At 40.6% G+C, this 120994-nt stretch overlaps 3 protein-coding genes across 4 annotated transcripts; all 3 read left to right on the top strand.

The window, feature by feature from the left end:
- Positions 1-7223: 7223 nt before the first annotated feature.
- Positions 7224-33056, top strand: SNX6 (sorting nexin 6). 2 transcript variants are annotated; one of them, XM_082762099.1, is made up of 14 exons: positions 7224-7312; positions 7465-7512; positions 12575-12679; positions 13509-13619; positions 15156-15277; positions 17256-17379; positions 18578-18673; positions 19944-20049; positions 21360-21435; positions 22084-22123; positions 23219-23305; positions 24242-24401; positions 25474-25559; positions 31118-33056. In XM_082762099.1, exons 1-14 carry the CDS (start codon positions 7307-7309, stop codon positions 31169-31171), a joined length of 1221 nt encoding a protein of 406 aa, XP_082618225.1. In that variant the 5' UTR covers positions 7224-7306; the 3' UTR covers positions 31172-33056. The 2 variants fall into 2 exon arrangements, with proteins under 2 accessions (XP_082618225.1, XP_082618224.1); XM_082762098.1 differs by having other exon boundaries at positions 7462-7512.
- Positions 33057-33148: 92 nt separating this feature from the next.
- Positions 33149-38799, top strand: EAPP (E2F associated phosphoprotein). Its single transcript, XM_082762097.1, has 6 exons — positions 33149-33272; positions 33471-33652; positions 34885-34983; positions 35336-35459; positions 36789-36908; positions 38176-38799. The coding sequence occupies exons 1-6, from the start codon at positions 33199-33201 to the stop codon at positions 38438-38440; spliced, it is 864 nt and encodes a 287-aa protein (XP_082618223.1). The 5' UTR covers positions 33149-33198; the 3' UTR covers positions 38441-38799.
- Positions 38800-42933: 4134 nt separating this feature from the next.
- Positions 42934-47980, top strand: SPTSSA (serine palmitoyltransferase small subunit A). The gene is made up of 2 exons (XM_082761984.1): positions 42934-43117; positions 45512-47980. The coding sequence occupies exons 1-2, from the start codon at positions 43015-43017 to the stop codon at positions 45613-45615; spliced, it is 207 nt and encodes a 68-aa protein (XP_082618110.1). The 5' UTR covers positions 42934-43014; the 3' UTR covers positions 45616-47980.
- The last annotated feature ends 73014 nt before the right edge of the window (positions 47981-120994 follow it).

Below are 120994 nucleotides of genomic sequence, written 5' to 3'. Positions count from 1 at the left end.
GTGGGTAACCTGAAATAAATCTCAAAAATAAAGATGATTAGTTTCCCTTGTAGTTCCATTTTGCAGGTCATGTGTAAGCAGGACACTGAGCCCCTGCCTTTTGCATGGAGTCAAATACTGCCCTGATGGAAGAATTTTTGGTGTATCCCATTAGCTGTCATTCCAGGTTACAGCTTGGCCTGGTCAATACGAGCCAGTTGTGCTGGCCGGAGGCTGATAGACAGGTGCTTTTGTTGTCTGTATGCTTTCGGCAGACCTCCGTGGTGATGAGAGCTATCCCAGCCAAATTTGCACTGTGACAGACTCAGTGCCTGTGTACGATCTGTACGGCAGGGCCTGTCCATCAGTGAATGCCACCACGCTTCTCTAAAACACCATGCCACACATATTTTAACTTGTTTTGCAGGAGCTAGAGACTGGCATGAGGTGCAGCTGCGCCTGTAAGCCAAGGGCAGGTTAAGCAGTGGAAGGTGCAATGTATTTTATTGCCTCAGAAGAGGCACAGTAAGAAGGGAGGGGAAAGACTCCCCCTCTAACCCTTGCCACAGGGACATGGCTGTCGCCATCTTGGGTTGGCTGTCGCCATTTTGTCTCTGCTCCCTCTCCTCTCCGCCCTGGCAGTGCTGGGACAGCACAGGCCGCAGGGGCTCGGGGCAGCATGATATCCCCTCCTGCAGCAGCACGGCCGCTGGCTTTCTCCCAGCCACACTCAGTGACTGTGTCACATTTGGCATCTCCAGACCCAGAGAGATGGTTCGATGAGTTGGGTGGAGCTGGCCCGTCTGGAAGCACGGGCAGCAGCTCAAGTGCGGCTGGTCACACTGTGGGAATCAGTTATTTAGTGCAGCAGGTACAGTCACCCTGCACATCCTGGCTGTTGTGCACCATCAGTCAAATCAAGCAGTCTCGGGGGATGTTAACTCAAAAGCAGACAGCTGGAAGTAAAACTGCAGCAAAGCCTAACAGTGAGTGCTCTGTGCGGCTGCAGCTTAACCCACACCTTTTATTGCAACTGGCTATCCAGTGTGATTTAAAATTAACAAGCATCTGCATAGCTGTGAGGTCGGGGAAAAGGAAACACACAGGATGATATGGTTGGCTGGCCAACATCTATGTGGCCTGAATATTTTTTTTTCCTGAATAATCCTCAAGTTGGTTCTAAGGCCTGTGATGACAACATATGGAAAGGAACACATTTGGATGCAGCACAGGTATTATTTTGTCTGGATCACTGGGCAAGCAGGCATTTGAGACTGTGGATGAAACATAGGATGTCTTAGGGTGGCTGCACCCACGTGCATGTGCTGTAAAACAAGTGTCACAAAAGATTCACCTGGAGATGGAAGCACCTGTGCTTTTGAGTCAGACACGATAATGCTTGAAGAGCTGCCCTTGGCCATTATATAATGCCTCAGCTAATTGCTGTTTTAATGCTGTTTGATGGTACCTAGTAAACACTGCATTTTCTCTGGTAAAACATTTATCAGAAATGTGTGTTTTGTTTTGCTTTATTTTTATTTTTATTTTTAATTTATTTTTTTTTTTCCCCTTGGCTTATCTTCCATTGTTTTGAGTGAGATCTCTTTGGTCAGAAATGCTAGCCAGATAAGGCTCACCATACATGTAGGAAGACAAAGGACACCGAGTTATTGTTTGGCAAGCTCGTGAATGTTGTGCCCAGTAGAGCAGGTTAGAGGTTGCAACATTCTCGTGTGCTCCAAGTGATGCTCTCAAGTGATGTTCTAATACTCCTGGCATTCATAGGATGTGCTAAGAGCTACCCCAGGTTTTCAGGGGAGAACTCAGAAGCATTTGGCTACCTGCCAGGCGTCAAAGAGGGCAACAATGACATCTGAGTGAGCCAGAAACCAATGAGGAATACATTAGGAGAACAGAGGACTGTATACAAGATTGAGAGAAAGAAAAGAGGCAAAACCAGAATGAGCTGGGACTGATTACAGAGAGGACCTAAAGGCTTGGGAGTGAGGGGAGAGGTGTCATTCTGTGATCAGCTGGAGAGAACAGACAGTTGCCTTCAGGCAAGACTGAAGGAAAATGGGAACAGAAAGACGAAGCCTAACAAAGAGAAAGAAAGACACAGGCTGAAATGGGAATGAGAGATTAGGAAGGAAGAATAGTAAATGTTAAAAAAAAAAATAAAAGGAAAAAAGTACTATGAGAAAAGAAAATAAGAAAAGAGGGAGCAAAAGTCAAAGAATAATGACCAATAGTCACCAAAAATAGGTATCTGCTGAATTAGGCAGAAAGTGTCATTCAATCTGTTCTGGCAAAATAAGCAGCATTGTGAAGTCCTTCCTGATACCCATTATTTGTACCAATGACAAGACACGACAAGAGCTGCTTTGTCCCCCAGCCTGGTGCTGCCCTGCTGGGGCAGAGCTGGCCTTTGAGGGATGACGTGCATGAGGTCAGTGTTAGCTAAGCTGCTTTTTATCCTTTTTTTTTTTTTTTTTTTTTTGGTAACACTTTTATCAACAAGGCCTTATTTATACTGAGGGGTTTTTGAATCTGTTTTACTATTTCCTAGCCCTGACAAGAATCATCACTGCTAGCCCTGTAAAAGCACTACTGTAAATGGCCTTCTGGTTGTTTTTACCATAGATTCATCAACATCTCATGTGAAAATAATGATTAAACTACTTCAGAGAAGTCTCCTGTAATGCTCCTATCATTGGAGTTATTCACTGCAACCTCACTTTTGGTACCCCAAAGCATTCATATTGCCCTCTACAACCCAGGAATTAAAACTGGCTCTGAAATTAAAACCCTGAGATGTTACATGGGAAGAGAATCTGGTTTCAGCAGTGATGTCAACATAAAAGATTTTCTGGTTCTGTTAATAGTAATAAATGCTGTTGTTTTTGTTGTTATAAAAGGTTTTCTGGATCTGCTAATAATAATAAATGTTATTAGTATTATTATTACTATTGCTATTATTGTTACTGTTATTATTACTATTGTTGTGCCAGTATGTACCACTCTTAGTCTGTACCAAACATGAGGCTAGAAATTCTGTCTTTTTCTTAAAGAAATACATATTAAGATTTGAGAAGAGTGAGAAAGAAAAAGGATTTCTGCAGAATATTCTCTGTGTTTCAACTGTTTTAAAAAAGGAAAAAGGACTGGAGCTTAGGAAAATAGGTGAGATCAGTGGCTTTAAATCCAGATTAAGTAGCTGAAAGTCTGTTCAGTCCATAATTTTATGTATAAAATATAAACTCTTATAAAAGAGTGATGATTAGGTTAATAACAGTATGCAGTCCAATGAAGAAAAAGACCTTCAGAAGGTTCAGGGCTCAGGATAAGTAATTTTAACCTCTGTTTACTGGATAACGTATTCTTCCCCTTACAGCTTCTTGGTATTAGCTCATGGCACAGGTGAAAGATGAGGCTTTAGATTAGCGCAATGTTCTGCATAGGTGTAGTTGTATATGAGTACTAAGTCATTCATAGCAGACAAGTACAAAGACAGAATGTGTCTATAATGCCATGCAAATGAATTTTAAAAACAGAAAAAAAAAATGAAAAAAATATTTCCTAGGGAAGAAGTGTGCTGAATTGCATTACAATGTATATGCATACATATAGTCAGCATCTGGCACAAGGGGATTTTTAAAACTGCGTAGTGAGTCTTTTCAGGATCTTTTCAGTCTGAAGAAAAACCCACACATCTTTATTATTTGCATATGGCCCCATTATGCTTTGGAATACACAGAAGTCTATTCCACACTGAGAAACATTTTTTTTTATTTTTTTTCTGATGGAAATTATTGTTCTTCAGAGTGGCTAGAAGTTACTAGGCACATACTGTTCTAAGCTGTATTTAATTTTCTTTTCTAGAATATTATACGTATTTTTTCCTCTCTGTTGTTTTAATCCTACAGCTCACATCCTCTTTGTGTTAATAAAGTAATATAATCAGTTTGATCATGTTTTTTGCTGCAAAGTGATCTATCTCTTTGTAGCAAAAAATATGAAATAGAAAGCCTCTATTGATAATTGTGCTTTTGAGAATGGTTTTATAATAAGATTTTGAAACCTTTTTCTCTTTCACCCTTAATCTTCTGAAAACATTAAATTTAAAGCTCTAGTCTTTCACATAAATAAAAGGTTAATATTATAATCTTTTTTAAAATATAATTTTGTGCTCTGCCACCAAAACAGTACAACAACAAACCACAAACAAAAACCCCCTTGCAATATAGCTTTAGTGATATGGTTCCGTAATAAAGTTTCAGTTAGCAGCAGTGGAGCAAATTTAAATGAAGTGTTTAAGAGAATAAAATATTTTCTTCTGAAAGATGAAATGAAAGGAGGAAGCAGCCTGGCACTGAAATATGGGAAACCTGGTCCTGATGACCAGTTTGTCTGCAAGATGTTTTATTTGAGCTCCACATGAACAATACGTGAGGTTGTTTAAAAAAAATGAGACTAATTAGGTTAGAGAGAGGAGTCATGAATAGTTGCTCACACTTTTTTTATTTTTTTTTAATGTACATATATATCAGCTAATGAAAATACCAGAACTATAGCGTTTGCGGAAATCAACCCCCTTGCATTCATTGAATCACTCAGTGATTATTCATACAGTAGTACTATAAGACATGATGTCAAGGAATGGAAAGTCTTTAGATTTCTGTAGCGATTCCCTGATAAAAGCCAAATATTTCTTAAATTACGTGGCTTCTAGGCTTCCGCAGATATCACAGTCAAAAGAAACGTTATTGGTTGGTAAACATTGGCCAAAATATGTTCCTAAAATATGTATACAGCACCATCTACCGTCATTTTGCATCTTTGCAGGTGTTTGGTTTTGGACACTGAAGACCCGTGTTTTCCAGCAGTGCTGTAGTTTCCTCATTGGCACGGGATCGCTCCCTCTTTCTACTTATGGCTCTACAGACTCAGAATAATGGTGATCCATTCTGCAAGAGGTTAACTGCTAAAATAAGACTAAACATAATAGGGTAGTAGAATGGAAAAAAGTGAATTAAAAAGTCAGGAAAAAAATTAGATGTGTAACAAAGAGCTGAGTAGAGTCAGTGCATGTCCTGGAGCAAAAATGAGGTGTTTTTAGTAAAGGGAATCATTCCTCAAGACATGGTGTGAGAGCCCCAAGACTTCCCTTTCCTCTGGCTTCAATCTCCTGCATCCTCCTCTGGCCCAGCCATGCAGCTGATTGGAGTCAGTGCAACTTCCCTGAAAAAACAGCTTTCCCTTCCTTCATCCTCTGTCATTTTTCTGCTGGCTAGGCAGGTCGAGTGGAGGCAGGGCCCGATCAAGATGTAGATACGAAACGTGCGTGGAGGGAAGGGAGGAATGTGATGTTACCGGAGGGCGGTCAGATTGCCACAGCTACAACATGCAATTTCCCTCTTCCAGGGTTATATTTAGTTCATTGACCTGGTTTACGATTGGTGGGTAGACATAGAGGTGAGTGCGCAAACAGCCGCGATGGAGACTCCTTCAGTGGGGTGAGCTGTCAAAGGAAATTTAATGCAATCCTACAGCCTCAGCATGGGCTTATGGAGCTGAGTCTTGACAGCAGAGCGCCGAGAAGAGGTAGTGCTCTTCTCTAGCCTACTAGCCCAGTAACCGGGATGTCCCCACAGCAGCAGGAACATGCATTTTCTCCTTGTTCTGGTTCTGGTCCTTGCTTGTCCCTGTTTTCACAGATTCACACTAGCCTTTCCAGATTGGCCTCACATCTGTCCTGGGAGCCTCAGGCCACTATTCACACAGAAACCCTTCTCACACTATGGGCATGCCACAAACCAGGCAGAGGACAAGAGGGATGTGGCTTCTCACCACTGCCGAAGCTGAAACAGCCAGCAGCAAGCACTTCTGTGCCAGCAGGGAGGAGCATGGGGCAAAAGTAGGGCAAGAAGTGGAGTTGGGAGAGATTGATCTGATCGGGGCATGTCAAAAGATTTATATCATGGATAAGATTGCTGCTTAGCAGTTTTGGTATCATGTTGTACAGAATAACTTCAGGGCCACAGTACTACTGCTGTATTGACCTATGCTGCTCCTTAGTCTCCAGGCCACCAAAAAAGGACCAAACTGCTTCCAGAGCCACACTGGAAAGCCATATAGCCATTTATTTATTTATTTTATTTGTACATGCTTTTGAGATGGTCATGCTACTGGGTTCATGCCAGTCAGCTGGACTCCTCAGCAGTCTGAAAAAGGGAGTTCTCTTTTTTATTATTTGTGAAGCCTTTTCAAATCTCTTTGGGTAAGGTTCTTTGGCCCTACCAGAACGTATTAACAATTAAGAAAATAAATCAACCTAAGGTAATTCAGGTAGTTCTGTCAGTGATCTTAATTTTTCCATGAAATTAAGATTTTGGGTGGAGTGGCAGCACGGCACTGAGCCCAGACTATGCACAGAACAGGATGCTGGTACACGCAGGTATATCACAGAAATGCCACAGGTATACCACAGAAAACAGTTTCCTGCACGGCTTTGTCTTTGCCTCTCCAGCGTGGCAAGATTGTTATTGAAACAGAGGCCACCTACTCTTTCTCAGTATCCCATAAAATATTTTTAATTCTCTAGACCTGAGGAGCAAATCGGTACTGTGTAAAATTGCACATGCCTGGATCAGCGCAGAAACTGACTGTGTACATGAAAATTGCTGGAAGAACAGCCTATTAAATTACACAGAAAAAGCATGTTCAAAGGCCTTTTTCCACAGCCATGCTAAAGGCAATTTTCAAGACAATTTCTGTTATCTGACTCCCAGGTGTGTTTTGAAGCATGACGGAGCTCAGGAAGCTTTCTCTTCGCCCACCCCGCAGCTGCAGGAAGGGGGTTCTCCACGGTGTCCTTTCCTCGTCAGCTTAGGCCCAGCTACCCCTGGTGCTGCTGCTGGGAGCGGTGGTCCTGACCCATTAGTGCTTGTGCAAACGTCTTTTTGGCTGTGTGGCAGCGTTGGCTCAGATGGAAACCAGTTCACTTTCTGTGGGATTAATCTGCAGCGGGACCGATTCCCTCACCTCCCTGCACGCCCCTGGGGGTGCTGATACCCACACCCGCCACCACCTCTCCCCCCCCCTCGCAGCCCAGCGCCACGGGGCTGCCTCACGCCCCGTCCCCTCAGGCGGGGAGGCTGCGACCCGCCCGCTCCCTCGCGAGAGGCGCCGCCGCCGCCGCCGCCGCCACAGCCCCGCCCCGCCCCGCCCCGCCCTGCGCGCCGCAGCCCCGCCCCGCCGCTGGGCTGCGGGCGGCCTGGCGGGGGGAGAGCGGGCGCGGAGCGGAGCGGCGCGGAGCCGGGCAGCCATGATGGTGGGGGTCCGGGCGGCCCGCGGCCGGGGCGGGGCGGGCGGGCAGGGAGAGGGAGGGGGAGGGCGCGGCCGGTCGCTAACCTGTGCGCTTTGTCTCCCCCCTCCTCTCCTTTCACGCCCGCCCGCCGCGTCCCCCCGGCCGGCCGCCAGCAGGAAGGCTCGGACGACGGCCCGGATTTCCTCTCGGAGGAGGACCGAGGGGTGAGTGGAGCCCGGCGGCGCTCGGGGGGGACAGGGCCGGGCAGGGCAGGGCCGGGGCAGGGCGCTCGGCCCCCCGCTGCGGGGGGCTGCGGGCTGCGGGCGACCCCCCCCTTGCAAGGCTCCGGCCGGCGGCGGGGCGCTGGGTGCCTCCCGGAGCCGTGGGGCCGCCTCCGGCGGGGGGCCGGGGCCTAGGAGGCGGCCCCGGGTGTGCTCGGTAGGCCCCGGAGGTGCCCCGGAGGTAACAATGGGACGGGTGCGCCGCGGGCATGCGCTGCCCGGGGAGCGCCGCGGGGAGAAGTTGGGGGGACGGGGCCGGGGCTGGGGGCTGGGGGCTGCCCGGCCCTGCCCGGCCTGCACGGCGCTTCAGCGGCTGCATCCATCCGTCTGTCCGGCTGCGCCTTCCCGTCTCACCGAGCAGCAGGTCAGGCAGGGAGCGGAGCTCATCCAGAGCCAAGGCAGCGAGCTGTCGGTGTGGCGTGAGGGGCTCGGCACAGCCGGGCACGGAGGGCACGGCCTGGCCTTGCGGCTGCTGGGAGATGCCATAGCCACAGCTGTGTCCTGCTACAGATACGGGATCTGCAAAACACGGTGTTGCCATGCTCGGTGTCCAGTGTAACGTGAAGTACAAAGAGATTTTTGGCTGTGTGCATGTGGTAGGATTTTGTGCATTTTCCGTTCCAGTTCCTCGAACCAGGGCTGAAGAACACCAGCGGAGTTGTATTTTGCATGTCCTGTCCCTATTACATAGGAACAGACACTAAAACACACGGTTCAGTGGTTTTTACCTGACCACGTAGGAGGAATACAAGAATGCAGGTCTGATCCTGTGTGAAGCTTTGCTGTTTGCTTTTTAATTTTCTCTTTAAGGCCACAAGTCGTCAGAGTTCACAATGTAATTTTAAAGCCTTCAGAAATCTCTTAACAGTCTTGTTTGTGCTGCTGGACAACTTGCATCATCTCAGTTGGCCAAATGCACTCCTCTATCTTTCTTTTTTTCTTCCCCTTGCTTCCACTTGCATCCAGCACTGAGGAAATAAACACTATCCTTCTCCTTTTCCTAATTTTGCTTTTAGGTTTCATATTTTCAGTTGTTTTTTGCCACCCTACTGCTGCGTAAATCCCTGGGGTTAAAATACAGTCCATCATCTGCACGATTTTGATTGTGACACAGAAAGCCTAATCAGAAGCAACACTGGCAGCCTGTTCATGAATGGGTTCTCTGTGCTATTATCTTCAAAACCTTAACTTCTTTTTTCTTGGTAGCAGTAGTATAAACAAACAGCTTTACTCAGATTGTTTCCCTTGTTCTGATTTGTCACCTTCTTTCACTTGTGATTAAAAAGTGGATAGGTGAAGCCTTTATTTGAAAGTGCATATGGCAATTTCTGGTTAGAGTAATTCACGTTTAGTTTTGAAAATCAGTACTCTTTTCTTTGGAGTTTGGAGATCGTTATGACAACCGCAGTCGTAGCTCTTAGAATCGTGTTGGTCAGCTGCAGTTGTGTTAAGTCTCATGTGGGGATGATGGGATGAAAAGAGGGCTGGAAATAATGCTGATGCCACATAAAATGGGAATTCTCCAACAATTGCTTTATACCATATGGAATCTTTTCCGGAGGATTGTAAAGCAGAGGACTGAGAATCATCTTGGAGGAAGTAGCAGTGGGTGGTCTGTAGAAGGAACCTATTATGAGTAGTCTGCATAAAATGAACTTGCAGGAATTGCTTTTCTGAATCTCACTTACGAAGATACTGTTGAGTCCCCTTAGAGTAACTCAGTTCCTGTTTTTGTGTGTGTGTGATCTCTAATGTAAGCAATGAGTGCTTTAAAAGGTGGTATAGTATTGCCCTGCTAGTACTGTCTTGTATATTTTGTGTCTATATATACTTCAGCTGACTTGGCTAATGGTCCTGTGTGCTCATTTAGGGGAAGTGCGCTATCCCTTAGAACAGGTCTGCTAGAAACTTGATGCTGTGCTGAGGCTTGGTATTCTTTTGTTGCGAAAGTGTTGTTTGTTTTCCTTGCTCTGAGTATTTAAATGCCTGTAAAGAACCTGTTGAAAAAACGGGTCCTTCTTCTCTAACTCTTTTGAAAGAGTTTAGAGTATAGCAGTTACTGCTGTTAAAGGATGACATTGCCTAGGAATATAAGGTTTGCTTGTTCCCCTTGTCTCTTCCAGCTTCCTTTCATTATCATTTGAAGTACGTTTGGCCCTTGAACAAGGGTCGAGGTGCTAAATCCTCTCCATTTGCATTGTGTTTTCTTTTAGTACTGTAACATCAATTAGTCCTGTTTTGGCTTCTGGCATTTTTTTTTAAGACCCTTTGAATAAAAAAGGGCCTCTGCTAGTATAGCTTAGGAAACTATAAAGCAGCTAAATTAACTTAGCTTTTGTTTTGTAAGTTATTCAGCATAAGTGTAGAGCATGTATGTAAGCATAAAGTTACTGTGCAATTTTATGCCTATTAGATTAGGGTGGGTGGTGGAGCCAAGAGGCAGAGGGATTTATCCCATCTCTGTTTTTTCCGGAGTATAAAGTAGTTTCATTTCAGTTTTTGTCCAAGTCAGACTTTGGAAAGTTTTGTAGTGTGTTATGTTTTCATTTTCTGTTCTTTGTGACTAGAAAACCATGCACTGCTGCCAGTTTCCTTTTGAAGCAGTGAAGAGATCGCTTAAGTTTGTTGTGTGATGATGCTGTTTGTGAATTTAATTCCCAGTAATACAATGTGAGCCATTGTGTCATATGAATAAATTTATGGTCCTTCAACTTTCTGGTTGTCTTTGACACCTTTCATTGAATGCTTCATTACCATTGCAGATGAAGATGTTCCCCGTTGGCAGTCAAGCTATGTAGCATAATTTAACATACGATTAAACTCTTCAGGATTGTTACAAGTGTAACTTGGTATAAATCAAACAAGTAGTCCTTTACAGTTGTGTGTCTTGAGTGAAGTTGTCGGGGTTCCTGTTGCTCTTCCTTTTCTCAGTACAGATAAGCATTTTGCTTCTGAGGTTGTAAAGGGTGTGTATGGCCCCGGAGGGTGTGATGCACTAGATGCTGGGTAAGTACCAGTGACAAATCTGAACAGTGGTTTTTCTGAATCTTAAGGTTTCTAATTGTACGGCTTTTTAAAAAAAAGGAAAACAAAGTATGTTAGTAAAATCGTTAAGATCTGTGAAAGACTACCAAAAAAAAAAAAGTCTGGATAATTCAGATTATTTGCCGAGAGCTTTCTGCTGTGCTCGTTGATGTGTTCTGGGGGACTGGAGAAGAACGAGCAGTACCTCAAACAATGTAACCACTAAAAACTTTTTTCCAGGCTGGAAAAATGTGGTGTCATGACATAACGCTGACACTGGTATGTCAGATTATATTTTTCTTTCCTAAATTAGATGTTAAGCACGTTGGAAACTCAGTAGGAGCTGGGACATTCTGCTTTGGCAAAGTGATCTGCAGCGGATCGTTGCATGTTATTATCACGTCTTTGTGTGAGGCAGTGACCCACTTGGAGGAAACAAAACACCCCCAAAATACTACTGTTCGTGTAGTAGCTGTTGAACGTTATTGCAGCCTAGCATAATGCTCCAGGCCGTATGATTTGGTTTAGCTTAATACAGTAATTGTAAGCTCGAGCAGCCTGGTCTCTGCCGCATAAGCAGCGGAGTTGCTGGTGTCTTAAGTGTAACAAGAAAAGTAAACAGTGGGTGCTGACCACTAAAATTTAAGATCAGGGTTAAGATAACTAGCGGAAAACAAGATGTGGCAGTTGATGCTTCTCTCCTAGTGCCGTTTCAGTGCTTTTCAGTGTTCCTTTCAGAATCTGCTCATGCGTAGCCTTTGTGCTGTATGTTGCTGATACTCAGTGTGTTTTTGGACTTGAGTGCAGACTTCAGAAATGCATTCCTGAAAAATCTTGCAGGAAAAAGTCAGATCTCTGTATGGCAAAGCACTTTTATACAGTACAATGTGTTATTTCTAGAAATAAATGCAACATCAAAGACAACAAAATGCTTCAGTAAAAAGTGACTCTCACAAGCATGACAAATGAAACAACTTCTGACAGTGTGACTGTAGAAGATTAGTTAGCCTCAGTACTTGTAAAAGTATTCTGAATGTAGTTTGATCGTGATTATGAGATGGTCATGGAACAAATTGTTCTAGAACAGCAAGGGTGAGGGGAAGTGAACTTCTCCTTGAGGTCTAGGTGAGGTTAGTTTCACTGGGTAGTGGTGAAGCCTTTGGTCCAGCTACTGCCAAACACAGACACATAATTGCAGTGCTCAGATAATCTGATTGTTCTGTATTTGATCATTGTCTCATTTTCTTTTTGATTTGATTTGCATTAGACTGATAGTTAAGACTTCACATGCGATATGGAAGAAAAAATGTATGTTGCTAGCACTGTTGCCATTTCTCATGCTGTTTTTGAAGGGATTGGCATTGTGTTTTTTCAGAAAAAATGTTTCAAAGGAAACTTATCTCTGTAGTTCAGAGAATTATTATTATTATTTTTTTTAGCATTTTCAGTCTATTATAGGAAATCTTAAGAATAGTGTAAGACAACGCAAGTAATCTAGGTCCCTAACAGATCTTGCTTTGAAATACAGGACCACTTTTCTTCTCAAAAACACCTTGACATCTATCAGTCACTTTTAAATTACCTTACATGCTGCAGGTTGTTGGTTGAGTGTAGGTATGTGGAAGAATGGGGATGGAGTAGAGAAGAGAAACCTATAGAACTGGCTGCTATCTGTAAATGTACTTTGTTTGACTATCTCAATTGCTAACAAGTCAACAATACACAGAAATGAGGCTGGTGCACATATAGGGAATGCAATAAGGGATATCATTTGTATGATCATGTGTGCCATAAGGAGTACTAATAGATCCCCTCCCACCCCCCAAAATATTATTTTATTTTATTTTGTAATTTATCTTTAGTCATTTAAGAATGTTCATTGTTGCAGGAAAGATCAGGGTTTTTCTCAAGGGAAGTATAATGCGATTAACTTTTTTTTTTTTTTTTAATTTGAGCTAAATAGATTTTTTTCTTTGTTTAGCTTAGAGCAATAAATGTAGATCTCCAGACTGATGCTGCTCTGCAAGTGGATATCTCAGATGCACTCAGTGAGAGGGATAAAGTGAAATTCACTGTCCACACAAAGGTAAAAGACTGCGTTTGTGCACTGACTGTTTTCTTAATTATAGAAAAGAAAGTTTGCTTAGGTTGTATTTTTGAAGCAAGTGTAATATATATATTTCAAAGGAAATGAGAAAATAGCACTGTCTCATGTTTAAGAGACTGTGGAGCTGCAGTGCTCAACAAAATGCATGTATTCAATGACAAAAAATCGAGCTTTAAAAAGAGCCTAGGAAAGTGTTCTTTTTTTGTGCCAATGTGATATCATGTGACTCCTAGGCTTATTAATTAGTCTGTTTGCAGGTAGAATTTTTAATACACCTCAATAATCTTTAGTGTGGTTTTTACTAGGCTAGCCATCGTTTCAGTCTAAAAATACATTTCATAACAAATTATATTCAAGAATCACTTTTAGTTACTGTTTATATCTGGCTTCTTTTTGTAAATTTAATGGTTTATTGATTGCAGAATCACAGAATGGTTGAGGTGAAAGAATTGCTGGAGATCGTTTAGTCCCATGTCCTCCCTCCATTTCTACCATAAAACCGGGGTGAATGTGAGCAGATTGTTCAGGGTTTTTGCCCAGTTGGGTTTTGAATATCTGCAAGGGTGGAGACTGCACAGCCCCCCTAGGCAACCCATACCAATTTATCGATGCACTAATTGAGATGAGGGTAATTATTGCTTTATAAACTTTTTTTTTGACCAAATCCATATCTGGATGCTTGGATTTTTTTTTTTTTTAACAGGGTTATACTTTGATATTCCTCCAAGGCTCTTTTCATATACTAATGAAAAACACTGACTTTTGTTTTTGTTTTTCTAAATTGTAGTTCTTCCTTTTCCCTTTCCAGAGTTCCTTACCAAATTTCAAACAAAATGAATTTTCTGTTGTCCGGCAACATGAAGAGTTTATTTGGCTTCATGATTCCTTTGTCGAGAACGAAGACTATGCTGGCTATATCGTAAGTATTACAGTTCTTTGATGTCTGTGGAAAACAGGGCGTGTAAAAAGCACTCCTGGCTTTTAAGTCCAGTGGAAATGGCAGCTGTTCATTCCTTCTAAAGGGAGATCTAATGCTTTACTGTCATTTTACACAGTTATACAAAGTTAATGTTTGAGGAAAGTCACTGTAGTTGTTATACTTCTTGCCTTTTAGTGCTAAGGAGTGAGTGCTTTAATCAGTATCCAGCATATTTTTAGTCCGCAGTGTTGAAGTGTGGTGGATAGGTGAACTGTATAACTTGGTGGTATTTTTTTGTTCTTTTTTTCTCTCTCAAATTAAGCCAATGTTTAACTTAGTTACAGGTTTCATGCAGCCTTCGTTTTAGCTGGAATGGCATGGAATGGCAGAGAGTAGTAACTGAGCTCTAGTAATTAGGCTTTTTCAGTTTGGAAGATCAGAATCATAAATCAGTTGGGGGGGGGGGGAAGAAAGCAAATACTATCTGTAACTACAGAAAACCTTAATGCATAACTTAGCATTTTGTGGTTTATTTCAGGCATTCAGGGAAGAGGTGTCCCAAAAATAGTCACCTTATGACTATTAAAAATGGGTGCTACTGTTCATACTTTAATTACAAATAGGAATACTTGTCATTTTGGTATGAAAGCTTTGTGTTTGGGTGAGGGGATCTGCTGATTCAGTAGGTAAATGTGTTAAATTTCTAATTGACTCCATTTGATGGATACGTTATGATGAATATTACCTGTGATGTGTCATACCATTCTTGAGCTAGTCTTTTTTAGTAAGAAGAGCTATTTGGAGTGACTAGACCTTTGGAGTGGTAGTAACTAGCTTCAGACACTTGACTGAGTAGATTCTGGCTTTTATTTTTTTTTTGTAATGCATTAATGTAATGGGCAAATATCAGTGAACTTAAATTTTATTTGTTCTGTTTGTCTTTGTTCATAGCATTTCAGGATTAGTTTGACAACAGCCTTTTCTCTTTCAGTGTTAATATACTACATTACAATATTAGCCTAGAGACTTGTTTATTGTGTGCTTTGGTATTTCAGCAGATATATCTGCAATGTCAGCAGTGCTGCAAGAAAGAACTGGTGCCTTCAAACAACATAGAATGTGGGTTTTTTGGTTTAGTATTTTGGGGCATTATAAATGGATGGTTTGAAAGGAATTGTAGAATTCTTTCTTTAAACGAGAAACAATCTATACCAAATAAGTGAAACCACCATTTTATAATCAATTCTGGTTTAAATTTGTAATTCCTTGTATTGGTAAAGCTAGGTAAGGTTTGATTTCTGTTGTAATTAACCTACTGAAGACATTTAGTTAGTTCTTTAGTAATCTTCAAAAACATCTGGCCAAAATTGTCATAGTAATGCTGGATGTCTAACTCATTCAGGACAGAATTTACCCATAAATACCATAATGAATGACAACGTATGAAAAAGCTGCAGGCAAATTTCAGTTTTTTTACTGAATGGATGTTGTTTGACTGAGAAGTTGAGCAATTAAAAATTTTTGATTCAATTCCAGATTCCGCCAGCACCACCCAGGCCTGACTTCGATGCCTCAAGGGAGAAATTGCAGAAACTTGGAGAAGGGGAAGGATCAATGACTAAAGAAGAATTCACCAAGATGAAACAAGAACTGGAGGCGTATGTAGACTTGATTACTACTTTTTTTTTTTTTTTTTAAATCAAATTTTAATGCTGTTTTGTTATCCCGTATTTCTGATTTCACTGCAAAAGTTCTCTGAGATAAAGGCTTGAGAATCAAGTTGCTACATAACCAGCATTATCTTAGTGATCATGATCAGAGCCATTAGGAAAATTGTAGAAATAATTGCTTAGAAATTATAAAAAAAAAAATCATGGACAATCTTAGGAAAAGGAGGAAAATCAGCTTGTTCTTGAAAATTTTTTATAAGGGAAAAAAACCTAGTTAGGTCCTTTTCCTTACAGAACACTTGCCAAGGGAGGAGGTAGCCTCAGTCTATATATTTTTTTTTTCCTTGATGTTCCCAGTTTTATAAGCACAATGAAAATTTAAGGTTTATAAATCTAGTGAACGAACTAGGGATTTTTGCATGTGGTTGGTATTGTAAGCATAGATGCCGTCCTTCTGTTCTGCAAGAATATGGAGATTACTAGAAAATATTTTTTTTTTTCCTGAGACTTCTGGGTTTTTGCCCAGGGAGAACATATCTCCTGAAAATAGTATCTTTCCATACTACAGATTTAGTATGTGTTGAAACATTCGCAACAAGTCTTTTCCATACCAAGTTACACAGCGAAGTTTCTCCTGGCTCCATCCACTTTCCTTGTCATGTGCTCACTTCTTTGATCTTTTTCCTGTCATTGGTTTCATTTTTTAAGTGTATATTTACACTGCTTCTAGACGGCTTCTGTCAAGAGCTCTGAATTGGCAAGAAAAGTACATAGAACTCTTAGTAATGCTGCTTTCTCTCCAAATTCTGGCTGCTGTGAGCAAATATCTTAAAGCTCTGTATTAGTGTTACATGCAACATAATTTATTGCGGAGTAGATATACACTTCATATGCAGAGAACTGGAAATTAGCAAAACACTATAGATTTTAAAGAATCTGTGGTTTTCCAGCGGCCCTGATCATGATTCTCTTGTGGTCTGGTTAGGGGTTGGATAACACAGAAAACTTTGGGTTTCTTCTACTGCCACCTCCATCCTCTGCATCCTCCTTTTTTGTCTTCACTGAATGACTACTACTCTCACTGAGATCAAACATCTCCCAACACTGGCCCTGCTGGTTTGCTGGTATGTAAATCTTAACCTCTTGGACATAGCGGAAGCAGAAGTGTTGATTATCATTTCAACTTTGACCTCAGAATGGGGAAAAAAGCCTCTTCCTCGTTTCTAGAGAGGTTACAGCTTATTCTTTGAATTTGCAGAGCAAAACGTTCTAGCAAACTTGTATTGATAAGAATGCCTTCCTCTTAATTAAATCACAAATGAATAATTGCGTTAAAGTTGAGTCAGTTCACTTGGGCAACTGTGCAATTTTCATGGTAAAATGTGATTATTTTTTTTGGTTGTACCTACCAAACACAATTTTACTTTTAGAGCCACTATGAAGCATAACATCTGTGTAAGCTTCAGCCAAAAAAGGCTCAGTGCTTTAACGTGGAGTAAGAGGCAGCTATTTAAAGAGCTAACAAAATGATATGAGCATTTAAGTAAGGAAGGAGGGTGCAAACAGGCAAGGGGATGGAGATGGGGAGGAAAGAAATTGCACGTCAGTTAGTGTTGTTTGTGTCTCAATTTCCTGACTTTTGTGGATGCAGGGAAAGGACACCTGAATGAGGTTACACTTACAGCAAACCAGTCAGTGTTAGCTAGTCTTAAAAATTTGATTGTATTTGTTAAGTCTTCTTTAAAAGTATCTGTAATATGTTAAGGCTTCAAATCTCCCCCCGCCCCCCAGTATTAACGTTGTGCTATTTGTTCATGTATACATAAAATATCAGTGATAACCTCAACTATGTGAGCTTAAAATTTTGTATGCTTACTGAGGATCTCTTTAAGCTTCTCAGTAGGCTTTTCTCAGACTTTATTGCTTCAAGTGAAATTCTTATGTCTGTCTTGTTTCTTGTTTTCAGTGAATATTTGGCAATATTCAAGAAGACAGTTGCAATGCATGAAGTATTTTTGTGTCGTGTGGCAGCACATCCTATTTTGAGGAAGGATTTAAATTTCCATGTCTTCTTGGAATACAATCAGGATGTGAGTATTGAAAACTGAATTGCTGGAAGAGAAATTAAGATGGACTTCTGTGGTAGCACGGAAAATTGATTAAGAGGGCTTTACCTCCTGGAGCAAATTGCATCAGTTACTTCATACCAGACATATTTGTATTTTAAAAGTTAGAAATTAATTTAGGTCTGGCGAGTTCATTCTGCTGCCACCTGGGGAACCAAATGCTCCGTGTACTCTAGCCTCAGCATCAAAAGTATTAATGGAAATCAAATATGTTTTGGATTAAAAAGATTAGCTTTTGATAGAGATTTCATTTGGTGTTGTCCCCTCCTTGGCTGGAACTTGGAGTGTGGAGTGAGGGTGGGGGAGTTGAAGCAACAAAGATAGAACACAGATTTTTCAGGATTTGGAACCGTGGTTTAAATTTTGTTGCTCACAAAACCAGGGTGAATTTGTCATGAAATTTTATGATAAAGTTTTTTTTTTTTTTAATGTAGGTGACATTTCAATTGTTTTTTGTTTTTTTTTTTCTCCTAGATGCTTAGCTACTGTGGCTATTGAAATACTAAGTGCTCATGTTCTACAAATGCAGTAAAGGCAGAAAAATTGCAGAAATAAGCATTGAATCTTGAAGTAGAAAGCACTGATTCAATTGAGTGCATGCTTATTTTCACAATATATTACAGAGGATCCTTGTTGCTTGATGTAGATATGCCAGCTCTAATTTCCTAAAGCAGGCAGACTCAAATGGACAGGAAGTGTGTGAGCAGACTGAAACCAATGTTATCCTTAGTCTAGTAAGGGATCTAAGGCTTCTGCACTTTCTGAAAGTTAAAGATCTGTGATTCTACACTTAAAAGAGCAAAGCCTAGTAATTATTAAGTTAACTCATAAGCTATACTACGCATGATAAATACTGTATTATTGATAACTCAAAGGTAAACGTCATGTGTTTAATATTATCCATATCTGTTCGATTAATGCTGATTTTTTTTTTTTTTCTGGAAGAGTATTTTATGTATAAGGACAGTCTAGTAAATGAGAGTAGTATGATCTGGGTTGCATGGTCCTCTGTCCCCATTGATGTAGGGTTTGACTAAGCAGAGAGCAGGAAAACTGGTTTAGGAGTAGCAGGTTTTGGTATGTCAATCTATATTTACAAGAAGAAAAAGGTTCTGTTGCCTCCAGGAAATGAACTAACATGATATATGAATTTGTTTTTCAGTTGAGTGTTCGTGGGAAAAATAAGAAAGAGAAACTTGAAGACTTCTTTAAAAATATGGTTAAATCAGCAGATGGTGTCATTGTTTCAGGAGTAAAGGTGATTGAAGCTTAACCTATCAAGATTTAAAAAAAAAAAAAAAAAGTATTAATGTTGTTCTTTTTTTCAATTGAGCTGGAATTTTACATAGCTACAATAAAGACTTTTTAGCCATGTCTTTCAAAAATTAGAGGCAGAGCATGGGAAGGGACCTGTGCCTCTGAATGCAAGATCTCTGAGAACTAATTGCTTTTGTGAAAGGGGACTTCCAATATACTTTCCTTTCCCCTATTTTACAGAATTAAGTGTTGTTTTTTTTTCCACCTATAGGTAATTGATTATCTTTTTGTTTTGGTCTGTCTTTTTTTTATGGCAAGCAGGTGTGATGATAGCTACTCAGAATTGTCCCTGCCTTGTAACATTCTTCTACCTTTTCAAAACTATGCACAGCAGAGGTGATACTATGATTTCCCTCAGAGAAGACTCAAGAAGATAGCTGAAATGATGAAAATTCAATTTTATTTCAACTTTTCCTAAAGTTGAAAGAATGGTTTTATAACAAACAAATTCTGCAGAAGCTGATGATGATCTTTCTTTCTAGTGATTACTTTCCATTTGCAAGCAAGTTAGCGGAGCTAAAATTCCTAGTTGTAAAATCTTGAATTTCAGCTGTGCTGGACAGTGGGTATAAGAAAAAAACATAGGTTAAATGTGACTCAGAGAAAAATACAGAATTCAAAATAACCAGCAGCTACTATTCAAAAAGTTCAAAATTGTTCAAAGCCTGTGTTGTAGCCTGTTATGTGTTTTTGAGCATCTGTTCTGTTTTTGTTTTAATTTAAGTAAATGTAAACCAAATACCTTAAATGGCAATGCAATGACTATTTACACTTACATATATTTACCAACTTGAAAGACATCCGTCATCAAGATCAGTGTTCCTGAGCTATAAGTTCGTATGGCTGCAACCATACCATTTGCACAACTGGGTATCTTTCTGCCTTTTTCTAGGTTGGTGTCTTATATTAAGCACTTGACATTTATCCTATTTTTCTATCAACAAAATGATAGTAGAGAACTTATTTTCTTCGTTTCAGGTTTAGTTACTTAGACCTTTAAAATGCTTGCTACAAATTCATAATAAAACTTTAGAACAGGATAAAATAAGTGGAAAATAAGAGGAAATTGATTTACATAAGTGGTGATTTAGACAATAAAAATAGATTTCATTTCCTGTCACAGCAATATGTGCAAATCTTCTCTGTATAAATTACACTACACAGAGTGAGTGAAATCTGAGGATTTTGAGCTTGTCCTTGTTTTTCTGCAGGATGTGGATGATTTCTTTGAACATGAAAGAACATTCCTTGTAGAATACCACAACCGAGTCAAAGATGCCTCTGCCAAATCTGATAAAATGACAAGATCCCACAAAAGTGAGTTCTTCTTCCAGAAGGAAAAGACTACTAGCTAAAGTGCACAGAAATGAGGAGCAGTAGTTTTTAGTTTTCTTTTTACATGCAAAAAGTGATCAATTTTCTCCAAGTGTAGTTTTCAGGTAGTGAAACGAAGTTTAATCTCATTTTCAAGGTTTAGCCTTTGCTGTAATAGACTGGATGGAATACGAACAGTGTGCTGCAACATTGAAGATATCCTCAGTCTTCATGCTGTCCCTTTGAAGAGAAACAAAACTTTATGTAGGCATATGTATTTTTTGAAGTCTGATTCTTCTTAGTTGTTAATGTTATATTCCCCACTTTATATTTTATTTGTGATTTTAATCCTAATGAAGTTAGTCTTTATTAGATGAGCTAGCATTCATCAGGGTGCAAATTCTTACATACTGTGCGTTTCATTGACTTGCTGAGCAGCATACTCATGTTTGGGCTGTTAGTTTTAGACCAGGAGGTCCAGTTTCCATTTTTTTTCAGCCTTCTAGAATGGAGACTGGAATGTGTATTCAGTAGTGTGGTTTGCAGGACACCTCCTGTTGCTGAGGTGAGATTCTTCACTTCGCTATTGATTCCTCTTCCTGAGATGAATGCAAGCTAATGGTCATTTCTTGAAGCTCTAGGTAGTGCTCTCAATTGCAGAGAAAATTGAAACCTTTGGTTTAGGAATAATATATATACATACACTTAAATCCTATAAGTTTACTGGCAATTTTTATTAAACTGAGAAGTGAGACAAATGGTACCTTTTGAAAATCTGGCTAGAAGATTAGAGCTATAACCTCAGAAGCTCATTTTGAAAATGGGCAATCGGTAGGTTATGAATAACTTGCTTGTGATCTGCAGAGAGCTGCAGTGCTTATGGAGTTACTGACTTCCTATTTCCAGCAGAAAATGTATTTTATGTTTAAATATGAGAAGTAGATGTGGAGGTTAATGACTACCTAATACCATTCTTCACTGTAACCAACTGCACTAATTCCCTTGGGATGTATGGAGTAATGAATTATTGGACTGATGATGACACACTCAATCTGTTAAAACAAGGTTGTCTTACTTAATAATGAGAATTCCTTCTGATGGCACTTTGATACAATATAACTGGTTGTAACTTCCAGTTGAAGCTTGAAGTTGTCATTCATAATATATGTTCTATATGGAATTTCATTTCTGTTTTTGTATCAAAGCATGTTCCTTTTAGAAAAACGCCCACTCTGGAAGAAATAAAGGAACTAACTTTCCAGAAAGGAGAGGTATTCAATGGTAAAAACAAGTGCTTCCTTTTTTTTCTCTAGATGTTGCAGATGACTATAATAGAATTGGTTCTTCATTATATGCATTAGGAACACAGGATTCCACAGATATATGCAAGTAAGATTTTGTTAATAACTTATGGGGGGGGCTTTCCAAGTAGCAGTCTTCATGGTGATCTGCTGAAGTTGGTAGCACACTTGCTATGAGAACAGAATTTATTGTGGTTGTATCCCATTAAGAGATTTTTCCTTAGCATTCAAGGTAATGTCTGTCTTCTCTCAACATGAAATTACTTGATTGTAATTCAGTTTGCTGTTATGCTGAACCCCTTGTTTTGCTTCCTCTGATGCAGATGCGCAACGCTGTTCAGCCTCCTTGCATCTCAAGTAGGGCATGGGGTGTTTACTGTTTGGAGAAAAGCACATTCAGATTTGAGTGAAGGACACTTGATAATAGCATAAGACTGGTAACCAGTGTGGTGGTATTTGGAGTTTAACTTAAAGCATAAAGAATCCTTGAGGAGCAGTTCGGTGATTCTTTAGAAAAATCCGTTATGCTTTGCCTCTTACCTTTTAAGAAGTTGTACAATTCCCAAACGTATGAAGTACTACAATTTAAAAACCTTATTTTCTCTGGTTTCTGTAAATTACAATTATAAGCAGCACCTTTACAGCTTTTATTGCCATACACAAACTATATTTTGAGTTACAGAAAATTGATTAGACTGTTAATTTTGTTATAATACCAACTGTTTCCTTCCTGCAGGTTTTTCCTGAAGGTGTCGGAGTTATTTGACAAAACAAGGGTATGTATTTTGAAATCTTTGCATATATGTTCTTTGTGTGTATGTTTGAAGTGCCAGGATGCTTTGTGTCACTTAAACATGAGCATGTGGATGTTTTAGGGATGGTGCTACATGGAATATTTAAGAAACGTGTACTAGGGAGTGAAAAAATGTAAGATTTCAGTCATCTGTTTTGTAAAATGATTGATCCTTATGAGTATTCAGTCTACTAAACTTTTCTTGTCAGTCTTTCTGTCTTCTGTGTAATAAGCTACTAAAGCTGCTGTATATCTTAAATGCTTAGACTACCTTCCATACTTGAAATTGGTTATCACAGAACTTGTTAAGGGAAAAAGAAATTTAATCCTTAATCCAAAAAAATGGAGGACATGTTGCTTTTTTCTGAAGCCAAGACCTGTTTCTGTAGAGGCATGCCACATACTAGGAAACCTTTTGAGTGGAGCGTGTGCATTTCCTAAACAGTTGTATCCACGTAAATGGGTACTTTAAAGAAAATGAAATTTGTGAAATTACTTGCTTTGACCTCAAATGTTGCCTTTAGAATTTGTTTTAAAATTAAGATACTTAAAGTGCACCTACAGACTCTGTTTCTAAATTCATAGAAATTTATTTTAGATACGAGCAAGTAATCTTATTGGGAAGTAGTATTTTGAACCATTTAATGCAGTGTAGTTACACAGCTATTCTGCAAGGGTACTTTAAATGTTTTCCTTCGATCTCAAAAATTACACCACTTCTTGTGGAACTCTTTATACTACAGAAACTGTTTCCCTGCTGTTTCTCTAGTATATTATATATATGTGTATATATGTATGTATACTAGAAGTTGGAAAGAAAGTTTTGTTTAAAATAGCCAGTTGTCAGCTACTGCTCGCACAGTAGGTTATTGCTTATATTTTAATACAAAAGACTAATTCTGATTCTTGTGATGCACATTTAAGTATTCCATCACAAATGCATGATCTTAGCTTTTGAGAAAGACTTGAAAAATCTATCATGCACTATTGTGTATTTTATATTGTATTTACATCATACAAATGAATGCCTGATGTCTAGATGTTTTTAAATTGATGCTTTTACTTACTGTTTTTCCAGAAAATAGAGGCCCGGGTATCTGCTGATGAAGATCTTAAACTTTCTGATCTTCTGAAATATTACTTAAGGGAATCTCAAGCTGCTAAGGTGAATTTGTTGCGTGTTCAATGAAGTAGTGTTTCTTTTTTTTTTCTTTTTTTTTTTTTTTAAAAAAAAAAAAAAAAAGGGAAACAAAATTGCCTTGAGAAATACACAGTATGTTTTGTTTTTTTTAAAGTGGGTATGTTATAAATACTACCACCTCCAACCTTCTATTTGTACCTCAACTGTAAAAATTGGATTTTAACTGCATTGCTGTTCCATATATACAGTAATTTGGGATTGTGATCCACTTATCAAAGCTAAATTGTACAGTATAATTAAAAACAGTGGAGGAGCATTTGATGAATTTTTCAAGTTGCTTGTAGACTGCAAGCAGTCCTACTCTTTTTTTTTTTTTTTTTTGTAATATTAAAAAATGGATATTCTGGATGCTCTGCAAGTGCTGATGCAAAAACATGTGGGCCAGATTTGATATTCTGTACCTACTGAGACTCATTCTTAGTGTTGCTTGATACAAGATGATTAAGTAATATGACAGACTAAGGAAATGCCTGTATTTAAATCACAGCGATAACTGTTGCACAAAAAAAAAGAATACTGCTGCCTCTTAGGCCCTGTGTGTATTTCTAATCCATAATCTAAATATAGTTTGTTTCTAATCTCAGAAGCTGTGAAATTTCCAATGATTGCCTCTTAGACTTTTTGCAGTATCATCTAAGCCATCTGGTGCTAGCTTCTGTCAGATAAGATGCAGACCAAACAACATTAAATTGCATGCCTGATCCAGTATGGATGTTTTTGTGATTTGCAAAATGAAGTGAATGAAAATTATCTAGTTATAACTGAAATGCAGGAAGAAAGACTAAAATTTATCTGATTTTTTTTTCCCTTGGTATATGCTAATAAAATCCTAGGGTAGATTCTTGTAAACTTTATACATCCTTCATTTATACATCCTCTTTTTTTTTTTTTTTTTTATAGGATCTCCTATATAGAAGATCTAGGTCACTAGTGGATTATGAAAATGCTAACAAGGCATTGGATAAAGCAAGAGCGAAAAATAAAGATGTGTTGCAAGCTGAAACTACTCAACAGATATGCTGTCAGAAATTTGAGAAAATATCTGAATCTGCAAAACAAGGTATTTGGGTGGTGTTTGATCCTATGTTACTACTTGAAAATTAACAGATTTTAAGATGCAGTTACTGCGAAGAATTTTTTGTTCTGTGTTCCCTAAGCAAAGTATTATCTCTTAATCAGTACTTATTTTGGAAAGTTCAAATGGTATTTTCATTTGGCTCTGATAGTTACATTAGTCAATAATATCAGTGTCATAATTGCTTGGCAGAGCAAAGTTTAGGTACAGATTATTTTTTACCTATCTCTTATATGCATAGAATAGTACATGAAAGGATAATTGCTAGCCGTAATGGCAAACCTGACTTTTTTTTTTTTTTTTTTTTTTTCAAGTACTGTTGAAATTGCCATTTTGGTTTTATGCATTCTTCTGTGAAGGCAGCAGTTGGTGGCAGCAATGATACTAGAAAAGGGAGTGATCGTGGAGAACAGAGTTACAGTAACTTTAGAGAAAATCAATATTATTTACATGTTGCCTCTTTCCTGGAAACTTACTTTATTTTTGTCTAAGACTGTTGTGAGTAAGTAGTCATCTGACTCATTTGGGGCAGATTTGTACAATGTTTAAACACCATGCTCTTCCGACTTTATAAGTTAAGAATTGTTTGTTCATGTAAATTTGGCTAATGATTCCTTTAGATAAGACAGTGGAGGATGTGTGAACCCATCAGCCACAAAGTTATATGCATAAAGCATACTTGTTTCTTTTGTTCTTCATACTAGTTTTTGTCAGGCATCTTCTGTAGAGACTTTAACATATCAGCTTTCAAAGAATAGTGCACATAGAACACAAGAATGAAATGTTTAAAACCATCCACATTGCAGTCTTTTCAAAACAAGCTTGGTGTCAACAAAAAGTTAGCTAGACATGGAGAACTGCAATGATGGTTTGCTTCCTTATTATAAGGATGTAGCAGTATCTTTGAGTCTGGGATTTGCTGAGATTAAACTTGATTTTTTTTTTTCCTGTTGCGCTCTCTCTTACTCTTTCCCTATTCCATTTTGAAGGAAAATCAGTTAACAGTTAAGGGCACTAGCATTAATACTGTTAATGAATCCATTTTTATTTTATACAGAACTGATAGACTTTAAGACAAGAAGAGTTGCAGCATTCAGAAAAAATTTAGTGGAACTAGCAGAACTGGAATTAAAGCATGCTAAGGTAACTGTGATCCCTTTTGGCCTTTATTTCAAATGGTTTTATATAATATTTGCTTGAATAACCAAAACAGCTGCGTGAGTTTTGTGTGATGCATGTTCTGCATCCAAGAAAGGGGAGTTTGGTAAGCATTCTCCAGGAAGGTGAACTTTCTACAACTTTCTTTAATATTTAAAGAATGTGTATAGGTGAAATAGCTCTAGGGGACTGGTGTGCTTTGAGGTGCCTTTGGAAAATTCATCTTCTGGAAGACAGTTTTGGCTGCAGTTTTATGGTTCTCTGGGTCTTTGATATTTATTGCTGCAGTTTGAATACCTGCCTCTTTTTAAAACCTCATTTCATCATTTACAGTGAGATAGGAAGTGGTTTCTCCTGTTGTCCAGATGCTGAAGGCTTGATGTATACAGACAGATATTAAGAATGAGATCACACAGAAGGCCTGTCAGAAGTTAGGGATTAAAGGCAGATCAGTTCTGTATGTGTGCTTTTTGAGTGTACTTTTTTGAATTTAAACAACGCTAGCAAAAGGGAAATGATGTAGATAGCCTTTATAGAAATAAGGGGTGTGTACTGTCCTTAAATTTCACAGTGTATTTGATTCTTTTAATCAATATGAAATTATTTTTTAATTAAATCGGACTAGCTGCTCTGATTTGCTACACAAGTATAACTGCTTTACTTTAGTCCAATAGCAGAAAACATCTTTCTTTAAAAAGTCAACTCTTTTTTCATTTTCATTTTTCATTTACCTGAAAATGTCCTAAACACCAAGATTTGAATCACCTCAGAATATAGGTGTTAAATGGAGTAGTTAAGAGATTTGTAATGTTGGTGAGTTAACTTGTTCCCATCTTTTGGGCAGCTTTACTCTCTTTTCAGTAGTATTGATGGTGTCATTCTTCATTTTGCCAAACCCATTGATTGTAATACTAACATACTGTGAAAAGCTTTTTGGGACTCGGTGGGATTTTTTTCCCCTAATCTGTGTAGGTTCAGTTTGATGGGATATTTTCCTGGCAAATTAATCAGTAAAGTTGGAGTGCTCAATTCCTTTTTCAGATGAGCAGTGCTTGCTTTAATCAGAAATTTGGCAATTTTCCCCCTCATTCTTAGAACTTCTTGTAAAAACTTTATTGACTCTTCCAGATCTGTTGTATCTGACTTCTTGCTGAATTTCTTGCTTGCCTTGGAGTAAAATGCTTGCAAAATGTCTGTTTTCTAAATTACTGTCAAAGAATCATTTGTATTAGCTCTTTGCAAATCAAAATCTTGTAGTGATGTTCTCTTGAATTTTACTAACTAATAACTGGAAAGGGTGGGGGAATGTCATTTATTTCTGTAGCTTTCAACTTACTTGATACGTGCTTCTTGAGGTCCTCAATTTACCTAGAAGGGCTTGAAACTTTTGAGCAAGTTCTTCATTTGTCACCAGTCTGTGTTTAGGACATGTACCTTCAGATAGTATGTCTCACCTTGTCTTAATAAATTTACTAACAAGATGAGGCTGTAAGAAGCTTTGAACTCTAGCCCTCTTTTTAAAATTTTCTTGTTTGTTGAACCTCTTTTACCTATTTTATCATGGAGCACTGAGATTTGCTAAACAGTCTTGAATATTTAAATATTTTCAGTTGAAGGGGAGACAAATGATGACTGTTCTTGGAATGTTAATAAACATTATGACTTGTTTGAGCAAAAGGATATTTTGTTTCTCATTAGGTTTGAAAGTTCTGTTTTTTTCAAAGCCTATGTCTTGTGTTTATTCAACACGTGCAACCACTGATGGATTAGTTTGGTTGCTATGCTTTTATTTTTATAGATTCTCAGTTGTATTACTACAGAATTTACAAGTACAATAGATCTTTTTCCTGTCTTGTATAATGGGAGATTGTCTTACGCATTTGAGGATAGCCTTATGGATAGTTTTCTAATTAGTCTGTACAGGGTATTGAAGAACTGAATTGTTTGGCTGAGACTGTCTTTCTGAGGTACCTCCATAAAATGAAGAAAGAAGATATGAAAAGACCTGGATTTTTTTTTTCTGATAGCATAGTCCCCTGATGTATGAAGAACAAAGTCAGGGGAATATGGGAATATAAAGGTTTTTCCTTGTGCTGGAGAAGATTTTTTTTTTTTTTTGTACTTGTTACAATGCAAAATAAATAGTCCTGGTTTTGAGTGGGCTAAGCTGGGATATTAATAGACACCTAATTCTTCTTGCAGTGGAGCCAAAAGAGGGCTGGTAGAAACAAAAAGAAAGCTACTTTTTCCTGCAGGCAGTAAGTTCATCAGGTCAGACCAGAAGATCCCCTTTAAGTTTCTGGACAGAGTAGAGTGCTTTGCGTCATGCTGCAGCAGTCCTTGTCTTCGTGCTTTTGTGGCTTTTGAAGGCAGGTGAAGGGTTAGGCGCTCCAAACTAGGAAGCAGGCTTGGCAAGGGGATCTGGAGCACAGCACTTCCAGGCTTGGCAATGTGTGCTGTTGTTCAAGTCTGTGTGCTCTTTCCAGCAAAAAGCTAATGCTGGGGAAGAAAAGAGGGTGGAGAGGGCTGGGAGCAACAGATAGCAAAAGTGAGCAGCAGTGTATAGTTCTTTTAATGTGTTTTTTTTTTTTTTTTTTTTTTTCTGGAATGAGTATCTCTGGACTAGATGTCATGCAAATGCTTCTGGCTCTGAATCATTCTAGCTGTATAGCTTCTAGACCTGGAGTTGCCTGGCATAGAAAGCACAGAGGTGAAACCTGCTCACCTGAGAGGTTGTCTGCTGAGACAAAAGGTGAAACCTGCTCAACCTGAGATGTTGTCTTCTGCGAGGAATTCAGCCACACTGAACACAGCTGCATAACTTACTGTTACAAGTTTTGCTCAAAGTTGAAATAAAACACAAATCCTAAAACACAGCTGTGCTAAAAGAAGAGTGATCCAAGTGTTAAGAGAAGAAGGCTTTGAAAGTTGGTTCCCATTTCCTGAGCTATATTGAGCTGTGTGGCTATATAAACCTGGAGGGTGATGAAGTCAGACCTCTAGCAGATCAAGGGCACTGTATGCACCAATATGAAGTATACCAGCTGTGCCCAGTTTTTACTACTACTGAAATACTTGTTATAATCTGCTACTATGCTCTTAGGCTCTCCTGGTTGCAGTTTAGTCCTTTCGGGAAAGCTAAAAATCAGACTGTTGAGGATTGCTTTAAGTTGATGCAAGTGCACAGGCTACTGTCAAGATGGATGATGACAACTCTGGTCCTCTAGCTCATCTTGGCACTAATATGTGTGCAGCTGTGTAGTAAGATGGAGCTAAAATATGCTTTTTTAAAGCTTTATTCTCTGTCTTGTTTTCACAGCGTTCCTTGTGTCAAAACACACAGTTTTAGCTGGGAGGGTCTAGGAATAAAGGGGAGTTTCCTTCTTTTCAGCAGAATGGACTCTCTAGATTCACTTAAAATAGCTGTCAAATTGAAACTTTAGATTGGGTTGGTCTCTGGCATATGGTAAGTGGACTACTGTTTCTTTATCTGCAGCCAGTCTTTGTGATTGTCTCTCTAGGTAGGGTCTGTTTTCTAGTTTGCTGGTTATGTTACAGCATAAATTATAGTTGTATTTTGTTTGCAGATCAGAATTTTTAGTATTGGAATAAGGAAATGTTGAATGCAAAAATAACTTCTCTTGTGTTAATTTTTTTATGATTAGTAATTGATATGTACTGTGATTTTAGGCTAGCTCTGTTTATGACTTAAGGCATCAGTAGCTTACATGAAGCCTTATGCATTCAAGCATGTTGTGCAAAAGCTGCATTTAAACCTATTCTCTATTTTAACCATTGAATTTTGAGGTGTTCTTGAGTTGGGCTTCATGTTTAAGAAGGAAGGATTGACAGTCTGAAACTTGGTGGAACTGTGGAAGTTATAGTCATACACTCACAGCATTTAGAGCCTTGGCTACGCTTCGTGTTATGACGCATGAGTTTTAACTAAGCCACCTCCCTAAGAGAAAAAAAAAAAGACATCTTTTTCCACAAATACTGGTATATACAGTCCTGCCTCTGGACTCTGGTGAGAAAAGAATTTGTTGCCATACTAACAACAGATGTCTGTTTGGAATCGACAGAAGGGAATAATCTAAACACAAAGCTAAGGGATTTGGTTAAATGCTTGCGAAGTAGTTTTTTCTTCCTGATTCTGTCACTACAGCCTACCAGTAACAGTAATTCCTAGAGCTCAGGAGTCTGAGTTGGCAATAAATGCTTTCCCAAGTTTGAAATTACAGGACTTGCTTGAGCTGTGCTGGTGCAAGTCAAGTCTGTCAAATGTTGCAGCCAGAAGGAGGAATAGCTCACAGCCTCTACTGGCCTTGATTTATTATAATTTAAATAAGCTTCTTCTGAACTTTGCAAATTTAATGAAAATGAATGATGTGTCTATTTGTAAAATGTCAGTAGACTGGCTGACTGAAACAGTGCTACAGAATGGCCTGCAAACTGCAGATATTTCCTGCTGCTACTGAACTGTAAAGGGATGGGCGAAAGATGACTAGTCAGACCTTCATTGTAGGCAGCAGGCGTGCAGTCCACAGACATTCTTCAGGCTGAAGAAATACTTCATTCCTATCATGACTTCATTACTAGCTAATAATCAATGGTTACAATAATAGAGACCTTGGATTTATGAGTTCTTCTATACACGACGACGGGCCATCAAGTCCCTGTGCATCTCCTGTATATTGAGCTTGTTCATATCCCAGAACTGCAGGCCTAGTAAGGTAGCTTGTGACTGTCCTCTGCCAGTGTAGACATAAAAGGATAAAAAACTGTTGAAGCCTTAACTGAAATAGTTGTCTTCTGAATAAGACTTAAAATGGGTCAATAGACATAAACGGGAATCTTCTGTTTTAATGTAGTTAATCATTTAATCTGGATTGTAGAAACCTTAACAGGGGATAGAGCTCTGATTTCTGACCTTTTTAGGGTGAGGGACAAGCGTCCTTTTGCATATCTACTACAGGTCACTTGGAATGCTTTCAACTGAAAAAGTAAGAGTGACAAATTGTTCAGTAGCTGTGTGGACATAAGTCAGTCTGTGGAAAGGCTGCTTTCCACAAACACGGCCTATCCTTGAATAGAGCTTGGAGCTTAAATGGCTGCTCTAGTGAGAAGATGCTGCGTGCTGAGCACTGGTTAACACTTCTTGATGCATTTGAAGAATGCTGAATTCATGAGAGCTTCTGTTTCGGGAATAATAATGCAGTGACAGAATAATAGTGATAGTATTTTTCTAAAAAAAAAAAACAAAAACACAACGTTTAGATCTTTTGCAAGAAATTTGTGAAGTTTCTTTTGTAAGAAACTTGTGAAGTACGTGGAAAGGGTAGCAAATGCTTATTTTTGAGTCTCAAGTTCTATGTAACAATGTTCTTATAATCAAAATATGATCTGACATGAATGTCTCTACATACACTTAATACCTATCTGCTCTCCATTAATGATGAGTGTCATTGCTGTTTAAAAAAACATATGTTTGCCATAAGCTTAAAAAGAAAATAAAGAAATGTATTTTTTTCTTATTTTTGCAGGGTAACTTACAGCTGCTGCAGAGCTGCCTGGCAGTGTTAAATGGTGACACATAAGCTACGCTCCGTCCTCCCACTAACAAGGGCTGCCCTCCTCTGGATTTTGTTTTCATGACTTTAAATAGGCATTTACAGTTCCCTGGAGAAATCATTTGACCAAGTGCACATAAGCAAGCTCCTCCTTTCAAAAGAGTTAAAACAGACACCTGAAAGTAGCTCCAGACTATATGAAGCAACAGCATACTTGTTATTCATACATACTCATGTTTATTTAATCATTATATGCTTTCATTGTTCAGAAACCAAATGCTCTGTTTTTGTGAAGCTAGCCAATATGTTCATGTTATGAATACTATGATACAGCTGCCAATCTTATTTACCTTTGTAAGTAATTTCTGAAGTTCACCATTTGAAGTACATTGTTCAAATGGCTTAAATATTACCATTAGATATTTGAATATTGTTACTATAATGCATTGTATACACTGTCTTAGTTTTTTTTCCATGTACTGATATCAAGAAATTTAATCATTTTTTTTTTCAATTGTGAACATTTCTTAGAAGTTTTGGAGAACTTTGTGTAACCTTTATAACTATGATTTAAAAGGAAAAGCAAATACATTAGTATGTTTGCCTTAACTTGTAGACTAATCCAAGTATTGTAAAATAAACCATGAAATCAATGATTTTTCTAAAATTATGCAGACACTGTATCATCTATAAGCTTAATATTTTCTAGTAAATCAGATTAGACTTCTCTCTATTCATCCTGTAAAACCATTGAGTAAGTACTAGATTGGTCTGACACTTAAGTACTCACCTGGTGCAATTTTTCACTTGCATTCTCAGGTTTATCTGTTTGCCTGTTTGTCTGTGACTTTCCTATCCATTGTACTTATGTCTTTTTTTTTTTTTTTTTTTTTTTTTGAGTTTGTTGGCTAACTGCATTTTCTTTGGCAGAAATGCTTTTTAAGGGAACTTGCTGTTTTCTTTCCGGAAGGGGGACATAAAGTAGCAGGAGCACATTCAGCAAGTGCATAAATTATTAAGGAAAGGTAATACAGCCCCACTTTGATACAGATAAGAAGCTTCACTTCAGAAAATACAAAGTGGAGGTATAGCCAATGGAGGAATGCCTGAAAAGGATCTCAATCTGTTAACTGGACTTAGAGCTCTGAACACTTTATGTTGCTTGAATCCTTGGTCTCTCATTTGTTGTATTGCTTTCTCTCACTTGAACCATGAGTCTCTTCCACGAGCTGCTGTTCTTCTGTATAATTCCAGGATGTCATGAAATTAGGCTTTACTTGATGAGTTGTTCTTTGCAGGGGGATTGCTGCTTTATAAGAGTTTGCAGACCTTCAGTGGAGCAGCAGAGTTCTGGTGAACAGGATTTCATGTTTGGAGATGCAGATCAATGTAAGCTGATGTCTCTGTAATTACAGCCTCTCCTGTACTGCAGCACAGAGGTTTGTTAGCTTTGTGGGGCGTCTTTTTGTTTTTGTGTTTCTTTTCCAAGTAGGGTGAATTGCACAGTGTAGTATACTTCTACAGCCTTGCACACGGAACATTTCTAAGGCAGAGAAGTTTTTGGCTTCACATGCTGCTTGCATTGTGCATTGGGTTGCGTATGCATAGCCTCAGACTTTGAGTTACCAGTGCCCAGTGGCTATTAGCAACTCATGTCGTGTATATAATGTTTTCTATCAATGGCTACTACGATACTACTGTGCTGTTCATCTTCCAACTATTAAAGGTATAATTCCTAAGGAACTCATCTATAAATAACAGACTACAAGGGACAAAGACTAAAATGTACATACCGTTAACAACCCTGTAAATATTTTAAGGAGGATCGTGGGAACGGTTTTTAGATTAGTCCTCGTTGTTCCGTGTTACTAGCTCATTAAACCTTTTTCAAGCCTCTTGGTATCGGCTGTGTCTCTCCCACTGGGGCGGGCCCCGAAGCTCACGGGGGCCCTCGGCCGAGGCGGCGCCGCCTCCCCGGGCCCAGCGCGGGGCGGAGGCGGGCGGCGGGGCGGGCCCGGAGCCGCCGGCAGCGGGCGGAAGAGGCGGCGGCCGCCATGAGCCGGCTGCGGGAGGAGGACGACCCCTACGTGGTGGAGGAGCCCAGCGACGAGGAGCGGGCGCTCAGCAGGTGCCTCACGGAGGGCAGGAGGGCGGCCGGGGGCTGCCGCTGCCCTCCGCTAACCGCGGGGGCGCGGAGGGGGGTGGCCGCCGTGGAAAACCGGGGGGGCGCCTCCCGGTGTGTCCCCACAGTCTGCGTGTTCGTTGCCCGAATTAGCCGTTTCGTTAAGCTGGTGGTGGTGGTGAGATAACGCTTCCATCCCCGCAGCTCGGAGGATGAGGTGGACGTGCTGCTGCACGGCACTCCCGACCAGAAGCGGAAGCTGCTGCGCGAGTGCCTGACCGGGGAGAGCGAGTCCTCCAGCGACGATGAGTTCCAGAAGGAGATGGAGGCCGAGCTCAACACCACCCTGAGAACCATAGAAGGCAGATGGAAGTCACCAGAAACGGGTAAATCGCGCCTAACGCCTGCCTGTGCGTGAAACCGGGTGAGGGGGTGTCTGGTTAAGGAGCTGATGCCCTCTCACAGCGGGAGAGGGGCTTTGTGGTGCCAGCAGAGCGCTGTTTGGAGCCTGGGGAAAAATCTTAAAATGGCTGATGGCTGCAGAAACGGTCACTAGGTGCCACTTGCACAAATGCATCTGTTTTCATCTTTTTCTAAGACTTTTGTTGTTTCTGAACTTGTGATTTCCCGTTTTACTGTGAATTCTCTTTGTTTGATCTGTTCCATCTTCCCCTGGTGTCTCTTTAACTTTGCACATGTATTTGGAAGTCTCAGGAGCAGGTTGCAGCCTCTAGTGGCTCCAGATGCTATCAAGATTTGGTGTCCTTTCTTGCACAAAAGAAAAGCATATGTTGGATTGAGATCCCAAATCAGATGGGGAAAAGAATCAAGAAAAATACTTATCTCTTCCTCCCTTCAGTTCTTAAAATTACAAGTTACTTCAAATAGTAAAAGTGTGTTAAAGAGTTACCTGTTCTGGCGTTTGTGTACTATTTTGGGTGCAATAGATTGATTACTTTGGTATTGGAAGAATGCATGTTCTAGTTTTGTACCTAGTACGAATGCCTAGTGAGGTGTTTTAATTTCTGTGGGAATACATGTAGTATTTATTTTAATGTAGGAACTTTATTCTGCATCCAGCAGGTTTAATAGTTTTTCTGTTTTAGTAGGCAAATCTGATCCTTAAGTTTTGGTTTTGCAATTAAGAGATATAGAAATGTTTATACTGTTACATGCAATATAAACATAGGGTTTTTGGTGTGGACCAACATGTGATAGCCAATCAATCTAGGTCTTTTATGAACTTCTGTGGTCCTGAAATATAGCAAATTGTTTTGTTTTGTTTTTTGTGAATTTTACTTGTATCAAAGTTTATGACAATGTGCCACATCTGTATTTCTTCTGCATGACTGAATAGAAGAAACCTTCATTTGAACTGTACCAGGGGTTCGTCTCAGAGAAAGCGAGCAGTTCTACTCTGAGAGAGCACCTATAAATGAAATAGCACAAGTAGTGTGGATGATTGGGATATGAGAGTAAATTGGGAGAGCTGTTACTTGACACACCCAGAATGCTTCTGAGTAAACTAACTTGGAAATGGAGGTTTGTTCTGGTCTATATATTAGTTATCCTTTTGGTGAGATGTACTTACCACTTGTCTCTCCCATCACGCATATAGGTACTTCCTCAAGTACTGGGCAGACTGGACATGCCTCCACTTCGAAATACTACGATGACATTTACTTTGATTCTGATTCAGAAGAGGAAGATAAAATGGGTAAGTGACTGAGGAGAGGAGAAAGGAGGGTGTTTTAAGAGGACTACTATCTCAGGTCTAGTAGAATCCTCACAGAGGGGTCAGGGACTCTGAAGAGAGCTCTTTGGGGACAATTACCAGCCTATATTATCTCAACAAAGTTCCTGCAAATTTATGATGTGTGCCAATCTATGTAAGATGTCTTAGTCCTTTGGGGGTGGTGCATTTGGAGTAGAGATGAGCTAAATCTTTGATTTAATTTAGAGTTATTGCAGATGTTTTAAAGGAAAATGAAAAAAATCACATTTTGATTTAAGTAGAGAATCATCTCATGTCCAACTGATGTAACGTGTACTTGCACAAATCTTTACAGTTACACAGGATGTCCAGAAAAAAAGAAAACATCAACAACGTCGGATTCTTTCCAATGATGAGCTGTTATATGACCCAGAAGAAGACAATCGAGACCAAGCGTGGGTTGACTTACAGAGGAGGAGGTAAGAGATTGTAAATAATTGAATTGTAGGAGGCTTACCTGTTGTGGTTTAGCCCTGCAGGCAACTCAGCACCACATAGCCATTTGCTCACTTCCCTATCCGCAGTGGGATGTAGGAGTGAACTGGGGGGGAACAATAAAAAAAAAAAACAAAAAACAAAAAACAAACACTTGTGGACTGAGATAAAGACAGTTTAATAGAACAGAAAAGGAAGGGAAAATAGTGATGATGATGATAAAAGAATATAGAAAGTAAGTGATGCACAATGCAATTGCTCATCACCTGCCAAACAATGCCCAGCCACTCCCCAAGCAGCAGCAACCTCCCCCCTCTGTGCACCTTCCCGGCCAACTCCCCCAGTTCTATTGCTCATTGTGAAGCTGTAAGGTATGGGACATCCCTGCAGCCGCTCTGTGTCAGCTGTCCTGGCTCTGTCCCCTCCCAGCTCCTGGTGCACCTGATGCTGGCAGGGTGGTACCGGTGAGAGGCTGGAAAGTCCTTGGCTCTGTGTGAGCACTGCTCTGCAACAACTAAACTATCCGCGTGTTATCAGCATTATTCTCATCCCAAACACAAAACACAGCACCATACTAGCTACTAGGAGGAAAATTATCGCAGCCAAAAGAGGGCATTACCATAAACTGAAAAATTTCATTGAACGTGGTGACTATACAGAAAAACGCTGTGAAGTCCACACCGTGAGAATATTTTTGCCTTAAAATTTACAGTGTATGAAATCTAAAGGCTGTAAAACTTCCATGTGTATATAATGAAAATTGACTCAAAATGACACAATTCTGAAACTTCAAGTTTTTCAAAAATCATCCTAGTTCAGTAAGCCAGTTTTGTGTATAGATCTTATCGAAATAACCACAATGTTAATGAAAAACTTGTAATACAAACAGAACAAAGCTGCTTTACTTGAGGGTTTTTTTGAAAGGATGAATTAGAAAAATGCTTGTTGAAGCAGAAGGGAAAAGTAAATCTTGAAAAACACAACATTTAATGTATGTTACCTGCAGAGATTGCACTTAAGATACCTGCACTCTCAAGGCAGATCATTATTGGGCAGAAGTCCCCATTAGATGTATGTATGTCACCAAAGGAGAATCCTCTGAACAAAATAAATGGAAAGATACTGCTGTGTGTTTTTTCAATGCAGTGCTTATGTTTATGTGCTTTGAGTTAATGAAAAAGGTCTTGAGAAAGAGCCAGGTACATACTGATGTATCTTAATACAAAAAGGTTTTTAAGGTTGAATTGATGTGTGTGACAGCAAGGACACATAATTTCACTTTTTCTTTCTTTCCTCCCTTCTCCAATTTGTAGTTATCGTAATCAAAGAAAAGGGCTGCGGCAACAACAGACAAAACCTTCAGCTGTTCCAAATAGCGATGCTGTTTTGAATTGCCCTGCCTGCATGACAACGTTATGCCTGGACTGTCAGAGGTAACTATTGAACAATAAGGGGTGTTCTTGCAATGCCTCTCTTCTGGTCCAGTTACGTTTTTAGTGTATTCAATGGTTCGATAAATTGAGCCTTGCAAGGTGGAGCTAACAACAAGATGAATCAGATGTAGGGGTGAATTCTAGTTTAAAAGAATGATAATGATCAGTTTAACATGCAGCATGGAGATGAGGAAGAACAGGGAAGAACTTTAGTATAGTGGAGAAGGTAAACTGTTAAAAAAAAAAAAAAAAACATCATGGAGACTAAACAGGAAGTTCATGCTGATTTTTGCTTTTTAGAAAAATATGTTAGTTTGATGTTTAAAGGTATCAAATTATTCCAGGTTAACTATTACTTTCATGTTTAAGTGTAATTTTTAGTGTAGGATTAGGCAAAATCAGCATATAATAAATAAATAAAAAGCATATTTTTACTTGCTTTGAGTGTTAGCAGTTGCAGTTTTGAGTACAGGTAAGTAGTACCTGGAAAGCACGTTTTGCAGCTCTCCAGTGTTTGCACTGCAAACCTAATTACTATTGTTAACTTGTGTGAAGGAGAAGACTTTTGCACTGAGAGTAATGGAGAAAGAGATGCTGTGAAATGAGGAATAAGCTATCACAAATTTACTCAGTACTTTTGGTAGCTGAAGGTGAAATTCCACAGCAGCCTAAAATCATCTGTATGCTGGGTACTATTTCCCAGTCTCTTCCGTTTGCTGGTTCTGGCATTCCTTGACTGTTATGTAGTTAAGCATTTCAGTTTGCAAAGGTGACGGAAAACTGTTTTTACTGTCAGAGTGGTCTTTTGTGAGTTTGATGAACTAAGATAGCTCAGCACAGCCTTGCACAAGCAGTAAAGCCCCAGAAGTCAAGATAGGACTTCTGCAGCCACCTGTTATATTGGTTTAGGCTGCTCTAAAACTGCAGCCTGAGAGACTGTGTTGATGCAGCCCCGAATTTGCTATGTGCTCCAGCTACACAGTTGTTATGTAGATGACAGCTGAAAATCCATTTTATTATAGACAGGCTTTTTCAAGGGTGATGTGTCTATGTTTGTTATTTATAGATAGAGAATTTCAGGCTTGCAACTCTAGTTTTGTGATTCTGGTAGTTGTGACTTCTCTTTATAAACTTCATATTTATTTGGCTTTCAGCCCCTTGACATGGTACTTGCTATGTTTAATCCTGTTTCTAGTGATGATAACCAATTTCTTGGAAGCAGAGTTTTATCAGTGGTATGACTTGCATTTTCTCCCCTTCTCCGTAGACATGAATCTTATAAAACACAGTACAGAGCAATGTTTGTAATGAACTGCTTTGTTAACAAAGAGGAAATCCTGAAATACAGAAAGAAGCTAAATAAAAGAAGCAAGAAAATGAAGCACAGCAAAGAAACTACCTCTGTACAGTCCAATCAAGAAGAGGAGGAAGTGTATCATCCAGTGTTATGCACTGAATGTTCAACTGAGGTGGCAGTGATGGATAAAGATGAAGTTTTTCACTTCTTCAATGTTCTAGCCAGCCACAGCTAATACGTAACAGCAGCAAAAAAAATCCTGCACTGTTTAAGACAGTGTGAAGTACCAGAAATGCAGGCATGTTAGCATTTTTAAAATACGTTCTTTTAAATGTACATTTTAATTAGAGAACTTTATAGCGGTTGGGTTTTTGATACTGTTGTTGTATTCCTTTTTATGAAAGGAATATGGTTAACTGCTTGCATTTGAAAACAATATTCTTTCACACTGTCAGGTGGTTGCATCACTGCGGATGTAAAGTTTTGTAAATAAAATGTAAGATCTATGTATTATGATCATTCCCTGTGTATATACTGTCCATTATCTCAATATGTATTAGAACTGCTGCTTAGAATAAAGACAGTATAAACTGGTCCTGTGTAGCTGCATTCATCATTTCTACGGCGCTGATAAACTGTAATTCTCAGTCAGGATGTTGGGCTCCCTTAGGCTGACATTCTTGGATGATATGCATAGATGTAGGTAAGATAAGGTATTGTCATTATATTTGGATTATTGGCTCATTAATTGAATTATTTATTTGTATAGATGGGAAAATTAGGTTATATCAAATTTGGCATGGATGATACTGGCATGGATCATTTAAATCGACATATTAATGCTTAGTAACACAATTAGGAACTTTTACTGTAAAGATGTATTTGGAGAAAAATCCCCATTTTTTCTATTGTAGTTTTTCTTCATGGTGACACGTTTTAAGAATAAATTTATGGTCAGCTCTATTGCCATTAAGCTAGTTTGTATGCTCTTTCTTCAGTACAATTATGGCTTCTTTATGGAAGCATAAGTAGCTTCTGCTATAAGATATTGAGGCTTCTGGCTTGGTCAGTGAAGTCACTGTAATGTTAACGTTGGATCCTTCTCTGCTTTTCCAGGCATACTCCCAGGAGGTGAACTCTTATTTTTTGTTAGTAAGTAATTTCTCTATAGTCTCATGTTTTTTAATGTTTCAACTTGAACAATGGCCTGTTTAAAAAAACAATTTCATCTTTAAGCTTTTTTTCTTTTGATAGTACTGCAAAAAATTTGCTACGTGCTTTGAGAAATTGACAGAAATAGAGGTAGGAACCTGATAAACATACCTATTTTATGATTTAGATTACAATAAAATCATAGGACTCTTTGGTTACCTTCTGTAGTCCCTGGTGCTGTATTCTACTGATCTACACATACTGATTTTATACAGCGTTACATGAGCCCATGAGCCTACGAGGAAAACACCAAAACTTCTGTTCTAGTGTCAGTATTGCATGAGGCGAACACTATGGACAATAGAAGTGATGATATTGAGCTGGCTGGTGTATTGGTGGCCAGGTCATTTCAATTTTGCATTATTGCACAAGTAATTGTAGTAGGAAAGATATAAGAGCTGGCAGAGGTGAAGTTGGCCCTTGTTTAAAATTTTAAAAAATACAATCTAAGTTTGATTAATGTTTTGGCCCTTCAAAAACTGAGTGCTGTGAGCCACAGTCTGCTGCTAGTTTGCCCCCAGAGACCTTGAGGAATTACATTGTAAGGGAAGATAGATGACCACCAGGTTCCTGTATTAGATGTATCTGGGATTAATGTAAAAGAAGTTGTGATAAAAGAACAGCTGGAAAATGACAGTGAGCGGAGGTGGAGGTTCAGCAGGATGTAAAAAGGAAAATGGTCGGTGCAGCTGTTTCAGAGTAGTGTCACTGCCAGAGTAACCATTGTGTGGAGGCCAAAACTCAGAAGGACCTACTGGAAGTAAATCCTTTTAATACTTGAACATCACATAGGGTAGTGGACAACAGCTCCTGCAGTGCAGACTGGCATGATCTGTGCCTCTTCTGGCCAATTTTCAGAGCTCCCTGAACATCCCATGGGTTGGAACCAATGCAGTTAATTGCTTAATTGGTTATTTGTTAATTGCTTTCGTGGACATTTGTTTTTTAGCAAATTTAATATTAGTTAGTTTTCTTGAAGGATTTTAGTACAAATATTAGTGTTCACATTTTTCTTTATAACTTTTCAAGGAAATCACTCACTGGTGATGATGGAGGGAAACAAATCTTCAGAATTTTCGTCTTACTGGAATAAACAGCATGCAATTCTTGTAAAATTTGAGTAAAATACAGACATTGTACTTTGCAGTAAAAAAAATCAATCGCACTGCTCTTTGCAAGCTGTAAAAGTATAGTTTTAGTACATAGCAACATTGATTTATATTTTCTTAATCATTCCAGAAGTTTAGCTGTATAAAGCTCAGGGCAGTTTGAGCTTGGCAGAAGAGTAAATGTTGTAAATGGTTTTTATTATATTCAGAAGAATGATGGCTTCCATCTTGTTAGGGTGGCCATGGAAATGCTGAAATTACTGCTTGTTTCTCAGGAAGCAGCTCAGAATACACGTGTATTTTTAACCGTGATGCCTGACTTCCTATTTCCAAATCAGCAGAAACTTAACTACAGCTTGATGAAAGAAGCAGTGAACTGTTGAGGTAGCTGCTGAGCACTTTGTTGGCCAGTGTGATTTACCCTTCTCTGCATGTGCAACCTACAACTAACATTGAGCACTGCTTGTTTTGAAGCTTAAGATCTGCTTGAGATAAGATCTCCAACCCATTTTTCCTACCTCCAGACAGACTGATTAGTGGAGTGCCTGACTTGTAGGTTGACAGCAATGATCCCATCTGAAGTGGGATAAGTTGTTACTGTATGTTATGAATCTGGAGGCATATATGGACAACTTTTAACATAAGACCTGTTCCTTCTTAAAACTGTGGAGGAGCAGATGTGATAGAAGATGTACTCCGTGCTGTAGGGCACACTGGCCATGATGTAGCTGTCTTTACAGTCCAGGGGCAGCATGAAAGTTCTGTGGAGCACCAGGCTAAGGGTCTTTGCCCTGGACTGCTGGAAATGTGAGTATGTGGGAAAGTAGTTCGAGGGCTCAAGTGTCAGTGCCAGTGGTAGCAGGAGGAACAATAGATGATGATGGCAGTCCCGAAGCAGGGCTAGAATAGAGCTGGGAAAGAAGGGGAAACTCTTCAGAGGAGTATTTTTTTTTTTTTTTTTTTAAGGAGCTAAGTAAATATTAATAATTGCCTTCTGAGTACGTACTGTTGTGAAAAAGTGTAAGAGACCTGGACAACAGCTGGTGGATGTAGCAGGAAATCATGCAGCTGGTGTGCCTCTCGACATTACCTTTCTTCTCATATCGGGTACTTGCTGCTGCTTCTTGCTTGCCCTATCACTCAAATTGCAGTCCCATGCTTGCAAAGCGTGGGAGCAGGCAGAACTGGGACACATTTGCCCCATATCGCTACAGCTCACAGCTGTGAATGGGAGTAGTGCATTAGTTGTGCTGAAAACACCACTTGTCCTTGAACTTTGTATGCCTTTATATAGAAAGGAGGCTTTCATAACTACCACTACTTTTTCAGGCAGTGGCACCAGCACAAGACTCCTCCAGTAACAATTGCAACAACCAACATCTGTCTTGGAAAGGGACAACAGTTCTTGTGGCCAGTTGTGTGGGGGTATTAATTGTGCCAATGCTCTCGTTTCTTCTTGTGCTGAAATAAATCTGCACAGAAAGTGTGTCTAAATGTATTCTGGACAGATTGAAACCCTTTTCAAATCCTGCCACGTAAATAGATATGATATTCAGTTGTCTGCCAACTGGTTTTCTTTTGCACAGTTAGCTCCTAGTACTGTAGCTGCAATTCCAGCTATGTAAATAATTAATACGTACACCCTCCCGTGACTGTATGTCCTTGCTTTCCATTGTAGGAACAGCACAGGTGAAGTTGGGGTGGGGTGCCTGTGAGAACAGAATTACGACACTCAGTGACATAATCTAAAATGGATTTAAGCAGGATGGTTGTACTGGGTTGGTATCAGCTTCCCATATCTGGTGCACGCGCTTGGCCTGTGAGGGAGGTCTTGGCTGGTGGCCTGGCCCCGGTGCCTAGAGGTTGCACCTTGTGCTCAGCTTAGTCACAGTGCCCGATTTCCGTGTGTGTCCCTTTTTACCAGGTTTTTCATTTAAATTAGATGGGGGCCTTCTAAACGAGGTTGTCAATGGCTTTTCAAATCATGCAGTCCCAGGCCAATCTCCGAGTTTTTCTGTATCTGAAGCCAAATAGCAGTCGGGGTTGGTTGTAACACCCTCTGGTGTGTGGCCACATTAGCCTTACAGAAGTGCAAAGTTAGCAACAGTTGCGGTACAAAGTTGATCCCTAGCAGCTTTTATTTTTCCCATTCCTATGGGATTAGCCTGGACACCCAGCGCTGTCGGATTTGGAGGTCTCGTTGATCTGGGCGCTGCACGGCCCCCGGGGTTGCTCTGCCGGGGACGGCGCCCCCGCTGCGCCGCCACCTCACGGCCGGGGCCGTGCCCGGCGCCTCCATTTCGGGCCGCCCGGCCCCGGAGGGCAGCGGGCGCCCGGGCGGGGCGCGGGGCCGGGCCTCGGCGGGGCCGGGCCCTTCGGCGGCGCCGGCGGCGGGAGGGCGGGTCCCGGGCAGCCACCGCCCCCCGTCACCGCTCGGCCTGGGCCCGGCGCGGAGCCAGCGGCGGGCGGGGAGAGCGCGGTGCGCGCCATGGCGCTGGGCTCGGCCTGGAAGCAGATGTCGTGGCTGTACTACCAGTACCTGCTGGTCACCGCGCTCTACATGCTGGAGCCCTGGGAGCGCACCGTCTTCAGTATCCTTCTGCCGGCGGCGGCGCCGGGCCTGCCGGGCGGCTGCGGGGAGCGGGGAGCCGGGAGCCGGGAGCCGGGAGCCGGGCTCGGGGAGCGGGCAGCGGGCAGCGGGCGGGGGCTGGCGCCGCCGGAGCCGGGCGGTCCCCGTCGTGCCGCTGCCCTGCCTGCTGCCCGGGGCCGTGTCTGTCGGGAGTTGGGTCTCCTTTGTGTGTTTTTATTATTCTGGTATTATTTTTTTCCTGGCTTGTAAGCCGGAACGCCGAGGGTTCTGGTTAGCACGAGCCTTCCGCGACTCCCTCCGTGCGCGCGTTTTCGCCGAGTGGGTGTGCGCGCCGCCGAGCTGCCTCGCGTCCTGGTCGCGCTTCGTCACACGGCGATTTCGTGGAAGAGTGCTCGATCCTCGAGCTGCCAAATTTGTCTTGCTTGGAGTGGAAGAGGCTGACAGACGCTAACGTGAAGGCACCTGTGTAAAAACTACTCCAAGGTTAGCTTCTTCAGCCAGCTCTCCCACGCAGGCAGTGCATCCCCTCAAGTGTTGTTGTGGCATCGCAAGTGCTTCTCTTCAGTGTGTCCGTTTTGGTCCTGGGTTAAAAGGATGTCTGGCGTGAATGACCCCGAGCCACCTCCGGTTAATGTCAAGAGGCAAAGAGACAAATTAACCAAAACATTAACGTTGCTTACACCCAACATCTCGTGTTAGTTGTAGCGCAAGGCTGCTTTTTCTGGTCAGTTGTAAAGGAACTGGCTCTCCTTACATAAAAGTGGTTTCCCAGGTTACGGCTGTGTGATGAGATTAGTTTTTCCTGTGTACAGTTTGTAAAAGTGGAGATAACCTACTATTTATTTGTTCTTGTATTTATAGACTTGCTGCACACGATTGTTTAGGTAGCAGCTCTTAATTATAAAAAAAAAAACAAAACGTTCCTGACTAAAGTACCTTCCTCTGTTTATGCTATGTCTGGATCAGTGAAAAATCCTCCATTATTGCTTCCCTTGCAAGTAGATCAGTCATTAATATGTATTTTTTTCCTTTTGCATTAACTATACATCTTTTTAACTTGGGCAAGATATTTAAGCAAATGGAAGGTGCGTATGCGTGTTCACATATTTTTATCAAATGCTCATGTTGCAGGTAAGCAATTGCTGCTTAATTTAAAAATGTCCTACGTGCCCCAAGTATCGTTTGCGATCTTAGTTCAGCAGAACTGTTTTTGCCCCCAAACTGGGTGGTTTCGGTGTGGCTGGGCCAGGCCTGCCAGGTGCCGTGGGGACGCCGCACCGATGCAGTGGCCTTGGGAGCTGAGGGTGCGCCGACCTCCCGTGTGTGTCGCCAGCTCCTTGTGCTCTGGAGTCACTGCGAGCGCTGGTGCTGAAGCGTGGATTTATGGGCTGACCTTCATTTTAGTGTCTCGCGTTGTGCAATCTTCTGGGACTAAAAATACACCCAGAAGCTAGTACGCTCTAATAAGCACAATGAATATCTCCACTCTGTCATGGGGAAGTCAGTGACAAAGCCTTTGTAACACACGTGCTGAGGTAACTTGATTTCTCAAAGTTAGGGAGCATGCGCAGCTCCTCTGATTTCACCTGTGGAAACTGAGTACTGTTATCCAGTGTTATCTTGTTTGTTAATCTTCAGAGCCCTTCGTAGTGTTTCTGTCTAAGCTTACTGAATCTCTGCTGGTAGGTGGTTGAAATCAAGAGGCTGTTATTAATTGAGTGCGCTACTTTTGAATTTCTGAAGTCTTAAACTTTGAATGATGCGATCCTTCAATAGTCTGGTGCCATGATTTCTGTAGATAAAGCTTTGAGAATCCCAGAGACGGTCTAGTGGTACATGTATATTATAAGCTATACTCCTGCCATCTGACTTTCTACAAAAGGTCCTGATTTGGACTTCAACTAACAAAGTGGGCATCTTGAGATTGTTTAGCAGGTGTCTTCATGTGAGGCTTGTTTTGCAGATCTGCTATAGTAAAGTACTAATGAGTATCTCTTTATTTAAATGCACAACTTTACTCCAACGCTGATCCTCTGAGGCTTTGTGGCTAAAATAACTAGGAAGGTGCTTGTCACAACGTTACTCGTATTTTTCATTACCCCAGCAGATTTTTTGTTCTAAGTACTGTCAGGCAACACACAAGTTGAGCTTTTTGCCCATTCTCAGTTCCCTGAGGCTTCCTACCACAGTGCAGCTCGTCACTTGCTCCTACCAAGTGTTCTTGTTGTCAGTTTTCTGTTGCTTCTTTTACAGATGTATTTGTTGAATGCAGTTGACACACTGTATTTTAAAAATACAACTTTGTAAGATAGTTAACAGGAAAGATACAATGCTATGCTTATGTGACTTGTAAGGCACTTTGTTTCAAATGCTTTCTTCCTTAACTGTGACTCAGATTCGATGCTGGTTTCCATCGTTGGAATGGCACTGTACACGGGCTATGTGTTCATGCCTCAGCACATCATGGCAATATTGCACTACTTTGAAATTGTGCAGTGATGAAGAACGTACTTTCAAGAAGTAATCATGCTCTGAAATCTGGTCTACAAAGAAGAATGAATCTCTTAGTTTTAACGAGACTTCTGCCGATGTCAAAAAAAAAAAAAGACACAATGAGGATTCTGCAGACTAGGAAATGAGCTATGTAGAGCAGGGACGTGAGGTGTCCCCTATGTTGTGTTCATTCCTTTTGATTTTACAAGATTTGCCCTTGTATAGTAGTTTTGTCTACCTTAACATTGTGATTGTACTTTGATATCAGTATTTTCTTAACTTTGTGACAGTTTCAACATTGCACTGTGAAAGCTTTTCTTAATTGTAATTTTGAGTAAATCTTAATTGCCTTCTATTTTTAATCAGAAAGTCATCTTATTAAATGGGGCTTAAAGCTTTTGCTATTGTATGGTATGCATTTGCCTGGATATTTCTATCAATGCGTTTTGTAAGAAAATACATCTAGATTCGTATTAGAGACATGGATATATTCGTCTAACACTATTTACAAAAAATTAGTTTGTATGACTGAACTCAGGTGTACTGTTTTCTTGTCCAAACTTTGTTCAACAGTGTGTTTGTGCATATCACCTGAATTTGGAATTAGCGATTATTTTGTTTCTATATTCCACCTGCTGGAGGAGGGTGGGAGGGAGAAAGCATTGAGGCAGAGCGGAGGCTGCATTCATTATGTTTGAGAAGCGCTGGGGTTGTGGTCTTTTCATAGTGGGAACAAAAGAAATTTTCTTCGCTCACATAGGCCCACGTAAAGCTTTGGGACAATACTTTAAATCAACACCTTTTCTAGCTACCAATTAAATTGTACTTTTACATAATTCTTTGTTACGTTCCAATGGCGATGGTTTCTGCTGATTTTCACTCAACAGTGTACCTGTCTGTGTTTTAAGGGAGTTTTCTATTGCTGCTAGTGTTCCAAATGTGTTCTCGCTACAAATGACCAAAACATAGGGTTTTAAATGGACTCGAGTTACAACTACAGCAATAAGTAGCTGAATACTTGGCTGAAGTCCTGCCTTTTTTCTTTTTTTTAATAGGGATTTTTTTCAGTTTTGTATTCTGGTATGTATGGTGGTAACAACCTAACTTTCTTAAGTGGAGGACTTTTTTTTGTTGTTGTTTAAAAAATAAAACTTTAAAAGCAGAGCTTGGATGCCGAACTTTTCATTGAGAAGTTAATGTGTTTCTGAATACTGCTTACTTTTCTTCAAACTTAAAAAACAAACAAACAAACAAAAACAAAACACAAACTGGTACTTGACCAAAAAATTGTGATTTTAATGCCCAGAAATAATAAGCATTTATATCTTTTATGCAACTTGTTTGGAAATCAAGAATTATACCCAAGTTGTACAACTAAACTGTTCTAGAAAGATACCATGCTCTAGGTTTATATAGTTTTCTGGAAAGTACACCGATAGGAAAACAAATCTTTTCCATTTAAGTGCTTTGTGTATCTCTGAAAACCCCATCGTCATCCTGAAGCTGTAAGCAGTGGGCCTTCAACTCCTTAGGTGCACCGAAGCTTTACTGCAGTCGGTAGAGGTCTCCCACTAAATTAGTGCCTTGCTTAAGGGTGGAATTTCTTACGAAAAGTACCTAAACAGCTAAACGCAAGTCTTGGTTGTGTCTTGGAGACAAAAATGCCATCTGCCACTTAGCCTGTGTCTGCCGAGAGGGATGCCCAAGCATCCCTGCCCAAGCGATGGTGTTATTGATTGGGTAAGGCCGAATCAGAGACCGCAGGCACGTGATCCTGCCTTTGCTCATTAAAAACTGGCTATGCAAGCGTGGGCAGTTCAGTGTTTCCTTAAAAGTGTATCCAGACATGTACATAGTATTTTAAATATATGTATATGGAGCTAATGAATAGTTAATGTATTCGTTTTGAAGTAGAGTAGCGCAACTTGCTGCTGTCCGTGGGTTAAATCGGTACTGGGATGTTTCTTTGTGAGCTGCCATTGTGGCTGAGACAAATCTACTGCTGAGCGAGGGCTGTAGTTGTGTGTGGGGGTAGGGGACAGCGCTCCCCTGCTGCAGCATTGTGAACCTTAAATGTGATTTTTAATTGCAAAGGGTTTTATAAAAGGGCTTTTGTATACTGACTTTTATTAGCTGTCTGCTTTTCGTTGTGGGGAAAAAAAGAGTAACCAGAGTCTAAACACTTGCATTGTGTTGGAGTGGGCCCGATCGATACTGTACTTGGATTCAATTTGCTAATTTGAGGAGTCATTTTCAGCAGTTCTCTTTTTACTTATAAATCAAGAATCTCCTAGAAGCCTTGGACTGTTTTAGATTTCAAATACTTTGTTAAAGATGAAATAATTTCATTAATAAAATACTTTATGTTGTATCTCTGGAAGGAGGTATCTGCAATGTGATTTTCCTAAAGTTGATGTAGTGATGGTTCAAGGTGGGATAATTATGAAGCTGAGTAAGGTGTTTGTTAAGTATGGATGGTGGTAGGGGGTTAATTCATGGTTAAATTTGAATAATAAATGAATCATAAGGCTACCAAGTTGTTTTCCTACTGCAGACTGCTTTATTGCCATGTTAGCTGAGGGATCAAATCCTTCATGTTATGTACTTGTAAGCTTTTTCTGTGCAAGGTGGATCTTGAAGACACCTTAAATACCTTTTGGAGGCAGCTGGTCAATTATGCTTTTGTGTTAAAAGAATAGTAACCCAGACATTGGTGTTTTAGATAAACTTGGAAAAGATAATCGTGGGAAGTATTTCTTTTAAGTGGGGAGCTCAATAAAATCTGAGCCCTGAAAGTAGCTTTATGTTAGTCTTCTACTAGTAACAGCTCGTGGGGTCTAGCTTGAGTCACCTAGAACATGTTTAAGAATGTACCAGCTGTGTCACAGCACCTCTGATAACACCAGCTCCATCAGACACCAGCTGCTGACAGCCAGCTGGGTGCCCCCTGCCCACCCGCTCCTGTGGTCAGCTCTGCTGGGGGGCCTGCCAGGTACAGGCTGGATCCCACAGAGACATCATCAAGAGCCTTTGAAGTGGGGGCTGCTGTAGCCACAGGAGGAAACTGCGGCAAAAAATCAAGCCAGAAGCAGGTCTGGGACATATGTGCACATGCATGTGGGTTTGTATGCATGTCCTGGGTCAATCATTATACATACATAGATATCTATCTATCTATCTATATCTATAGATATAGATATTAATGCATAATTTCCATAACCATCATGATCTTTAAAATGATGGGTTGTTTTTCCCCTTAAATAGCGCAATGAATTGGATCCCCTACTAGTAGACAATATCTTCTTTTAACTTCTTCCTCAAAGATACTTTTCTAAGTTCATGGGATCTAGTCTGATCCCATGATCATATTCACTTTTAATGTCTTTGGTGGTTGTGTGATTATTGTGTAGCACTTAATTTGGATATAAAGGCTGTTGTTTTCTGGATCTTAAGTAACTTGTGAAGGAAAACACTTGAGAATCCTAAAGCAAGACTTTCTCGCTAAAATTTAGCAAGAAACACTAGTGGGGTTTTTTGTTTATTTGTTCTAAAGACAAAAGCATACAGCTTTCTGTGTCATTTCCATTGTTTCTCTGTTGGATCTGCTATGGTCAGCCTTAAGCAGAGTCATCGCTGAGCACAATAGCTGCTGTAGCTGCTGTCTTTTGTGTGCATGTGTGTATGTAATGGTGGTTTAAAGGAGAAAATCTGGCATTACAGTCCAGAACTTGATCAAGCTTTTTCTCCATGTATTGGGGACAAATAAATTCTAGATCTGAAATATCCCAGAGTGGGATCACAGCAGACACACCTCTGCTTTTCTTACCAAATTCAGTATATCAAAATCAGTACATCAGCACAAGATCCTCCATCTGTCTAAACTGTCACAGCGTGATCGAAGTCTGAGAAACGATGACCAGCTACTCTCCCTGAGATATTCAAACCCTGATCCAATTTCTAAAGTATCAGTAATATCAAGTTACCTCTTCACAATACTTTTGCAATGGCAGCGTGTGTATTTCTCAAATGCCCCAAGTGCTTCCAGCGAAGCAGAACAGGGAATTACCTTATGCAACATCTTATCACTGAATGCTTAACACAATGTAAAATGTTGGGAGGCGGTCTTGGCTGGAAGTCAGGCTGTCCTGAGGTGGTTTTCCTGGTGAATCACTTTGTGGTGCTTTGTGGATTCCTTGAGCCGGTCTAGAGCACATGCTTTACAGTTTGGCTTGTTTGTGAGTGGGGTTCTTGTAATAAAAACCACCACCACCACCCCCCAAGAAAAAAAAAAAAGCAAAACAAAAACAACAACAAAAAATAAACCACCATCAAAAAAGCAATCAAACAAACAAAAAAACAGCTTTAAGGTGTAAAAAGCATTGGCTAGGCTTTCATTTTGTTGGTGGTAGTGCTTATTTTAATAGCAACTAAGATGATACACATGTACAATTGATGAGCTGCATCTGTTTATGGATCAGGTATTTAGACCTTAATAATAATAAGAGTGCATAGAAGCACACTTTATTTTGCAAAGAGGCCTTTAAAATATCAGGGGCTCTGTTTTACACCCACAACAGTACTTCATGTTTTGCTGTTGCTCAGATCGTAGTGCTGTGTGGCTCCAGATGCAAGTAGCTCCATGGTGCTTTTCAGTCTGTTAATGACTTTTTATTTAAAGACTTATTCCACTTTCCTATGCAGAGAGGGCCCTCCGCTAATTGCCTTCTTCATTCTGGAGGAATTTTTAAATGAGTTACTGTGATTCTAATCTAAACTTGGCTCGTTATGTGAAATCATAGGGACATATGATGGAATAACATCAAACGAGAGGCTGAAAATGAAAATTTTGTTTGTCTTTGGACAAATGTCAGGGTGAACTGGGGAATGAAAATTATTTTACAAGGCTTTTGGTTTCTGGGGAGCTTCAGCTCTCGCAGAATGGATGTTTCTAGTGTTTGGAAAAAATGTGGGGGTTATTTCCCTCAACAGAAAGCATAATCTTGTTTTCAGGTGGCTGTGTTGAAATTTGACACAATCTGAAGCTGATACTGGTGTTGAACCCCCAAATTTACCAGATGAAAAAGTAAATTACTCATGTAAATATAGCAGTTACCAAGGTAAGAACTTTTAGTTGCAGAAGAGTTGTTTTAAGAGGTGATAATAGCACCCTGGTTCTTGAGCTGCATGGTTGGACCGTGGACGTGTAGCCACGTGTGGATTGTAGATCCTTCATGCCATAAAGGTACCTGCTAGCAGTAGAAGGATGCCCCAAACTCCCTGCTCTAAGTTATCTTTGATAATTGGACCTAACATAATCAACACATCACCAATATTTGTATAGTTACAATATCAAGTATGATGCTTTTTTGTTTGTTTGTTTGTTTGCACACTCATCTGCAGGTGAAATTGTCTCGGCATATCCTGCATTTTGTGCTCCCAGCAATGTGAGATAGGCACTATATTTGAGGCCCATATTTCAAGATGAGGAAATGGCATACTACATCGCCCTCAGAAGAAGTCTTTGGGGGAAAGGAGTTGTCTTGGTGATGATTGATCTTATTTGGTGTGAAATTTGTTTGCTTTTTTTTAGGGTCTATTTAGGGGAAAAAAACTAACTATTCATGATCACGTAGGAATTTAAACCAAAAATCCTCTGGGCAATGCTTGTGTTCCTCTTCTGCTTCTGTATAGTTAGCTGTTGTTCTCTTTTTCATTTGGATTCTTTTTAATTCAAGTTGTTTTTGATTCATATATTTCAAAAAGGAAGAAATGGATGCTTCAGAATATGGTTTTGAATGTTGCTGCTTAATACACACCAGTAACACTATGAAATTCTGGAAGGTGTCTTTGCATAATATTCTTTCTGCCATTATGGGATTGTGATGTCTGCTCATCTGAGGATCAGGATCTAGTCAAATTCAGACCAAGTGTGGCTTTGGATGTCTAGTTACCGATACCAGATCTATAACAGCTTGTTCCTCTGCTTATGTTATATTACTGACTCAAAATTATCATTTTGGAGAAAAAGCCCAGAGTATTGCATCCCAGGACTAGAAAAAATTATATGCTTTGGTAGTACTTGCTGAATTTCAGTCAGAATTACCAGATAGTTTCCAAACTCAGGGTTAGCTTAGTGGATGACTATGAAAATCTTTCTTGTTCATTAATATTGTTCAAAATAAATAATAAAAAAAAAGCCTTCAACACATATCCTGTGTAGTACAGTATTCCAGTAGGCTAGAAAAAATGTAGTGCTCAAATCAGATTGACAGAATATAACATGCATGATTTATCTGTTGTAGACCGTAGGATTAGGGTCCATAGGATCCGCTGAATTCCTGGTGTCTAACCAAATGGGAAAGTGGTCTCCACTGGAAAATGAAGAAACTATAAATCCTCAGGGAATAGGAGGCAGTTTCTGTGGAAGTGAGGCTTTCCAGGCTGGGTGCAGCTGCAGGTTACGCCTGCAATGTGATGGCACCTGATGCTGAGATCCGAAAGTGCACTGCAGAAGGATTTGTGCGACGCTCTGCATTTCCTTGGAAATAGTTATATGAAGTCATCTTAATGCTGAAGAGAGTAAAAGGGTGTGTGAGGAATCCTGAACAAGCTGAAGCACACAGAGATGCCGGCTTTCATCTCCACACAGTGTAGCATTGCATGAGGTGGACAGCCTGTATGCATCTGCATGACATCTCGGTTTTCAGTACTGCTCCTGCTAAATGTGATGTGCATATGTGCTCACAAATGGTCTGTCTTGTATCTTTGGAAAGTCATGAGGCTTAGATGAGTGGCTGGTATAGTCCAAGAGTTTCAGTCTTTGGCTGGTGACTGCAATCTGGGGAGCAAATGGTGTGCTGGTTGGTGGTAAATTGATTGATGATGGTAATAATCCTTTTAAAGCCAGAATATACGCATCCTGTGCTATACTGGTTCAATGAATGTCTACCTGCTGCACGAAGGAGTCCCATTTGGAAAACTTCTTTTGCCTGATGTTGCAGCAACGTCAGACCTCTTCATTCAGCTACTGGTAAACCCTCTGCACTGTGCATTACTGTGGTTTGTTCTGCTGTATGCTTTCTCGGATTATTTGAGGCCTGGGTTATAAGGACAGCAGACACCAGAGGGAACACAGATAGGGGACCCAGCAATTGATTTGTGGCCATTTTGTTTCACCTGCTGAGTTAATGTGTGTGTTTTGACAGTTGGAGACCGAGGTTACCAAAGGTAAAGCACCGACGTTGCGATAATGGAGGAAAACAAGATATTGAAATGCTCACCATGCTGTGGCAGGGGTCTGTGGCAGACCACCTGGCAATGAGGGTGAAGAGGGTCAAGTTTCTACCAATACCTAACATGTCACAAGCCTGAAGATCATGGGCCTACTTCGTCTGTTTGAACCAACTTTTCTGTCATTCTTTACAGACAATGGAAAAGGTCAGCTTTGATGGGGTGGTTAGAAAGGAAGGGATATAAGAAGGAGCAGTTTCCAGGTGAAGGAACCATCCCAAAAATTCACATGGAATATAACAGCAACTCAAGCTGCAGGCCAGAGGAGGAATGTTCAGAGCCCCAACAGTTAACTGATAGGATGACAGAGTGAAAATACAGTGAGAGTACTGAGACAGCAGTGGTGACACGGTCCCAAGATGATCTTTACAACATTGTATTTCCATCAATGCTGCTATAAGTCAATAAAAATTATAGTTAATAAGACCAAACCCAACAGAATAGAAAGCACTATCTTCTGAGCTGGAACTGAGGAAAAAAAGGTCAGGAAAGGCATGCACTGCAATAAATTAAAGTCTGTTTCCTGTAAAACAGAACAGCTTGTGAGTTGGGCAGATTTCTTTTCCTTCTTATTAGCTCGGTTTTCAGAATAGCTGTCTTATGGACTTGTACTTTATTTTATTATTGTTGGTACAACATCTCAGTGACTTTTTTTTCCTCAAAATACATGTGATGTGGCTCCTGTGTTAGCCACCGGGGTCAAAGGTTAATTCATCCTTATCCAGTCACGGACTTTTGTACCAGAGGCAGTGTCATTGTCATGAACGACTTCGTTATTAAGAAATCGTAATGTCTCTGTTTTCTGTGAAGTATTGGTTCTGGGAGAGAGCAGAAAGAAGAATCTGATTTCCACTAATTCAGTTTGAAGCTGTTCCCTGTGGAACTTGAAAATTGCTTATTTATGAGAGCTGATTGTTCTCATGAAAGGCCTGAAACTGTAAACCAGAGAAAGCAAGACTGCTTTTGCAGTTATTTTCTTTTCTTTTATTTATTGCAGAATTTCTGTAGATATTCTTTTCTGAATTCCTGAATGATGTGTGGTTAAGACAAATTATTAAAATGGAATACTTTGTCTCACTGTCCTGGATTTTCATCAACAAGAAAAAAAACTCCATAAAGAACTTAAAGAGCTTTTTGTAGGTGTCAGAATACTTAAAAATGCTACTTAGGAGCCTTCATTCAGGGATGAGACCTTCATTTTGTGTCCTTTTGCAGTAGGTGAAAGGAGCGGGTGGGAGCTGCTCTTGCTGGAGGCAATTTTTTAGCATCTTTGGGCTTTAAGGGCTCTGAGATCTCAGCAAAACCAAGGATCAGTGTAACTTGCATTTCTGTTGTCACCATGTCCAGTCTCAGGAGTAAGCAACATGGTTAGCCTTGCTAGCTGAAGCTGGCACCAGCTTTGGCTGTGTTGCTAAAATGAATATGGACACTCACTTGGGGAGACCCAGCTTCCAGCCCCTGTTTTCACATCTGAATGAATTTAGAAGATTATCAAGGAGGCTATACCTTCCTTTTTAGCACATTTCAGGCTAGGCATCCCACAATCCACACTGTGTGTTTGGTCCCATGTGTGCTACTTCTCAGCTTTGCTTTACACCTGATTGAAAATTTCACTGTGGGAATGAGACAGGTTTCCTGGTGGCAACTCAACTGGTATGTCAAGGTAACCACGTCTGAACCCCACAACCCCTGGCAACAACTCTAAACACGGTGACTTATGTCTTGAGTGGCAGCACTCAAGGAATTAGAGCTCACCCCTACGTTGTGGGTGAAGTTTGCGAAAGTAGTTACTGCTCTCTGTTTAATTAGCCTGTTTGTCAGACCAGCTTGATGTACTGGTATAACAAGCCAGAATGTCAAGTGGATTACAAATGTCAAGCTGCTACATTTTTAAGTGAGCTGCAAGTTTAAGGCTTCTAGCTCAGATCAGCCTTCTCCCTCCTCGTGAAGCCATCAACCAAAGACACCCCAAGCAGTGCCCCTTAATGAGGACGTTTCCTGCTAACATGTGGTCAGCAAGAGTGGGAATCGGCTCTGGTGGAAAGGAAACAGCTGATTCCCCCAGATGTTCCCAGCTGTGTGGTTTTGCAGAGCTCTGCTCCAATTAGAGATTCATTTTCAGGACTGTTAGTACTACAAAAAGGAATGCAGTTCTGAAGGGAAGATAATCAGTTTTCATGATCATCAGTGGGTCAGCAGTTTCGAGAGCCAAAGGGTCTTCCAATTATTCTTGTCCTTGTGTATCTGTCTTTCAAGATGCTTTTCATATTCATCATATGCATACACAAATAAACGAGCAAAGCAGGTAAGCTGCTCTGGGGTGGGGCTGTATGATTTTGTCATCTCTAACCACAATCCTGCTTCCATTTAAGCTTTTTCCTACCTGTCCTGTACATTATGTGTGAAGATGACTGATTGTTCCTTTTATTTTATTTTATTTTATTTTATTTTATTTTATTTTATTTTATTTTATTTTATTTTATTTTATTTTATTTTATTTTATTTTATTTTATTTTATTTTCAACATGTTTTTACATCCTCAAAGGCTGGAAGGATGAGGTGGGGATTTAACAATCTTCTATAAGCTAAACTGCCTCAAATAATTTCTCAAATCTTTTCTGAAACTGGACGCTATCTCAGCTGAGGCCTTATCAGCATCAACTGAAACTGAAAGATTTTATTCTGAAAGACACATGAAATAATCCTTTTCATACAGCTTTGGCTGATATTTGCCTTTTCCACAGTGGCATTATGTTGACTTGCCTTCTGATTGATATCTATTGTATTCCCATCCTATAAGAGCTGTTCCCTAGCCAGTTAGTTGCTGTCCCAAATTCATTCAGTTGGTTATCACTATGAAAATTCAATGCTCTACATTAAGTTCCTATTCAATTTGACTCTTTTTCCAGATTGCTTCCCCAGTTTGTTTATTTTGAATTTTGTTTTCCAGTGTACTTGCAGTTCTCCCAGCTTTGTAATATGCAAATTTAATAAGCAGAGTTTTTATTCAATTGCCCAAATTATTAGTGAAAGCACTGAGTGAAGTTGGAAGTGGTGCTGTTATCCATGAAATATCCAGTTCAATGCATCTTTCCTTTTAGACAGGAAACTGTGGATTGCTACCCTTTAGGACTAGAGTCTGGTGATGTTTGCAGCCATTCTGTAGCAGTTTGATCTAATCTTTGCTTCTTCAGCTCACTTATGAGAATGCCATGTTGGGTAGCATCAAAGGCCATTGCTGAAATCAAATTTTGACATCTATTGCTTCTTCCCTGTCCACAAGGCCAATTGGTCTGTTGTGGAAGGAAATTAGATTGGTTTGGTATGACTTGTTCTCTACTGTTCATCTGCTCTAGTAGAGGGCAGTGGGTTTATAGATGGTATAGATTTATTGTACTAGTTTTCTGGTAAATGAACTTGACAGGTTTACAGGTTTTTAATTTCCATTTTTTTTTTTTTTTTCCCCCTCTCATTGTTAAGGATGCAGTAGATTTTCTGTCTGTCAGAAGTTACCTATGTTCTCTGATTTCTCCAGGATGACCACTAACACTTCTGAGGTTAATTTATGTTTTAAAAATTATTCTGGAACAAACATTATACCCTACAGGTATGATGGCTAAGTTATCATAACTTATTCTTCTGCTTGGGGGTTGGTTAAAAAATTCAACTCACCTGTGAATTGTTGCTTTAGTTTCATTAATTTTATTTACTTTTCACATATTTTTCTTAGAAAAACTTGAGTAACTGTGCCATATGTAATTTTTTTTCCTGTTGTTTTCGGCATAGTATTAACCATCTGCATTCTGCTGATATTTCTAGCGTGACCTCCTATATAATGGTATTAAATATTTTGGACTTTTGGCATTTTCTGATTAGTTTTCTTCTTTTCTTTAAATTCCTATTCTAAATTTCCTATTCCTGAAGCAATGAAGTATTCCTGTTAATGTCCCTTTCTAGTTACATCAGACTTTGTCTTGCTATTTCGGATTTTGTCCCTAGATGCTCCTGCTATTATTTTGTACTCATCTTTAGTAGCACGACCCAGATTGTTTTCTATACACTTTCCCCTTTTAATAATATACAGCTTGCAACTTACCTAAATTACATTTTTTGCTATGCATCTTCTTTTCTGCTTTAGGACCACTTGTGCTTAGGTTTTCAGTATAATTTATTTGAGTTACTGGCACCCTAAACTTTCCCTAAACTCAAAGTAAGAATTCAAAACAGCCAAGTTTTTATGAATTTACAGAAATTACATGCAAGACAAGGTAACTTTTTACTCAGCCTTCCTAGGGATCACTCAGTCTGTCATTTCTTGGTTGCTGTCACCTTTAATTTCTCATCTGATTCCTCCTTCTATGTTAACAAAAATCTGCCCGTCCTTCCTCGTGTTCCTTTTCCATCCTCCTGTATCAGAAAGAATTTTTATTATTGCTATTCACAGGCCTATGTCCCACTGTACTCCCCTCCCAAAAGCAGTATGGGCAGTTATATCCCTGCAATTACTGCTTTCAGTGCTCTGCATGACCTTGCCATTGAGGTGTGTGTGCATTTTCACAGGAAGCCTCATCCACACAACTTCAGTAAATCCTCAGCATGATATCTTTGTCTTTCTTTTCTTCTTCAGTCATTGCTGTTACCACAGAGCAGGTTTAACTCTGGATCTGGTCCAGACATCACAGCATTCTCAAAACAAGACAGCAATTTTTCTTCTTTTTAATGTGCCTGTTCCTCCAGAAGAAACCCTGCCATTCACTTGTTAGTGATGTGGCAAACCATATGGCCCTTGGGTCAGTACATCTCCCTAGATGCCATGCACTCCACTTTGTGCTCCTGTGACGCCACGGACAGCCCTTGAATTCACTGCTGATCCATACCAAGTTATGGGAGGAGCAGAAGATGGGAAGGGAAGAGATTCACGTTAGTTATTGAAGAGGGGATGGCATGTGTCATAAAGCCACTGAATAAGTAGTGAATGGATCATGTAGCCTAAGCTTTATCATTTCTTGCTCTCAGCCACTGAGGTATGAAATATTGTTTGGCACTCTTCTTCCTCTGTGGGATGCTACTTAGGCATCCTAGCGAACACCTCATATACAATGTCTGAGGTAAAATGAAGCAACTTAGAATGTCTTAGAATATTAGTAATGAAGCTAAAGGGAGGTGATCCGCACATTATATCAATATGGCTGTTCTCTCAAGCTGAGAATGGAGCTTTGCAGATTGAGGTAGGGAAAAGTGTCAGATTGTTATCAAAATTTGCAAAGTCTACAATTTCTGGAGAAGTTCTGGGTGGTTTTCTGACATTTACTGATAGAAGGCCCTTTTCCCAGTAACTGAAGAGAAATTGAGTAGGGAGAGAAACAGTGGTGTAAAATCTATGGATTAGAGCAGCAGATGATACTTTTGTGACACCTTATCTTTTTATTTAGAAGATTTTATTCTGATTCTCAATGGGGCCACTGGAAGAAAATGTGTTGTAGGTTGTTTTGAAACTGCTGAATCTGGCAGGGGTAAAGCCTGTTATTTTGGATGATTTTAAGAAATGGAGAAGCCCATGATGGGAGGAGCCATAAAGATGACTTGCCTATAATATAGGAAAAAGTGCAACAGAAAATGTCTGCTAAACCATTGACAGAAGAAAACACCTGCCAGCCTGAGAACTGCCAGCCTAGCAAGCCTGCCCATGAGCCAGAAGCATCCTTGTCAGGTGCAGCTGACCTCTTTGAAGGGCATCTGGGTACCTGAGAACCAGAGACATTCCGAGATACCATTGATAAGGGCAAAAACAAGGAGCTGTATCGTCTGGAAAAGAGGAAAACATTGAGAAGGTAGGAATCAGCAACAGTTATTGGCTGTTTTAGCTGAAAGACCAGAATAGTAGTCTGGGAAAATTAAAATTTCCTCTAAGAAAATAAGAAACATCATCTATTGGCTGTTTCAGGTGAAAAAGAGAAATTAGCAGTGACTGCTATAAGTGGTAGTGTCCTACATCCTCTTATGTCTCTGTGTTATAAAAATAACTTTTTAAAAAATTCAAAATGGAGCCTCTCTCTGTGACATCTTCCCATGCTGCAGGAATTTTTCCTTTTCCTGCATGACTTCCTAAAAAAAAAAAAAAAAGGAACCTTTGCTGAGGATGCCTTGCAGACTCCAAGCTCTGTTACACAGATCATCTTCAAAATGAGTCTTATGAGTCTTTGTCTGTTGTTTTATTGGCCTCACTTCTGGGACTGGTTTGATGAGGTAACATCTTGAACTATATATATACATATATATATATCAAATCTACAAATATGCATATAAGTAGTCAATCATAAGTATATTTGCAACTTTACATTGTAGTAACTGTAACATTTATATGTGTATTTATATAATTCATATATGTATATATATGTACATACACACTCACTATCTGATATACTATTGACTGGTGCTATGCTATCGACTATATATACTTCCTTTCCTGGTAATTTGTAATAGCTTGATATATACTTGCTTTATTAATCATAGATATACCTTCTAGTGGTTACTTCTAGTAATCTGTTATAATGTAAAGAAACTTAGAAAGTTAAGTCTTCGTGTCCTTGCATGTTACAGAAACCTGCAAACCTACTGTCACGATTCTTTTCTTTCTTAATTTTCTATCTGTCTTTGAATAATGCAGGCATTAGGTAACTCTTCTATTAGTAGTAATATCTATTTTGGTCAAAATGTTGAGAAATCCCAGCCCTGTTCAAGTTAGTGGGATTTGTGTCATGGATGCACAGTGTCAGGATTTCACCTTGGTGCATCTGAATTGTTTAGAGATGCTGTGCTACCTCGCTTCCTGTTGTGCTGAGTGCAGCCTACTTACAGCTTATTCATTCTCCTTAAAATTCAAATCTTAAGCCAACTAAATCCACTGAAGTGGAGCTGAGTATTTGTGAAAGACAAGTGAAAGTCTCTTTTCAGTGCATAAGCATTTGTATTTTTCTTGCACTCATTGTAAATGGCTCTGTAAAGTGAATTTAGCACTGATGAAGTGTGCATATTTGAAGGCTCTGATACTGGAGATCTCTAGTCCATCCATCCATATCACCTTCTGTTCACAGAGTGCAGATAGCCTGAGTTATGAGTACTGTATGAGACTGTTCAGTCTGTGGTTGAACAGCACAGCTCCATGTGAGGGTGGTTTTTTTTAGCTTCTTATTGAGGACCATTAGGTATGTTGAATGTAGATGAAGAATAGAATTAAAAAATATATATATATTTCTGATTAAAGTCCATTTGCTGCACTTCTTACTGAGTATATCTCTGGCAAGCTGCCAGAAAGCTGCTCACAGCTTAGATTGCACTTTAGGTTGCACTCAGGTAGTTGGGTGGAAAAAGCTCTTTTCATTCCCTTGAGAGACATTTGAGTGGGACTTGCTTTCATTAGCTTTGTGATATTGTTTCAGACCTCTCAAAGCCATATGAAGCTCCACCCTGTACTTACTCAGCTTAGGCTTTCATTTTATCACCTGCTTGGTGCTCCACTGGTGATGATGATGATAGTACTTTCTGCAGACTCTCTGCTCTTGTGGTTAGCCATTTGGCACCATGGCATGCAAACAAAAAGTGAAGGGTTCAGCTGGAGCATGCCCTGGAAATGTAGGGACAAAGGTTACCACTGCTTACCATCTATTGCAGATCAATTCCTAACTTACTGGGGAGCCTGGCAACAGCTGAGGAACTGTGAGGTAACCAGGAATAACTGAGAAGGAAAAACATCAGAGGTAACAACAATCAGAGGTTTTTAATTCATGCAGATCTGTACTGGTGGTAAACATAGTCTCTTTGGGCATAACGAAAATTTCTCCTAGTGTTGGATAATCTGATCAAATTATTTCCACGCACTCTTTTCTTGTGCTGATATTAACTGTTCCAGGTTTGGTTGAAACAAGATGTTAAGTTGAGCATTATTCAAAACTTTACTCCAAGGAACAGAGGCATTTCTAAGGGATAGAATAACTTTTGATACTTTATGTCTTTCCTATGGGCTTCTTGGCTTTCATTGGCGTGTAGAAATCAAAGTATTTCTTAAAATAATGTGTTTTCCTAATGTTATTTTTAAAGTTTAGTTTCTACCTTGAACAGGTAAGACCTTTTACCATAGTCAGTAAATGATTGCCAGTGACAAGCATCCATACATCTTAATTTTCCCTGCTTTTGATAGGATGATTCGATCCTGACTTGAAGTGCAGGCTGTCTTATTTTATACAATATTGGAAAACTATTATAACCTGAAAGATGCGATTGTCTGGTATTGAATCTTCATGTCTCACTTGATGGAACTTCAAGGAATTATGTTGGTAGTACTGTGTCTCAAAACCTTAATGATTAGTTATTTCTTTTCATTATGAACCATTCAGTAAGTAATTGAAACGATCATCTGGGGATGATGAAAACAGGAAACTGGATTAAATAAACTTCCTGTTTACAAAGCATTTCTGAATGGAGATGGAGCCTTGCATGGAGCCTTGCTAACTTCTGTTTGGAAGAATCCACTTCTGAAAGTTGTGACCTGGCTGGAAAATGAGCACTTCAGGAAACTGGCTGACTGGAAGTGCTGGGTTAGAGCCAAACCTGTTACAGGCAACTTTGGCTAGGTGGTTCATAGATGTCAATGCTACAGCATTATGCTTATGCTTTGGCTTATTACTTTGTATTGTCTTGACTTACTTCAGTGTGTATGTGTATTTGTGGTCACTGAATAATTAATTTTTGCACTTTGTGAGCATACTGGTTCTATGATATATCACATCATATGCACCTGTGGATCAAAAGCACACTTTTGATACAGTCTGGGTGTCTTATGTGTTTTCTAATGCATGGGAAGCTAAAAAATATATATATCTTTTTTTCTATAGCACCTTCTTTGTTAGCTGAACTCATTGCCACCATCACCTCTCTGTCCTTAATCAGCTACAGCTCCTGTTGCTTTCTACAACTGACTCCCACTGCAAGTCTGTCCCAGTCACTGCATCTCCAAACCAGTGGCCTGAGAGCCAGACCTGTTGTGATGTTTTGCTGACGAGTAGAAAGTATGTTGCATAACAGTGTGGTGAGTTAGATGCTTTTTTATTCTAGATCTAAGCACTTATGGCCAAGCCTGGGCAAGCAGACACTAATAAGAACCTAGGTAAAACTAAACAGCCCGGAAGCATGTAGCATTGTCTGGTAAGGAAGAACAAATATCCTGGCTTGACTGGAAGTTCAGGCATATGGAATTTATAGACTATCTTTAAGTGTGCTTTTATCTCATGCTATTAATCCTTGACAGGGGAATATGGAATGAAGGAAAAATTCTGGGCTCTGAGGACAGTGGAGCAGAGATGGGGGGACAGTTTGTGCAAACAAATTTAGCTTTCCAGTAGCCACCGTGAGCTCCCTGTGTTTTCTTCTTGTGATGCACGTAGAACAGAAAGGTTATAATTATTTTCTGGCTTGTGAGTTTAATGAAAGTTTGGGAAACCTGGCCTTGTTTTTCCCCACTCAGACCTGGCTTTCAGATGCTTTTAGTCTTTGGTTTGAAAAGCCTATCTACATTGAAAAACTGTCTGTGTCAGAGTGGCATGAACCCATACTTTGTGGTTTATGTTTCAAGTCAAACCCAGGCATAGTTGCAGTGCTCAAAGTGTAGACCTGAAGATAAATTAAATACAGTACTCCTCCACATCTCTCCTTTTCTTGACCTGCCATATTTATTGCCACTGAAAAAGGTGACACAAGAATGACTGTGTCTGTGCACATTGCAGACAAATAGTCTGATCTCATCACCATATCCATTTTGCAAATATACCCAGAGCTCCACAGTGACAAACTCTTATTTATTCAGTTCCTAATTCCCATTAGAAATATGTTCTGTACTAAAGTTTATCTGGAGTCTCCAAAGCCTCATTTTAGGTCCAAACAGACATTAATTAGAGATGTTATGCTCTCCTCTGCTCCTGGGCTTTTCATGCATCACAGCTGGAGTTTGTTTATATTGCAACTCAGTGCCAAGCAAGGCACACCCAAGCTCAGGCTCTGCACACAGTCAAAATCTTTAATAAACAAAATGAGGTTAAACCCATTCTTTACTTAAGGAGGAAAAAAAAAAAACCAACCTTTCAGCCTCTTGAAAGCCTACAGTTTTTGTTTTCTTTGTTTTCTTTTAATTATTTCATGCATTTTAGAGGCAGAATCCTGGTTTTTAGAAAGATGAAAATTGACAAGACTGCTCTTTTCTGTTGTCTTCCTGCTTACTGTTATTGTCCCTCTTTGCTTGCTCTTTTTCTTTTCAGTTTCTGTACTGTTTTAAATTTATGCCTTTCCTAGTGGAAAGTCTGTTTTGTGGTACAGCACATTTTCTAAGCTTTTGCTTGGTTACTCTTTTCTTTGTTTTAAAGCTTTTGATGCAAAGACATCGGTATTTTAGTTTATGGATAATATCCTTTCCATGTTCCAGTTTCATTTGGTTTGATTTTAACATACTATACCGAATAACATTTTTCTCCCTTTTCTGTCTTTGCTTAACCAGCTCCCTTTGAACTTTCTCAACATCTGAGGATGTTCAGGAATGATGATCTCAATGCACTTGTATTTATTTGCTGATTTTTTTTCTGTACTACAGCTGTAGATATTTCAGTTCGGAAAGAAACGTGGGGTGCTAGTTACAGACTACCTGGGAGCTCAGCTGGTAAGCAAAGCAGATGCCAGTACGATGGTGTGTCTTGGTCTGCCATGACATTACTCCTGGTTATTACTGGCTGCCTACACCAGTCCACAGCTTTTGGGTGCTGAGGGAGGTTTCCCCTCAATGCCTGGGAAGGCCTGGGCAACCAGGTCGCTGAATCTTGTTGCTGAAAATGTTTGGTATGAGGAGGGAGTAAATGCCTCGTTTTGTAACTTTGTACAAGCCCATATAAATCAGCTGAACAGAGACTGTGGCTCCTCTGGGCCTGGTCTTTGAAGCTGAGCTGTGCGTGCTGAGCACTCCCGACCCTTTGGGGTTGCTGTGAGGTGCAGACCAGATGGGTGCTGTGAGGCGTGTGGTGCTGCACAGAGCGTTTGGGCAGGGGGATGAGGGATTGGGGGTGCCTGGGGGCACAGCCTCTGCTTCCCAGTCCCCACAGCTCCTCTTCAGCCTCTGTGAGGTCCCAGGAGTCAGTGGAGCCAAAGGAAGGCCCTGCCTGGGGGCAGTTTGGTCCTCTCTAAAAACTGAGGTTGCTCTGGTTGGAAACCGAGAGGAAGATGTTGCTGAGATTGGTCTTTAACAGGGAAGCTGAACAACAAGGGGGAAAAAGATTATGAAGGAGTATCCCCCAGATTTTTGTCAGGTTATGTACCCTGATGTTGACAAACCAGTAGTTTGGACTAAAATATGCTTTGGTGTCACTGTGGAGATGCAGGTTTGTTGGCTGTGCACCCGGCCCACAGTGAGCCTGTACAGTCACTGCCTTGTTGTACCCCAGCTGGCTCTGCCAAAACCAGCACAGGTCATGTTCAAGTGTAGTTACCACACCTCTAATTAAACAGTGGTTTTATGCCTAATGTGGAAGGTGTTTTACCTCACTGCTTCATCTTCAGTGTTCCAGTTTCTCGGAGGCAATGCACACACTTAGCTGCATGGAGGGCACAGGCATGTGATACCAGCTTTGCAGAGGGGCAGGATCTGCTGTGTTTGGGGTAGACTGACATCCATCTAACCTGAGATGTCTTACTGTTATAGCTCTTCTCCTAATGAGTAAATAATAGACAAACATAGTATTCCCTGCTGCAGTTTAAAGTATATAAAGGGGGGAGGAGATTCAGAGAGTTAAATATTAGTTACAATGATCTGAAACCTGCAAATTCCAAGAACCATTTAAGCCTTCTCAGCAAAGGTAGTATCTTGTGCTGGTTCAAAGGATGAAATGGATTTGCTTATTTCTAAACCAAGATGGGTTTAGTCTTCTGTTGCCAGTGAAGTAGATCCATCATTCTTGTGTAATTACGTCTTCAGGTGAGGATTACTATAAGAGATCCTGCCAGTAATGGTGATGGGAATGTGCATATGTTAATGAATAGATAAATACACCTTATTGATTCCACTATTGTCTCCTCTTGGATTTTTGCTCACAGTGATGGCCGTGGAAAAGGGAAAAGAGACAGACAATACTGTGCCCAGGCAGTGCCTACCCCTTGTAGGGCCATCCTGCAGCCCCTGGGGTGGCCCAGTTGCAGTGCTCACAATGCACACTATATGGAGTTAGCTCTCAGCACTGTGAAGAGTAGCTTGAATCTGCACTAGCCAGGTTTCACAACTTATGCTTACCAGTTTCTGAATTTGACATTGGGAGATGGTTAGCACAGTAACGGTGAACTTAGTCTGTCATAAAGCTGATGTTTTTTGGAGCCAGGTAGACAACATGTGTGAACTCATGCCTACTCAGCATAATGATAGGTTACAGTGTCTGCAATGTTAATTGAAATTACAGCAAAGCCAGGTGTATAATATACAATTTCATTATCTACAGCCAATTAAGCTTCATTGTGAAGTGGCAATGAACATACCATTGCAAATGTTTGCAAGACTGTAAACTGTGTGACCATGAGATTAATTTGTTTGTATTGGTATATTGGTGTTTTTATCAGGCTGGCATGAACGGATAAGTTTTGTCTGAAAAAAGAAGACAACGCTTACCTAAACTGGGCTTTGGTTGTTGGTTTGTGCCTCTTCAATGAGACCCATCATTTCTTTTCAGATGGTGGAAAAATAAGTTCAACAAATTCTCACAGAGTGCACACTACCTAATTTTTACTTTGATAAGATTGTTTATATTCATAATATCCCTATCCCTAGATCATACTAGAAATACAGGAAATCAAAAAGGAGATAGTAACCCACAATCTGTAAATGAGATTTATTTAATATAACTCTTGAAATTAAAAAACGTACTGCTTACGGTGGGATGCAGACTTTCTAGAGCTTCTGAGTGTTCTCACTTTTACCTATATATAGAAAATACCTGCTTTCTGGTCCAGGTGCTAATTCAGTCTCCTGAAATAATGGTACAGAACAGATAAGTCTAAATGACGGTATATGACTAAAAACGTGGTGATTGCTGGGGTCTCATGCAGGAAAGGGAGGCTTAATTCCAGTGTTTCAAGGTTAGCATCATCATGCTTCTATCTACATCCCACTAACAGCTCATAAGAATTGAAATCTTATAAAATGGAGAACAACAGTTGTGACTCATGGCCACTGTATCTTGGCATTTACTCTGATGAGGAGGTTTTTGTCACTAATTTGAGAACAGGCTGAATTTCCTAACTTGCAGTCTCTGCACCTCTTCCTTCTCAAAATAGGTTCCTACATGAATTGTTCCTGTACAAAATCAGTCAATGTTTGGGTGACTCAAACAATGAAAATAGCAGTGGGATCCTGAGCCAGCTGAAGAGTAAATGCAATAAAGACTGAACTCTTGTGAGTGTTCTGCCTCACATGGTGTTGTTAGAAAAGATCTCCCCTGATAAAATTCCAGGAGACACCAAAACTATTAAGTCTGAAATATACATGAGAGGCAGCTTGCTACCTGCTCATCTAGGGTAGATTACCCTAGACCACAGCGCTTGTCATTTCTCTAGAACATTGACACGTTGCAGTGAGGAAATGAGAACGAGCTCATCTTTCCCAAGATATACTGGGAACAAAAGAGCAAGTTCTCAAGTGAGTGCCTTGTAGATGGTAGATCAGCCTCATGTGCTTAGTCACATGAGAGGTGAAAAAAAGCTCTTTGACATTTGATACAGGCCATGTTTTTTCATTACAGCAAAACTGAATATGTTAAGGGTAGCAGAACTGGTGCTAAGGCAGTTGCTCACGCTGAGTGGTTATTACTGCTGGCTAATGCTTATTTGAGCCTTTGCTCAAATCCTGCAATTCATTATTATTTTCCCCCTTCTCCCTGTAAAGTAAAAGCACTTGATCTGACCTTAAGTTTGTGTTCATTACAGCCTTCAGAGCTGCTGTCCCTTTACTTACAAATCAAACTCCATCACAAATATCTGCAGTTTTAATGCTATGGCTGTAGCACTCCTGACGTTGTTATAGCAACAGTGCATACTGTATATCTCAGAATATCCCACATTATATCCATGAAATACAATACTTTGTGTCCTAGCAGGTATACAGTATTTGTGTTGTTTTAAAGGTTGTAAGGAAGCTTCTACCTTCTTTCTCAGGTAAGAGTCCTGTTTCACTGCACTTGCTATATACTTCCTGGGTTTCTAATCATCCGTGACATTTGTCCCAGCAATGCTCCAGACACTGATACATCCCTTTTGTAGTGGAGCAAGCAGAACTGCACGTACTGCACCAGCAGAGAGTGAGCAATTGATTTATACAGCAGTAGCAAAGAGTGGCCACTCTCTCTTGGGATAAATGTCAGTAGCAAAAGTATTAATGTTCATAATTAAAACTCAGCGAGACCAAAAGAGAGGTAAGCTTGTCTGGGAGGAATATGGGATGCATAGCCAAATGTTCACATTTTACTGTAAGCTACTGAGATGGAGCAGAAGTGATGGAAGGACCTCCTGTGCTCTGAGAAAGGAAAACTAGGAGGTCGTGCTCATCCTCCTTAACTCCCATCCTACAGTGACTCGGGTATTACTTTCTCTCAGGGCCTCTGCTTTTTCTGCAGTTCTGAAGAAGCCTCCTCACTGTCACTTCTAGCTCTGCTAAGCACAACACAGCCCTCTGCTGTGTGTGAACGGGAAGTCTTATAACTCGGCCTCCATTGATTTGCACGAGCTGATTTTTCAGGCACAGCTCATATTGATGTTGCCCACCTACTCTCCTTTTTACTTCAGACTGGAATAGTGTTTGCCTGTCAGTTTAATGCTACCAAATGTTTTGCTTGGCTTGCTTGAGGTGAAAGTCAAAACTCGGTAGTTTCTCTCCAAAATTTCACAGATGAGAGCTCTTCACCCCCATCAAGCTTCTCTGCAAAGGAGAGCCTCAGCCCACACCGGTGTGAGCACACAAGTGTCTGCACATTTGTTTTTGCCCCAGGTGTCTAGGACAGTGCATGTGCTGCAGTGCTTGGTCAGATGCTCTGGTTGTGACTTCTTTTCAGCATGGGCTTTGTCTTATATGTACAGAACATCTCTTACATAGGGGACTTTATTTTATTTTTTATTGTTATTTTTATTGTTATTGTTATTTTTATTTTATTTTTATTTTTTTTCCAGGCTGTGTCAAATAATCTCAGGAGAAGGAATTGGAGCTGCAAATTCTGTGAATTTCTGTGTACAGAAGCTGCCTCAAATGTAGTATTTTCTGGGAGAGGACATCCAGTGTAAGTATGACCTTCTCTGCATTTTTACCATTAGCAATACATTGTGTTAATAGTTACCTGAATTTACAAAGGCTTCGTTTATGTCTGCTTCATTTGTGGAGCCAAAGTAATTCTCAAAGCCACTGCATGTTTGCCATGAAAGGCTTCTCCTGACCATGTGTTTCTGGCCATTCTCTGTAATGGACCTTTTCCCGTTCCTCATATGGCTGTATGGCGTTTCACCATACCTTTTCTGTGTGGTGAAAAAACAGAACAAAGCATATGGAAAATTTAATAGGACAGAAAGACTCTCGTGTCCTTTGAAAAGTGCAGTAGCTGAACGCCTCCTGCCTGTGTTCTGCTTTTATGTGCTTATAATACAGAGGTTAGAAACCTGCAGGAAAGCAGGGGGTCGACTAGATGACCTGCAAAGGGTCCCCGTCAACCTCAGCATCTCTTTGATTAAGGGACATGATGCTAAAATCAATTAAAGCAATAGGAGAAAAAAAAATCTCTCTCACTCACACATGGTGGGGGAATGGTGAAAACAAAGGAGTGAAAGTTCCTTAGGTTTTTGTTATTGCTCATGCTGATGTTATCAAACAAACCAATGCATACTCCTTGCAGAACGGACATCGGATAGGAGAGCCTGTTGTTAGAGAGAAATGAAGGGCTGGTTTCCAGCAAAGCAGATATATAATGGCACTTTTTTCTTTCCTGAACAACTCACACAACTGTGCTTTCTTCCTAGTGCATGTTTGAGGCATACTGAACTCTTCTGTAATTCGCTTCAACTGTAACATCTTTGAAAGGTCACATCAACAGCAGGCAGTTGTATGGAACTGGCAGCTTTTGCGTAGGATCAGCAGGGGTATTTCAGGCTGGGATGAAGGCTGCTTAGAAGTTTATGTGGAGCTTTCTTATGTCACTCCAGGGCTAGTATTTTTACTTTCACAAGCATTACAATTCATAAGTTGAATATGTAAAAAAGACTGACATGAAACAAAACAAACAAACAAAAAACATTCCCAAATGAGAAATCAAAAAGGAGAAATCAAAACCTCAAGTTATTTACTACCTGGGTAGTGAGTCTGAGTATCTATTTATTTGTCCTTTCCACACCATGTGCTTTGTTACATAAAAGGCTTTAATAGCATGCAGTGTCTTCTCTCTGAATTATGCATGACAGTGTGGTCTGAGTGGCAACCTACAGACTGCATGTGGTCCACACATGCTCCTGTCTATTCAATTGCTCAAACACTGCCCAGAAATGCAGACTCCTCTTCTGGCACACATCCATGCTAGAGCTTGATCTGACATCTCTCCCAGTATGGATGGACAGGAGGTAGGTGCTTCCAGGTCATCTGCAAACCTGCTGTTGCTGCTTTTCCTGATGGCAGGGTGAACAGCAGAGCATATCAGCAGGCACCATGCAAGCTGTGTCCGAGGGAGGGAGATGACGAAGTGTTTAGGCAGTGCTTGTAGCTGTAGGTGTGTGTGAGGCATGAAGGTATCACTGTACATGTGTGAAGGGGGAGGGATGGTTACAAGACCTTAGCAGCAGGAGCCTGGAGCCTCTGCAGTGAGATGAATCCCAGCAAAGGTCAGCTCCTGAGTACTACAGCAGCATAGCAGAGCTCTGGCTGGAAAGCCATAATGAAAGGGCCACAAAGATAGTGAAAGGTAAGCCATCAAAGTCAAGCCTCCCTGTGATCAACTGATCAGCTCTCAAATATAACTGGTGTAACCTCTGACTTTACATTGTGGGCTGATGCTGGACTCAAGTCCTTACATGCACTCAAGTCCGTTTTCAGCCTGACCTCTACTTGTGCCTCATTTTGTTTGCAAGGTTTAGAAGGGCTCCATAACGTCTTCAGGCCTGCTTACTGATTTCGGTGATATATATGGGTGGTGGTGTACAGTTGTAATCTAGAAGCCATCAGGATGAATCGTAAACGGACCTTGCCGTCCCTTGAGATCATAATTTAATCCAGTCAAAAATGGACCGAAATTGGAATGCTGGTTCTCAGTCCCTCCAAATTTGGGGAAAATTTGAATTTGGACCTGGATCCTGGTGGCGCAGTCTCATTTCCAATCCTGTAACTAAGTAGACTGAGAATCCAACTTCTGTATCTCTCAAAACATTAATTTTCTTCTGTGTACCTGGAACACTGCAGTCAGACTGTCACCAGGTCCATTTGTTTCACAATCATCTGAGGTGGCCAGTAACAGATGTGTTGGGAGAGATGCAAGAAACTGCGCTGAAACGACTGGCTGAGGTTCTTTTTGATCTTTATTTTAAAACTTTGGATGTGGAGACCACATGGCCTCCCTGCAGGATTTTTACCACAGAGCCCTTGCTTCTCAGCCTGTTCTTCATTGGATTCAGTAGGACCTCACAGGGACTGTAGCTCTGCTCAGTAAGCAATCCATCCCCATGACGTGCTTTCTTGTTCTATGCCTAGATATAATTTCTGCAGCCTGCTGTTAAACATCCAGCATCAGTTTGCTTCAGCAATGATACAGAAAATATGTCTGAAAGGAAGCTAGAGAGAATGAATCTCAGGCGTCACTGCTTTTATAGCACATCTCTGCTATGCTTCTGACTTTCAGCATGTTTATTGGCTTATGTGGAGTGAATCACTGTACATAACCCCTGGGGCTGTTGTCCAAATAATTGGACAGTCTTCTTCTGCATAACACGAAAACTAAAGGGAGTAATGATTTATCAGTTGTCCTGCCACAAATTCATTTTAGTATAATGATGATAGGAAATGCCCTGATTCTCTAAAATTAAATGAAACTGAGAGCAGTTTTAGAATGAATTAGATTGCAGCCAACAGATAGATTTAATTGCTACTGTTTCCCTAAAAATAAAAGTGCAATTCAGCCTCATGCACATTGTAACGGGACAACTCACATAAAAAGAATAGGTTAACAGCTGAACAATCTCTGAAAAGATGAAACAAGTAAGATAAACACAAACCACTGATATTACCTCGCTGAGTAACCTTATCCTAAAATCTGAATTACTTATGTTGTTGCTATATTATTTTGTTTAGCTAAGACTCACTTTTAAAGCTTTGGTTATAGAGTATCTTGTCAGAAATTCTGCTTAGTTAATAAATACACACAAAGAAATAGGTTTCAACAACAACAACAACAACAAAAATAGATTAAGCCAAATTTCATGGGAAATGCTATTAACTCCTGTCAACAACTGCTAGCTGTTCATGCAAGATAATAGATACCCTCCCTGGATTGTTTTTAACTTGCTTTGGATGTACGTTTTGTAAAATAAAACAGAATTTCAGCTTGTGGCTGTAGGACATTATCTTGGTCTTCTTCAGCTTCTGTTTGCATCAGTTATAGTAATTTCTGTTACCTGTATTAGGAAAAGGATCAGACCCCTGGTTAAAACTAGACACGTGTTCCTGAATACCCGCTCACAGCTTGAAGGGAATCTAGCAGTGGTTTTGACAAGAAAAACCATTATTCATCATGCCTCATTTAGCAGGCATCAAATTTTACATTTTCCCTCTGCCAGCTATTCACTCTCCCGCCCCTTCTCATCAGTCAAATACAATTAATATCACCTTAGCTGACTGTTCACTTTGATTATCCAGTCTAGTAGTATTACTAGTTTCTTTTCTTGACATGAGAAAACCATGAGAAATGATTTATAACCAAGTTAAAACAATATTGCTGGCATGTCCATATACCTGAGCTTCTATTCTCTTTCTTACTCCACATATCTTCCAGACTAATTAAATGCTCTCCTCTTGTTTCCTTATCCTTTGACTCCCTATCAGCCTTAGTATTCCTCACCATCTTTCACTGTGAATTCCTTTCTGCCATCAACTGTTGTGTACAACCCCTTATTGACCACTGCTCAGAGGAGATTTTTTTTTTTTTCCAGTTTCTTTGTCCTTGCATCTGGTGTACCTTCCTTATAAGTTTGTGAAGTGGTCTGTGACCTCTAAGATAACATTTTCTGTGACATTTAGTCAACACCTTGTACTATGTTAGCTCAACAGAGTCTTTCAGCTGATGTCCCCCCACCTCTCAGAAACAGCAACAAAAGAGAGTATTCAGTCTGGAGGAGTCAGTTGCTGAGATTAAATTAACCAATTTCCTAGGCCACCTGCTGGTAGTCATTATGCTGCTTTTTCAGATACACATTTTACTTGCATGTAGTCAGAACAGTACAGATATTTCTTAAATATTTGGATAGCCATTGGGCATCAATCAGCTCTGGGAGATCATTGCTGGGATCAAAGAAATCAGAGGTGGGAAAGCCCTGAGGGAGTCTGGGTGGGTTTATGTCCCTCAGCCCACAGCATGAGGTGAGTTAGGGCGGTGTGCTGCCTTGGTGCTCTGGCCTGTTGTGTTTTCAATGACCTGTGACACACTCTTTTCTGTGAGTTACGTGGGTTTTAGAAGCAGTGATTCTTGCTTTAAAATATCAACAGTCAGAATAAGGACCCAAACCTTTGACTGAACATTTAGGAACAATCTTACACCATGTCTGTTTGAATTAGGATGTTAGCACAAAAGCCTTGCCTGAATGAATTAGTCATGCTGCCCTCCTGGAAAAAGCATTGTGCAATTGTCATGGAGGACTGTCAGCACTGGAACCATTCCTTTGGCTGATGCCTTCTATATCTGGAGTTGTCTTCTGGCAGCTGGCTTGCTGTAGGCTTGCTGGGTTTCATTTTGTACCATAGCACTGATGCACTGATGAGAGTGCAGCAGGTATGAGCCTCCATAGGTGGTGGAGGACTTGTGTGCGTCTGTCTTCCAGAGTTTTTATTGCAGAAGTCACTGTGCTCCACTGTGTTGCTTTTTTTTTTTTTTTTTTTAAAATTATTATTATTGTTTTTAATTCAGTTAATTTGCTCTTGTAACCATATATGGGTGAAAAAGGCAAATTTCAGTTGTTGCAAGAAAATGGTATGTTTTATAGCTGAATACACTGGTGCACTCATAAATCACAGGAGGTGCAACATCTTGCCCTGAGATAAAGGCACTATATTATAGAAATTTAGAAAGCAAGCTATGCTCCTCTGTCTGGTTTGAATGTAGTTTAAACTCTTTCTACAATGTGTGGTGAGAAATATAAACTATTTCATGATTATCTAATCAAAGTTTCTCAAACTTTCTTAGACTAATTTAAACTGTTTTAGAAGAGAAATTATTTTGTGGATGTCTTTTATTTATATTTCCATAGTTCTTGTATCTTCTCATTTGCTACCAGAAGTCTTTTGACAGTAGTCTATTACTTATGTGGGAAAGTAATGTTTAAAAAGCTTTAGTGATTATTTAGATGGCTTTAAGTATAACAGTTCATATTAATGAATACTTAGAATACAAACATTAATTGGAAGAGGAACTTGTTCCTCTTTCTCAAGTACAGTCTTTAAGGACATAGCTGCAGTTTCTTTTTCTTTTTGGCTCAAGGAATATTTAAGTATTCCTTGAGAAACTGACCAGCTTCAATAAGGTGGTTTTGGTAGCATCCCAACCCTAAATACTGCATACCTATGGTGTGAGACGTGTGAGTCTGAACTTTTGAGAGAAGTGTGGAGGGCTTGGTTAGCTGCTGCTTTCTGGAGGAAGCTGAAGGTTGTGAATCCAGATTAGAGAGGGGCGCTCCTCTCCATACAGCAAATTGTCATCATCATAGATCTCTGGTTTCATCGTCAAGTCTCTGGTTTGCATTTGCTGTTGCTGTTTCCATCTTGCGAAGACCACCTTGAAACACCTACTTGCAGGTCTGTGTATGCTCTGAGGAAGGCAGAAGCCGTTGGGCTGTGGAACAGCACTGCTCATAGCAGCGTTGTTTAGACCTGATTTGACATTAAGTGACAGTACTGATTGAGCCAACATAAAACACAAGGCAAATCTGTGACTGCCTGGAAAGTACAGGTGCTTTGGGGTAACATGCATGCTCGTGCTTCTTTTGAGTTTATAAATGGGCACCTAAAGTAGCTGCAGATGTACAGGGAGGTGAGGAGATCCATAGGGTCCCATTAATGCTTCCCAACAAGTGCATGCCTTGTAGTGTAGCACGGGTCTATTATCCACACTGTGATTGCTTTTGCCCAGGCAAACGTCACCCAGTGTGTTATTAGGGAAGCTGGGCACTTGATTTTTGGGCTCTGAATTCTGCAAGCTGCAAAGGACCTGGGGTGCTGAGAAATTGAGTACTGTGTTGCCCAAAGTCTTTGGTGAGTCTATCTTAGAGATCCCTATCGTTTGATTATTTTAATTTCATGTGTTCCTGGAGGCCAGAGGGAGGATCAGGGTCTCACTGTGTTAGATGCTACACAGACATGTAGAAAGAAACTTGCCTTGCAGGTCTTTCAATCTGCATGCAAGAAGATTAAAGATTAGAGAAAAGGAAATACCATGCAAATATAATAATCATATGATAAGTAGCAAATGTTGCATTAGTTCCACATTAGACTTTTCCCCTTGTTTTCTTGTCATATTCCTTTACTTTTACCACCAAAGATAAGAGGTAAAGAAAGAGCTGATGTTTTCCACTCCTGTTAATGTATCTCACCTATGGCAAAAGAGCAGCTGACATCTTGTTGGTCTCTAGTTATTGCCGTTCATTTATTTTTCCTTAAAATCTATTATTGTTAGAAGTATTAACATCAGTAATCTTATTTCTTACTTTTATGGTGCCTGAGGACTGACAGAACCATACTGGAAAGATGCTCTATAAACAGAGGAATAAGCACATTTCTCAGTTCAGCAGCCCTTTTTTCAGCTACACTGAAGAAAATTGATATACTTAAAAAAAAAAAAAAAAAAAAAAAAAAAAAAGTTCAATAATTAAAATAAGTATTATCTTCTTAAGCCCCAACCCTCTTAAAGGACAGCAGATTTCTTTGGTCTGGAGAAGCCTACGTTTTCCAGCTTATAGCTATATGTAACAATTTACATACACAGTCTAGTCTATGTCCTTTCCTGAAGATCTTGCTTCACTTAATTGAAGTACACCAGTCAGCTGGCAATACTTGAGCCATGTATGAAACAGCATAAGTTTTCTTCATATATTCTTATTTCTAACGCTGCCTGTAGCTCCAATAGATTTCATTATTTGGTATGCCTATGAATTTAGTAAAGCACAGCACACAAGACTTACCCGAAGCCTCCTGTCGTATCAGCATCTGGCACTTGCCATAATACAAAGTAGGAAGAAAGAAAGAAATCATAGTCCTACTGAAATCAAAGAGAAATCTCACCTCACTCTGGTGAGGACAGGATTTCATGCTATACGTATTGTCAAGTGTGCGCCACTAGCTTCTCTTGGATGGTTTCATCTGTAGAAATTTTCTCTTATGTCCTGTGTGAAGAGAATCTAAAATGTAGTTTTTGTTTATTACTGCTCAGTGACATTTTGGTCTGCTAAAGAGCAAAGCTAACAACAGGATCCTAAACCCTGATGGTGGTCAGAGAAATGTCTGAAGAATTGAAGGAAAGATTTTTTTTCCTCAAAAGCTGAGTGTCTAAGACATTCAGTGACAAGACCTTTTCCTAAGGCATGTTTCATACAGCCTCATCAGCATCAGAACCACAATTGTTGCCCTTCACTTTTTTGAAGAGATATAAATAGTCTCACGTTGACTTCTATTTCTTGTTGCAGCCCCATTCTGGAATTCCACAGCTGAAATCTCCCTTGACAAATATTGCTATCACTAAGTTTCAGGTTTAAAATGACCTAAAGACTCAGTCTTCAGCAGGGTCTGGTGTAAGGAAGCACAGATCTGTTAGGGTAGTTTCAGGAATTTCAACCATTTCCCCATTTCTCCTCTCAGCTTTTCACAGCAGGCACTAGATGGTGCTATGTTACTGAGTTTTTCCTTAGAAAACACTATTCAATTTTACCCTGCTTTTCACACATGGAAAAGAATAGGGTTTCTCTACCCACATTTGAAATGTGCATATAATAAAAAGACCCTAACACTAAACTTGAGCTTTTATCAGTGCAGGGCCAGCTCCAAATCTGAACTGCATTGCAGCCCAGTCTGCTTCTTTTCTTTTCTATTAAAAACGGAGCTGCTGTTACTGTATTTCCTTGGTCCTTGTGGAGTATGTGACTCTCATCGGAGACCCAAGGTTGGTAATAATCACAATATCCCATATATTTCTTTAATCTCTTCCTGTAATTCTTCAACTCTCTCTCTCCTCTCTCCGCTTCTGTTAACTTACTTCTTCAAATGTTGTTTAGAACATGAAGAAAAAAACAAACAGCTCTGTTTAATACAATTTGCTCTATTTTTTCAACAATAACAACATAAATTAAAAGGTGGAGTGAATAGGTTCAAAAGAAAAAAAAAATCCATATTGTCTACTGCACAAGAGAGTACAGGAAGGCTTCTCAGCACAATGCATTGAGTACTGTACAAGGACAGTGCAGGCAGGCTTTTCAGGCATCTCCCATTTTGCTGCTTAAGTAATTGAGCTTTGTCTTGAAATGTGTCTGCATTTCTCCTCCTGAACTTGCCTGGAGCCAGTTCTGCTGATCGTATCAGTGAGAATAGAGGGCTGTAATTGACACAGTCGCTACCCAGCCTCCCCCCCATACAGTTTTTGCTAGTTTGAAATGCCAGGTTTGCTGTTGCACTGAGATGTCACTGTAGGAGAGGTGCTGGTTCATGCGCTGTCCTTATGTGGGTGGGATGGGGGCACGGGGCAGCCTGGGGAGTCCATCCTCCCCCAGGATACATCTGGGAATTACACAGGTGGGAACTCATGGAGTGCGTGCAGAGGCAGGTGTGGAGCAGGGCTTACCAGCTGGGTGGAAAGGGTCAGTGGAATCTGTCAAGCCTGTTTCTCAGTAGGCTTTCTGCAGCATCGTCCTTTACCTCGTCCAAACCCTCAGAACAGAAACAGGGAAGTCAATTCTCTGATCCCATTCTATCTGAGGATGAGATTGAGCTTTGAAGAAGGGTCTTTTCACCAAAAAACACCCAATGTATCTAAGAATCTAATGTTGTTCCTTCTAGGGTTTCTTACAAGTTTTGCTTTTGTGTATGCAATCTAAAGTTGGCTATAGCTCCAGCCAACAAGCATGCAAGGTGAGATATTGGTCTCAGGTGCAGAGTTTGGAGCTTCTGAATATGTCTCTACTCCGAATCCAGAAAAAATGTGAAAGCTCGTTTTGAGATGTGAAGGTTTTGGGGGGCCAGATTTAATTCCTTCAATTTTTCTTCCTTGGTCTTATTTCTATTAGGATGGATCTTTGCACAACATAACTTTAGCAGCAGATGCTTACGCTACACTGAAGATCTAAAACATCAATCAAATGAGAATATTTTCTCATTACTACTGACTGAGGTTATACACAGGTTTGTTAAAATAGATGGAAAAAAGCCACTGAAATGGTCTGATCACAGAAGTTTGGTAAAATATGTTGCAATATGACCATTATATTAAGGAGGAAAAAGACAGGAAATTTTCTATGACAGAGGCTGTGTGTGAGCTTGAGGTGCCCTCAGAATTACCTGGGCAAAATTCAGCTGAACTGTATATTTCAAAACCTGAGACAGGAAAAAGAGCAGCACATATTAGTCTCACATCTGTAGGAAAATAGTTAAAATGACAACAAAGACAAGAAAACCTACATTTCAATTTCAATACATCTGTTTGAATTATGGCTATTTGGTACTTTTGAGAATAAATTGCATTTGAAATGGAATCTTTCTAATGACTTATCTTTCAGGCAGGTATTGTGCACACCTTTTTAATGCATTTTACATGTTTGGAGGGGGGAAGAAAAAAGATGAATTATGAAGAAGTTAAGAGGAAAATAATTTCAGGAGGTAATGGATGAGCTCTGTCTGGAAGATTAATCAAGGCAGTTGCAAGAGAGTGCCAAAAGCATAACTGAAGTAGAACTAAATATCTGATTGTAATTAAAACTTTAGCCTTCTAATGGCTCCATGAAAGATATTTTAATAAACGTGAAATGCACTTTCTAAATGGCACGCTAACTTTTAATGACTTGGGTGTTTTGTTTGATTAGTAACCTGGACTGTTAAATTAAAGCCAACTGCAAATGCATGATAAAATATTGATGGTTTCAGGCAAATGAATTGGGGGAGTTATGCTTGACAGATTTTTGGTATCATTAAGGATTTTAACTGGTGGAAAATATATATTGCTGGTGCTTAAAGATAGTTAAAGAGGATCTCGTCATTTATATGCCCTAGTTTTAATTTTACAGTAATAATGGGAAAAAAAAATCTGAATTATTCACAGATGGTTGGTCAAGAGAGGTCACTTAATTTAAAAAGTGTTATTTTAATTACACCTGTTTCTCATTTCCGGCATAGAAAATTAAATATTTGGCGGTATTTGGTTATTTCTTTCCTTAGAATGCCTGGAGCTTTCTTGAGGCTTCTGTGCATGCTGTGTGTGTGTTAAAGAAGGAAGACTGACATGGTAGAAAGACTTTTATTGTTTCTTGTATAAGCAGCTTTATTGGAAGTTAATTAAATTAAAAAAACATAATGGTGTCTGCAGGTTGAGGAAATAACACATGGGATTTCCAAACGAAGTGGGGATGGTCCCAGCACTCAGCCTCTTTTTAGAACAGATTTAATGTATTATCAAAATTCAGCAGCATTTCTGACGTTTTCACCTTATTGAAAAGGCAAGAGTCAAAGGACTGTGGTGAAACAGGGAAAAGTTTCAGTGGTTTTTGTTAGTTCACATCAGCTTAGAGTGTGTTCTTATACCCAGAGTATTCTCTGATTTTATTATAAAGCGCTAGACTTTACACAGACTTTATTCTCTTCTCTTCTATTCATGCAAAGAACACGGATCAAAATAAGGCACAGTGCCCAGAGCAAGGTTAATAGAGCAGTACTTTGGAGTAGTTAGAGTATATGAGACTTCACTGGAGAGGAATTAAAAGCAATGTAATCTGCATGCATGTGCTGGAGCAACAATGAGAGTGAAATCATAATTCCACTGAACTCAAAAGATACCTTGCATGGATGTTCACAGGACTAGCTTTTTCCTTTAGCTGCCATCACCATTGTTATATCTTTGTCTCCTCTCATTCTGGTTTTTGTTTGCTGCACCCAGGCAGCTTCTCGATGCACACTCTTGCTGCTCTGTGGGGAACCCACCTCTTCCTTGCAAGCTCTGCAGTAGCAGCTCTGCCTCATTTTCTGCCCTCTGATTGTCCTACTAGGTGAAGGTGGCCAGCCTACAGCAAAGCATTAGGAAGAAAAAAGAGAAGTTCTTTGGCTGAATCCACGTAGGAGTACCTTGGTGGGGTGTCACAGAATAGTAACTGTGGGTTTCCCAGCAGTTCCAGACCTGGGTTCAAACCAAATTTGGTTCCTGGTAAGAGGGAAGCCTAGTACAGCTGTTCACAGCCTGTACTGTTCCTTTCTGAGAATGTCTGAGGCAGAAGCTGGGGAAGACAGGCCGAGGAAAAACAGTAAGTAAAGGCAAAAGTAGGCAACTGCCATCTGAAACAGAATATGATGTCACGAGTATCTGAGCTATCTTATGATGCCACCTGGAAGTGATGGGGAAATACCACAGATGAAAGAGTACTTACAGGGAAGCTCCAGTTTGAAGACCAGTTTGAACCTGTATAGGGAAAGCAGGAACCTCCTGCAACCTTTAAGTAACATCTAATGGCCCCATACTCCTAGGCAGAGGGCTGCAGGACTCAGTAGGCTGTGAACTGGTTTGCAGTGTCTTTTGACTGATATAATTTATCCTGGAGAGGAAGGACTTGTGAGTTAGTGAGAGAGAAAACTCTGCATATGCACTAAAAGAAAGCCCCAGAGAAACCCAGTACATCTGTGTGTTCATTTGTGAGAAGTTAGCTGGTACTGGTATCCTTTGCTGTTAAAGAAACCTCCAAACTGTGTACCTGTGATGGTTGCTCTTCCATATTTCATGTTCCACTTGCTTTGTTCCTCCATCGTCAGTAGACACTACATGATCCACTAGACACCTCAGGTTAATTTTATGCATGTGAATATTTAAACTAGAGCATTTACAAAAATCAGTACCTTGGAGTGCAAACTCTTCAGGGCCATCTTCTCATTGAGCCATGTACAATACTGAGTACACTGCTGGGGCACAACCAATAAATTATAACTCCCTGGAGACTCCCATTTGTCAGAGAAAAACGCATCCATGTTCAATAAAAGATTCTGTCACTCTATTGCTGTCTGCAGCTCTTTCAGATTTATATATTCAGCTGATGATGAGCCATTCAGTATGATGGGTGTGATGTGTCTTTCCAGTTGGACAGGATGACCACAAATGTTATTAAATTCCACCAGTCTGCTGATGGAAGACAAAATCTGTTCCCACACAGTATCAGTAGTACCAGCATAAGAGATAATGCAATATTTATTTATGTACAGGAAGCCGTAGATAAATTTCCCATATTGTGAGCCTCGTGGAATGCTGAGCACTCATAAATGATGTACCAACTTTATCCTGGCAGGACTGGCAGATATAAACACGATGATATTCCTGACTGCCTCAGTTTTACTGTCATACAAATGCTTTAGTACATAATGTAAAAGCATGTCTGAGTCGGTGAATGCCCATTTTTGAGCATAGCCAGATGGATTTCTACTGTGGAGGCCCCTGTTTGGTGTCTAAATTTGCCTCCCACGCTCTCTCAGTATCAGCATGCTTGGAAGAAAACCTTGATTTAAGCTGTTTATGGAGGTTCCATGCTCGCTTGCACAAGTCTTCTGATGTTCAGCCAAAAGGCTGGCTTTATTCCTCACCAGGCTGAGACAAATACACTTTTAAAATGATTTCCCTAAAAAAAATACCAACAACATAGAACAAGTGGGAAGTGGAGTTTCTGATTGCTGATTTCAGCTGGTGGAATGCAGCCAGTGTGACATTCTTCTGTTTCTTCAGTTGAGGAGGTGGATTTCTCTCTAGTCCCTTTGAATAACTCATCTGGATTTTTTAAAACTGTCTGAGCAACTTTTTGTAACTAGATAGGTACCCACCTCCCTGGCAGGGATGGTGGAGACCCTTAGGCCCCTTTGGAGGAATCTCGCAGACTTGGTGCTTGCAACCATTCCTTGATCCAGCAAGGATGTAACTGGAGCAACCCCTTAGCTGAAGAATTTTTGACACCTCTTAAACTAAACTAAGGGAAATGAAATTCACAGGTGCAATTGTTAAACTGAGTACTTTTTTTTTTTTCTTCTTTTTTTTTTTCCCCTGAAGTGTGTTATTGAAAAATTGGAAGGATTTAAAATCCATGATGATGCATGCTCAGTACTTCCTGCTCTATTCTTGTGGCAGTATTTTTTTCTCCTTTTTACTCCATCATTTCTTAACTCTTTTAATCCTTTTCTGTGCTCTAGTTGATTTGTTCTGGATCAGAACAAGAAAATGGTAGATCTTGTAAGTCCTGGCTTAGCCTCCTAACCATTGGTTTTTCTTTTCTGCCTGAGCAAGAGTACCTGTGAAGGCCATTATATTTACCTCTCAATTTCTGGAGGAACAAAAAGGAAGGAGTATTTACCTCTCAATTTCTGGAGGAACAAAAAGGAAGGAGTCCCTTGTCCAGTTGCATCATAACACACCTAAAATGGTTGTAGCAAAAGGTGCCAGTCTTGCTAGTGTTTGCTTGTTGAGCATTTTATTCAGTCTCTCACTTTGCTATGTAATTTATATGAATTTCTAATTGTGACCTTTTATCCATTTTTCCTATCTTCCCCACCTGTTCCTAGCATATGTTCCTCTACAGCTAGACTCCTCATAATTTTGAAACTGATGAATATTTTCCCCTTTAATTCTAATGTTCTTTTTTTTTTTTTCTTTCTTTTTTTTTTCCTCGTCCTTTCCAGACGTCTCTTTCTCTTCCTGTGTCCTGACACCTCTTTGCCAAAGTATTTTATCAGCTTGATCTTAGTTGTTATCATATGGGTGCTGTGGCTCAGTCTTCCAGTTTTCCAAAGTCCCTCCATGTTATGCTTGCTGCTAAATGCCCTATTTTCATCCTCTCTGTATCCTTTACGTAAAAGGAGTTGGTCTGACCCTGCAGCCTTCATCTTAAAGAGAAAAGGAACAGTGAGGGGAAGGTGGATCAAAGCCTGGGAACACTAGAGAGTGCCAGTCTTTGTGGGCAATGACCCACTGGGAGCAATGCCAGGATTTACTGTGCTGGGTATGAGCTGGGGAGCTGTATCCCCTGTCTTTCTTTAGCCCTCACTGCCTCGGGATGCCCAAACATGCTGACACAGGGCATGGATGCTGCAGTTGAATGTAATATGGGTGCTGGTGATATGATAAGCATCACCTCTGGTCATGTTGTATTGCCTAGCTTAGAAATTCTGCCAAGACTTAGAGCCAGGGACCAAGGTCCCAGTAGCAATGGGGTCTTCACTATTTATGCTTCTTAAGTGGCACGGGTTGAGTGTAGCAGCAGAAGTCCTTTCTGGGTCACTTTGATTTCTGTAAATTGATGTACTGATAAACTCCCTATTAATTTTCAGGCTTGGCAGTGCCTAAGGTAATATAAGTATATTAAGCAGTGGAAAGAAGGGTAAGTGTATCATATGCACCATGTTTTGAAGTCAGAAGCTACTTTTGCTTTCATCTGATGGGATTCTGAAGCCTCAAATGGCAGCTGCTTGTCTTTATAAAACTCCTTTCTCATTACCCTAGCTGAAGGCAAATTCACAAAGCACATTAATAAAAGATGCTGTATAGTGGCTATTCTTATGGTGAGAACAGAGACAATATCAAGCAAGTAGGTATGTTTCCAAAATGACCACCAAGTTTTGACCCATAGCTCTGGGTGCAGAAAGATTTGCAGTAGAGTGTGTGCAATGGGGAGACCTCAGTTACCTGGATTGCACAGGGGCACCCACTTACCTACAGAAACTGAAGATTGTTTTTGACAGTGAAAACATTTGGAGGCAGAGTGAGAGGGCAACATCTGAGGCCAGCTAAGGGCCTGTAATAACAACTAATGAAGCCAGAAATTGCCTTCTGCAAGGAGACACAACTATAACCTCCTGCTACCCCAGTCCATGTTAGAAGGCTGGAACTGGGAAATACAGTTCAGTATCTTGTCAAAATTCTCATGTAACACTTCTATTGAATCTGTTTTGAAAGTGCAGTCCTTAGTGGGATTAAAAAAAAAAAAAAAAAAAAAAAAAGGGAATGAAAAATATCCTGTCACGTTCCAGGTTACAAACTGTAGCTGGAGTAATAAAAGGTCACTTTGCCATTCAGCATCCATTTCCTATTCCTTTGAAGTCCAGCATTTACTAGCAAGTAAACCGAGATACTTCAAAAGTTTTACAGCAGTGTGGCGAGGCAGAGACATAAGTACACGAGTAAAATAACTGATTATCTGGTGCTGCCTTTGCTGCTAAACAAAATGGGGCCCAGCCTTGTTCTCTCTGCATCTCTGCACTGTGCTCTCCTTAGAGTTGTCTCTGGCTGGCCTTCTGCGCTGTATCTTTTATACAAGGGTGCATCTCTTTGAAGTGTATGGAGTGGAGGAAAAAGCCTTTTCTTGACATCTCCTTTGTTATGCGGCTTTCCTTTGCTTGGGAGGACTAGAGAAATATTTCATCACCTATTCCCTGTCCCTTTCCTCTCTCCTTCTCTCTCTCCCCAACTTGTCACATCACAAAAAGAGAGGAAATACCTAGAAAAAGATGTTTGCCATTCCCAAGCAGAAGAAAAGAATAAGGTAGGCTGCAGTGTTTTTTAAAAGGTAATTTCTTTTGCCAAGCTGCCCTTGTAATCAGATAGGAACATCTGGAAGCAAACAAGCAAACCAGCTTTCTCTGGTCATGGCTGGCAAACAAAATGTTATTAAAATCATCACAGAGTCTTTTCTCAGGGATGGGTGTTTGCAAGCACTGCTCACACTGCAGATTTTATGCCCCAGCCGTCCTGCGATATACAAGCCCCCGAGAGCTGCTGTGCCGGAGACGATGCGACCCTTCAGCTGCAGGGGGCAATGCAGCCCAACCCAATCTGCTTCTCCAGCCTTTGCTATAATCAACTATTTCTGACAACAAAGGCCAAAATTGTGCTTGCGGTTTGGGGACTGCGACGCTGAATTCTAGTGCAAGGATCAGGCTCCTTTGTGTGGTGATTACACATTGTACAAAAAATCCTTCATCAGCCCCTGAGACATGTCCACTTGCTGCGTGGAGCAGAGATGTCTGCGTTATCTGCAGTACGTGGGCTCGTTCAGGTGAACAACTGGTGCCAGCACTAAGGTGCTGCTCCTGGGGAGATGCTGCCATGCCGAGGCTCCCGTGCAGCACCAGCAGTAGCAAGTAGTAATGAAAAAGGAGGGCTCAGGAATCTAGTGTGCCATTTTCTTCTTTAAACACGAGTTCTTTCACAGCCAAAAGTAGAGGTATTTGGCACACAAACTTATATGTATAAGTGCTGTTGTTGGATGGGTCCCCCAAATTGGTCAAAGCTGAGGGGTGGTTCAGGATGGTGGGAAACTCGTGCAGGAGTAGCAGTGTAAGAGTTGGTGCAGAGAGGAATAGTAGGGAGCTCCAAGAGTCCTGTTTTTTTCCATTTAGTACCTGACATGCTTGATACAGTACAGAAGAATCATCATGTGCTCCAGGTATGAAGCATTTGTAGTTTGGGTGATTTATTGGTGCTCAGGGACAAAGTAGTGGTGAAGGGCAGTGGCTATGCTGCTTTTGTGTCTCCTCTGTCTGCAGTGTGTGGCAGATGGGTTAGCAGGTTAGTTATTCTACCCACAGAAAAGCCAAACACAGGGAGGGAGAGGAAGCTAGTGTTGGATGTTGGATGTAGGGGTGGGAAGTGTGGTGCGGGCTGTGAGCTGATGGTTTGGCTGTGGGTTAATGTCCATTGAGTAGAGACTGAAAATGGCATGTGGGAGGTGGTCAGAAAGGCTTGTATTAGCCTGCTGGGTCTGGCTTCTCTGCCTCCATGACATCAGCTGCTCTGGATTGCACTGCAGAGAGACTGACCCTGCTCTGGTCTTGAGCCAGGCCCAGCCTGCATGCCTGCAGCTGGCCCTTGTGGTTCCCCCAGTGGCACGATACTCAGATTATTTTTGCTTGTATTTTTTTTCTGAGGGATGTAGATGTTTCTTAGGTACGCTCTGATGTCTAGACTCTTGGGAGAGAGCACCGGGAGCTCAGCTCACCACTGGTCCTACAGGTGAGCAACAAGCAAGAAAAAGTGGCTGAATTTTGATGTCCATAAAAGTCACTGTATGGCCTTTGGTGTCAATATTTTATAAAGTTATCACTTGAAAAGCTCTGCATGAGACTATCTTTTCTGATGGTGATGGAGAGGATGCTGCTAAGACAGGTGCTTTGAATCCACACAGGCCGGATGGTGGGGCAAGGAGGACGCCATGCCATTTGGGTGCTTCTCTGCTGTGCGAGGGCATGGTTTGGGACTCTCTAGCACCTCTTGCACAGTGAGTTCAGTGAGCAGTGGAGTTTATTGCACTTAATTTGCTATGGATTTGTGTCTCATGGTGAGGTTATTTCTTATCAAAGTGCAAAGACTGATCCAAAGCTTGATCTGCAGTTATGGTACGTAAAAAGTATCTCTGATACAGTTTCTCTAACATGTAATGATGCAGTTTTGCTCCCACTAAACAGTAAATTTGTATCAGATTTGGTTAAAAACAGACAACAGATTTGGTATTGCTGGCAGGAAGCAGAACTGGCAGATACAGACAGCACAACATGTCAACCACAACGCCTTGGAAAGCTGGATTAAAAAATAGTAGCTGATGTTCTTATTAGGATCCTTAATACGCAATGCAAACCAAAATATTAGCAAAGATGAAATCTAATATTTGAGCAGGTAGGAGCCTAGCAATTTTGTCTGGTTATTTGCAATAATCAAGTAATGTAGAAAATTAAAATTTAAGATTTGTGGAACTCTTTACAGTGTAAAGCTTGTCTAATGAATAACAAAAACTGTTTTTTAAAGTCAGAAGATGGATTTATTTGTTTCTTGTGTATGAAGAGGAAAAAAAAGAAGTGACACTTAGAACTAGGATAACCTTGGATTTCCCAGGCAGCTCATTTGTAACATCCACCAGAAAGCCAGGTTGCTGGGCCCTTGACATTGAAAAAACTTATGAGGAGTCCACTGCTCTCATCTAAACTTTTCTCAAGTCTTCAGAAGCTCCTGTAAAGGAGAAAGTGTTAGAGTTCCACAGTTTGATTCTGTAATGATTCAATGATATTACTGTAAAACTTCCAGCATAAAAAAAAAAGTGTTTTAGAAAGGATGTGTAATTTCAAACTGCTTATGTTGGAAGCATTTGCAGTCCGGGACATCTCATGCAGCTAGGTCCTCTCCTGCCCCACCTCCTGTCCCCTCACCACATGCCTACCCCAACCCGGGAGGTACAGCTCACCCCTCTGGCTGGCGTCTGCCACCCTTCTCCTGGGAAGCAGTAACTCAGGCTTCAGTGGTGTTTCTGCTTCAGGTTTTATAAATTACTGCTCTCCCTGCACAGGGCTGGCAAAATGGAGCTTTCTGTTTGTGTAGCTGCTCTAGATACAATTTTATTATTAATCACATCAAGGGAGGCTCATAGGTTTTTAGGGCTAGAAGAGACCATTACTGTAATCTAGTTTGGAAAATTTCTTCCACGGTGTTTTTGGGTTTTGTCAAAAAGAAAAATGGTATTTGTTTTCCCATGCCCTTAAGCCTTAAGGTGTAATTTAACTTTTTCATAAACCAAACAAGAACCATGGAATGATCATTACCATAGAATACAAAAAAGTGTTTTCATTTATGGGATAAATTTGTGAAAATTATTTTTTCCATATTAAAAAAGAAATCTACCCTAGTTTTAAATGGGAAGAAAGAAAACCCTTCTGGCAAAAATGCAAGTGAGCTTTTTAACTGTGATGCCACAGGGTAGTCCAAGGGTGGGGGTACGGCTACAGCACGGTCAGATGTGCCCCGTGAAGCTGAGAGTTATCTGCATCTGGCTAACAAGATGAAATGGGTCGTAGAGGAATTCTGCTCACATTTCCAACAGACGCAAAACTTTCAGCTATTCTTGACGTTCAACTCTTAGGACTCGCTTAATATTCAACACTAGTTTCATCATCAAAGAAATTGAGGCAAAATTAAAAATTCTTTTCCTGGGCCTGTTATTTTCACAGCTTCTACTTCCTTTCAATTTTGATACTGCCATCCATTCTGATAAAAGAAAATGATGTGTGAGGAGCAAGGCAGGCAGGAAGAGACAGAACTAGAAGTGCTTTTCAGCACTGACTTCACCTCTGCAGAAGTTTATAATAAGGTGTCTGCAGATCACTCCCTGCTGAAAGCTCTAACAAATAACACCCTTGCTCTCAGAAAGTGAATTAAACCAGTACCGCAGTGCACTGCTGCTGGCGAGCGCCGCGGCACGCTGTGATCTCCTAACAATCAGTCTCTTGTCTAGTGCCGTGGAACGACTTTCTGCTCCTTCCTATTGAGCACGGATGACTTCTGTGCTGGTTTTGCGTGTGCTGTGTCCCCCAGCCCCAAAAGCTTTTTGTTAGGAGGAAATGCTTCCCAAAGCTTGTTATGCGTATTGGATAGACTCCTGGGGCTGGCTCCTAGGATCCAGAAGAAAACTCTTTTCAAGGAGCCTGGTTTGCAAAAGCATCCTCTTTGCCATTTGTTCTCTAAATGTATGGGTGAAGGGGGAGCCTGGACCAGGTGGGCACTTTGAAGGGCAGCGTAAAGGTGGCGTGCAGCTTTGGAGGGAGCCTCTGAAGCCCTGAGTTACAGCCTCCTGAATTACTGGCTATGTCACCATTTTCCAGTTGATCTCAAGCGAGCCAGCCCGTTCCCCACGTGCAATGCTCAGGCACTGCACAAAGGATGGACCCAAGGACTTTGAATACATTTGCACTGAATTTATAGGGGCAGCATCTCAGCTGCGCTGACCTGGCCAATGGGTCCCAGCTGCACCCAGTACCACTGGGCTTCCCCCACAGGAAAGTAGCATATTGTGCCGTATGGGTGTACCCATGGGAAGGGGATGAAATAGGAGGTTTTCTGTGATGAAAGGAAAATTGAATGGATTTGGGCTGCTGCTCTAGACTTCAGCAGGCTAAGTACAAAAATCAATGTTAATGCAACATTACAGCTGAGCTTTTAAACCTGCTAGTTAACCTGTGAGGCTCAGTCTGTAATCTCACGGCCCCTTTTTGAACTCTGCCCAGGCCAGTATCTGAAACATTATTTATACAGAAAAATAGTGAGGTACTTTGCTTTTCTGTACCTCCAAGAGAGTTTTGCGAAACATTAAATAGAATTTGTCCCAGGATAAATGAAATATTTGGGAATTCTCACTTTAGAAACTGAAATTTTCAGAAAGCTCCCACATGTTTTCCAGAATATGGACAGACAGACAGCCCTGCTCAGTAAATGTCCATTCGCACACTTGTGTTTCTCAAACCCCTCCAGCAGAAAAGGGTAGATCTCTAAACGTATCTTTGGACAAGGTGCTCTGCTCTTTGGGTTAAGGATTTCCTTCTGTGGTCATACACCCATTGGTACAATGCTGCCTGCCCCAGCCAGGCCTTGAGGCTTCGCTGTGTTAGACGGTATAGCTGCTGGAGTTGCTCTTGTTGCTGTTGGATGCTGGCAGTTAAAAACTGGTTTTGTGATTTTAATGTGTATTCGTACTCCATATGACTATCAGCAGTTTTACAAATACTGCTCTTTATGTGATACTGCTCTTTGCATAAGAAAAAATGCTTTAATTTACATAGTCTCTGGAGGGACCGCAAACAAAACCTGTAGCCTGATTCTTTTTCCTGTCATTATCTATTTCTCTGAGAACTTCTTGCATGTCAGTTTGCCGGTATAACCTGATAATTTATTGCAATTAATAGACATGAATTTATTAGCAGCAGAACATAGGGGGCATTTGCTGTTCTGGTGACCCTTGTCTTCTCTTCCCTAATAGCACATACGACCCTGGCTGTAGCTTTGGATCCTCCAAGACTGCAGAGAAGATAAAAGGCTGTGCAGCAGCCTGGAGGGGTGTGTTATATCCCCTTTCATGTGATCCATCGTGGGGATGGGCCCAGATGCACTTTCCTGTGGTTAAAAAAGGAAATATTTTTAAAGCTGTGTAGACATTATCATATCTCATGTGTGTGAAAGGGTCAAGCTAAGGTTGTCATGGGGATTGTGCCTGAAATCCTGGTGGCACTGATGTCTGCGGGAGCTTTGACAGCCACATTAATTGAGTTTTGTGGTTTGTAAGCCTTCTCTCCTAATGTTGTTGTTAATGCCACAAACAGAAATCTGAACGCAGTGGAGTTCCCAGGAAGGGGCTGAAACATCAGTGCCTCAGTGCCATTCATATGGGCTGCGATGGGGCTGGCAGAGCATGTGAGTACCTGTCCTTTGTCTTGGTGTCCTCTTCCTCGGGGCTGAGTTCTGGTAAGGTCCCCTTCTGGTTGGCTCTGTTTGGGATGCTACTGTTTGGTGTGAGGTCCTCAGGGATGAGGACTTGGTTAAGTGGCTGGGAATGGATGGAGAGGTTCCAGCTCTGAAGGGATGCTGTAAAATTGGCTTCCTGTTTCTTTCAGCCTCAAATTTAAACTCCTCAAAACAAATCCCTTCACTCCCTAAATAAGCTCTTTACTTCTGCCTTTCAACCCTAAATAGCTTAGCATATAAGTAGCTTCTTTTTGAAAAAAAGTCAACACTGTCTGTGTTTCTGTGATCAGATGCTCAGAGTGAATTTCAGTCTAATCCTAGTTTTGAAATTGATTCAGCTCAATGACCTTGGGCAAGTTACTTAACCTCTTGGTGCCCCAGTTTTTCCATTTGTAAAACAAAGAACAGAATACCCTTGTGAGCTGGGTAAATATGTCCTGAAGCTTAATTCAGATATGCCTATTTTTAAAGGGCTTTGAGCTCTGTGGCTAGAAGCATGATGGAAGTGCAAAGCAAGCTTCTTGGTTGGGAGCTTTGTGTCCTGGCCCGCTCTGTGCATTGAGCGCACATCCCAGCTGAAGCAGAGCCTTACTGTAGCCATTAAACAAAACACCAACAAGAGGTTTGTACTTGCTAGGAGTTGTGCTAGAATATCTTGATCTCACCTCTGCTTGGATCTACAGCAAAGCGGAACTGCTTTGCCCCTGTTAGGCATCATGCTAAGGAGGAACAACGGAAGACAAAATGTCAGCTGTACTTGACCCTACTGATTTCCAGCCCTATTTGGTTTGAAACACGACATGTGCAGGCGGAGGAATTCTGGAAGCAAAGTGGAAGTGTTGGCATGCCCGTTTGCATACTAATACACCCCGAATGCCATTATTTTTCCAGCTTCCACAGCTGTGTTATGACTGTACTAGATCTGAATTCTAAAAACCAGCCAAAAGGTTTGTTTGCATGTATATGTGCACTGAGGTTTTGCAAGCAAAACTGGAAAGCTTTCTAGTTGTCGCAGTTGTGGAGGTGTTTTTTTGTTTTTTTTTTTTTTTTTTTGAAACCTAGCACACTTTTGTGCTTACATTAAAAATTATGGATCAGCTGTATTTTAACAAATGTCTGCTCCCTGAATTTATGCAGTTGATGGCCTCTGAGCTCAGTTTGAAAGGTTTTCCCCCTCTGTATTACAACTGGGATTTCTTCCATAGATTTCTTTTTTTTTTTCTTTTTTTTTTCTTTCTTTCTTTTTTTTTTTTTTTAATAGAAACAGTGTTTTATCTTTGTATCTTTGTCTTGTATAAAAGATAAAAATCTATAGTAATTCTTTCCTATGTAGACTGCTCTATTTTTCCCGTAAAACACTCTTGCAAATAAGTCTGCAGATCTTTCAACACAATGCCTGAAGCATCACACATGATAAATCCTTCCCTAGTCTCAGCTTTCTGTAACCTTCCCCATTCCTCACAATGACACACACTTTCTCTCATTCATCTTTTATTACAATTCAATATTGTGCTTGAATATAATTAGTTTGTATGCAGTGTTCCCTTCCCCCCCCCCTTTTTTTTTTATTTGAAAAAGGACAAACTACTTGTTCCCATGCACATTCATCTGAAAATTCAGTGTTATAGGTTCCAATATATTTACACAACAGGTACAGAAAGGTATTGGGAAAAGAAGAAATATTTTTAACATCGTAAACCTCTAGCAAAAATATGTATGTAATAGAATCTGGTACTGTGGTATTACACACATTACAACTGTCACTGTGACTTACAGCCTTAGTTTAGCTGAAAGAAAATCTATAACCCTAGAAATGCAACAATGTCCGAGTCACAGTTCAGAGTAATAAATGTTTTTCACAGAATACTGTAATCCATATTTCCAAAGCTGATACAACAAAGGCATTTCTACTAGAAATCTTTCAATTTCATGGGCGGAGGCTCAGAGGGGGGGAGAGAATGGTTAGGAGAAATGATAAGCAATAAAATGCCTGTGTTCAGAAATATTAGCCCTCTGGCTAGTGCCTTTGGTTCACTGTTGTTGCCCCTGAATTACATCTTAATAAAGTATCATGGTTTTTGATACCAGTATGAAAAAATAACTTTTAAAGTCTGTCCTCTCATTTGTGGGTGGTGAGCAGCACTAGGCTGTAGACAGCTGTGCATGAGCACTGTGGTGTTCCCCATATCACGGATATCCTGTTTCTGGCAAAATATGCTGAATGGCAGTCCTCCCAAGCAAGTGGTGGCCTTCAGCTGAGATGTACCTTATGGATGATATGGGCTATTTTGTCTGATCAGGGCTCTTGAACACTCCTCAGGGTTTTGGTGTTGGGAGTTGCCAGCCACTTATGCCTCTTTTGGGTCCCACTCAGGCATCCACTGCTGAGCTCTCTGCCTCTGTGGTGGGACATCGATGGCTTCATGCCTTCAAATCCTCACCTTGGAACCTGAACTGTGAAGGCTTCTCCCAGATGTTTAGATTTGAATCACCTGAGCTATCTTTTCATCAGGAAAAGTATTCTCAGACCAAAGGCAGTGAGAGCCCTGGGGTGTCCCTGTGTCCCTGGCTTTGGTTTGACTTTGTGTATGGGGAGAGAACTTGACCACAAGCCAAAGCAGTGAGGTTATCCTGGCAGGACTTCCTGCTGGTGACAGCAAACAAATATATCACACTATATATTTCCTTTCTCAGAAGGGCATAGTTTGAGTAGTTAAGTAGCTTGTGTTTTGGGCTCCCAAGACCTTCATTTGTCTCTGCCTTCAAACTTCCTGGCAAGCTTGCTCATGTCTATTAATTTTCTAAAATTCATGAAAGCAAAAAAAAAGAGCAAATTGCATTAAAGTAATCTGTAATCATTTGAGTTACAGTATGAGTGAAATACTCTCATAGCTGAGCAGTTAAAATGGAAATGTAGTGTTGAGAAGCTATATTTGCCATAGTTTATTGCCCACTCTACACATTGCAGAATATCAGGTTCGTTCCAGTCAAGGTTAGTCAGACATTTGTGTTTGGTTTTACGTATAACCAAAAAAAAAAAAAAAAGAAAAAAAAGAAAAATGGAGACACCAGTAATAGGAAAAGAGGAAAAGCCTCTGCCTTATTAGGCCTTTCATTCATTTGTTTCTTAGGAAATTGGAGCAGGGCAGATAGGCCAGCTCCCAAGGCTGCCAGGCAGGGTGTGTTTCCCAGGAAGTGAGTAGGTGGCATGAAAAGGCCAGTGAGGGCTGGTCTGTGCTGAAGAACAAAGCTTTTAATCGGAAATGCAGAAGCTCAGCGTATCTAGTTGTATTATCATCTTGAAGCATTGCAAATGCTTGGTATATATAGCACTAACATTGCCCCTACTATGCTGAAACATCATGCTTGCTTTAATGCACAGTACTAAAAATTTCGACTTCACATAAATTAGCTTTATTAGCTACTTTACTTAGTCATCATTCCTATTACTGCTTCATTACATATCTGATTCATAATCATTGACTTATGAAGAACAGATTGCAGAGAGTTCCCCCCCGCCCTCTGTCTGCTCCTCACCTTCCCATGCTCCATGCTTCCGCTAATACAATGGCACGGCGGATAACACGGATCCCTTTTGAGTCTTGGTGTGGGACAGCCAGCAATGCTCTGTCCTTGTAAGGATGCGTTTCCCTCTCAGACCTGCTGTAGTCTCTATCAGTCTTGATTGGAGTGTCTGACTCACAAGGATGAGCTAATTTTGTTGGCAAGATCCTGCTTTCCTGAGCCAGGACAATCATATTTTTTCTGGTGCTTGGGTGGCTGTGATAGGAGTCTGAAATATTGCATGTGTGTAAAATAGTCACAGCATAAAAATATACTCATAAAATGTTTAGGCTATGAACAGTTTACTTGCCCTTGGTACACGGGAGCAGACATAGTGAGGGCATTTTTCTGTCTCACCAGTGGGAAGAAGCAGGTCATTGCCCGGCTTTTGTGTTAGGAGGCTACATGGCTCTGAGGCTGGTTTTTACATCCACTGAGGCATGACTTTAAAGTTAAGTGCAGGGTGTGGCTCTTCTGCTGAAACAGGCATCAAGCAACTGGGGTTTCCAAAATGCCCAGGTGATGTCCGGGATTTGTCACGTCTGTTCCCTTGCGTGTTATGCTGGTAGCATGCTTTGGGAGTGTTCAGAGCATGAAGCTGTATGTTTTGGAAGGAAAGGAAGGTAGGAAAGACTTCTTGAAAGAAAACTGTTATTTCTTTGTGTCATCTTTATTTGCTGTCCTTTGTTTTTTGATTGCTATGGCAGCATTGTCTTCAAGCACTACAGAGTTTCTCCAGTGACTCATAATTTTGTAGCAGCGTACGTGTCACGCCAGCTATCCACGTGTTCCTTGTCTGCAAAGGGGTGCCTCTAGATGTTTGCCACTGCTTACAAGAAGAACTGTGTTTTCCCTTCAGTTGCTGGAAAGAATTCTGCAGTCATCAGGCTATTCTTTTAGAGGTGAAACTGGAAAATTGTTCTAAAAGAATCTCATATGTAGCAGAAAGGATGCTGCTAGCAGGGACATGCACATTACATGGCTAATACTTGCACCCACTGTGCCTCAGGTGAAAGGTTTTGGCCTCAGGAAGGGGTTCGTGCTAGTTTTGCTTGCTGCAATGAAGAGAAAATTTGAAAATCCCAAATGCCTTGTAGAATTCCTGTGACCTTTTGGTAACTTTTTAGACACATGCACTTGCTAAGCTCTAATATGCATGTGGTCACTGAACTGGCACTCTTCAAAATTAAATAGACCTAATGCAAATTACTAATAATCTGAGAAAGCTTTGTGCTAAAGAGGCTGTAGTAAAATTTCACAGGAGAATCCTCTTCTGCAGGCTATGTTAAATGGCCTTGTTAGACATTTGAGTATTGAGTATCATTATGTAGTGATTTGAGAAGAGCAGAAAAAAATTGTAAAACTGCTAGTAAGATTCTCACGGCAGATCCATTATGGCTAGTCTCACCAGTAATAATTTAGAGTTTTAATTTTTTCAAGTGTCCCTCAGGTTTACTATATCCAGCCAAACGGTTCTTGGAAAAGTTGGCAGCATGGCAGCTTTTTATGACTTGTCCCCACTGGTGGCTTTTTACAGCTTCCTCCCCGATACGTGTGTGCACATGGATGCACACGCATGCACAGGCACACACAAGGAGTTTCAGGGAGCAGTATGAGGTTGTCAAGCCCCGTGTAGCTCCCAGCTTAATTCACATGATTCAGAAGCCAGCAGCAGCTTGACGCAGGGTCTTTTTTCTTGGTTTTAAATATATATGAAAAAAAAAAGAACAAAACCAAAGGTGGATTGATTGATACAGGAGCTCAAAGAGTGATAGCGGGTCCTGATTTGAATAGCCTTCCTCAAAAACCGCACCTCTGTCTCTGGATTTTACTCATCAATCAATACCCATCTGTTTGAAAAGTGAAGCACCTGCTGAGAAGCTGGTAAGACTCCTGGCACAGAGTGTAAATACCCTGAACCTTGGGATTTATATCAGCCGTCAGGGAGAAAAATATATTTTCTACCTAATCGGCACAACACAGACAAAGTTATCCTCGCTGGGTGCCGGGCTCGTGATTCAGAGCCATCTGGCACAGACAAACGGGGGCTGGAGAGGTATGTGCCTTGGGGTCTCTGCTGCAGGGAGGCAGTGAGCTGGTGCCCAAGGTGCCGTGGTCGATGCATCCTCACCAGCTGGGATGTGGGTTCTGGGGCTTTCTCCATCCCTGCTGTCCACTTGCATGGGCAGAGCTGGCCACAGGTGCGGTGTGAGCCATGGGGTCACAATCACCTGTATGGGTGATTTTACACAGACACATTGAAATTAGCTTCAACATGTGCAAAAACTCTTTGACAGAGCCTCTTGCAGTAAAGTCCCCAGAACATGAATTTTGACAAGGAAAGAGCCCATTATTATCAGTGATGTTTCAACCATTATTTTATGAATATATTCAATGACAAGAACTAGCTTGTTTCCAAGACAACAAAATTCAAACCCCGTCCATGATTGCTCTAAAGGAGGCCTCCTGTCATTTCGTTCCTTTGAAGAAACTCACAATTTGATGGGCAAAATGCCAGAAATAATTAGACAGAATAGCACCATAAACCCCAATGGAAGCAAAATATCTGCTGTAAGAATTTCCCACCAGAAATCTTGAAAATCAAATCAAAGCCTGGATAAAATCTTTTCTGTTGAGGATATGAACCAAAAAGGGAAAAAAAAAAAAAAAAAAAAAGTGGGTGGGAGAAGACTATACAGTTTTCTAGTTCATCAAAGAGAATACTAAAAACTGTCTTTGTGACTTGCTTGTGTCTTCTCGTGAAATAATAAGTGGGCAGGGCAACCAAATTTAAAGCAGTATTCCCCAAAGCAAGGTCAAAACTGCTAGAAATGTTCATTTCATTTTTATTTGCTTTTCCTGTGAGGTATCCACTGTGGCTATAATTTCCCATTCTTTATGGGGAGATCAAAAGATTTGTGCTGTGCAGTGTAGGAATCAATTCAGTTATCCTGGCAGCACGCCAATCTTTATTACGTTATTTGTTAACCCAAGTTATTGCAGAATAGAATAACTGTTCTATGGGATAAATGAGGGAGTTTTTCTTGCTTCCTTGACCTTGATTTCCATGCTCGCACCTTGTCCTCTCAGCACCCACATGCAGATAATGATTGTCTGTGTTAGAGTGAATGAAATATCACTGCAGATCCCACGCCGAAGCAAATCATTGAGTCGGTGGCGTGTAAGCTAACCAGCAGCCTGCATTGTTTGCCTTTGCATTGTGCAGCATATAAAGCCTTAGGTGCTTCTTACACTGGGTGGGAGTCTCCCCTCTTTACTGGCAGTAAAATGAGCCCCAGTGACGTGAGCTGTCTTTGCTCTTTTCTTCCTACTAGGCCATTTCTGTAACCCTTAAAAAGCTAAATAAATCAATCAAGCGATCCTCTGTGAAATATATATTTTTAAATCTTTTTAATTGTTTATTGGCATTGATCTATTTTGTTAGTTTGGGGGATGTACATTAAAAGTAGAACTTGGAGTTTTCCCTGAGTAAGCATCACATTTTCAAGTCTACTGGTTCCTCACGGGGAATTTTTCGTTTATATTTTCTCAATAGAAAATTGCAGGTTTTGCATAGTCAGAATTTTTTATAGAGAAAATGGAGGGCAGGTTCTGTTTCTCATTCAGCTGAATTGGTCTAATTCAAAATAGGCTTGATGCCAATCAAATTGAGTAGCTTTGGGATCAAGTCAGCTTTTATCTGTATCCCACAGAGCAGCTGCAAGGACCTCTGGTAGTGGAAATTTGTGGGTATCATGCACCAGTGTTGCTCTGAACCTAGACCCTGTGGCCAGGTGCTTTTCCTGTTCTGCACGGAGCTCTCTGATGGAAATTGCCATGCTGGAAGCCACTGCCATGGGTTTTTGGTGGTGTGTACTGCTGGGGGACTGAGCGCAGGAAGGGACAGACCGGAGATGTTCAGGAGCCTAAGGTAAGCCTAAGATTTAACTTCAGGGAGATGGGGTAGGAGCATGCTGATAGGTAGCATGCGCTGTGAAATGTCAAACTGAGTTGAACCCCCTAGGCTGATTTAACTCAGTACGGCAAAATTAGAGATTTCAGTACGGAAATTTTAGTAAGGGAGAGGGAGCAGGAACAACACTTGCAGATTCTTTCAAAATGCTCTCTACTGTTAAAACCAGGTTGTTTCTTTTCTTTTTCTTAATTCTTTTTTAACCCTATTTTGAAATAGAAACAATTGTCAGAATCTCAGGGTTTTTCATGGGGTGAGTGTCCTTCATGGCAACAAATCCCAACTGCAATTTTTCAGACCTAAGTTAATGGCCTTAACTAACATCAGAAGAGGGCAAAATACCAAAAAGTGGAGTGTGTGGTGAGAAAACCATGCTCTGAGACTGGAAGTTGGAAAACAAGGAAGAGTAAATACTTGCCTTTCATTGTCCCTCCCCTAAAAGCCCCATAGTGGCTGGGGAAATTCAGGAAATACCTGTAGGGATAGACAGTGCCAGCCGGGCTGCTGCGCAGTGCTGAGTCTGGACAGGGAAGGGCAAATGCTACCACACCCTGTGGGAGAAGAGCAGGGGATGGGGAGGAAAAGATTCTCTGCCTTTGGGGAGAGGCCCCATAAAGGGCCTTAAATGCTGACTTTCAGAGTATTTTTTCTCATTCTTCTGCCATAACCTAAAAACATTTCTGTTTCCCAGCAGGTTGAGACAAAGGTGTTTACAAAAGCACTAAGCCTGACAGTCCAGCCACATAGAATCAAAATGGGAAACTTAAATTCATAAGCTTACTCCTTTAAACTGATGGAAATAGATCCAAACAAAACAAAGCAAAACAAAAGCATTAAGTAAACATGTTGGAATATACAATGGATAATGGATATGGAGGGATGATCTAGTCATGCATGCTAAACATACATTTATGAGTATAAATTTAATTAGCATCTGGAAATTAGCAAGAATAGAAAGAAGGGCAATGTGTTCTTAAGTGAAGGTGATGAATAGGTACTGTTTGATGCATATAGATAAATGAGGATTTAATTTGTAAGGCATAATAAGCCAGGTGCCCATAAAATATATACATTTTTTTTTTTTTTCTACTGGATATCACAGTGGATAATGATGTAATACTTCAAGGTCAGTCTGTTTCTATCCATTCATCTCTTTTGGGGGATTTGTTTTTTATATAGCTAACTAAAATACACAACTAACTACTAACTAACTAAAATTCATTTCCCTTGCAGTTACCTTTCTTCCCATGACAGACCCTGTCCTTATCAGTACCAGTTTAAAGCACATAGAAAGAAAAATTTCCCCATATTGTGTTATAGGAGAAGCCACAGAGGCAGAAATAGAATGATAAAATCAAGTTAGAGGTTTCCTTAGGGCTTAAAGAAGTTATACTTTCTTGTAGTTCCCCACAACATCGGTGTTGAATAAAAAATTAATTCAGATCTAGTTTCAAAAGAGAAAGTTCCCTACAATCACTGTTTGCGTGGCTAATATTGAAAACAGGTAAGTGTTTTAGTGATGCAATCTCAGGCAGTTGAGAGGGGTCTATTTCTCCTTAGAGAAGAGGAACCCTTGAATAAAAACAATGATGAGTTGACTTTATTCTTATTTTTGCCTATTACTTTACCAACATATTTGTGATTATAAGTAAGCCAGTCATTTTTTTTTTTTTCTCCTGTGTGTGTGTCTAGATAGCTTAAGATATTTTACAACAGAGTATTATTTTATGTGACAAATAGCGTGTGATGGAAAGTCAGCTTTAAAGCTCTGCACAGAGCCACTAGCCGTGGTCAACCTGAAACCATTTTAAACACAGGAATGGCCATGGTGGGTGAGAGTTGCGGGTCATCTAGTCTGCTGTCTGTTCTCTGGTGTGGCTTGTAAGGGATACTTGCAGAAAGAAGTAGGAGGACATGGCAAGTGTGTGGCAATCCTGTCTTGGGCGTCTGCTTCAGCTTCCCTTTTAGGGATTGGAGCACTCCGCACACTTGACACCTGCGAGTTTTGAGGCCTCTATAATCAGCTCGTATTGGGAGCAAGGTATGGGGGATGGTTTTCTGCTAATCAAGATCTTTTCAGGGTGGGAATGTAGTGCTGTGTCAGCCAGACTGCGTGTACCTCTCCCTTTCCTGTCTTGTAGAGAAAGAAAATATGTTCCAACTCTAAACTGTCAATTCGGTATCCTAAATTCATTACAAAACACTGAATTAAGTGTAATGCACAGCAAGGACTGGGAAGGTAGCTGTCTGGAAGCCTGAAGGAGGGGTAGGCAAGTTTTGACAAGCGCATATGGATCTATAAATGAGAGCTGCTGTCTTCTCACCATGCCTAGGATCTTTTCCTTTCCCCAAGTCCCTTTGCCTAGTACAATCTTCAAAACACCCAGACTTTCAGTGTTTTGATGATCGTTCCTGTTTTTTCTTGTTAATTGAGGAACTTATGTCTTTGCTAATTTTACATTTGAAAACCAGACGGCCTTTGTCAAAGAGGGATTTAGTTGCTGCTTTGATTTTCATTCCTCAGTCTGTACATTGACTGAGGCACGTTCCCGTGGAGAAATGCAAGTCCAAGAGCAAGTCCTCGTATGTGTGTCCCTGTGGGAAAGGGGATGCATTTCCAGATGCATAGCAACTGGAACTAATATTTCCTGATACTTGAATCTGAAAACATTGTTTTAACATTGGTTTTAAAACAGAACTTTCTGGGTTTGTTTAAAAAAAAAAAAAAAAAAAAAAAGTTAAACCCTAAGTACTGTGTGGATCTATGAGTTCCCTTTTCCCTGTCACCTATAGGAATCTCATCCATCTCCTTAAGCATTTCAGCAGAGACTACTACCACTTGGAGTGAAAAATTAATGACAGCAGGAAATCCTGTTGTCCCAGTGATGGATAGGACTGCAAGGGTTACATGTTGCATTTTGGTGATGTTCAGCAGGGTGAGGGAAGATTAGTACAGTCTTTTTTTTTTCTGTTTTCCCATGTTTCTGGGAGTGCCAGCACAGACCTTGTAGCTGGGTAGCAGAGCCAGCCTCTTCATCAACATTTTGATTTTTTCAGGTGCTGCAGCAGCTTCTTGGCATTTCCAGCAAAATTGAGGTGCTTGTTTGTTGCTGCTATTCTTCAAAAATGGAAGACAGAAGAGAGAAGGTTTCTTTATTATTATTATTATTATTATTATTTATTGTTATTTTTTCAGTTGCTGTCCGAACAAACCACAAGGACATTTTATGGGAGAAAGTAAAAGTGTTTTTCTTCAAACCAGGTATCATAGGGCTACTGCAAGCAATAGCTGTATGCAGATTTCTGCAGGAGGAAAAATTTTGTCACTCTGTCTCTCTTTTATAAGGAAAGGTATTAAGCACCCCACATTTTATGCTGGGAGACATTGCTCCCAGCTCCTCATGCAGTAAGTAGTTATGTTGCACTGGCATGCAAGGGATTCCAGTTGGACTCAGGGACTATTGCAAAGGAATTGAGGAGGAGGAATATTTTGATCACTCTTTGAGTGTATATATATATGTATATATAGTTTTGAATTAACACACCAGTGATGAACATACCTGCTTTAAATGGCTTTGTGGTGGTGGAGGGAGAACAAACTATCTCTTACTGACAATTGTTTCATGATAAATTTAGCGTGGCAGTAAAAAAAGGGTTTACATTTGTACGTATGTCGTTTATGAACAACAGTTTTCATCCATTTAATAATGACCTCGCTTTTCTCATGAGAACAGCACAATTATCAATCTGTCTGTACGGTTTCTGTGGTGCAAGATAGCACGTCCTGTTACACTTAATCGTCTCGCCCATCTGTGGAGTGCTAGTCTCGCCGGAAGACACCTGCTTTCTCAAATGTTATTTTAAGGATCAGATCCATTGCAGTTGATTGTGTGATGCCTGTTACGGTGGTTGTGCTTGAGGAGAAAGATGGGTAAAAGCCAGGCTTCCTAGCAGGCATGTGAGTTAGCAAAAACAGCCACTAATTAAAAAAAAACAAAAGACACATGCACATAAAGCCCATGAGCAAACATCTCTCTCTTTGCATAAAGTATTAAAGTTCAGCAAAGGATTTGTCATAAATTGAAGCTAATGGTTAATTTAATACTTCTTCATTCTCTTTTGGCTATGGAAAGTACTGTCTAGATTTGCTAGGGTTAAAATAAGCAGGGAAGGATTGAGACGTTGTCTGTGGTTTTGCCCATGAAGGCTTTGCTTTATTTTCAGTTTATTTATACATTTTTTGGTCTGAAAAAGTCCCAGCGTTTCAAGATTGACTCAGGATTGGCAGACTGGTTTTTGAACTTAGAAATCCTCATACTGACATTACGGAGCTGGAGAGAACAGGTTAGGTACAAAGGTCTTTGTACTTCCCATACCCTCCTGAGGAGCGTGCTTCAAAGCCAGCACTTTGTAAATTATCTCTTATTCAGGTTCCCCTTCTCCTGTGCTTTACCTCTGAACATCTGGCTGGCCAGATAGGGCTACCTGCACCGTCCCTCTGCCATAGGGGACACAAAACCTTGAGCATCCCCTGCACAAGTACCTGAGAAGTGCTAGAGCAGGTTACTTCTCACTGAGCAGTTGTGCCATCCTCTGGGCTCCACAAAGAAAACCTGCCCCCCTCAAGTCCACACTCCACTGTTTTAAGTAAAATCTTTTAACTGAAAATGTAGCTTACAGCATTATGTGTGTGAGTTGGTGTACGTGCTCCTAAACATTTTCGTGTACTTCTGAACTTTAGGTTTGGCAGGAATAGGTCTCTAAGAATCCAAAAAGTCTTGCCACGTAATATAGGATGCCTTAAACATAAGTATACAGACTTTGGAGGTTTATATAAACTTTGGGTAAAAATGGTGCGATACAGTATCTATTCCTGAGCTTTGGAACTGTATTTGCCACCTGTTTAAACAGGTCTGCCATATAAATGAGTGTACTGTGATGCTGGACCGGGGTTACACGAGGAAGACCCTGATCCTGCCTTCATCTGTGTAAATGGTAAAAGCTTACATTAACCAGAGCCAAGTGGCATCAGGGTAATAGGCATCAATAATTACTAATAGCACTATAGTATTAACATTATTTACTGAAACTTTATTTAAATGGAAAGGTGGTCTCTTGCTGGTAGGAAGGAAGGTTTTACTGGATTGTGTAAACCTATAGTGGAAGCCTAAAAGAAAAACCCAGCAAGAAGGATTGGTTACTGAATTAATGGATTTTTTATTCACTTTCTTTTGGCTTGAATTGCTGGCAGGGGCTCAGGAATAGTGATGAATACTCTGTAATGTGAACTCCGAAAGCGATGCTGTGCCATACCTCTGTGCTTATGCAGCAGAAGTCAGGGTGAGAGCAGGGTGGTGGCACTGCCCCTCTGTGAGCCCTGCTGTGATGGAGGACATGTCCCCTACTGAGCGATGCCACCCAGAAAGGATGTAAAAAGGGAAATAGGTTCAGAAATGAGCCACATGTGCAAGCGTCTGTTTAGCTACGCTGGAGGAAAGTTTAGGGTTGACTTGATCACAGCCTACATGACCAAACCGAAGTTAGCCAAATTCAAATAGTAATAATATTAAAAAAAAAAAAAAAGCAGTTCATGTATGTCATAATGGATTTCCTGTCGGTGGAAATTCTTCATACCTAGAGTGTATATTGTGTCTATTTCTAAAACACTCTTATTTAGCTTAAATGGAATCCCGAGAAAACCTGTAAGAGGCCTGTGTTATTTTGGGACATCAAGAAAAAGGCCATATCTATAAAATTTAGAATCCATGATCTCAGATTAGTTGTTTGCTGTGCTGTCTTTGACAAGTGGGAGGGATAGCAGTGTGCTGGGTTTTGCCACCGTAGGAGAATACTGAATGAATTACGATATTTAATAGTTCTGTAGGGAGACAGAGGGATATAAGTGGCATGAAGGAAACTAACATTATCTTAGTCTATGAAAGAAGCACTACAGTAATAGGAAATAATAGGCTACTAAATTTGACTTTGGTTGCAGGCAAGTTCCTGGAGATTTTAAGAGCTCAGATCACAAAATATATGGGGAAGTGTGCTCTGATAAAAGTTACCAATGTGGCTTCAGAGGGAATACACTTTATATGGCACAGCTAGGTAAGTTATTTTGTGAAGCTCATTGCGAGGACAAAAATGTGATGAAGGTAAGAAAGGGAAACAAATGTAATCTGCTTGGATCTTACATTAAGTCAAACAGCAGTGGCTAGGATTGAGAAAAGTGACCCATTTCTGAAGATATGAGGCCCATATGCATGACCACAGATAAGCAGAAGAGCAAGAGTGGCTAAGAACTGTGAAAGAAAACAGAAAAGAAGTAATTTTACATTTGGTGTGCTAAGGGTGCATTAACAAGCATTTAGTAATAGCTTACCCATCCACACTGATGGCAAGTGGAAGTTTGCTTTTAAAGGAAACACTGCCAAATCAACACTGAGCACCTCTGGAAATTCGGAGAATGGTATCTGGATCCTTCGAGCTGAAAATACATCTCATGCTGCAAGGAGCATGGATGTAACCTAGGAAAAATAGCAGGTAAAGAGGATTTAGTTTAGTCTCTCTCTATAAGCATATTGAATTTACAGCAGGTGCAACTGTGTCTTCAAAAAATTATTTCTCCCTCCCTCCTATATTCCACTCCCCTGGCAAAGAAAAAAAAAAAAAAGAACCCCTCAAACAGAGTTATAGGGCAGAGGAAGGTAGCAGGTAGGACAAAGTGTTTGGGGAATATGGCTTTATGAGATATTTATCAGATGTCTGATGGAACAAATTCAAGCTTCTTTCTTTTCTGCTTAAGATTTAGTGCATAGGAATCAGCCTTCTACAAATAAACTGTAAAAGGTATGACTGGAGAATATTATACTAAGATAGATCAGAGTCTTTTGTGTCCTACATGAGCGCTAGTGCACAGAAAGCAACACAACTCACATCAACTCCCCTCAAAAATGTTGTGTCCTAGTATTAAGTCCATCAAAGTTGATTCCAATGATGATGTTTTCCAGGTCTCTAAAACAGAGCAGAAACTGTTTAAAACCTGCCACATTACTGTGGCCGTTAACAAGCACAAATACAAGCTGAATCACATACTGATTGATTTCAGATCTTATTTCTACCCATTCTATTCCTTTGTTCATATCTCTCCATCAACACATCATGTTCACAATTCTTATACAACAAATTAAAATGAAGATAGGCACCAGAATTAATTTGACCTTGTGTTTTTATTTAATCTTGTGCTTTTTCCATGTAGAAGAGATACAAAAGAACAAGAAATGGATTATTCTAATAGTGAGGTTATGTCATGGTGCTAGTCTCCCATGCTAGTGAGACTTAACTATGCAGCTGATACACTAAGACTTGTTAGAAAGCCACCCAGGTGGAACCAAAGGGGGTCTTGAAATGGAAGATTGACCTGTAAATTCATTGAGGTCCTGGACCGTGCTTGTACAGATACATTGCGTGTTGCCTGCAAACAACCTACTTATCCCTTATTCACATTTGTGTTCCTACAGGGCATTGCTGTGGAGAGGGAAACCTCCCACCCTACTGGTGGCCAGCAGCTACTGAGCTCTTTCTGGCTTCTTGAGGCTGTCGACAGACATTTTGTCTTGGCTCTGGCAGCATGAGCAATGCAGGAGTGGTGGTAGGACGACATTAATTCAAACCAAATCCCAGCTCTGATTTAGTACACTGAAGTGTCTGCATACCACCCACACTCGGTAGAGCAATTTTTCAGGATCCTTGTCATCTGCAATGAGTATGTTAAACCTTTCTGAATTTTATTTGGGCTGCGTTTTACCTAGTGGAACCTCTCTGTCACCACTTTGCCTGCACCTTACAGTGGTCATGAATTGCATTTCAGTCATTTGCACTCTGAGAAAACAACAGTGATATTTTCAAAGCCCGGTTGTTCTCTGCTTGTATGTGTATGAGCAAGAGACCTATGTGAAGTATTATCTACCTTACCAAGTCACAAAAAATAAATAAGTACAGTCTCAGCCATAACATAAAGAAGCTGACCAGAAAACAGAATTAGTGGTGACATAGCAACTATTATGGCTCTGCAACTGAATGAATAGTATAGGAGCACAATGCATATTACTCCTGCTGTTGTGGCTCTGTTTCTTATATCTGTGGAGCAGTTTCTAATACAAGCATAGCAGAGAGCCAGCAGAAATACTACTTAGCATAGCTACCCAGCTGTGGAAAAGCATTAAATAATACAAACTCTGTATTGGCATAAACGCAACTTCCTTTGCTTCCAATTTAAACAATATTTGTCCTTCTCATTGCAGATGCTTCACTTTCTGATTTTTTACCTTCCTCTTATTTTAGTTCCTTGCTAGATCTGTTGCAGGAAGATCACAACAACATTTGTGATAGCAGTTCATTTAATTTGAAATTTAAATGTAAAAAGTTTTGACTGATAAACAAGTTGCGTATGTGAATTGATTTTGCAAGCTGGGACTCTCATATCCCTCTTAATTCTTTAGAAGATCAGAAAATCAGTGTAATTTCCTAGCTTTATTTATGGCTATGTAATAGATTACGTACTTTCCCAATGTGTCTAAAATGCCATTATAAAAGTCAATGTGCCTGTAGAACTGAGAAACATGAACAAGAAAGGAAATGTTTGCCTAATTCAGGTATGTGCTCATACTAGGCTTACTTTTTGATAGTTGCTAAGAGCTCCTGGAGCTGTTTGAAGCTTGTGGGAGATGAAAATGCTCAGCAGTGCTGTAGTTTAATTTGAGTAATCTGTGAACTTTACCAGCAGAAAATAAAAGTAACCTTTTGTTTTGCACAGTTCCTAATTGAATTGCCGATTTTTATTCATTTATTTATTTTTACCTAGGAGTTTGGTGGAAACAAAGACAAGCCAGGATTAGATACCCTTTTGGAGGAGCAGGTCAGTTGGTAGTTATTAAGCACAGTGAGACCAGTGCAGCTTCTAAGTGAAGTACCTGAGTACTGATCCCCAACTGGGATCCCCCAAGGGCAGAGATGGTGGCTGAGGAGCTGGCTGCAGCCTGCCCCATCGGCGTTGTCCTTGCTTGAGGACCTGCCATCAGTGGTGTTTGTGTCAGACTGTGTGCTTCCTCTGTGCTGAACAGGTCGTGGTTCACATGGGTAAGGACTTGCTATCTCTTCCCATAGTTCACAATCAAATTAATGGCATAAAGGGCAGAGTTTATTCAAGAAGTAAACACAGACAGTTTCAGATTCCTTATTCATACACTGGAGAGTACTGTTCTAACAAATACTGCAAAAGGCTGTAATGTTGGGTTCTACTTGACATAATGTTAGTGTTAACTCTGACAAACAAAACTGTTGCTCAGATCTTCTGTGCTCAGCAATTAGCTACCGTGAATGCTTTTAAAAACAAATTTATATTAAAATAGCTATGGATATGTATTGGATATTTACCTGAGAATTTTGTTGAGGGGGGAAAAATAAAGGAGGAAAGATAAGTTGGCCAAAGCCATATTGGTAGATATGTGCAGAGGCACAGGTATTGCAAGTACACAAAACTTAAAACCTTGGTGTTTATTGTTATTAAGATTTTAAAATCTTTATGAAGTCTTGAATTGAGGGGTTTTTATTTTCAGACAAATGATTGGCTCTCTTGTTCAGTCTACAGAAAAAGAAAGCCATTTGTTTGTGGAAATTACACTTTTTAGGTTGTTGCTATAAAATCTTGTACAGCTGTCTTTCTTACTTTTTAATTTTGAGGTTGCATCTCTTTTACTGACTTGTGACTTGTGGTGACAGAAAAACTCAGAGGATATTTTCTGGAGTTTGGTGTCTGAGTTGAGCTTAGCATCAAAATTAAATCAGTATCTACAGTGAACCAGAGTAGCTTTGATAATAGTTCACAAATAGTTCACAAAGTCTTTAAAACATTTTGAATGCTACCCACCAAAGTGCACACCCCATCCACTTACTGCTCTGTACAGAAAAGTGGGATTTCAGTGGTATCCAAAATGGTATTCCAGAGACTGTAAATAATCAGGCTAAAAATGGAGATTACCTCAGTGGAACCAGGACATAGGAACATATTAACATGTTGTTATGACAATAAAGTGGAGCGGATTATTCCATTATAAACCAAAAACTGCAGTGAACAAAGTTAATTACAGGAGCGTCCTCATTATTCACAGTTTTATGAGGACCTAGCTCTCTTTCCTTGCTGTTGACTCCCAAGTATATGAATGTTGTAAAAATATAAGATGTCAGTGAGCACAAAGTGCAGTGTGAAGCTGTTCAGATACCAGTCCAAGAAGCATTCAGTAGAAAAATATGATAGAAAACAGCGATAACAAGAGGAGTTAGGTTTGCTGGTTAGTTTACAAGGACAAAGGGTTAGATTAACCTAAACCAAGTCAAACTGTTCTGATTTTAAAAAGCTGTGGAGCTGCAACCCAGTGTGTGGGACCAGCGGCAACCCTACCCTGAAGCTGTTGAGTTTACAACTGGACAGTTGTGTCTCAGTCATCCTGTGCTTGCACGTGGTGGCCTGCTAGTGCACAGCTTGCTCATTCCTGCTCCTATGGGCACACTTTCCCTAGTGCAATTTTCTCCAAGTTTGTCTCTTTGTCTCAGGCATTACCTCTTTTCATGCATCCACAGGCTTCTTGGTTGCTTCAGAAACCAGCTGACCCTTTTCTTGTAGCAGCAAGCTCTGCTCCCTCTCCTGGGAACTCTTTTGGCTGCAGACTCAACCTGTTTGAGTCTGTGTTACAGCAGGGATGTTTTCTAACTCTGTGGGGGCTTGTTTGTCTTCAGCTTTTTGCTTTCTCCAGCATTCAGAAGTAATTACTGAACAATTAACAAAAAATAAAAGGTCCTTGAACGACACAGCAGACAGGTTGGGCTGCAGCACTTTTGTTCCCCATTCTTTATTTGTTTTTGTGATCATGGGGGAGTTGTGCTGCCTCTTTCCCTCCCAGTCTTTATCTGCCTTATTTGTTCAGGCTGTGAATACCCCATGTCAGGAACTGTCTCTGATATATCTGTATTAGTGTTTAGATCAAACAAGCACCAGTTTATAATGTAGGTTCCAGGCTCTGCTGTTGAATATATTGGATTTGTAGGCTGCTCCTATGCTATCCCGAAAGAGTGACCTTGATGAAAGATGACCTTGGCAGAAGCTGGCTGAACTGATGGGTGTGTGTCTGGCACAGGGTCTGATGTTGAAGGAGACACCAGGCTTCCTGGCTGGCTTAGTATCTGACCTACTATGCCCTGCACTGCCTCTGACAACCGGATGATGACCAAGAGCCAAACACCAGTGGCTTTTTATGGATGTCCTTTTTAAAGAGAGAGTAAGCAGCGTGGGATTTTCACCATTTACACATAGTAAAACACTGAAGAGAATCTTCTTTGAGTCTATATGCATTTTCAGATGCTGCGTTTGTCATCCACGCATCCTGTGCCAGGGTATTCTCTGTTCCTCCTTGCAGCCTTGTTCTGAGCCTTTCCTCAGTCAGTGCATTAATGTATACGGTTGCTGCTCAAGGAACTGGAATTGCATTAGGATTTCAGCATTTATTATGGTAAAGAAGTTTCAGTGTAATTTAAGCTGAGAATATAGAACGAAGCTGCTGTGTGTCATGATGCTCATTAGACATCCATGCAAAAGGTGAAGCTGTTTTTATTAATGTTGAGTTTTAACTCAGAGGATAAGCCAGAAGGAAATATCCTAAGTGTGTTTCTTGACACAAATGGAAGCACCTGTGCACACAAGTCATCCTTTGACTCCTGTCTTGAGGGCTTCCTAACAGATAACTCATTATCTGTACTGAGAGCATCACATGCAGAAGATTTGCAGATGCAAAGACTCTGTTTATACTTATCTGTGTGGACTCCATACACAGACTTTTGATACTACTGGTGACAAGACTGCTTTGATTCGCCTATCACCATGTATGAGGTGGGCTAAAATGCCTTGTTCCATAGGGGCAGCACTTTCATAGAACATGTGCTTTCTCCTTGCCATGCTTAAATGTTTTCACATGCTCTCTCTTCATTAATCTGTCTATTTCACTCTCTTGCCATCCATTTAAAAGATTTCTCCCTTATGGTTTATTGGTATTTACAAGTATAAGACTTTCTCTTGAGCTGCATGCAATTCATTTTTAATAAGGAGTAACATATACTGAAAGCACTTATAAATGTTCCGAGCCTGTGATTCTTAATTGTGCTGTGTGTATTTTGTGAAATACTGCTATCCTTCACACCCTTTTTGCTTGCAGAGTTACAGTGCGTTATGTAGTAGCAATAAATGTTAAATAACCTGCCTGCCACCCAGTCCCACTTTGTGGTGCTTGTATAATTACAGAGGCTTTTGGAAATTGCATTGTGAGGCTCTGATTTGATGGCGACATACAAACAGTTCACTGTAAACATGAGATTTCATTACCAGAGGTTTCGGCTCTAATATCCTCTTTCCTTTGAGGATCAGGGCCAACATTACAGTAACCACATTGTTAGCAAGAGCAAGGTGTGAGATTAAGAGTGTGGACTCCATTGATCGGGGAGCTTCAGAGTAAGGGTGCTAAATATTCCTTATTAAGTGGGAGCTCAGCTTGGCTGTATGTGTAATGACTGCACAGAAGCATTTGAATTATGTTGCCTTGAGCAAGTTAGGAAAAAAAAAACAGGGTAAGATTGATATCAGATTCTTCACCATTTATTTTTCTGTTATTCATGGGTAAGCTACTGATCTCACGCAGGTGTTTTAGCACAGAGGCTGCCACTCTTTGTGGGAATGGGGCTGTGGCTCCCCACCTCAGGTGGCTGAGTTTCACACTTAGTACTCAGGCTGTAGAACAAGCACTTGCTATATCTCGAAACATGCAAATATATTTCAAAGACCAGGTGTATGACCACAGAGTGTGTGGAAAGCCACGAACCCCTGTAGCTCCCAGAGCACCACATAGATACCAGTGAGTGCTGATCAGACTGCTGTTTATACCAGCCCAACATTGGGCCCACTGGGCTCTGGCTCTTCCACAAAGCTCCTGAAAATGGTTCTCTTGTCTTCTAATAAAACTCTATTAGCATCCTTGTTACTCCAGCGTGTGCACCTTTGTAATTAACAGCTCACAGATGCTGTATTTTCTTCCTTGATGTTTCCCTCCCCTCTATTTTTGCCTTGTTTCCCTTTGTGAGTTGGTGAGGCAGTGCTGAGCTTGGTACTGGCTTCCCTTGACAGTAAGCATTAAGCTGTTGCAAGCGTCTCCCTCAGACTGTTAATTGTCTTGGAATAATTCATTAGTGAACGTGCCTGCTTTCTGCCAGCTACGTTTCATTGGTGAAAGCCAGGCTGGGCTTGTGTGCTCCTTTCCAGCCATGGCCCCTGCTCATGGCGCTAACCTCTTTGTTCAGAGGAAGAAATTGTTTTCCAGCCCATGCATTGGGGAAAGATTCAATTATATCAATACATGGAGGGGACTGCCGCTACGGAGGGTGGCGGGCACCGAGCAGGTGCTGTCTGGTGTGGAGTTTCAAAGGTGGGCTGGAAGGCGCTCATTGGGTTTCTCTGCGGTTGTGTGTTGCAGGCATGCCAGGCATTTCAAGTGCTGGCTGCCATGTGCTAGCTTCTGTGTTTCAGCTGCTATAGTAAGTTCACTTATTCTGCTTCTCCACATGTAGTACAACACAGATTTTCAATAGAATCTATTAAAAGCAACCCTGGATCAGGGTGGGCTGGAGTGCAGAATCTCCGGATAATGTATCCCATCTTTTGGGGCTGACCTCTTTGTTTTGATCAGCAATGTCATCTCTAGCCTTTACACCCATTTATGACTTTCCACTGGTTTTTTGCTTGAGGCCCTGATCTCAGTTCTCTAGAAGCTACTCTGCTTCCACTGCCTGGAGTGGGTTTCAGGTCTGTCCCACGGGACCCACTCTGGAGAGTTGCTTGAGTTCCCTAGAGCAGGGCATGTCCTGGAATGAAAGACTGGGAAGAGAAAAGTCAGGAGAGGTCTGACCTGACCTCTGTGCTCAGCCCCTTGTAGAGCCCTGCAATAGCTGTCCCCCTGGAAAAAAATTGCTGTTTTGCAAGGCTGTGGGGTGCAGCTTCTCCTTGCTTCCTCCTCTTCCTCCTCCTCCTCCCAAAACCCTGCTATGCTGCCTCACACTGGCTCCTGCAGCAGAGCTGCTTTCCTGGAAGCCAAAGGTGGGCACACAATCTGTTTCACAGATGCCACTTGGCTGTTATGGGAGCCTCTCTTTTCATCAAGCTCCTCGTGATCAGATGTGGTAGGTTCAAAAGCCCTTTGCAATGCCTTGGGACCTCTCCCTTCCTTCACCTCAGAGCCATCCAATCTTTCTGCAGCCTCATATCAAAGTGCTGCATTACAAAGCATAGCAAAGGTTGGGTGGTATTGTATGTACAGCAACTGCAGCTCAGCTTTTATCCCAAATATGAATATATTGTTTTCAAGTCCATGTGAATGAGGAAGTTCTAATGAAAACTAAAAATATGAGTAGCGTTGACCTTCAGGAGATGTTTCCTACCCCAGCAGCTCAACTCAGTCTGCGGCGGCTGCTGCTTTTCCTGGCTGCAGATACAGAGGCTGAAATGAGCAATCAGCTTGTTTATGGCAGGTTTTAGTGCTCCTCTAGTATAATAAAAGAGGCTTTAGCAGAAGGGATTTGTTTCTCGTGTACTTCAGTGTTTTCTGCTCTGTTTTGCTCCATAAAACCCAGGCTCTTGTTTACAAGAATTAGCAGCTTCCCAAGGTTTCTGCTGATTTTGAGGAATCAACCCCTTGCAGCTATGTGACACCACCATGCAGCTCCCACTCCACCCGGTACTTGCAGAATGACTGTTCCCTACGTGTGGTTGAGCACTTGGATTAAACACCTGCACAAAACAATTGGCACAACCCAAAGGGCTGTTAGAGGCTCCATATCCTGTTTGGGAATCACTTCAAGTGAAATTAATGATTCTTCTCTGCACGCAGACTTTTTAAAAAGAAATCTGTTTTTATATGTGCAATTAATCCCAAGCAGTCGGTGTGCAGTATGTACTGTTACACATCAGTAAGACAGCAGCTTTATGGCTTTGAATTCCATAGGGTGGGTAGCGTTTTAGACAACAGCTTTTAAGATAACGAAATCCTCACATAGGTGGTAACTGTGGCATGTGCATATCCCCCTGTCCATTTACTCTTTAGTTTTGGAATGAGGGGGGAGAATTTCTTATTTTAAAGGCATTTAACACTGACACCATCTGTGGTTACTGTGGCTCTCCCTGCATTACATAGGTATAGTATAGAGCTAAATTATTTTCATGGCAGAGATTCAAGAAAAGAAAATTTCCAGTAGACTTAGTGTGCTGATTCACAGTGCTGTCAGCTCTTGTGATATTATCATAAGTTTTGTGATATTTGGTATTGTTATAAAACTTCAGGCCCTCTCATCATGGGATTGTTTGAATCTCAACCTTCATTAAAAAAAAGAAGAAGGGCGGGGGGGCTCTCTCCTAGCCTCAGAGAAATGCTTAAAATAACATTTCACCTCCTAAGAGCCACAACATCAGGAAGCAGGTAAAGTTTTCCTAAACACTTGTGTTTTTTTTTTGTTTTTTTTTTTTAACCCAGCCTCTGGATTTTTTGAAGCCCATCAAGCTTATTATTTGGAGCCTGATTCTGGATTTCAAGTAACTGGGTTTGGTGTAAGGAAGAAGTGTGTATGGCCAGCTTACATTTTTGTTTGTGGTTTGATACTTCAGCCTGATGTTCAGATGAATGACTTTATTTATTACAGGAGGGTTGATATTTTACTACATTTGATTGCTATACTGTAGGTTGTTTCACCACAGCCCTCTTCACACCAAACCAGTGTTTATCCCAGGATCTCCTACATGCATAGAAGCAATTAAATTTCTTTTGGTTTGGCAAGTAATTTAGCAAATAACAGTTTCCAGACAGAGATGACCTTGGTCTTGTGTTGTAGAGAGTTCTCATATCTGTGTCAACCAGCTGAGGTTAAGTATAATGAATTCTGGTGGATCAACTGTGCTTACTGCTTCTACATATGTGGTCCAAAATGAGCAGAAGTATTTTAAGCTTGTGCTACTGTGGTAGAAATCTGTTGTGCAGTTTTAGCTGACATCTATTTTCTGCATTTTACTTTTCTCTCCTGCAGCTCTGATTTAACTGTGCTAAGCAGAACTGCATAACAAAAATGAACTTTTGATTGAATATTTAAAATCAAACTGAAATGATAGACCCTCTGTGGTTTAGAATCAAGCTAATAAAATCCAAGGGCACTTCACAGATTTGCTGCTTCTTATGAAGAAGCAAACCTGTCCGTCATCTGTTACCAAACTTTTCTCAGCCCGGTCTAAAGGGATTTTGCCCTGTTAAGACTAAGCTGGACTATACAGTCTGTCACGGCACTAGACATGCCGCTGAAGCCAAAAGATATTTATATATAGATAGTGGAACAACCTGCCTGACGCTAGTCTTAAATCAGGAAAGGCCTGTAGATGGTGCTGTAATCTAGCTGAAAAAATAGGCCTACCATGAGGCTGGCTGGAGTTTTCTTAGTTCTTCTTGGAAATTAAACTCTATTTTGTCTAATTTCATACGTGGAGCTTTAAGAAATCATAGCAAACTCGGATCACTTAAGATGAACAGATATAGAACCTGCAGATAGATTTAGGGGCTTTCCAGCTCTGAGCCCAACCTCACCAGAATGGCACCATGGAAGATTTCTGAGAATTGTGCCATTGACTCATCTACATACTTTAATCTGGGAACAGGCTGAATGTCATAAAAATTCAGGGCTCTTGCATAACGATAGACTTTCTCCAGGAGAAGCAAATGAATAGAGGAAGACAGACAAAATGATCTGGGTTTTCCACCAGCCTCATTTTTACCCACCCAGCACTCCCAAGAAGCTGCTCAGCTTTACCCTGCAGGTTACATTGCACCGGGCTCAGCTGTGGGTATACTGCCTGCAGGATTTGTGGAGTGCCAAGTTTACCAGTTAAGCAGATTTTAGGAGAAATAATTTTGCCAAAGAGTTGGCTCTGTCTAATTATGAGCCTCCCTCAGTAACTGCAGGCTCGGTGTCTCCCTCCCTGACTGTGAGTTATTATTGGATTCTTTACTCTCTTTCATAAACTGCTGATTGGTGGCAGATTGTTTAGCAGCTGCCACCTGCTATAGTGCTTGTTGAATAAATTTCCCTTTTTAGTTCTAGAATAGCCTTGATCTGGTAACAGCTCTGGACACATTTAAGGGGGAAAGGGACAGAGATAATTGTTTTCTGGCAGGGTTCATTACTGGTTCAATGCAATTCTTCTGTGGGTCTTGAGTCCGAAACCAGTAAAACATGTAAATATGTATTTTGTGTGTGAATAATCTCTGTGTTCAGCAAGCATTTAGGCATGTGCCTAAGTTTGACCCATTTTTCCAGGATGTAAGTGTTCTCCTGACCTGCAATTTTTGGCATTCTGGAGCCAAGCTCAAGTGCTCTGCTGAAACAGGGCTTATGTGAATCCTAAATGGCCATTGGAGGTTGTTCTGAGATTGAGATGATACTTGAATCCTGGAGAGACTATGTAATGCCCAGAAATTTAAGGAGAAACTATAGGGAGAACACTTGTCTTTTGAGGACATTTATTTTGGGATACTGAAGTGGTGAAAGATGGAGATACAGGGGGTGAACTCTGCTCTTCAGCCTCATCTAAGCACAGAGAGCGTTCCTGTGCCCTCCGGTCCTGATGCTAATCTCAGTGAGCCCAGGGTTAGTTACCATCTGTACCTCCAAAGCCCCCCTTTGCAAAAGGTCCTGGTGACTTTGAGAAGAAAGGTGCAAAGGGAAATGGCAGAGATATAGCAGCACATTTCTTAAAAATGCTAAGTATGCAGGAGGGTGGGAGGGTTAAAGGATGTCTGAGGAGACACCCATTTTTTCCCTTGTATGTGTTGGCTGACAGGGTGGATTCTCCCAGCAGGTCCAACCCACTTGAAGCAGCTCTGAAGTCACTTCTTCCAGTAAAAAATAAAGCATTTCTTGAAGTAGGATTTTTTATTTTTTTCTTTCCCCAGCAGAAAATCCAAAAGGAAGGAGAAAATTAGCACGTAGCTTTCCACATGTAGGTGGCTGGCCAGTGTCTTTGTTTCACTGTGGTAGGAATGAAGGCTGTTTTGGTAGGAATCAGGGCTGCTTGGAATCAACTAGATGGGTTGTGTGAGTAACTGATGGATTCATCGCTTGCAACAGCTGCCATCACTTTTGTAGTGGAACTTCTTTAAAAATAAGAATAGGAGGGGGTAGTGCCCATTGTTCTGGCCAGAATCCAACTTGGATAATTGCATTCTGCCTACCTAAAATTGTAATGGTGTGTTTATGCTTCCCAGCTCTGAAACGCCTGAGGATTCTTTGCTTGAAACTTGCTGTTTAAATATTAAGTTATTAGTTGAGTCATCAACATTAATTTTATTCTGTATTTCAATCAACAAATAATGGTTCTTATTCAGGTAGTACAGACCCTTCGTAATAATATTATTTTAGTGGATCCATGCTAATAATGCAGTTTGTGTATTTCAATGAGAGTGTTTCTTATGGTCTGAGTTTCAAAGATGCGAACACACACTGACTTAACGTGCAGCTGTTACTACACAACAATCTAAAAATCAGGCCATTCACATTGAGTAGTTCAGAAACATCATGAACTGACCTGTATTACCGTGTTAAAAATGTTCCTTTGTTTTCATTTTCAAATTAAGTTAACCTGCTGCTTAAATTACATATATTTCAATTTGCTAAGAAAGTAGTACTTAAATAAACAAAGATGTAAATAGAACTTAATCAGTTTTTTAATGTCTTGGTCAAGGTCATTGCTTTTAGAGCTCTCTGGACTCCCAGGAACATATATGGAGCCAAGATCAGACTAATAGATTTGTTAGGTTGTATATAATAATAAAAAATAAATTAAAAAAAAAAAAAAAGAAAGAAAGATGTTGCACTGTGTTCATCTTAATTTTGATATGGGTGTATGGAGGGAAGCACAAATGTAGGCTTAGAGTTTGCAGGTAGATTTGATACTGGTTTAAAACTTAGATCCAGAAAACTTCACATTGCAGATCAATATATGGACCTTAGTTTTAGTGTGTCTCTCCAGAGCATCCCCTCGAGGAGCTTGTTGAATGCACCAAGCACGAACTCTTCCTCAGGAAGTAGGTTCAGGCTGGGAACCTCAAAGCAGCAGTTCTGACGAAGAGCTGGAAGACCATTCTCACATCCACTGATGTCTCCACTAGTCTCTAAGTCCCCCTGTTGGGCATCAGACCTATCTCAAAGGGCCTGGCAGACTTCATGCCATGTCCTGGGCAGTGACCTTGCTCCTGCAGGTGCAGGTTGGCTGGTGCACGGCTCTGAGCCATCCCTCTGCGTGCCCAGGCCCACCCTTCTCTTGCATCTCCTGCCTGTGGGGTCAGCGTGAGGGAGAGGACTATTGTTCACTGCCTGCTCCTGCTGAGTGATGTGGGGCCTCCTCACACCAGCATCACTCTCTTTTCAGGGTCTACGCCTTGCGGAGGTGCTGTCAGTGCTGAAGAGCCATGGAAAACCTCCCTTCCAGGCTTCCAGCCTCCTCACGCTGGCTGAGATTCAGGCAGTTGGAAAAGCAATCTGCATAAAAGAGCGAGGAAGCCTTTTTAAACCTGTCATCCCTGTTCATCGATCAAAGATTATGATCCTACTTTCTCATTGTTTTATGGAGAGCATTTGTTTGTTTACTGCTTTGGCAGCTATCGGTACATAAGCAATGCACATACTATAAATATACCCATTATCCAAAGGCCCAGATCTGCAAGCACTGCCAAGCACAGCACTTACTGCCATGAAGTTGATAGAAGTGCTCCAAACAATAAGCACTGTTCTTGACAAGGTCTTCAGATTTTTGTCTTTTTTTTTTCTTTTTTTTCGTCACAAAAAAGAAAAAGATGAAACCTATCCTAACAGACACCTAAGAGAGAGGCCAGTCACCCATTGCTGAAACATGCTGGTGAAGGCCAAATGGAAAGGAAGCAGCAGCAGGTGGATGCATGGAGGCACAGCTCAAGCATGTACGCTGGTGAAGCGCAGTGGCTGGAGTTGTGGCTGCAGCATGCAGAGGCCATGGGAGAAGTCAGTGCCCTGCATCAGAAAACAGGTTGTGTGGAGCATTGTGAGGAAAATGCTATCAGCTGAAACAGAGCTCAGAAAGGAGGCAAAGAAGAGAGAAAAGAGATCGGTGAGGAGCATTGAGTAGGAAAGAATATTAGGCCTAGCCAAAGGAGAGGGAGGTTGTGGGGTGCAAGAGAGGAGATGATGAGAAAAGGAGCAGCTTTTGTTCGTATATCCAGTTCTTTTACCTTTTCAGGGCTGTGCCTAGTACTGGGGAGCGTGGAGTCAGGGGGACCTCACTAAGTGATGGGCACAGTGGTGATGCACGTTTCATGGTCCCCTCTGGCAAGTCAAATGCTGAATCACTTGAAAACATTAAAAACTCACAGAGAAACTTAGTTCTTTGTCACGCTTTGTGTACTTTGTCAGAGGGATTTTTCAGATGGAGATTTTGTTGCATGAAGGAATAAAACCATGCATTATAGTCACAAAGATTAGTTGTTAGACCTGTTTATGCACACAGCCATCCAACCACTGTTATTTGCATCCATATAAACAGAAGCTATGCTAAGGTCTGGCTGAAAATCAAACCCATTGTGAGCTGCCTAGAAGGCTTCAGCAGATGGGAGCCATATAAATAAAATGTGGTGTCGTTATTAACTGGCCTAGCAGTTCGGCGCATTTCTAACAATGATTATTTGCAATGACGTGATGACTGTTCTATTTTGAAGGGTGAGTTTATTTTTTATACCGGACTGAGACATTTAAAAGCAAAATACACAGTCCTTCCTCTTTGGGGGCAATGATGCTTTGAATCCCATTGTTTCCTGCAGTGTATGAAAAAGGGAGCTGCTGCACAGGTTGGATTAACTTCAGTGCCAATTGTATTAGCAGATTCATGTTACAACTCTGTAGAGCTGCTTTAATTTACCTCCATCATAGTGTGGCACCTACTGTCTCACTTCTAGCCTCAATAACAGTTGTCTGTGCTTTCCTATTTTGAGATAAATATATAGCTAGTTTTAAGCAAAGCAAATGTTATTTGACAGTGAACTGTCTGCCTTTTATAGTACCACTATGTCATGCATCAGAACAAAATAAAGACTCGTACACAGAGCACACCAACATTTGGTTTGTGGAAAAAACAAGCTGCTCCTATACATGTGAATCCAGTGAGCAGAAGTAAATAATTTGGTTTTCTCAGTGTGATACCTGTTTCCTGACCAGCACTAAAATACTCAGTTAGGAATTATCTCACAGGCTAGAGATAGCCTAGAATGGCTTGTGGTGACCAGGCCTTTAAATCAGGGGAAGACAACCACCTATGCATACAAAATGGCTATTTTTCATTTATCTCATGCGTGAAAACTCCCTCTTCTCCAGTTCAGCCCTATATGTTTTTCCTAGGCTTTCTCTTTCTAATTCAGGAGGTGGTAGTTGTTGCTCTTCACATTACCCTCTCTATCCCACCAGGTGGAATGAAAAGCAGCTTTCTAGTTTTTTAGCCCATCTTATTGCCTGGGCATAGTGGCTCCCTTTGCATGTGTGTGTATATATATACACACACACATATATATTTAACCAAAGATGATTCTTCTCAACACTGAGATCCTGTTGATGCAAGATGGCTGTGGCCCAACTCTACCAATTCAGCAGCTGAATTCCCTTTCTGGAAGATTTCACAGTTCACTTTTGTTGAAAGAATCCCCTTGTAAAAATACAGATTGAGAAACTGAGATCTAAAGTCTAATGAAACTGGTAGACTGCAGGAGGAGGCCAATGTTGCACCCTGGTTACTCTTACCTTCGTGCTGCTGGTTCTCAAAAGTGGCTTTTGCTATATCTGGAAGTATGGCACTTCCAAACTGAGACAAGTCTCACTTGGAGTTAGAAAACCTTTGAGTAGTACTTGTGAGTTCTTGGGTGATGGCTGTGAAGTAAACGATGGTAATGTGAGCTCAGGGAAGTGGGCAAGGAAAGTGTCATCTCCAGGAGAGCCACCTCCAGCTCTGCTGTTCTGATGTCTTCCTCCAGAGTGAAAGAATTTACCAGCTCTTGAACCACCATCCTATCAGTCCAATACTGAATTTCACAGTCGTCTCTCCTGATACTCCTATGTGCCTTTCTCATGGAGCTTAGTATATATATTGATCAAATGCTGGGGGAGCTGGTGTTTAGGGAGTGCAGAACAGAACCCAGCTTTGGCCAAGCTGTGTATTGCTTAAGTTGCCATCTCCTTTAGCCTGCATCTGGATTGTTTTTTTTTTTATTATTATTTTTTATTTTTTTGGTCTTCTTGGTCTTCTTTTATTTTTAATCTTTTTTTTTTTTTTTTTTTTTCCAGCAGCGCCTCAGAAACATAACCAAAATGACTAGTGCTTTACTGCTAATAAGAAAGCAGAGATGACTCACTACTACTAAAGGTGAGTTATGTAGAGTAATTATATTTTAGTGGATCTGTTTATGAGTTACTTTCCCAGACACAGAGATATTAAAGCTCATCCTCACAGCCCTGGGTGCCATCTCCTCCAAGGCTGCAGAAGCTGAGCCAGCCACACCATTAGCACTGCCACTGGCCTTGGCACACACAAAGCATTGCATGCGTGGGCTTTCGCAAGCACATACACACACACACACACACACACACACACCTGGAGTACAGAGGTGAAGAATATTTTTATGACATTATTTTTATGGTAATCCATTTCAATGGTTAATTTAGTTTAGGGCACTGATTTATAACAAGTTTATAGATCTTTTTTACTATTCTTTGTTGAATTATAGAGGTGGCATGTGTGAAATGGAAGTACTTGGCCTATTGTTCTGCTCCTCACGCAACCAGTATAGTTGAGACAATAAAAAGATCTATAAAATTAATACATACAGAGAGAAGGGGACAGAGACAGAGAGAATATGTAATGCTTTAGAGTCTGATATCACATTTATCTCTCCCAGAGAGGTTAAGACTCAGAATTTACTTGTGGAAATACCAAGAAGATCTTACCCTCTTTTGTGGAGAGAAATTACTTCTAATCATCCAGAGTGTGATCTCCTTTATTTATAAAGCCAATTTTCATGCTGTAATTTTTGCCTTTTTTTTCTTTTTTTCTTTTTTTTTTCTTTTTTCTTTTTTCCCCCTCTTTTTCTCTTTAAGGCTAGAATCATATTGCTTTCCTACCTGTCTGGAAGTAGGCCATCTGTTGCTGGCATGGAGCTTGTAGGCAGGCCTTTATGGAGACTTAACTACACTAAGATTTCAACTCCCATTTTTTTTATATGAGTATATTATATCGTATTTAAATACACCTGAGTGTGAATGTATGCACTGTAATAGACATATATTTATACATCTCTCAATAAACTCAAAATGTACTCACACATATTAACTATAATGATAACATTTTTATCTTATCTGTGTTACACAGTTTTCAATGTGTACTAGTAACTACACAGCTGCACTCAGCTATCTGTTCTACCACTATTGAGTTTTTTTTCCAGTAGTTCAGACTATTGAAAAGTGATGTATTTAAGGTCTGGTATCTCTGACTATTTTAAGACTTACTGGCTTTCCAGCCACGTTTATAATAAAGTAGTATTTGCTTCTAGCCCTAGGAGATACTAGTAGCCTT

Source organism: Aythya marila, assembly GCF_965140915.1.
Source record: "Aythya marila genome assembly, chromosome: 5".
In the NCBI taxonomy this organism is placed as follows: Eukaryota; Metazoa; Chordata; class Aves; order Anseriformes; family Anatidae; genus Aythya; species Aythya marila.
This window is presented reverse-complemented; position numbering and strand designations above follow the sequence as displayed.

What these genes read in the sequence shown, in the direction of transcription:
- SNX6 (XM_082762098.1), top strand. An exon ending in TCTCGGAGGAGGACCGAGGG is followed by an intron (nt 7,513 to 12,574) that starts GTGAGTGGAGCC and finishes TTCTTTGTTTAG; the next exon opens with CTTAGAGCAATAAATGTAGA. An exon ending in AGTTATTTGACAAAACAAGG is followed by an intron (nt 22,124 to 23,218) that starts GTATGTATTTTG and finishes CTGTTTTTCCAG; the next exon opens with AAAATAGAGGCCCGGGTATC.
- EAPP (XM_082762097.1), top strand. Translation starts at nt 33,199, where the DNA reads ATGAGCCGGCTGCGGGAGGAGGACGACCCCTACGTGGTGGAGGAGCCC. An exon ending in ATGGAAGTCACCAGAAACGG is followed by an intron (nt 33,653 to 34,884) that starts GTAAATCGCGCC and finishes TCACGCATATAG; the next exon opens with GTACTTCCTCAAGTACTGGG. An exon ending in GTTGACTTACAGAGGAGGAG is followed by an intron (nt 35,460 to 36,788) that starts GTAAGAGATTGT and finishes TCCAATTTGTAG; the next exon opens with TTATCGTAATCAAAGAAAAG.
- SPTSSA (XM_082761984.1), top strand. Translation starts at nt 43,015, where the DNA reads ATGGCGCTGGGCTCGGCCTGGAAGCAGATGTCGTGGCTGTACTACCAG. An exon ending in CTGGGAGCGCACCGTCTTCA is followed by an intron (nt 43,118 to 45,511) that starts GTATCCTTCTGC and finishes ACTGTGACTCAG; the next exon opens with ATTCGATGCTGGTTTCCATC.